This window comes from Ammodytes marinus, assembly GCF_949987685.1.
Source record: "Ammodytes marinus genome assembly, chromosome: 2".
Lineage (NCBI taxonomy): Eukaryota > Metazoa > Chordata > Actinopteri > Uranoscopiformes > Ammodytidae > Ammodytes > Ammodytes marinus.
In genome coordinates, this window is record NC_137231.1 from 13,270,957 (window position 1) to 13,400,071 (window position 129,115).

The 129,115-nt window shown below is 41.2% G+C and overlaps 5 protein-coding genes across 7 annotated transcripts; 2 read left to right on the plus strand and 3 right to left on the minus strand.

Annotated features, from left to right (window-relative positions):
- Window positions 1-1,516: 1,516 nt before the first annotated feature.
- adgra2 (adhesion G protein-coupled receptor A2) lies at window positions 1,517-39,881 on the plus strand. The gene is made up of 19 exons (XM_080042176.1): window positions 1,517-2,507; window positions 19,163-19,234; window positions 31,008-31,079; window positions 32,100-32,171; window positions 32,275-32,346; window positions 32,817-32,980; window positions 33,392-33,605; window positions 33,816-33,980; window positions 34,071-34,269; window positions 34,353-34,502; window positions 34,598-34,759; window positions 35,085-35,285; window positions 35,440-35,629; window positions 35,881-36,089; window positions 36,177-36,304; window positions 36,394-36,517; window positions 36,600-36,748; window positions 37,476-37,565; window positions 37,702-39,881. The coding sequence occupies exons 1-19, from the start codon at window positions 2,197-2,199 to the stop codon at window positions 39,113-39,115; spliced, it is 4,158 nt and encodes a 1,385-aa protein (XP_079898302.1). The 5' UTR covers window positions 1,517-2,196; the 3' UTR covers window positions 39,116-39,881.
- A 1,511-nt stretch (window positions 39,882-41,392) lies between these two features.
- Window positions 41,393-56,200, plus strand: rab11fip1a (RAB11 family interacting protein 1 (class I) a). 3 transcript variants are annotated; one of them, XM_080046150.1, is made up of 6 exons: window positions 41,393-42,120; window positions 48,688-49,127; window positions 49,256-50,096; window positions 51,724-53,442; window positions 53,801-53,906; window positions 54,663-56,200. In XM_080046150.1, the coding sequence occupies exons 1-6, from the start codon at window positions 41,771-41,773 to the stop codon at window positions 54,861-54,863; spliced, it is 3,657 nt and encodes a 1,218-aa protein (XP_079902276.1). In that variant the 5' UTR covers window positions 41,393-41,770; the 3' UTR covers window positions 54,864-56,200. The 3 variants fall into 3 exon arrangements, with proteins under 3 accessions (XP_079902276.1, XP_079902277.1, XP_079902278.1); XM_080046151.1 differs by having other exon boundaries at window positions 51,727-53,442; XM_080046152.1 differs by lacking the exon at window positions 51,724-53,442.
- A 2,082-nt stretch (window positions 56,201-58,282) lies between these two features.
- Window positions 58,283-63,384, minus strand: prlhr2a (prolactin releasing hormone receptor 2a; the record flags this gene model as incomplete). Its single annotated transcript, XM_080041198.1, has 2 exons — window positions 58,283-58,919; window positions 62,933-63,384. The coding sequence occupies 2 exons, from the start codon at window positions 63,382-63,384 to the stop codon at window positions 58,283-58,285; spliced, it is 1,089 nt and encodes a 362-aa protein (XP_079897324.1).
- Window positions 63,385-80,111: 16,727 nt separating this feature from the next.
- Window positions 80,112-97,154, minus strand: got1l1 (glutamic-oxaloacetic transaminase 1 like 1; the record flags this gene model as incomplete). Its single annotated transcript, XM_080034790.1, is given in 9 exon segments — window positions 80,112-80,166; window positions 80,168-80,249; window positions 80,819-80,879; window positions 83,688-83,757; window positions 83,759-83,813; window positions 83,816-83,887; window positions 94,370-94,388; window positions 94,392-94,492; window positions 97,031-97,154. Coding segments are annotated over 9 exon segments (639 nt in total).
- An 8,607-nt stretch (window positions 97,155-105,761) lies between these two features.
- Window positions 105,762-113,153, minus strand: adrb3a (adrenoceptor beta 3a; the record flags this gene model as incomplete). The annotated part of the gene is made up of 2 exons (XM_080034801.1): window positions 105,762-105,786; window positions 111,841-113,153. 2 exons carry the CDS (start codon window positions 113,151-113,153, stop codon window positions 105,762-105,764), a joined length of 1,338 nt encoding a protein of 445 aa, XP_079890927.1.
- Window positions 113,154-129,115: the final 15,962 nt, after the last annotated feature.

Here is a 129,115-nt window from a genome sequence, read left to right on the forward strand (position 1 = left end):
ATGTGAAAAGGAGACCCTGAGGAAGTTTATGATCCTCTGTGCCTTTTGGACAGTGTGCGGTTCTTTCAAGGGGGGAATGTACTTTTCTAAAAAATATTATTCCTTCAACAAAAGATTTGAGTTATTGGAATGTTTTTCCTCTCAGACTATCTGTAAATCTAAGCGTGTGATTTGTCCAAAAATCAACATGCCATAGATCTGTTGGACCATTTATCTACTCTGAAAACAAAAAATAACATATGGTTATGCTCACTCTGTGCTGACTGAGTTGGGCTTCAGTGATGCTATACTGTTCAGCAGGTTGGTTTGGCCTGTTGGAACAACTGCAAGGGCCAATTTGCATTCAGAGGCAAGGTCACTTCCATTGCAGCCACTCCCTTACTCTGGTCATCACCACATAAACACTTCCATTAAGGGACCTATCTGATGCAATGCTTTATGGGTAGCTTGCTGTTGCCAATGGCCTCCAAGAGGACATCAATATTATGCTGTATAATGTTCACTCATATCATGAAGTTGCAATGTACAAGATGACCACTAAGTCTCATTTTAGAGGAAATTGTTCTGTGCTGCCATCACTCCTTGTGCAGCAACAATATATGATTGGCTGAAGTGCGGCTATAAAAGTCTCTGCTTCCTCTCCACCCCACTGATTTAATGAAAATCCTTTGATCCGCACGAGCAGACAATGCACCTTTAGCGTCCGTTCATAACTTTAAGTTGCTCCTATACAATGAGGGTGCACATTACAATCAAGACCTTCCTGTTTTCTACAAACCTAGATGGGAACAACCATTTCAAAAGAAAATGCAGCAAAACAACATGAAACATAAGCATTGAGCACATTTATCAACACAAAATGAATTAAACATGTTCTTAATTTTCTTCATCCTTTCTCTTCTTCTTGCACCATGTTTTCCTCTTTATGACGTTATAGTTGTATATAGTTTATCATTTTAATGTTGTTTCTTTGTTGTTTGACTAAACTATACACCAGCAATAAATACAATAATAGAAAAAGTGCTTCCAGCAATAATACATGTAGCCTCAAACAAGGCAGTGTTACTATTTAGACTAAACATCTGAAAATTATGAAAATGCTGTATTATGATACATAATAATGAGGCTTATGAGTTATTAAACCACGATACCAGATTACCAATTATATTTAAACAAGAGGAGATGTAAAATAAAAAAATAAGATTTTTTTCTTATCTTTCAGATTGTAATACTGACAGCAAAAGAGTGCAGCAAATATCTATTTTGTGATTTTGCACATAAGTTCACTCTATCATTGATGCTAACTACAATTCATAAGCCCACTGGTGGTCTGTGTGAAGAAGTTTAATTAAGGTGTGTGAGGTGGTTTTACCATTCCTCACATGTGAGTCCTCCTCTGTCTCTCTTCTTGACTGGATGCGCTAGGACCGCGGGGACTAGAGCGCAGACGCAGACGGAATGGGCGCACTTGGGCTAGTAACTGCGAGTTTGAGTGTGACAGAGGCAAGCAGGCAAAACCGCTAGATTTGGGGAATTACACAGGAGCCGATCAAGACCAAAAGCTCACTTTTTATCCGAACTTTAAAAAAAAATCTCTTCTGTTTAAATTATTTAAAGTTGCTTTTGAGGACACCTCCTTGGATCGGTTGGAAACACTGAGGAAAACTTTTAAAAGCAGCGAAACAACCAACAAAAAAGTTTTGAGAATATGCTTTTTTCACCTTCTTTACTTCTTCGTATAGCCTGAGATGACAGAGTGGCTCTGTCCGTGACTGCTCAGTCGTGAATATCATTAACCTCTGGATTAACTTTAAGAGTGGGAGAAAGCGGCAATCTGGACACTCCCAAGTATCTCAAAGTGATGTAAAGCTCTCACGGTAATTTATACCACCACCAACTTTTTAAGACAGACTACTGAGCCTGTTTGGATGTGTTGAGGACGTTTGGGTGGACTCGCAAATCCCTTGAACGTATATTGGACCAAAGGGAATTGTGCGCCCGGGCTGCCATGACATAACGGGACACTCTTGGGAAGAAGAAAAAAGGTTTCTGAAATGACCGGATGATGCGTGTTTACTCTTGAGCGGAGGATCTTCGAAGTTCACCATTCATTCAAGACCTTAAAGATCATTTTGTTTCCTCTTGCCCTTACCCTACTACACCCCCCCACGAGAGCTTTCATGGTGGAGATATGGGATGATGACTGGAGGCGGGGGTGCAGCTGAGGTGAGATCCAGCCGAAGGACAATTATGTTTGCGCCAGTCGTTGGCATCCCTCCGCTGCCGGGGCGCCTGGTACTGATGCTGCTGCTCCTGCTGTGCGCCTCCGAGCCGAGGCTTTCTCAGGCGTGTCCCGGCTTGCTCGCCTCCACCAGCGGCTGCAGCTGCACGGACGAGCGCTCCAAGGCGCACAGCGTCCAGGCCGTGGGGCGAAGGGTCAGTTGCAACAAGGAGGAGCTGACTGAACCTCCCGATGCCGGCCTGCTGCCCAACAGGACCGTTGCTCTGTGAGTTGGAACAAGTTTACCTCTATCTGAGCTTAGGATAACTCACTTTATTCTGACCCTGACGTGCTGTGGCCTATAGGCTACTGCAGGCTGTGACATTTCTGAGTGGTGAGAGCACATGCAGTCCCCATAGGTGTCAGATATGTTGTGCCAGCACAGAACCCTCCCTATCATATCATATTAGGATGTTTGTATTGAACCAATAATGCTCCATTACAAGCTGCCATTGATCTTTGCCTATATGTGTGAGATACAACTTGGTTTGTGCTTTGATGGTGGATTTCTTTTACATTGAATATGCAAATCAAATTGAGGGCACAGTGTTTTGACCAGGCCCACACACCCATAAGGCTTTGAGAAACCCATGACCTTAGGTTTAACTGTATTGAAGACTCCCTCGCTGTAATAAGGCCTATTAGGTCAGAAGTTTACATCTTGATCTAGTTTAAGTCTGAGTGGAGGGCTGAACGTCGCACCCTCTCTGTAAAGCATTAAGAAGATCATGGAGAGGGCAGGATGACTGTAGCCCATCATCTGGCCCTGCCTCTTTGACACAACTACAGTATGTCACTTTAAATTCCAATTTCGACATCTTTCTCTGTCTCTTTCCCTCTCCACCATACACTGCCACCACGACCCTGTCTGTGGACATGGTCCAGCTGACTTGGCCATCGCAAAAAACTACAATGAACCAAACACACATTTTGAACATTCTATATCAGGCAACACCAAGAGCATTTGGTTAGAACTAGACTGGAAATGGACTCAGTTTGAAATGTTTGAATTGTAAAGCAGTTATTTGTGACGTCTTTTTGGACAAGACTTGAAAGGGCCAAATCTCAATCTCTCATGATGGATCGACTGCCAATCTGTGACACATCTTTCTTTCCCCCAATGGCGTTCTTGTTCCGTTGTTAAGCAGCTGCCCAAACTTTCTGAAGACATTGCTCGTTCCCACAGCGTGTTACTGTCTCTGTACTTTGACCCAGTGGGAGAAATGCTAGCAGCACATGGGCACAGTAAAAAAAACAAAAAAAAACATGTTCAACTGCCCCACTGCAGCGAGCACATGAGGTAAAGTAAGGGGATTTATGCCCCAGGAGAGCTAAAGCCAGCCAGCAGCAGTCCATTTATAGGGCCTTGTGTTTCTTGCTTATTAAAGGCAGAATTAACATCTGGGGAACACATTGCTGGAAACTGGAGGGGAAAAAAAGAGGCTTGGGTGGCAGTGGTGAAGGTGATTGAAGATAATCTTCCATCCCCGCGTCTACTAATTTTGGTTGAGTAGTTTTTACACAGATGCCTGGCATTGTCTGTGACACTTTTAGGAGGCTGCACTTTCGAGGGGGGGCGGGGGGGAGGCTTCCACCCATGATCTGCCATTTTGCCTTTACCTTTCGCGGGAAAACTCTTTTTGCGGTCTGGAAAGTTCATTCTCCTGAAGATTTCGCCGCGTTCCTTAAGAGCCCATGCTCCCATCGTTGCTCACGACATTGACTCCAGATGTGGAATGTGAGAAGTTGTGTTGATATTCGTGTTATTCCTGACATTCCTCGGCCCTTGCTCGGAGACCGCAGACAGTAGGCTATCCCAGGTGTGGTGGGGGGGAGCTTTCCCCCCTTTTGCCCTACGCCACCTCCGTCCCTCGCGGCATAATGGCGGCCTGACAGCCAGCCGTGCCGCCCTCTCTCCTGGGGCTCTCAAGCTCTGCTCCATCCATGCTGAGCAGGCGAGGGGCTGGAGGACACCACGGGCCCTGGGCTTCCGGGGCCGGCTGCTACGTGTAATGCACAACAGCTGGCCCCTGTGAACATTCCAGCTGAGGCCCCTCAGCCTCATGGGAAATCCCAACGGGGATTTGTTTATTAAAACTATTAGTTGGCTGTTTGTTGTTCCTGCCAGCCACAAAGCACCAACCAGTCGCCGACTGATATTATCACCTCCTCCTTTTGGCTCGTCGCTTGCCTGTGCTGGGATTTGATTACATTATGTCGGATTATACTACCGCACCGTCTCTATTATAAACTCACACTTTTCGCCAGTTTAATGGTGCGTTGTCGAGCTTTTTCTCAGCCTTATAGTCTTCTGCCCCACTTTCCCTCTTTTTTTCTTTATCTCCAGCTCCCCATTCCTTCTCCCCTATCCCGCCCCCTCTATCATGAGTTCATCCACACGCAGTAACTCTCAACCTAAATATTTAGTCGTCTTGGTAGGAAACTGCCATGTCCAAACTCCTTCCAGATGTGAGCCTGCGCAGGCTTGTGTTTGGGCCTAATTATGCACGGCTGCGAGGGAGTCGGATCACTGAGGAGAGGGAGAGAGGAGCTGAAGGGTAGAGAGAAGGGGGAAAACAGATAGGAGAGGAGCGTGAGAGTGAGAGTGAAAGATGGCCGTTGTAGGAAAGTGGAGAGAGAATAGGAATAAATGACGGAAGTTGCACACAGGGTCGACGTGAAGGGGGGAGTTGAACGTGAGCAGTAGTAGAGGAAGGAGAAGTGGGAAGAGGGAACAAAAGAAAGAGAGCAGAGCAAGAGAGCGAAGGGATGGAGGAGGGAGAAGGAGAAAGCTTGGCAGGCGGTTCAGAGGGATGTGCCCCTGGAGACTAAAAACTCCCCAGCCCCTGACTAACAGATCTTCGACACTGGGGTGAGAGGGGAGAAGGAGGGGAGGAGGCATAAGGCAGGGCTCAGTGCAGCAGAGGCAGCGTGTATAGCTTCACTTCCAAAAAAGCATTGCTCCATGTCTCCATTAGTATCAGTCTGAATTCTGTGTGAAAGAGGAACTTTTGTTTGTTGGCGATGGGAGAAAAGATCAGGAATGGATATACGTATCATATCATACACGTCCTACACAGCCTATAGAGAAACACAGGGCAATAACTCATTTCTCAGCGCTGTGTGGTGGCAGCTGTGTTTGTTTTAATGGATAACAGACAAATGAGGAGAATGTGCAGTGGCAGTCTATGTGTGAACGCGCATGGTGTCTCATAGCTTGTGGTTTTCTTACCCGAGTTAAAACTGCACTCCTCCCTCAGCGTATTTTGTTGTCATCGCTGTCAGTGACTGATGGCTTGGGCTCAGTGGGTGCCATGGCCCGAATGAGTGGGCACAGATGCTCAGGGTGGGGGGTCAGTGGGCCCGGCCTTGGCCTGATGCCCCCCCCCCCCCCCCCCAGCCTTTAGACAGCTGTGAGACAGTTGCACTTGAGCCCAGTATGTCAGTGTTGCTGGCTGGTAGTTGGGGCTTTAAGATAAAAATATTACAACTTGCTAGGGCAGTAATATTTTTATCAGTCAGGGTCACAGCTGTAAATGAGCAGTTGTAAAAGTGCCAGTTAATACTGCGGAGGGGTGTGGCTGAAGAATGGCCTGATCCCAGTTTTAGCTTCAGAGTCATACGAGAAGACAGATACCAATGTCACGCCACTCCAATTCGTTATGCTAAGCTAAGCTAACGGGCTGCCAGCAGAGACCTTAAAAAATTGCTTCATTTTGAATGGAGGGGGTTCCATTCATCTAACTCTATGCAAGAGAGGGAATAAATTATTCCTTTGACCACATTCTGATTTTAAGATGCTTTAAAAGAGTTTGTATGTCTGCTCTCAACAACAAATGGTCCAAAGCCAGACCTGTTTCCCCCAGTTTCCAGTCTTTGTGCTATAATCTAAGATAACCGGCTCCTGGCTGTGGCTTCGAGGCAATTTACCAACAGACATGGAAGGGGTATCAATCTCGACCTTTGACGACAAAAATATTCCCAGAGTATATCTAATTCCAATAGCTACACTTCATCTTGTCTCAGCTGAAACAGTTGTGCCAAAGTTTGACCGATCTGCCACTGGAACGGTTTAGAGATTGATCGTGCTTATTTAAAGCATCTTAACAGGAGCTTTTGAGGGAGAGAGGAGGACAGCCTTGATTCTACACTTAACCTCACGTTTATCTGGTCTCCTTCTATTCAATTTTGGTTCCACTTTTGGCCGACCGTCACGCAAGTCTGTTATCGTTTACTTCACTTGATGGGTCCTCCGAGTCCTCGATTGCTCCGAGTCAACTCACCTCAGTGCTATTATCGATTTGGCTACAGTAGGATTCCGCCTTTACTTCAATCGCTGTATCCTCTGAGTCTGTAACTTTGTGGCCCACGTGTGGACTGAAACCAAAGGGCCGGCAGATGTGTTGGTGGTTTATGTTGGGTCTGTGAGTGTGTGTTGAGACGGGCAGTGTGACGATGCAGCGTCCTAAACAGTCATCTTATCAGCGGGGAAAATTCCAACAGCAGGGAGAGCGCTGGATCCCAGGCATTCCTGCAGCGATAGGGTTTATTTATGTGGGGAAAGGTGTTGAGAGGAGGGGGAGAGGGCTCTCCTTTGCACATGTTAGGTGGGGCAGTGGTCAGCAATAAATCAAAAAAGCAAACAAAGGCACTGACACTGGATACACCGAGCTTTATGCTCAGCTGCAGCACCTGTCAATGCCACGCAAGGCCCCCCTGGTTTTATTGTGCTCCTCGCAGGTCAAGGTAACAGGACAGAAGCTGGACACCATACACACTATACTGTGCTGCACTGTAGCTGCCGGGCCTGTTTGAATGATGAATGTGCATTTCACTTATCACCTCATTCTGTTTGTTGATTATAAGGCTGCTGCAATATTTCAAAATCTAGCAAAAACAGAGAGATGTGTTGTCATTGTAATCTCATACCCCCATGTGGCTCTCTTGTTATTTTAGTTTTTCCTTTCGCACCGCTCTCTTCTTATCTTACTCCAAAAATGCCTGACTTTGACTTTTCTTTGCCAGCGCCAACTTCCCTCTCCCTGTGTCTGACCACAGCGGCCCCCAAAGTTCCTGCTCTGGGTCGACAACACATGGATACAGGCGGAGATAATGGGTGTCTATAGTGGGAATGCCTGTGGCTTCGTGTGTGTGTGTGTGTGTGTGTGTGTGTGTGTGTGTGTGTGTGTGTGTGTGTGTGTGTGTGTGTGTGTGTGTGTGTGTGTGTGTGCGTGTGCGTGTGCGTGTGCGCGCGCGCGTGCATGCGTTTCTAATATACTCTCTTGAGAACTAATCCATGACAATGGTGCAGTCAACTACCAGATTTCAAGAATTCTCTAATGTAATCTGAGTACTCTGAGAAGTTAAACTTTGCTCCAAGTATTCACCTACAATAACAAATATCTCTATCTACAATAAAACGAAAGACAGGCCGAACAAGACCCAGACGTTTTCAATAATGTTTAAGAGACTGAAAAAAAACCCATAACGTTCAGATAATAAACAGTCTAAAAATAGTCTTTCAAAAGAGATTTGATTGAAGCTATAGTGCATAACTTATTCATATAAATTAATGTTGGTTACAATCAAGCCAGCGGCAAACAAGTTAACACAAAGTTGATCAGCTCCACAAAACTCTCTCTGTATTTCTCAGTTTATGGCAGCGTTTACAAACTGGTGTTGAGCCCTGATACTGGCGCAGGAGCTCAGAATAATCTCCAAGAAGCACCCAAGAAATGTTTCAGTTGTTTATTCTACTGCTAAGAAAAACCTGGACCTGCTGCAGAACATAACAAATCCATGCTCGACCGAAAGGCTTACTTCATGTAGATGCGCCGACAGTGTTGTTTTGATTACTCAGGATTCCTCATGGGGGCAAAAGTTACTCACTATGGCTTTAAGGTTTGCCAAGCCGTTCAATCTCAGTTCAACAGGAAAACTGTTCATAGCTGATGACAAACACAGTGCCACATACAGTGTTAGCTTGTGTCACCAGCTTTCCTAACTTTTTGCACGTAATATTTTGCTGCTGTCTAAAAATGGACTCTGTTTCAGACATGACTCGCTCATGAAATCGACTCTTTTGTCAAGCTGTAATGTTTAACCCATGACAGTCCAGAGCTTATGGATAATGGTGTTTGTTAAAGGCAGCAAATAACGGACAGATTGAGTTAACAATGATTTTGGCTTGTTTTTATGAAAAAAGTGTCCATGTAGACATTTGGAGTGACATCATTACATTATATAGAGTACAGTTGTGTGCAGAACCTGGAATCTATAGGATATAGTTTGACATTTTGGAAACTATGCTTTATTTGCATTAAGATAAATACTCCTACTATCAGTTTAACATGAAAACTAGAGCAAGGTGGCGGTTATAGCTTAGAACTCTGTCCAGAGGTATTAACAACACACTCGATCCAAAATTGTTGATTTATAAAAAAAAAAGGTTCAAGTCGGTCACACTGATTTTTGGCTACCAATCTGATAACAGCTGCCAGATTTCAAATAAAGTAATATCATACTTTTTTCCCCTAACACAAAAGAAGGTATTCATATCCAAGTTAGGTACTTGGTTTATTTCTTATATATTGTGGCTCCTTTTTATAAAATTATCGGATTACATCCAACAGCAACTCATCCTAACCACCCCAAGCCATTTTAATGTTGAGTATGCAATTACTGTAACATACTGCAGAACCACAGGACTTTAAAAAATCAGTTTCTACAATTCCTCCCTCCATCTCGCCTTCTGTAAATAGGAGTTGGTTTACAGCCCCAAGCATAGGGACGGAGCGAGTTCTTGATAGAGTTAACCACTGTTTGAAGATAGAGTATAAATGTGTATTCCTTCAGGCCAAGATCAGATCATTCATTGGAATCTACCAGAATCTACTAGAATCTACTGTCTACCATATTTCTATAACACATGCTAATCTTATTATTTTTTAAAGGCTACTAAATCATTGCTTTTGATTCCGTGTGGTCCTATGTAAAAAAATACAGCAAAACAACAAACAAAACAAAAACTCAACCTTATCATAGATGCTTCTAAAGACCAGAGTATCTGGGGCAGAAAGAGTTTAGCCAATCCCTTTGTAAAAGCAGCCTGATTTCCCAGCAGTCTTTGCTCATGAGCAGAAAACAGAGGCTGGTTATGAGACAGAACAATGAGACAATGTTAGCCAGGCATACACCACATTCCACTCACTGTCTGAAAAGGCTAAATTCACTAAATTGCCTCATTAAAAGTGTAAAAACACTTTAGACGGTGATTAAACTGACAATTGTGTTCCTGCTGTGCCGCCACAAACTTTCCAATTTGGTTTGTCCTGACTTGTCTTTGACTCCAAATAATGCAATGATTTATTGCCACTTTACAGTAAGGCGGCGGTATTTCAACTTTTGTTCTCTGGCTGTTAATATTAACGGCTGCTGCTTGTTTACAGTTCACTGGTCGTCCAGCTTTAGTAAATTGTGTATATGGCACGGGAAACACACTTCAGCGACGGCTGCTGTTACCAAACCTCGATTCATTGTCTAATAAGACTTATTCCAAGTGGGGGACCTTCCTCCCTAAAGTGGGTAGTGTGTGTGTGTGTGTGTGTGTGTGTGTGTGTGTGTGTGTGTGTGTGTGTGTGTGTGTGTGTGTGTGTGTGTATGTATGTGTGTGTGTGTGTGTGTGTGTGTGTGTGTGTGTGTGTGTACTAGCCTGTTTGCCTGTGCACTGCACACACATATGGGAAGGGCGTGCATGGCCACAGCTCTCAAAATAGTCTCTAGTCCTCCCCTCCCTAATTAGAGACATTTCAAAAACCCAGATTTTAATTTTAGACTAGTAGCTTTTGGACCACTTATGGAAACACATACATACACACACACATTGGGTAAAACATATACACACTGACCGTATAAATAAATCTGATAGGTCACACACTTGTGCATCTAAATCTGCACACACACACACACACACACACACACACACACACACACACACACACACACACACACACACACACACACACACACACACACACACACACACACACACACACACACACACACACACACACACAGCCACAAACCACAAAGCCGTACTCGCTGGCCCAGCCTGGTAACCCAAGCACAATGCAGTATACTCTATAATAAGTGGTTGCACATATCAAATGCACTCCCCATATCCAGCCTCGAGGCAGGAAAGTATGATAATAAAGCAGAGCGCTGCAAGATTCTCTACATACTATAAATCATCTTGCCCATTTGTCACATCAAAATGAATGACAAGAATCTGTTCCAGCTCTTATTGTGGCTTCTCTCGCTGCCCCTCTCCCTGTTTGATGACTGAATTACTGAAGCAGTGTCTGCGAAAAAAAAGATTTCACAAACAATATTTTGTATGCAATTACATGGATGCTCCTTTCCATGACAGGCGGTAAATGGGGTTTGTAACTTGGCAGCGTGCCCTGGTGGCTGCTACAAGCCCTCCGGTGGCTCGGGCACAATGGGCACATTCACATCTTGACATGCATTTGCTGCTAAAGTGCCTGTTGTGCTCGAGGTCATTTAGTCTCTGTGTTACATTCAGTGTGGTGACTCTCTTAGGGACAGGGTCAGGGTGTGAGGGGCTCCTGGATCTCCCGCTGCATTTTGGTGCTTCTCTGTCTCTTTACAACGAAAGGGTTAAGCTATTCGGAAGGGCCCAGGTGGTGAACTATACAGCGCAGTCTGGAGGCCTCTTATAAAGTACTTATTGTAACAAAGATGACACAGCCACCTCCCAGTCTGAGAGATCTCTCTCTGCTTATGCTCTCTTTCATTCCTCCTCCATCCACCCTCCTCTCCTTGTCTCTACAAAAGTGTGCATTAGCAAGAGAGGGACTGCAAGACCAGGGTTTACCCTCTGCTTATGTATGCTTTTTGAAGCCCTTTCACTGTAAATGTCATTGAATTGAACAATTTTCATACCATAAAATGAATTATATTAATTATAAAGGTATCATGCACAACCAACATCCTGTAGTAGAAGATCTATAATATACTATTTGAATATAATACCACGTGCACCATATTTATTATATGGGCTGGGTGACACAGGCTGAGCAATATGACATTTTTACAGTTGTGTTTCTTTCCACAGTCCACTTACACACATTTCCTGAAATGACATTTACTTTCCCCGAAACTATAAAAAAAACTTAAAAAAGCCACACTTAGTCAGGCCAAACCTCAGACATTGGGGACAAAATTCAACGCTTTACTCAAAACATGTTATCTTCCGTCTAAATTAAACTGCAGATTTCTTCTTGCTTTGGCTGACATTGAGGAGCTGCCAAATACTGAAACGCCACTGAAATAATAGAAAATGTACAATCCTGAATCAGGACACAAGCAATTTCAGACCAAAAACAACAACAATGTTTTCACATCCCAAGGGGTATAATTGCTAGTATTTGGTTTTGGCTTATTGATAACAACAACAAAAAACAGTAACATATCAGAATTTGTCAAGGACAGTACGATATTCCTATACTTCAATTTCAATTGTCCTGAGACAAACACCTGCATTCAATAGAAGTGGAATATAAAAGATGCTCAGACAGAGAATACACAAAATCAGTGTTAACACAATTCATGATGGCCTCCACCCTTAATTTTTATCTTGATTTGTATTGTGTGTGTTTGATTGCAAACCTGTTTCATACATTTTCACTTATCACTGTAGCAAAAGCACAGGTGTAAATAACAAGATTTAGATTTGGATCAAATCCTTTGAGCTGTTTCAGTTATAGTGTCCGGGTGTTGTGCATTCTGCCTCAGTGCCACACTGTCATGGTTCACTGGGACACTTGAAAAGAATAGACTTACCAGCGAGTCACAGGCTCTATTTGTGTGAAAAGGTTTTTAAAAAATGCATGAGTTACAAGTCTTTCTTCAGTGATTAGTAGTTGTTGTGATGTATCAACAAGCATACTCTATATACATGTGACACACACACACACACACACACACACACACACACACACACACACACACACACACACACACACACATCCTGTGACATGTCATGACCCAGAATTCTTGGCTGCTAATGAAGGTCCACAACCAATTACTGCTGGACCTTTGTCACGACAGGAGCCCCGACTCAGCAGCTCAGGGGTTGTGTGTGTGTGTGTGTGTGTGAGTGTGTGTGTGTGTGTGTGTGTGTGTGTGTGAGTGTGTGTGCGTGCATGCGTGCGTGCATGTGAGCGTGTGTGTTTAAATGAAGGGTTAGGGACTGTCAGACTAAACAGCATCATGCATCATGTTACACAGATATATGATCAAATGATCTCTACTCATTGACATGACATTGACAAGTGACTCTGAAACGAGACTTTTTGACAGATGCCACCTCCTTATGAGTTTATACCGCAGTGTAATGTCGTTTTTGAGTGGTTTTTGATGTGTTGAAGCTGTCGTTTTGATTGGAGTAGGAGCCCTCTGAAAGCCTGGTACCAGTCATATTAAGTAATACAGCTTTTAATCCATCTTTTTGGGTTCAACCACAATATTTTGTTGATCTCCTATGTCTGTCCTTATTACTCCCACTTCAATGTGTGTGATGTGTATGTAAAGAGAAATACTGCCATGTCCACTTAGTTCTCCTATGTGAGCTGCCAAGATGCTTCAAATGCAAGTCTGGCAAGCAGAGCAGCTGCTCCAATGGAAAGCATGGAGAGAAAATGCAGTAAAAAAAATAAAAATTAATCAGTGACAGAAGAGATTTGTATAGAATGTTGTCAGCTGTAGCGTACACAGTCAAAGCCGTTCACACAGAGCAGTGCTGTTGGTGTAAAAGGGGATAATTACATTGCTTATGGCAGGATTTAATTACCTCTTAAGGGAAATATCCAGCAAGGCTAAATTATTATTATTTCTTATTTATGTAAGCTTAAGCACTGCTGTGACACGGACCAGCGCGTGCATCATGAAGTCAGCATGCAAATTAACCCAGGCTTAATTCAATAAAGAGACGCTCATTGAAAATCACTCTCATTATCTGGCTCCCATTGGTCTCAGAATTAGGACTGGGTTTATGGCACGTTACCAATCTCTTTCAAGGGTTCTTGTCTTTCACCTCGCGTGTGGTCCTCAAGGCTAAGAGACCTATCCAGAGTTAAATGATGTTTACACAGTGGCGGTTGGAGTTGTTTTGACTCTCTTCATTAACTGAACCTTGCATCTCTCTCTCTCTCTCTCTCTCTCTCTCTCTCTCTCTCTCTCTCTCTATCTCTCTCTCTCTGTCTCTGTTGGCCTTAAGGCGCTGGATCAGGAGTGCAGCGTCTAATCTGCGCTCAAGTCGACTAATAGTCTCATCTCATCTCGTTTTTTTCTTTTTTTGCTGTTGATCCATATTCTCATTTTCAGCATTGGCTTCTATTTTTTCCGTACCAGACAATTCAGACTATTCGACTGAGATTTGCTGTTGAATCGGGCTTCTTTGATCAAATCGTCGAATAGTCTACTATTCGGGGTCACCCTTATACTGGTGACGCTGCAGAAATGCTCTGCACTCAGAATGGAAGAAGACATTATTATTATTTAAAGATGGTATAGAGTAATACATAGGTAATGAGATCAGGAAGCTTAGCCTGCAGATAGCTTCTTATTAAATATAAATCCCCCCTCTAGACTCTATTTCTGTTTGTGGTTTGCTGTAAAAGCCTGCAGCTACATAGAACTCACTGTCTGAGTCCAGCATGCCTGAATATTTAGAGGGTAACATGGGCCAATTGGAATCAGAGCTTTTTTTTCTTACTCAAATGCATCTTATTCATGTCCAGGACTAAATGCCAAACCAGGATAGAGCATTTCCTGTGTTTGCTCCCCACGTATAAAGGAAAAAACAACGCACACACACACACACACACACACACACACACACTCAATATTTAAGTGTGTCTAGAGGAGAGACGGGATGAAGGGGGGCCGCAGAGATTTTGACACCGAAGCTTCAGTGGTAACTGACTGCAAACAGGACTTCCTGTTGAGTTTGGAATTGGAGCGTTCTAGCTGTGGTTAGGACAGGAGATAGAAGGATGTGTTTTCCCTTCGCTGTCCCTCGGCACCAGGTTGCGATGTGGAAAGCTGAAAGGACTCTGTTCAGCGGCTCCCTGTGTCGGTGCCGCACACCACACAGCCAGCCTTCCAAGCTCCACCACAGAGACCATTCCTCAGTGAAATGATCGCTTGACAATATGACCCAAAAACCAAAAGCAGCTGTAGGAAGCATGCTGCTTTTGACAAAAAGTTGCAGGTTTCAGTACACAAAGGTACACAAGCACACACTCACACACACTTACAAACACACACAGGCCTTCCCTGCAGACATGAAGCCATATGTTACAGCGAGACCAGTTAAGAGGAGTCAGGGGGAAGAGCGGAAGTAAATCAGCGAGCAAATAGGATTTGCGACACACTGTCATGCCGTCATGCCCCTGTGTGGCCCTCAAAGGCTTTGTGGGTTTAGGAAGCAAATTGAGCAAACCAACAAAGTGAGTGGCACGACGCTGGGAGGAGCTGCTATGGTTTACTAGACAAGCGTCTTTGTATGGTTTTTACTTTTTCACACTCAGTCACGCACCAAAGACACTCTGAGCTAACACTGAGCTATGGCACTTGCTACTGAAACATAAAGCACAGTCGAAGAAGTCAGAGTTTTTGGTTTGTAAAAATGTAATAGAAATGAACATAGAAAACACTGTACTTTTTACAATGTGTTTCTGTTACTTATACTTACCTAAGTTTGCTTTGACAACAGTGCATTTGTTTGTATAGATCTGTGCCAACATCTGGGTTGAGGTGATGCAGGGGATTTTTTTGTCAGTTTATAAATGCGCATTGGATATATGTCATTTCAAAAGATTGTATTATGTCATAGTTTGATTTTTTGTGGTAAAACACTACAGTCATACCCCACATTTTCTAAAGATAGACATGTATTGATCTTGAACCAATGTTGCTGGCCTTTAATTTTTTTTCTTTTTCTGTCCTGATCATAACCTTTCTACAGAGAACAGAGTTTTATACTTTTGTATTTGAATGTGCTGCAGAGCCAAACGCCATTAACTAAAGTCAACTAATTATATAAAGTGAGGGCCATAATTATTACAATCCAGCTTTCTAAATATTTGCTTCTTTGAGCTATTTTGGGGCATGTTTACGCCGGGGAAATAATCGTGAAATTGTTGTATAAGAATATACTGTATTGTGTGCAAGGTTTTCTACTGGCAGCACCCTGACAGAACACAACTTTCTTCTTGCACAAGATAACCTTTTATCCATAAGAAGTTGACAGGTTTATAACAGGTTTAGGTGTGTCACTGTTTTGAAACACACCCAGTAGCCTTTTGTTTTGAATGTTAGGTAACTGTGGGGGCCATTTTCATTCCAGACTTGTAATAGATAATAGAAAGCAGAAAATAAACAATGAGAGAAATTATGGTATAACATGTATGTGTGCTTTCCATTTTCTGCTGTGGTTTCACAGACCCTGTCTAACCCCTCTACATTGAGTATAGGCCACACAAAGAATACAAGGGATGGTGAATGTGCTTCTGTTTGACCTGGCTCTTTTCATATGACCTTCTGCTCTTTTGATCTGCATGTAAATGAATTAGGTGAAATGAGTGAATGGGATCCTGGTGCATTACATGTGCGGCCCTGTGTTTTTTTTTTTTTTTTCATAGATTCAATGGATTCAATTAGCCTGTTTGATTTCTCAGAGGCCTTTGTGGTCTGAAAGGGGTTAAGTGAATAAGAGATACCATCCATAGTCTGGACTGAGTTGTCACACTGCAGTGCCATGTACCATACAGCTTATTGGTCTTGAAAAGCAGAATTACCCAATCTGCCATCTGAGCCGTCACTTATGTCGAGAGGAGAGAAGCCACTCGTGTACTCATCTTCTTTGCTTGTAGCGCTCTGTTTACCTTTGTATGCTCCAGCGATGAAGTGATGCACCCTCATACAGTATGTGCTTCAGCTGCTGTATGTGCTTCAGCTGCTGTCACCTGCCCCCGGACACTGCTGCGTCTGTTTGATGGCTGTCCAGGAAGTGCTCTCTCCCCCCAACCCCTGACCTCTGAAACCGGGTTCTGAATAAACAGCTAATTGGCTGGGTTTCCTGTTTAGCCTGATGGGAACGCCGACTATTTCTGTCTGTTTACAGAGTTCTGCCTCTCCCTCTCCCTCTCTCTCTTTCTCAGAGTTGTACTCTCTGCATTGTTTACCAGAGAGAACAATGTCCTTTGCTACAACTGCGCTCCAAACATCAGCCTTTGGGGATCATACAGTAGTGACCAGCCTCTACAACTCCCCCGCATTCCTGGAAATGTGTGCCTTTTGTTGTCTGTGGGAGGGTTTCAGTTAGCTCGTTTTGCGTCCCTTGTTTATTTGTGAAATTTGGCTTTCAAGTCCTTGCTGTACAGAGTAGCAGGCTCATTGTAATATTGTGTGTTGACATGTCTACTTGAGACAAATGAGGGTTATTGTGACATGATGCCACATGTGAATCTCATTTTTCTCCCCCAAATAGGCCTGCACAAAACAGACAAATAAACATAGGTTACAACAAGGAAACTTTACATATCATGTCACACTTGTGTATTTTGTTCTCATAGAAAAATGCCTTGATATCAGCTCACCAAAGATTTATTTGCGCTCAAGCACACAAAAGCCAAACACGTGCACTGTCCTTACTAAGCATAATATGCTTAGTCGAAAAGGAACTATCTGAATCGAAACTGTCTGCGTTGAATTATATCGCTTGCTTCTTCGCCAGATGTGACTTTCTCCTCTCCTATCTGTATTGAATTATTCAGGCAGTTCCGGATCTTCTGTTGCTTTCATCTCGGGCCTGCATCCAGTTATAGGAGTAATATTGTGCCCAAAGTCAAGTGAGAGACCTTAAAGTCCGACAGTCATAGGTTCAAATACAGGCTAGACCTCGAGGGGACTGATTGCTCTCGTCTAACATCCACTCTGAAAAAGTCTTGTCTTAATTACTGGGATTTATTTTAAAAATTCAGTGTGGATTTGTGAACATGACATGTTTTTTTATTAAAGCTAGAAATAATGCTCTGATCCACCCCTGTCAATTTCTGAGGTTTCAACTTTGGAAATGACTGTGGTTGTAATTGTGATAGAATTTCTATTCATTTGGCAAATTTTTCACAGCAAAGCCTATAAATAAAGATGATTTTGGTTTAAATGCTAAGTGAAACAGTCAGGGAGGCCTTGGTTTCAGTATTATAGTCATTATCAGTGGAGCAGCTCTCGTCTCTTGATTGCAGCTCAGTTTAAAATCACATGTCTCGGGATTCCAAGTTTGGGAGGTAATTGTAGGAAGATATTGACTGAGGTGTCTAGGATAACTGGATCATAAGTGATTTATTTTGCATGTTGGGTTTCCTTTTGTTTTTTCCTTCAAGGAACTTTTCTGTCCTTAAATCGTCCTGTTATTGAAATTGTCAGTAAATAAGGGAAGGCAGGCCACTTTATCCCTGTATACCACGCACTGCATGATTAAATCTGGTCATTAAGTGAGTTGGAAGGTGTAGAGCTGAAGGCAGTATTTTTATTGATGTGGCAGGAAGCAGGGGGGGACTGCTTCTGCTGAATCTGTAAATCTCACAGACTGTTGGCAGTCCGCTCCCACTTTTAAAGGCGCTCACACAGCTCCACTCTCTCGATTAAAAACACACTTAATGTCGCAAACAGCCTATTAAGCACCATGTGGTTGGGGCGAATATGATGTGAAGCTGAAGGGTGTGTTAATGATGGCGGGCTGTCACAGAGCTGTACCATGAGCTCCTGCTAAGGGGACTTGGGCAGGTCTGTGGAGCCACAGGTTCAGACAGAGAAGATTTAATATTGAACCCCGTCTCCTGAAAAGTATGTTCCTTTCCAACAAATCTGCAATAGCAAAGGGGATCCTGAATATTGAAAACGTCAACACTGACTTAAATGCACGAGACAGGATGCATTGGATTTTAAGCTTAACCACAATCTTTCCCTAACTTTTCCCAAGTTGTTTTAGCAGCCTGAACCTTGCAACACATGGCCTCAAACAGAGGAATGGATGCTATTTTCTTAACACTCCAGTGAGGCTTGGCAAGTTTTAAAAGGCACAGCAGAGGTAGATATGTTTTGCTGCCCTCTCTGGTTGAAAGCTTCAAGCCTGTTTCACCTGTAACCACACTCAGCACTGATCTGATCTGAGATCTGGTCCAGAGGTGCACTTTTACATAACTGCAGCAGTACGTTGCACAATTCAGCGTATTTCCCAACAAGTCAAACCATTCCCTTAAAAGTCTATACAAAGTTCTATCCTAACTGGCACTAACAATGGCTTGTCCTTCAAAGCTAAGCAATTACCGTGAAGATCCATTTCCCATGATCCAGCGTCAGACAAAGCAATCTCGACCTCACTTCCAGTGTGTCCCGTGGCCCTCTTGTCTGATAAGAGCCCCACAAGCCAAGCGATTTGTCAGTAGGGAAAGGGCTAATTAACATGGCCTGTGCCGCCATTCGTTTGATGTGGAAAGATATTCTTTTGATGTAAAAATATATGCGAAATGATTATCAAGATTAGAGCTTCTAACATTAATTGGAAACATCTGAGGCTAATGTCTCTGATCAGTGATCACACTAATCTCGTGGGACTGCAGCACCAGGCAGGTGGACATTTCACTTGGCTCTCATCGTCTTCATGTGACCCATTCAAGCTGTGTCTAAAATACAAATTTTGCACATTTGAGTAGAGCATCATGATATGTGCTTCGATGTTTATTCCCAGTGGAATATTTTTTAACAATACTGTGTGGTTATTTTTTTTAACAGGATACTGAGCCATAACAAAATCCGTGTTCTGAGAAATGGATCCTTCTTTGGACTTTATGCTCTGGAGAAACTGTGAGTAGCCATTTGTTTTATTCCATATGATTATTTCACATTTCCAAGTCTTACAATGTCATGTCTATTGTTTATATGAGATTTATCTTGTGGATCCATGTGTGCGCTGTTATTTTAGCCTGCCTCTGGGCCTTTGTAGAGGAATACAGACAAGGTATCAGTGGATAATGGGCTTCTGTCCAGCAGGGAGGATGATACGCTAAGACTGGCTATCACAGTTATGTTGAAAAGTTCACATAATTACACTTAAGTTCTTCATTATCGCGTAAGCCCCGCTCCACAGGACAAGATAAGGAAGATCTCTGGGAGGAGATGTCTGTTGGCAGCCTTGCCTGCTGCTCACAGACAGTCTAGCCCTCCTTAGCAGAATCTTAATCTCTCTGAATGGGGTGTGAGACAGGTGATAGACAGGGAAATGTCTGGGGAGCTATGAATGAATAGCGATCCGGTCCCTGGTGACAATCAGGAAGGGAATCATAGTGAGAGCCGTTGCTTATCAGAATAGCTTTTCGCCTTACTGAAAGTTCTAGCCATGCTAGCTTGACTCTATCTGTATGTCTATCGGTTGGTTGATTCACTGCTTTGATCCAGACTGAAATGTCTCAAGAACTTACTGGATGGATTGCCAGACAATTTTGTTCACACATTCATTGTCCCCAGAAGATCAATCCAAATAACTTGTGTGATCCCCAGACTTTCCCATCACCACTATGAGGTTAAAACCACAGTCAGAATGAACTGTAACAACTTAAGAACCAATATTCAGAAATCCCATTTGATGATGAACATGCTCAACATAGTCATAAGCATGTTAAGTTTGTCTTAGCATCAGCATGTTTGCATTGTCATCGTAAACATGTCAGGAGATAACCTAGACAGCCGGCAACATGCACTGAAGGCATTCAGCAGCACCAGGTTACCTACCACTCATTGGGTACTTTGATGTGAGAATTACATCTAGTATTTGCTTCCCACCAGAAGGTGGGCTGTTTTACAGAGCATCCCTGTAAAGCTTTATAGCGTCCTGGTAGCTAACAACACACATGGAGCAGCTTCGGTCTGGATACTGTAGTCTGGCAGACATACTTATTTTCTTGGAAGGCGGATGGGTATGTTGAAGGTAGCCTATATTAGTTCCACATGCCACTCGAAGCTGCCACCCATGAAGCTTACAAGCTTCTCAAAAATGTCGAAAGAAAGAAAGATATGCTAATTTGTTGCAGTTTTTAGCTTGTTTAGTACCTACCTGCTGGAGTCTCACCAGACGTGCCAGCCGAGAACAAAAGCCAAATTCGCTCAATTACTGTTTTTATGTCTGGCATGTGGACACCATGGGCGAATAGTTCAAAGGCAAACTTCTCAGTTCTCACCTCAAATGTCTTGCACCAAAAGACGCTGATAAAGCTGTTGACAGGAAGGCACCAAACCAAGATCAGGGGACTAATACTACTTGAGAGAATAATTGATAGTAAAGTAAAGCCAAGCTACATCTGTAGCTTAGAGTTTTTGATGTAAAATGAGCTGATGTTGCTTGTTTTTGTAAGTGCGGACAGGGTTCCCTAGAGCGCTGTAAGGTCTGTGGGTCAGGTAACTCGAGCTCACCCACTAACTGGAGCAGTGATGAAACTAGCAGGGGGCAGTATGGTGGAGCTTTCCTGGAGTCTTGTAACTAAAATACCTGGAAGAAAGACACAAAACAGACATACAAACACACACACACACACACACACACGGACACACACACACGGACACACAGCCGTTTGCTCCACAGAGGGAGATGTTGGCGTCTGGTGTGAGGCGAGGACCAAACGTAAATCATGCAGGCCTCATTTCACTCCTCTGCCTCTTCCTCTGCTGGCTCTCTGACACACAGTGGTGGAGGTCTGCTTACTCACTGATGGCTCCAACCTTTAATTGAGCCTTGCACAGCTTATAATTACATCTGAGCTCATGGTAAAATTGCTGTCTGATGTGAAAAATGCCGCATTGAAATTCATCGTTGCAGCGATGGCAGGGTTTGGAGCGAAGAAAACTGAACTGAGTTTACAGTAAAGGTTCAGAGCTTTCTGTTTTTGTTTGCGTCTTGTTCGTACTGTGAGATTTCAGTCGTGTTGTGTTTCTTCAGCCCGCCATTGCTCTTCAGGTCTTCTCATTGTTTCCAGTGCGTCGTCTACATGTGCTTGTCATTTGGAGCAGTAGTGAGCACTTACTCATATTATGTGGTCAGCGCTGTAATCAAAGGCCAGCCCACTAGGGCTGAGTAAACACACATCAGGGAATTAGACTGCATCTCTTCCCTTACGTGACAAGGATAAACACCGTCTGCTCCCTGACTGAACACGCACACATACACACACACACACACACACACACACACACACACACACACACACACACACACACACACACACACACACACACACACACACACACACACATACACACACACACACACACACACACACACACACACACACACACACACACACACACACACACACACACACACACACACACACACTCTCACTCTCAGGTCCATCTCTGTTGCGACTCCAGTGTGTACTGTAACTCTCAAGCGTTTCTCCTAGTATGGGCACCCTCACATATTGTCTATTCATTTCAAATGAGTCTGGTAAGTCTCTCAGCAGATGCACACTCACACCCACACACTCACATTAGACGTCTATTCAGAGCAGAATGTAGTCCGATCTGCTGTTGTTAGTTGGAGAATACAGCTACGGGGTAGGCCACCTTCCTCCAGGCCTGTGCCAAACAGTGCAGCCATCTACACAGTTAGCCCTTTCATTGGGACGAACCTCCTCAAAGCCACTATTGCCTTCATAACCTGCCAAACCACCCAAGTGCAGAGGAGCAATTTAGCCTTGTTTGCTTTTGCCCTCTTACTGGACTACTGTGTTTTTGTAACTTTTTTAAATAGGCCTGCCATCCAACGGCTACATTTGGATCTTGGAATACCTCATTTCCCCCCAGCTTTTGGAATGAAACACCAGTTGAATCATACCCGACTTCTCTGGTGGTGCTTGACCTATGCAAAAATAAGTCACATTCACGCACACCATCAAGCTTGTAGATGTTGCACTTGTGTACCCATTTGAGTACCTCCACCTCTGCACACCCTCTCTGATGCGAGCCGACGCTGGCAGCCCCACTAACGAGCCAGGACCTTTATGAGTTGCGGACAGATCCCAGCGGCTTGTCCTGCACTGATTTGAGGCGAGGTAATGAGAATAATGAGCAGAGAGGGCCGAAGCAGTCTGGCTCTTGTCCAACTGGGCCCCACGGCACCATGGGACACAGGACAGGCCGGCAGGGCACAAGGGGCCCTCATTACCAGGTCTGTTCACCCTACAGGGAGAGAGGGAGCAGGGAGAGCAGAGGGCAGCAATGATGATGGATGAGGGAGCAGTAGGGCGCTTGCAGTGGACAGGTCTGAAAGGCAGGAGTGAGGCTTGCGGCTAGGACCAGTTTGAGGGGCTCAAGGTGTCTGCAGCATTACAGGCGTGCTCAACAGGAGAGTCTGAAATGACCCCTTCAGAACCTGACATGACTGTACTTTGACTTTTGTTGTGCCACAGTGGAGAATGCACAGGAAATGTCATGGAATATTAACAAAAACTTCCTGTTGACTTATAACGACTTCATTCAAGAGCAGTGATTCATGCTTCTAGAGCCACAAGAATCAAGGGACGTTTGCACTGAAACTAGCGACCTATTGAGTCACAGAGTACACGAGAATGTGCAGATGGGATAAAAAAGTTAAAAAAAAAACTTATGGTTGAGAATGCTTTGGCCCATTCATTTCTTCTTGACTTCTGTTGACAAAGACAAGAGACTGGCCAATCACTCTTTTCCTGAGCCTCTCTCAAACCTACCCTGAAATCGCCTCTGGCATTCTGAGCAGCTGGGGTTAGGAAGTGGTCCAACTTAAACAACTTTACCATCTGACACAGGGGAAGCGGAGCCGGGATGGCTAAAGATGGTATGATGGCTGGAGAGAGGGAAAGAGAGGAAGACGGAGGGAGGGAATGAAGGAAAGCACACTCAGTGCAGTTTGCCTTATATAAATCTGGGGTTGTTTTTCTTAGTGGAGAGATTAACATTATTTCCACACAGGCTAAGCAAATTACCTTGATGAGTGGGAACAAAATGGAGGTAGGCAGCACTATAGCGTGTAAAAACAGTGGAGAATGTGCGTACATGGCAAGGAGCCCTTCTGTCTAGACCAGACTGGCTAAAACAAGGTTCAGATTGTACCAGTCCGCCACTCAGAAGCGAGCTAAGGCCAGCTGTGGACCTTGCAAATGGGAGTCTCATTTCCCCTTTCACAGGAAAATGAACATTTGTGTTAGTGTGTTCCCCCTGCACACGCCATTGAATGGCCCCCGGTTAGGCAACGGTCACCTAATGAGAGTGCATGACATTAAGGGGTGGAGCGGGTGAGGAAGGGGTTAAGCGTGCTGTAGAGTGGAAACAGAAAAGGGGGGTGCTGCTGGAGTTGATAGACTCCAGATGTGTCTTTCAGATAAACTGCAGGAACGGGGTGTGTTTGTATTGCAAGCCTAGCTCAGTCGTGGCTCTGGGGGTTTATTGAAACAGCGAGCGAGCCCCCTCATAAGCCCATTACCAAATTGTACGCTTTATACGCCAGTAACTCTCTCTCTCGCACACTCATTCTGCAAACTTGATATGGTTTCAATGGCATGTTCCTCTGGAGGAACTTGAGCTTTTCTCTGGACCCACTTCCCCCCACTTCCGTTTGTGTTCCTTCTCTGCCTTATTTTTGCATCTCCCCTCTCCCAGCTAACTGGTTCTCACACAGTTCCTCCCCCTTCCCACTCTCTACATGCTGTAGTCCACCTACTGGCTGAAAATCCACTCAGGGACATGAGTCTCCCTTCTCTCACTGATAATTTGAATGAAAGGCGTTCCTGTTCCTACTTCCTTCCCAGTAAGTGTGTGTACTTTGTTTCAACCCTGTGTCTATTAACGTATTGGTTGCGAAGTTAAATGAGACTTTTGGATCTTACAGACTGAAAGATTCGGTATATGTTTAGATTAAACTGTAATAATATCATTTCATATGTATCAAAAATTGGAAAAACAGGGGGCGCCCTTAGCTCAGTTGGTAGGGCGTCCCCATGGGCCTCGGCCAGCAGCGGACCCGGGTTCGATTCCAGCCCGCGGTCGTACTCTGCATGTCACTCCCCTCTCTGCCCCATTTCACCTCTGTCTCTACACTGTCAATAAAGCATAAACAATGCCCAAAAAAAAAAAAAAAAAAAAAATGGAAAAACAAAAATAATAGCACTTAGTGCCTTTTCTGTCTTTCGGAATCTCTCACCTCTGACCATGAGAAAGTTTGAATTTTTTATCATTAATCGGATGATACATTAAAACAGATGTGCCAAAACGGACATCGCCCCCTTCTCTCAACTGCTCCAAAAGCCAAAACTGAAGTCAATAACAGTCAGAGTTTTCCTTGGCAAAATAATCTCCTGCTCCTATTGCAGTTAACTATAGGAACATATAATCAACGTAGGAAGTCTTACACTGCAAATAAAAGTGTATATTGCTATTTCTGTACATCCTGTCAACGGCTGTGCAGTTTTATCCACAGTTTATGTTACTGTCAGTCACGAACAGAGCAGTGGGCTCTAACCATCGCAAAGTAATTACAGTGGATGATCAGGTTGTGATTGTCCACATTTGAAAGGAAATATATATATAAAGAAATATCACATAATACTATGTGTCAAGTGATAGATCTAAACGACTGCAGATTTAGGAACATAGACTATCTTTGCTTCTTCAGCTTCATGGCTGCCTCAAAACAATTGGTTTCCAGATGAACACAGACAAAAAGTTGATTAGGTGTATCCAATGTGAGAGGAACCAGAGAAAAAAAAGAAGAAAATAATCATGGGAAGGGGCAGCAAAGCAGGAAATTAGTAGAAAAACAAGAGCTCTGCAGATCCCGGTTTCCTGTTTTGGGGGGAAGGCCGGAGTACGTTTGGGGCCTGTGTTACAGAGCCCCCATTGTGAGCAAGTGTGTTGAGGAGTAGGGAGGTGGGGTCTGCGGGGCCATACACAGGAACGATTTTGCTCAGCACTGGATCCACTTACCCACCTGCCCCTCCCTACAGGGGAAAGCTAGCTAGTAAAAAAAATGAGAAAAGGGAAACTGTAAAAATAAACGAGCGCGGGCCTCCTCTAGAGACGCCAACCAGACAGGAAATGACACGCGGCAGAAAAATGGTCTCCACTGACCTCTGTCAGGAACCAAGGTGCCAGTTATCCCCCATTGCGTTCCTTTTTCCAACATGCCTTTCATCCATCCCTGGGCACATGTATTTGCTTGTCTTCAGGCGGTAGCTTAGATGGCTTCGCATTTAGAGATAACTACAATTAAAGTGTATAAATTGGCCCTGTAAAGCCATATCTTTCCATTAAGAAATTCCAGGAACAGGAAATTCTTGATTCCAGTCTGGCGATAATGAGTTGCCATTCCCTGGCTTCAGTCATTTTCCCATCTCCCTCCGGGGCCAGGGCCTAAACAATGTCACTGGAGCACTCCAGTCCCTGCCACTGTGCTCTTGATAATGGAGCACTCCACGTCTGGAGCGCTTTACAGAACCATGTCTTCATTATTAGCCTCTCGCTGCCCTACAAGTACATCGCTCCTCTCCAGTCTGCATGGGGCCCAGGTGCTCATCCCAATGTACCCACAGAGAAATGACTCTTCAGAATGGCAGAGGAGCAACCCCATTGATCAGGAGGAGAAAAAAGAGATTTTGAATGGCAGCCGCTGGTGTTAGGCCCATGCGGAAGCAGACAATGGCCCCTTCTGGGCCGGGAGTGGGCTTACGTCTGTCACAACCCCATCACACGGGCTGCATGTGGCATAGGGGATACAGCATTGCACTCCCGAGGTTACAAGGCAGGACTCAAATAGGAAGACCATAGTCATAACAATAATGTGACGCTGCCGGTCATGGAGCTTTTTGATACATGCTGCTACTGAAAAAAGCAATAGGTTACAATTTGCTACTTTGAACCTTTGGAACGCTAAGATTTTTACGCCTAGCAAGCATGTTTTTGAAGTATTACTTGTCCCCGCTATGATCCTCTTGCTTGGAGACAGCTGTTGTCATCGGTGCCAAGGCCACTGAGCTGTGAAGCTGTTGTCAGGGAGGGCGCTGTCTACTCCAGAGGGCACAGAGACAAGTCATCGCCTGAGAATGAGACCCGCTTGGGCTGCAGTTTATACTGTTGCGTAGGTTTGAAATAAAGTTGGATATAAGTCTGAGAGTGCGGGCGAGTGGCGAGGAGCTGCAGCAGAGATTTGTTCCGGATTATGGTGATGAAATAGAGCTGACATTTGGGCAACAGCAGGGCTAAGTGCTTGGCTACTGTCCTGTTGACTGTGTGGTGAGATCCTCCACATTCCCCAGCTTGGTGATAAGAGAGTGTAACAGAAGTAGTGGACTGCTGATTCTCCTCAGGCCAAAACACACACAGTACCCTCTCCTGCCTGGTGTAAAAGGGGCAGGCTGTAGGAAATGCAGATGTTTCATGTGTGAGACTTGTGTTTGTATTGCTAGTTGCTGTCTGGTTTTCACACACACTAAAACTTTTCATTTAAAAAGCTTGAGGTGCTCATAAAATATACAATATCAGTTTCAGTGTCTGTTTCATTGGCATAAGATCTCTTTGGCCTAGTTACGGTCTTGCTTGTATGCTTTAGGTTAGCCTAAGTCTCAAAACAAATATTGTAACCCAATGCAACTTCTTCTAAGAATAGCAAAACTAATGTCTTGGTGTATGCTGGCGCATGTACATTTATTTCTGTATGTTCTTTTTGTTTATGTACGACACACATCAACAGTTATTCTTGCATCAAGTAACCATGCACTCATTGATGCAAGATGTGATTGTTACATTTTTATATTGATCATATTTCTTGTCTGTATTGTATATTATGTCTTTTACAAATGTGCTGAAAAATGAAGGTAACTGAATTGAATGAGAGATCTATTTTGAAAAAGAGAACTGGGCCCTGTAAGGTGAACATGTACAGAGAGAAGACATATCTACACAAAATACATCACATAAATCTCTGAATAATTCTATTATTAAAGGTTTTGAAATGGGGCACCATGGTGGTCCTCCACCGATTTAGCATTGCACTCCTATAACATTGCCAGACTTATGATGGACAGTGAAATAAGTGATGCAGCAGGCACTTTTTTTCCACACATTCTTCTTCCTTGTCAAAACATGTCTGCTATCCTCAAGGATACATGACAAGCCGACAATATACAGGTCTCTGGAAACCTAACCTCTTTCTAACGTCTATACATTTTTTTCAATTTATTTTCATTTTCAAATTCTAAATTTCCTTCTGGAGCCACAAAGACTATTCAACTTTTTTAACACAGTGAGTAGCAGGCCACTTGCCAAGACCTGTAAACACACTGAGGTGTAAAATAAGTGGTCTTACTTTTGAATCCAGAAGGAGAACTTGGTTGGCTCCTCTCTACGAATGGAAAACATATAAAAGAGAAGCACTAGAAGATGAAAGTCTAAATTTAGTTTTTGTAGGTTTTATAAAGTTGTTCTCTATTACACACACATTGGAGATGTACAGTGGTGTATGACATTCTAACAATACTATATATTAGGTTTCAGTATTAGATGCGTAAAAACAAATGAAAAGTACTAAATTCTCCTCTTGTTGTTAATAAGGACCAACCTACTTCATATAGTTTAGAATAATATTGTAAGTATGATTTTCATCTCTCTCATTATCATGTTAGTATAGAGTAGAATAAATATAGGACAGTGTTTTAGTGCATAGTACCGATAAATCAGAAATGACAAGAAAATCCAGCCTAATGCAAGAATTTAAATATTTATTTTTCAGAAACTTTTGAAAAACACGAGGTGTAAAAGTAAGATTACTTAGGAGTTCAGTGTTACAGAGAAAATGCATGTTCGTGTATGAGTGTAAAAAAAGACGGACAGGGAGGGAGAGACGTTCATCAGAGAGAGAGGAAATAGTGGGCAGTGCCTCGCCTTTCATCGCCCCACTAATGAGACCCGGGACACACAGACTGGAAACAGCAGTATTGTTCTCCCCCCCACCCTGTGGTCAACAAATCCAATACAGCTACTGACACATTGAAACACATGTACATTCAGAGCAGGACACATAGGCACACAAAGGTTGACCCCCCCGCCCCCCACAAACACACACACACGAACACACACAGACACACATACTGGAGAGTATTCTTGTTTCTTTGATTTGATTGGTGAAATGTATATAGCATCAATCAAAAAAATTGTATACATATTATTAAGCAGAATCACAGAGGTGGACAAAAGCTGCAAAGTTGTTGCAAAGTGTTCTGTCTCACAAGCTGGCACACACTCAAAGAGCTGGGCTGAGCTGTCTAACTGTCTGCTTGGAGACAAACACAACAGACCTCAGCCTTTTGGTCTGAGGCCAGATAGCTTTTGCTCCATCATTAAAACCTGTCTACCATCTATAATCCCGATATGAGCGATGGTTTAGCAAGAAGTTAGACCAACAGTAGAACCCCTGATCACTGTCTCTATCCCAGCCATACCGCAAGGTCCATTTCTTTACTTTTTTTTGTTGACATGAAGCCATTTTTTGGAACAATTTTCCTGCCCTGATTTGATCTAAATATCTCATCTTTTGGAAAGCGGACAAGACAATGGTTACGAGATGCCTGAGGTTGTACATGGTGTGAGGCACCGCGGTCCAGAACAGCAATGACAGATAATCTCTGTGGAAACAGTACTGAATGTCCCCTGGTCTTGTCTACCACAGTGGCATCTTGGGTTGAAGTGAACTAGACAAAAATGCAGCGGTGATGGCGTTGATGCTTTTGAGCTCCTGTAAGGAAATCCTCCTCTGTGGCCAGTCCGATGGGAGCAGGCATTTGTCCTGATGTAGTATACATGGATCACATTCCAACCCAGTTTTGGCCTTGTCCTGCCAATAGCCATCCGTCTCCTTTAACCCCACGATTCCCTCCTGGCCAATAAAAAAAAACTTCTAATGCAGGTTAGCTGATGAAGAGGGGCATCTGGCCGAACAGTTAAAACACAATGGACGCAGGATGGGAAGAGGGTGGAGGAACGTGCAGCATATAGTATGACATTAGATCTTCAAAGGCAGTTAGAGGAATTTATATTTATGGTTTTGCAGAGACATTTTTGAACAAGCAGAAAAATTACACAACCGCTTGCTAGCAGTTTTAGATTGCACTAATATTTTATTTGGTCAAATATCTGCATGTTGCTAGCCTCAAGCCCAGGTGGCTGATGGGATAAGATTTCCTATTTGTGTGCAGAAATACCCCGCTGTGTCCCCTGGAGGAGCCAGGTTTAGGAAATGTGTTTCAACTCCCCTTCATTTGAAACTTTAAGAAGGAATGGTGCAACATTTTGGGAAATACGCTTATTTGCTTTCTTGCTCATAATGTAGGTCCAATAAGTGTGAAGTGCAGCCAGCAGCTGGAAGCTTTGCTTAGCATAAATACTTAAAACAGGGGGGAACAGCCAGCCTGGCTCTTTCTAAAGGTTACAAAATATTTCCAGCACCTCTAAAGTTCAGCATTGGACACTTTATATCTCGTTTGTTTCATAAAACAACAACCAAGTGTAAAAACAATGATTCACTATTTTACAGGGGATTATACAACATACTATTGCTTGGCTGTGAGCAGTTATTTATTGGGGTCTCCACTATAGTTGTCTGACAGCTGCTCCCAGCCAAAAAATAGTCTTACAATAACACCATAAAACCTCAGCTATCTTCACACTTCAGTTTTTTGTAGGGATTAAAAACTACCGAATATGTTAATCTGTTAAATTTAGTGGTGCTGGTAAATTAACTGGGTTTTTGTTAGCTTTGAACATCAGATTCCCCCCTCTTCCCAGACTTTGTGTTAAGGTCAGCTTTTGGCCTCAGCTACAACAGGTTTACAATCCATATTTTAGAGATGTATTGATATGTAGGGATGGGGCCGATCCGATCCAGTATCGGTATCGGGTCCGATATGGCCGAAATCTGCGTATCGGATATCGGACTGACAGCTCCGATATTAAAATCCGATTTTTTTTTTTTTTTTTTTTTTTTTTTTTTTGCTATGTAAGAGCGAACATGCGCCGACGTTCGGTGGAGGGAGAGAGGACATCACTTTATAATTTGACATACAGTACATATCAGTTTGTTAGCCAGTGAGCTAACCAAAGCTAATCCAAGTCAAGGAAGTGGAGAGGCTTGTGACAAATTCTACTATGTAAAATACAGCCAGAGAGAGAAAGACTGTTTAGACAAACAGACCACCACATATTCTAGTGGGGCAGAAGTGATCATTGAGAAGGATTTCTGCCTTTAAGATAAACCTATATGCATTTGTGTATATTTATTGCTCTTTTAAATTAGAATTGCTTAAGCCTTCCTAGCCTAATACATAACATCACCACCAACGAAAAAATGTATAACAATTATGATATCGTATCGGTCAGTATCGGTATCGGCCGATATCCAAACCCCAGGTATCGGAATCGGATCGGAACTAAAAAAAGTGGATCGTCCCATCCCTATTGATATGTTCATCCTACTCTCGGCAAGAAGAAGCAACCAATATTTCCCACATGTAGAACTATTCATTCAGACAAGACATCACCTTATATTTTTTCTCTCTCTTCCCAGGGACCTCAAGCACAATCTAATCAGCACCATCATGCCTGGGGCCTTCCAGGGCCTGTCTGAGCTTCGGAAACTGTGAGTATACATATTAACATCATTCACATTCCACTTGGGTACAGAGCAGTAAATATACTAACAGAAGTCATAAACTCAGGCATGGAAATTTGGACTTCTACGGACTCTATAGTTTGGTAAAATCCAAAATGGGTAGAATCTGGGTAGTTTTTTTTAATGATTTGAGCAGCACGGTTTGACAAATTATCTTCAGTTGTGGAAAGAGACTGGCCCACATCTCCCCTTCCTCACATTTATCTTAAGTGGATTCTGTTTTGGCAACTCACGGCAGATGTCATTTTGTGTTTTACTGGGCTCCTGGTGTTTCTGCAAATTCATCTCTGGTGCCTCGCCCATACAGCCACCGTGGAAACCTCAGGTCCACGCAGAGGCACCTCACGCGTCATTGGATGTGACAGGTCGGCTTTTCGCTGCTCGCTCATTGTGTTTTTCGGACACCGAGGTTTGGTTGCGGCGTGGCTCGGAGCTGGTCGTCTGTGGCTGCTCCACGTGACTCCCCCTCCCTCCCTACCTCCCTCCCCCTACTTGTGTTTTCCCTGCAAGGTCTGGGGCTTCTCAAAACAAACAGGGGGAGATAAACAAATGCTCTGGACAGCTCTCTGCTGGGTAGTGTCAGAGGTGCAACAGAGCAGATCCCTCTCTGGCTGTGGCTATACATCACACTCCAGAGGTGGACGGCAGAACAGGGGCCCTGCTTTTACCCCATTGGTGATAGACTGAGCACTGGGGGTCCAATGGATTAGAGATAAGGGAAAGTGTTTGTGAGCATTCTTATTTCGATGTTTAACTTTCAGCCTTTCTTCTAACTTTTACGCTGGTGTGGAAAAACAAGAACCAAAGAAAAACCTTTTATTACTACACTGAATGCTTTATCATAAATGAGTCCCTCACAGCTGTACCTTATGATGGAACTGATCACAAAAAACAACATGGGTATTTACGGAATCAAGATATCACTATCTGTGACTGAGACGAGTATTCTTGATTAAAACACATTCCAATGTCTTTTCACACTTCCAGCGACCTCTCCGACAACCGCATTGGCTGCCTGACTGCAGACATGTTCCAGGGGTTGACCAATCTCACCAAACTGTAAGAGACAGATAAATTGAATCCATTAGAAGTATTGCAAATTCCACTTGATGGGGAGGCTTTCAGGTTAACCTGTTCCTGTCCAACTTGTGTGTCGCTATAGGAACCTCTCTGGCAACATCATATCGACCATGGATCCAGGAGTTTTCAAGGAGCTGCTGTCCCTCAAGCTAGTGTGGGTATCACACACTGTCCACTCCAATTATTTCACTTACACAGCATAACGGTTCATATCTGAATAAAACAATTAATATTCTATTTAAGGATTACATTTATTTTCCGCTTACTTGTATTTTACCTCAATCACTGTGTTTTACAATGACTTTAGATGAAAAACATATCTGAACTTTGGCCATGAATCAGAAGATAAATCTGTCCAGATTATTATTTTTTTTTCTTGGATTTTTTTCCAGATTTTGCATGAAACAATGTGAAAAAGATTATTCTGTAATATGTAACAGATATATTGTTGTGGTGGCTGTAATACATTTGGTGACACTGACACAAATATCCAAGAAGTATTTAACGTGCAGTGTAGTGTTGTTGCTATAATAAGCAACTAGAACTCACACTACACAGTATATGAGCCAGATAAGGGAAAAATAAAAGTGAATCTACCATAATAAATGTCACTTCTCTCTTCAGGAACTTCAACTCAAACTACCTTTCATGTGACTGCGGGCTGCGTTGGGTGCCGGATTTCTTTCGCAGCAGTTCGGCCCGTTTGGGGGACGAAACCCTGTGTGCCTACCCAAGGACCCTGAGGGGAAAGCCCCTGCGAGGACTGAGGGAAAGCCAGCTGAGCTGTGGTAAGAGCCTGGCTAGAATGAGGCATATGAATGAGGCGGTTCACCGAGAACATTGGCTTGTGTGAATGACAATGGCAGCGCACACAAGCACACATAATGGCGCTCGAGATCATCCCAGTATTACTAAGAATTAGTTTGACCAGAAAGGGGTGAAAGATGGGCTGGCAGCTCAGCGGGGGGATATTTTCTTGAAAGTATCAGCGAGTTGTGTGACAGCTTATCCTGTGGGTTGCATTTTACTGAATGGCTGTTGCCTGCATCCAATCTGCTCCAGAACAGCACACTCATAATAGCTCCCGTGGAAACATTTAGCTGAGGTTAAAGTAATGAGACAGCGGTAGAAATAATTCAGAGTAATGTGTAACGCTAACGGTCCCATCTGTGTCTTTTCCCACCCGCCATGTCTCTCAGACGGTCCTCTGGAGCTTCACACCCTGTCCCTGCTGCCGTCCCAGCGTCAGGTGGTCTTCAAAGGCGACCGGCTGCCCTTCCATTGCACTGCTGCCTTGGTGGACAAGATCACCACTGTACACTGGCGTCACAATGGTCAGCTGGTGACCTCTGACCCAGAGACGGGGGTCCAGCTGGAGAACAGTGTGCTGCACGACTGCACCTTCATCACCAGGTACACAGACTATATGTGACTCAGGCATTCTGACCTGTCCTCTGAAGATGCTAATATTGTAGTGTTTATAACCTTTTATTGTTGTGCAAATACAGATTTCAAAGTGAATGGATGAACTCATATTTAAGTAGCTGAGACACACGTTGAAGTCCATGTGGTGGTTAATGTGTTATAAATTATAATGAATTGTCTCTACCCTTTTTTATCCAGTGAGCTTATTCTATTCAACGTACATGTGGAGGCCAGGGGAGAGTGGGAGTGTGTGGTTTCCACAGGGCGGGGCAATACCTCTCGCAGTGTTGAAATAGTGGTGCTTGAGAACAGTGCCTCCTTCTGTCCAGAGGATAAAGTTGTCAACAACCGTGGGGAGTTCAGGTTAGTTGCAGTGATTTTCATATTTTTTTTTTACAATACAGTACGTAAAGATTCCAGTGTTCTCAGTCTGTTCTGTTTTGAATCCTCCAGGTGGCCCAGGACTCTGGCAGGCATTACCTCACATCAGTACTGCCTACAGCTGCGTTACCCTTCCCTGTCTGTGGAGGGCGGCATCGAGCAGAAGAAAGCCTCTCGATACTGTGACCGGACTGGAAAGTGGCAGGAGGGCGACTATTCAGACTGTCACTACACCAATGGCATCACCCGCGTCCTGCATACCTTCATCCTGGTACGGCACATGGTTCCTGTTCAGTAGGTTTGTAGATTTAGTTTCATGACATCACATCTATTTTTTTCTCTCCTGCTTTACAGAGGCCCATCAATGCAACTAACGCCGTCACTTTGGCACATCAGGTGCGCACATACACCTTGGAGGCTGCAGGCTTCACGGACTCCGTGGATGTGTTGTATGTGGCGCAAATGATGGAGAAGTTTTTGGAATATGTCAGACCACTGCGAGAGGTGAGAGGGATTGAATTGCATATTTTAAAATGCCAATACACAGGTTTGTGTGCATATCATTTCACTGTCAAATGTTCTGCATGCGTTTGTTGCAGTTGTCCGAAGTGCTGGTCGAGATGGGCAGTAATGTGATGCAGGTGGACGATCAGATCCTCGCTCTTGCCCAGAAGGAGAAGAGAGCCTGCAGCTCAATAGTCCACTCTCTAGAGACACTGGCCTGGCCTCAGCTACACAGTCATGCTCAAGACTTCTCCATGGTAAGGAATTTTAAAACTCAGTTTATATCATCATAAGTGAGAAGAGTTTCTATAGAATCCCACTGAATATATTATAGAGCTCATCTTTATTACAGGAAATACAAGTAATAGCTGTTTATGACATTTGGCAGTCCTGTGTTCATTTGCAGCTACGATGTAAAAGTGCATGTAAAGGTGCATATTTTGTGTTAGATTTTCACAATCAGTTTGCCTGTGTAGCACAACAAAACAATGGGATGTCCATAACATACCACCTTGGACACTATGAAGAAATGACAATAAATGGAATCAGTCTTTACCATTTTCTTTTCTGTGATATGTATAGGTGTCTAGGAACATTGTGATGGAGGCCCACTTTATTCGCCCGGCCCACTTCACCGGCATAACGTGCACTGCGTATCAGCGGCGTGACATACCAACAGGCAACCTAGGAATGGAAACTGCAGAGTCCGCTCATGGGCAGCAGATTCGTTTCCGCTGCAGCACCGGCTCCCATAACACCTCCTTAAACCATTTCCCCCTAAAGGTGAGGCATTAGCACCATTTTCTTGCAGCTATTACTACATGCTGTGTCATCAGTAGCCTATTGTATTTGAATCCCCATTTAGCCATTTTTACTGATAAATTTGAACTTTAAATGCTACATTTGCATTATTTGTGTGTTTTTTTTTCTCCTCCAGAATTCAGTAGCTCTGGCCTCTGTGACTCTCCCAGCTACCCTGTTTCCTCCTGATGCTCCTGCCGACTGTAAGCTGCAGTTTGTAGCCTTCAGAACGGGCAGCTTTTTCCCTCTGTATGGAAACACAAGCAACAGCGGGGAACAGTCTCGCCGGCGTAGCGTCAACACTCCTGTCATCTTTGTTGGCCTAGGTGAGGGACCTACTTTTTTGACAATCTTCTCTACCATTTGAAGGCATTCCACTTACAAATAAAGATCACAGAGAGTTATAATGTATTTGGCAAGGGTTGAAAAAAACATGAGACAGGCTTGGGGAACCTAGTATGGCAATCACAAACTGATGTATCTAACAAAATAAAGTATATTTAAGTTCAATGTACCATTACATCTTTTAGTCATCAGTTCTTTCATTTATTGGTCATTTCTCTACTATCTGTGACAGACGGCTGCAGCATGTGGAACCACTCCGAGCACATTTGGGTTTCCCTGCGCCACTTGTCCCCTGGTGCGGATGCTGTGGCAGCCCAATGGAGCCCGAAGGGGCCGGAGAAACAGGGAGGCTGGAGCCAGGAGGGCTGTCAACTGGTCCACAGTGACAGCAGCACGTCCACCATGCGCTGCACTGTGCTTAGCAACTATGCTGTGCTGCAGGTAGGTTGGCCCTGAGTATTGATTTTATCATTCATCCAAAATAATCAAGGTTAAATGAGACTTTCATTGGGTGGGGTTTCTTTCTAGGAGGTACCTGACTTCCCCAATTCCACACCCTCTTCTGTAAAGGTGCTCCACCCTGTGGTCTATGCCTGCACTGCACTGCTCCTCCTTTGCCTCTTCACCATCATCATCACACACATACTACACCACAGGTACTGTCTTGTATGTGCATAGACAGACTTCTCGCTGCAGTTTGTTATTTGTTTTCATATCCTCATTATGTTTATCTGTGCCCCAACAGTTCTATACACATATCAAGAAAAAGCTGGCATACATTACTGAATACCTGCTTCCACATCGCCATGACAACGGCCATCTACGCAGGAGGCATAAGCTTGACCAGCTACCCGGTGGTTTGCCAAGCAGTAAGTTCTGAACTCAAACAGTCTCTATTGATTATAGTGGCGTGTAAGCTTGATGTCTTACCATGACTGTAACATGTGACAGGTGGGCATTGCCCTGCACTACTCCTCGCTGTCGACTCTGCTGTGGATTGGAGTCAGCGCCAGGGTCATCTACAAAGAGGCTGTGTGGAGAATGCCACAGCAGCCAGAGGGAGAGTCTCCTGCTCCACCTACACAGCGACCTATGCTCAGGTCAGTGAGCAAGGCACAATACAGTCACCTTCACCCACGTCCATGTGCCATTGAGATTGTTCTTTGCTGTCAATACGGTTTATGTTTGATACAAACGTGGGAGTTCTTGTGCATGGCCACCCAGACTGTGCACTATCAAAGTGGGTCATTATTCCCAACATTCAAAGTCCCTCTGTTTTTAAGGAAACCTTGTAGGGACATAACAAGAGTATTGCTGTAAGGCCAATATAAACTCAGAGTGGGGGAGGCGAGGAATGTATCAAACCAACATAACTGAAGCAGAGGGGACCGCCGTACATTTGAGTTGGGTGATTGAAGGGGTGCACTGTCTTTCCAAATATTCCCTTCTATTTCTCCTCCCCCTGCCACTGTGATCATGAAGCTGCGGTCATACACTGTGCCGCTGACCTCCCTGGCCCTCCCACCAACCCTTTGTCGCCTACATGGGATCAGTCCACAATAAATCACAGGCTTCTGGAGCCTCTACTGACCTTCGTAACACTCTGCCCACTAAGAGAGTGAAGTATCACACCCCTCTATTCAGATTTTTGACAGCCGGAGAGACATAAAAACACAAAAATGAAAATGAAACTGTCATGAACACTTTAAAAACATTGCCGAAAGCCAGAGGTCATACAGCATCCTGTGGTGCAAACAAGAACCACTCTTTATTACTAAAACTGCAGCTGGGAACTTGTGTTTGATGTGCACTTCTCTGTTATTCAAGGTTCTATTTGATAGCTGGTGGAGTTCCTCTTATCATTTGCGGGATCACTGCAGCTGTCAATGTCAACAACTACGGTGACAACAGCCCTTAGTGAGTATTTCTCTTTTTATCCTTCAGCCATTTGGCGCTTTACTTTGTGTTGTTTTGTGTGGTGCTGAAGTGAATAATGCTCAATACACAGACGTGTCCTTGTTTTGCACTGACCCCTCTGGATTTCTTCTTGCAGCTGCTGGCTGGTGTGGCGCCCCAGTCTTGGCTCTTTCTTTGTCCCTGCAGGCCTAGTGCTTTTGGTGACCTGGATCTATTTCCTGTGCACTGTCTTTCGCCTGAGGCACCGTGTGACCAAAGAATGCACAGGAACCACCCTCTCCTCTCCTGTGACTGAGAGTCAGCCTGCACTGGCAGGAAGCACCAGCGTCCTCTCCACAGACTCAGTGGTGGGACCTATAAGCCCTGTAGTGGCGCCAGAGGATCAGTACTCGCTGAAGACACAGTTCTTGGTGCTGTTGACAACCCACTTCCTGTTTGTGGTCCTGTGGTGTTGTGGAGCCATGGCAATGTGGCTGACAGGGCACACTAGCTTGTTGTTTAGCTGTCTCTATGGGATGGCTGCCACCGTCTTAGGGGTGTTTCTGGTGGTGCACCACTGCTTCCGACGACTGGATGTGCAGACTTCATGGCTGGCATGTTGCCCGGGCTATCGCCGCTCCCATCCCATGTCTACCTACACACACACCTGCACTACTGGGAGTGGAGTGCAGACCTCTGAGCAGGGATCACAACTTTTCATCAACTGCCATCCACCGGTCGACTCTCATCACTCCTCATCGGCTCGGTCCTCATCCACACCCAGTGGAATTAGCAGTGTGGGCCCTGGGCCAGCTAAGCTCACCAACCTGTTGCAGGTAGCACAAGACAATCCAAACAACACTTCTCGTCCCCCTGTGGGCAACAACACCAGCACCAGTACTGACAACATCACCAAGCCAACAAACAATATTCTGCCCACCATTAACTCTGCAGCACCAGTGCATCCCCAAAGACGGAAAGTGAGTAGCAGAACTAAACAGGGGAGCAGCCAGTATCACCATCGGGGTGAGGGCAGGGGACACTATCGCCTCAAAGCTCTAAGGACCGCAGGTGGGGGCAGCCTGGGAGCTTTAGGACCCCCTGGTTTAGATCACCTCAGTTCTTCACATGGAGTTTACAAACAGGCCAGTGAGAATGGTAGCATTGTCCACAGCCTTTCAGAGACCCAGGCCAGCCCGCTGACCAACGGGAAGCGTGTTGGAGAGTCAATGGCAACCAGCCCCTCAGAGGGTAGTGACGGGGGTAGCAGCGGCAGCCGCAAACCCTTCCCCCTGCCGCCCTCTATGGCCAGCAGAGCAGCAATGCACGGGGCTCAGAGACGATGTGCCAGCAGAGACAATTTGAAACTGGCTGCTGCCGTGGAGCGAGACACTAAACGCTGCTCCTACCCACTGAACAGCGTCACCACCACTGTGCCTGGGGCCGCTGCCCCAAATGGCACCCTCAAGAACTCAGTGCTGGAGCTGGAGCAGGACATGAGCGGCACAGACCATTCCCAGAGCTCCATCGGAATGAAGAGTGGCTTGTGGAAAAGTGAAACCACAGTGTAACCTATACTTATATGTGAACTTCTATGCATGACCTTAATTGACTCTCAAATGATTGGGTTATGTTTTAATGGTCTCTTGATTATAATAATTATATAATTTAAGATCTGAAATCATGAAGGCATCCAGGACCCTAAACTGGTACTTTTGCCTCTGTAGCATTGTAAGAGTTTGCTGTGAAATGGTAAAAGGAATAATAAGGCAGTTTTTTTAATTGTCAAACATAAGATTCTCATTTATTTTATTCATTTCACAAAAAAAGGAACAAAATATCTCTGAAATTAGCATGTGATGTTGATTTTGGATGTCTAATGAAAGCTTTACTGTTTAAGTTGTACTTTTTCTATGCATATCAACTATAGCAATGCAATGGAATGCAAGATGGTCCATTTCCAAAATACAGCTATATGCATTTAATCTGTGGACAACCTTTCCCCCTTATGTTTGCTTCAAGTATTTGTGTGTGTGTGTGTGTGTGTGTGTGTGTGTGTGTGTGTGTGTGTGTGTGTGTGTGTGTGTGTGCGCGTGCGTGTGTGTGTGTGCGTGCGTGCATGTGTGCGTGTATGCATGTGTGTGTGTGTGTGTGTGTGTGTGTGTGTGTGTGTGTGTGTGTGCACATACAGAAGGAGAGTAATTGCATGAGTGTGGCTGTACAGAATCTCAGAGTGAATTAAAAAGAAAAAGCTATGCGAGACTTTTGAATATAAGATGGAAACGTTTCATTTGTATTTCTATATATTCCACATCAGCACTGACAGAGTTACACTTATCGAATAAATTCAGGAGAAAGAAATGATTGGCTTTCTTTCACACAGTCACTTCTGGCTGAAGACTATTTCTGTTCTAATGTTTATGACTGCCCCCTTCTGGATGGCGGACAAACTAATCCAAGCCATGCTGACAGTAAACCTTCTCACCATAATCGAGTTGTTTATAATAAAAAAGTAACATTCCATAAAATACTTTTCATATCAAAAACATCATGGCTTTCAGACCATAAGCTTTTTTGAAAGTCACACTGCCAGTCTGCCAACTGCAAAGTCAAGTTGCCCTTATAGGAATGGACCTTTAAAGGCCTATGATGTAGGCTACTTCTGTTTTTCCCCATTGTGCTTTCGAGAGGAAGTCTTCATAAAATCCAGATAATTACATACTGTATGTTGTTACATTGGTCTGCTGTGCATGGTATTGTAGATTCTGTGTGCAGTATGAGCTGAGGGGTCAGCCCCGAGCAGGAGGTATTCATGATGTTAAACATGCAAATTATCATCTATTCCATGTGGCCGTGACATATATAGATCCTCTCATAGAGACAAAGTTATCTTGTTTATGATTTAGTATACATTTTATTGTCATCATGTTCAGGTTAATTCATGCTGAGTTACCAAGAAATAAGTAAGTATGAGTGACAACATTTCTACAATGTTGCTGAAGAATGAATCATCTTTCAATCAATTTTTTAATAATTCACATTTATTGATTATTTATGACTGAATGTTAAATCATGTTACATTTCCCAGCCACAGACTGAAACATTCAGACTGTGGCTTGTAGCCTACTCTACTTTGCATGGCCATTACACAAGCCTTCAAACGCAAATGTGGTTGTATAAGATGTTTTGTTCTTCTTAGCTTTACGCCCCAGTAATGATTAACTATTAAAGAAATATCAATTTGCACTTAAACATCTGAATGCCGAATGATGAAGAACAGGTGCACAAATCAAGTTCTAGATACTGAGATGACAGTTCAATTTTGCTTAGCCTACTGGATGAAAAAGCACACTGAGCTTCCACAGACTGACAGTGTTGATGTGCCAAAACATCCCTCCTAATAAGAATATTAGATTTGCATATTTCTAATTATATCATTATCATAATATAATTTCCTGCAATATCAGTCCATGACATTTGTTAAATCTATCTTTACCTAATAGTCTACTAGGCTATATTTTTTCTAGAAACCTTACATTTTTAGACCCAAAATAAAGCGAGAAAAATAATTTGTCTATATAGTGTATATTATCCTTTAAGTGCAAAATTAGCATCACTGGACTCTGTTCAGTGTTAATAGTTGGCCTGGTCATATCTTCTGATCGGTGGCTGACAGTGCTAGTGGTCCTCGGCCTCTCAACGCCCTACTCCTCCACTGTCCAATCACTGACGGACTTCAAAACTGACAGAACTCTTTAGCCAATCAAGCGGCACTTTTTGGAGTATGGGTGGGAACTCCTCATATCGGGGAAGTGAATTGTTTTACTTAAAGGCCAGGACCAACGGAGGTAAAGCTCTTAGAATAGGTCCACGAGGTAAAGCCAGCTGACTGTTATAATGAACTGCTCTTCAAGGATCGTCCCGCAGTGATGTCCCGGTTGGGTACACAGGCTAGTAGGCTACTTGCCTTAAGTTGGTTAACCGAGTGTTAACTGAACTAGTTTGATACTGAAGGCTTGGGTTACGAAGAGGAGGGAGGAGTGTTGTGAGTGCGACATAGAAACTGAGCTTCCTGAACTGATATGAAGACAAGCTAACAAGCCTTGCACCAGCCACCGAGGACGCTGTGGGTAAACAAAGGGAAGAAAGAAATTCAGAAAAGGGTTAAGACAGTTTCGCGTAGTAAGTTTATTTGTCAGTTTGGTCAAGCTTGACGGACTTCCGCTATGTCTCTGGCTGACCAGAGCCAGACGTGGTTCCCTACGAGTGTCCAGGTAACGGTGCATCAGGCTCGGAGTCTGCGTGTCAAGGGCAAGAATGGCACCAACGATGCCTACGCCATCATCCAGTTGGCCAAAGACAAGTTTTCTACCACTGTGGCTGAGAAGTGTGTCGCTCCGGTGTGGAAAGAAGAGGCTTCGTTCGAGCTGCCTCTCTTCCACCCGGGCAACGCTGAGCGCTGCACACTGTACATCATAGTAATGCACCGCGCTCAGGTGGGGCTCGACAAGTTCTTGGGTCAAGCTGTGGTCAACCTACTGGATCTTCATGACCACAACACTCGCAAAAAGACAGAGTAAGTGACCCCTGCCTTGTGGGCCTGAAGTGTTTTCAACTCTCTCTGAACACATAGGCTGAGAAAGCTGAGAATTATTTATTTCTTTAATAGGTCTATCATGTGTTATTTAGGCCTACCATAGCCTATTTTTTTCATAATTTAGTTTTATTGTAGTAGCCCAGTGCATCATTCCCCCTGGCAAAAGTCTGCAAACTTTTTCAGCATGACAATAGTCAATTCACCGTCAGTCCAACTGACACCACAGGTCTCATACATCATAATGGGTGACATTTTAGCCACATCTTAACAACTTTAGTCAACTTAAAAGCGTGGTTAAATTGCAATTTGCAAATAACTAAGTGGGTAAACACAATAAACATTATCAAACATTAGGCTGGTCCACCCCACATCAAATGCCTGAGTTTTATTCTAGAGCTGCAACGATTAATCGACGAATCGATTATTAAAATAATCGACAACTATTTTGATAATCGATTAATCGTTTTGAGTAATTTAATAAAACATTTCCAAATTCTCTGATTTCAGCTTCTCAAATGTGAATATTTTCTGGTTTCTTTAATCCTATTATCACAGTAAACTGAAATATCTGTGTGATTTGGACATAACAATACATTTGAGGACGTCAACATGGGCTTTGGAAAATGTATCAACATTTTTCACCATTTTCTGACATTTTACGGACCAAAACACTAATCGATTAATAATCGATAAAATAATCGACAGATTAATCGATTATCAAAATAATCGTTAGTTGCAGCCCTTTATTCATAATGAGTTTGAGGTTTTATCTCCTGAATCATTAATGCCAAAGCTGATATTGTGCCTAAACTGTCAAAACTCATTTGACCATAGCAATTCATGCTAAGCAAACTTTAAAGGAGCAGGACCCCTAAAAACAATTCCTGCTGAATTTACCCTAGTGTTATTGTGAAATAAAAATGTCGGAATGTCCCAATCCTTTGGAGCCATGAACTTTAATACTTCAAGATTAATCTCTCTGAAAACTTAGTCCACATGAATGTTTTTTTTTTTCAAATCACTAATAACTTTTGTTCTTGCTTGTCCTTTCATTTAAAAAAAAAAGCATTATACAAAGCGGTTGTTGCTTCCTATTAGGAACACCACCTGCATGATTTTTAATGTATTATATCAAATGGTGATTTGGTATTTTGGAACATCTCAGCTCCTTTTTAAAATTCCTTCAGATATAAGTATTAAGACATCATCTCTGATTAAAACAAATATTGAAGAGCATTCCATTATTTGCACAGGTGATACAGTTCAATATCGATCCTTACTCTAAATTAAATTAGCTAATCGTGAGTTTCAAGGACAAGTCTATTTTCATAGACAAACACAAATACACAATGGATTGGTTTAATTACACCTTGTATACTTCAAATACAGGTGTAATTAAATGGGAAAAACAATGCTATTAGTTAACTTTGTAATGAAAACACTCTCCCCTCCCTCCTCCTATCAGTGTCTGAGAGGAAAAACAAACTATGGAGGAGATGGTGAACGGAAAACAGACCAAGATAATTCTAATCTCAGTAGCTCCCTCTGTTTTCTCCCTCTCCGCTGGACCAACCCTAACATTTGACTGACAACTTTTATTTAATAGATTGGTGTGAAGCCAACTCGGTCGCTGCCACCGTTGTGATAAAGGCTTAACTGAAATTCTTTTTCTTAAAATTGCTGTTGTTAATCCCGCTCATTGTTTAGGTCTATTTACTAGCACACAATACGCTCACACCCAGTTATGTTACATGACATGAGTCAGGACAACATTCGTGGTTTGACGTGGCAGGGGTGTAACCTGGGAAATAAAAATGAAACATTGCGTTAGTGTTGTATTGGGATGTTCACTCCCTTATGTAAAAGGCATTTTAACAATGAAGATGGTTTATCATATACTTTCTAATGAATTACTAAATGCTGCTTAAACTTTCCAAAGGTGGCCTTTCATTTTGAAACAACCTTAAAGATTGGGTGGTGTGTTGGTTTTGAATTCTCATTTTTATCCATGTAACCAAGGGCAGTGTTGTACAGTATGACCTCACCAGCCTGATTGTTGTACAGTCATATCTTAAACGTTATCTCATGTTTGCTTAGTACATTTGTACACTTTCCTGGCAAAGTTCATACATTGCACCTTCACTCTCTTGGCTTTGCTTGGCTTCCTCCCTCCATCTCCTTTTGCACTCGATATGCAGTCGGGATATTGGCTGTTGCTGCGCTCCTCGCCTTGAAGCCCATGGTGTTAGATTACTATCCTGCCTGCCCGCGGTGCTGCTGATAAAGGGTGTGACATTGAATACTTTGTTATTCTGATGAAAAGAAAGGCTTGAATACAATAGTTAGTGCGCCATGGAATGAGTTTGGTTGTCGTTTTCTAAATGAATCAAGGTTACTATTTAAATTGAAGCATTATGCTGTGTTCCATTGGCATCGGAAGTCAGAGGTCGGACCTGGGAGTGACGTCACATCTGAGTTGACTGTGTTCCAGTAGCACAAGTGGGAAATGCAAGAAAGCCCCTAATGAACGTTCGCCTTTTTCAACCACCTCGGGTTAGCAATACCAGTTGATAAGACGATATGTTGTATATAGTGCATACAAATATCTTGTTTCTGATAGAGTGTTATCAGTAAGGGATTATTTTATGGCATTACTACTGATCAATCTACTGGCTAGTTCCTTATTTTCTACTCAACTATTTAGTTGGGCTATAAAGTTGTGCAAAAATGAACACACTTCAGTCACATTTTTCTTAACCCCAAAATGACATCATCAAATCACTTGTTTTGTCCAACACATGATCCGAAACCCGAAGCTATCCAGTTCAGTCACACGTGATTTCAGGTCTGGATATTGAGTTACAATATGCTTCTAGTTGTTGCACAGCCGGTTCTCCAGAGTCGGGTTCATTTGTTCAGTGAGGAACAATATTTATTTTGTAAACAGAGAGAAGAGGAACTAAAAAGATCTCCCATGCTAACACATTTTTTTTTTCACCACACGACAGAATCACAATAACCCATTTAAAATGCAATTTACACCAGTGTGTGGTATCCATGTGTCTATATTTCAGAGTATTATTGAGACTAATTTTTTGCATTCGGGTGTACATTCAAAGGATAAATACAGACTCCACTGTTAATCATTAGACATGAGACAAGAGCATTACCTTGACAGTTAACTGAGGGAACCTGTCAAGCAAGACCGGTGGTGATGGCGTGCATTGGGCTTGGCTTTATATTTCTATGCAAACAGGATAGAACATGTTTGTACACCCAGTTTGTCTATTAATAACTATAATAATGCATACAGTCAGTTTAGGTTGCAAGACAAGAACACAGCAGTCGGATTGGCTGGAGAAAGTAAAATCTGTTCATCCTTGTGGTTGGACTACTTGGTTAGCGATTGTTTGACTTGGCATGCTGGGTTTAGGGTGGGAGATGAGGAATGTTTGAATTAGGCCCAGTTTAACCTTCATTACACTGTGAACTGTGCAGCACCTCCTCTTCATGTTGGTGTCAGAGTGTTTGAGGAATGTTGGTTCACTCCCATGCTTGTTTCCTGACTGTTATCCTCCGAAGAGCCTGTCTGCATGTCTGCTACTACAGTACATGACAGCAAAATGAATGCTGCATTAGCATTCAACTCCATATGAACTGTCTGGTTAATGACAAACCATGGTGGATCGTGAGAATATATTCACGGAATTCGACAAAAAGGGGTTTTGACAACAAGTGTTCTCCAGAAACACTGACTCCACCTTCAATAGGGCCAACATTATATTCTGTAGAATATGACGTAAGAGGAAGTTACACAGAAACCTACATTACAGTTGTTTATAGTTGGTAATTTCTCAATATTGATTTCACTTTACAAAAAAAACAGAGGTCAAAGTTTACTGAACTGTGAATGACTCTCTCAAACTCACCTCCCACCAAATCTGTGTTGCATTCCATTTTGCTGAATTGATGTTGACACTGTTAAACTAAACACAACTTACTGCAAATTAGGCTGCAATTTCTGACGTTCTGCTTAAACTACATCTAAGGAAACATTATGTATAATCTTTGAAAAAGTCTGAGAAAGACTTATGCCAGATGAGTTAAAGGGGTAAGTCAGGCTTAATCCTGTATTTGTATGGGACGATATGGTGTTTCACCATTCCCTTCCAGTCACCGAGTGGTTTACAGCAAATCCCAGGATGGTGTCACTTTTCTTTCGACCTTTCTCTCCATCCCTCAGCCCCAGAGGAAATAATTTTTTCATGGAGAACATGAAAGTTTCTGACCACATGATCAGATGCCTTCAATGTGCATCCAAGGAATGCCGGAAATCTGGTAGGGCTGGGCAATTAATCGAAAATTAATTGAAATCGAAATTCAAACCCTCTAATAGACTTAAACTTGCACATGTTGATTATTTTGATTTGGGCCCAGTCTAAGTCCCTCTTGTTTAACTCTTAATTAGTAGTGATTTATTGATAAAAAAAATTATATAACATATATTTGATAAAAATATACCAGCATTAAAAGCATATTTAGTTACTGTACAAACCTTGTCAGGGAACTATAAGGGCAAAAAAACAAAATAATTGTCCTTAAATGTAATCGAGGTAAAATAGGCCTATGAAGTCAAATCGCCCAGCCCTAATATCTGGACATATCTGCAGTAGATTTCCAGGGATGGTTCAGTCATATGAAGAGATTCTCCTCTAGGTATAGTGCATGAGAGGACATAAGGTTTGGTGGAAGAGGACTTGTGGCCGAAGGCAGGATTGACCATCATTGTTGTTTTCATATCTGTAGCCATCTAATAAAAGTATGTAAAGTAGTGAATATTTATAATTCTGCGTTGCATTGCTGGATTTACTTTAGTTTCATTTAGTGCATTGTGCAAAATTTATGTCATCTCTGACATTTACTGTAGAGTAGCACAATCCAATAATTGAGTCTTTGTCCAAATTAAATGAATAAAAGATAATAGTGTTACATAATGTGATGCTGCCTGATGTTAACGTCATTGTGTCGTTTGTAACAAAGTATTACTGTTGGCAAACGGTGTTCTTGTACAAGAGTTAATGAGGTGTGTCTGAAGTGATGGTTGGTTGCATTGTTGCAATGTGGCCCTGAGATTAATGTTGCGCTGAGCTGTGTGTCGGGAAAGAGAACTATCTGAACAGTGTCAAGAAACTAGACACGGTGTGGAGAAATTTGTGTCAAAATAAACAAAAAAACACCAACAACCAGTGAGTGAAGCAGTTGGGGGGCTAAGCTGTGGAATGAAAGACTTCAAAAGGGTAAAGAAAAAAAATTATGGGCACTCCTGCCACAGTTGTAGAACATCTAAAAATAGCCGGGCTTTAATAATACAAGCAGAAATCATCTGCAACCATTAGAGGCTTTTATTGCTTGTTTTGGCATGGTTTTAGAAAAGGCTCTCCAGAACACTCCTACCTTTCCCTTGCATACAATAAGTGTTGATAATGACCTGTACAACAGAGAGGACGTGAGGGGGGAGCCTGAACAAAGCTGTGATTGTCAGGCTTATCTGTGTTTGGCATAGTGCCCTCAGCAGGAACTGGAACAAGCTGTATGCCAGTTAATGACACTTATCAGTCTCTGGTCTAATAAGACACAGCAGCACACTATCGCCAACATATGTCAAGCATTTAATTGGAGCTATTAGGAACCAGGGGGGGTAAACAGGACATTTATTTATAGTGTATGTTTGGTTTTGCTTTTTATTCAACTGCCATCTAAACTAATTTAACCCCCCACCTTAAGTGTGCCTGGTCCCTGTTACATTTTTACAGCGCAATATTAAAGCTATAGTGTGTAACTTTTTATATGAATGAATGTCCGTTAAATTCAAGCCACCGCCAAAAAGTTGACACAAAGTTGATTAAGCCTGCAAAACTCTCTCAGTATTTCTCAGTATGGCAGCGTTTTAAAAAAAAACTGGATGTACAGCACATGGTATACAATCAATGATGATCAGCAAAGGCTAACCTCATGTAGATACGCCCACAGTGTTGTTGTTACTCAGAATTCCTCATGGAGGGGGCGCTTGTGGCGCAGTGGGTAGAGCGTGACTAACCATGACCATGACTAACAATTGCAGTGTTTGGCTGCCATAAATGATTATTTTTGTTAATTTATCTGACAATCTTTTTTTTTTTCATTTATTGATACATTGTTTAGTTTTACATATCAGACAATTGTGAAAAGGGCTCATATCAAATTCCCAAAGTCTACAGTGTTGTTTTAGAATTGCGCTGTCCAACCGATAATTAGATGAATGATGTTCCACAAATGTTTAAATTACAGTGAGGAAAAGCCAAAGGTCAATGTATTCTGAAAAGAGGACCAATCAGAAAATGTATGAATTTATTATTTTCAATTAATTAAACAATCAGAACTGTTCAATTAATGAACAGTATATTCAAATGTAGTGATATTTAAGCTTATCATGTATTCTCTGTAAATTCTTAAGATCTTGCAAACATTCAATTTTAAACATCTGTTTATTTTTTCTGTTGTGTGCAGTTGGTTCAAGCTGGTGGACAAGTCTAAGAAAGAGGACAAGGTGCGAGGGGAGGTGCTGCTGGATATCGTATTCATGAGAAACAACATGTCAGCCAGCATGTTTGACCTCTCCATGGAGGACAAACCGCGCTCCCGCATCTCCAAGCTGAAGGACAAAGTCCGTGGGAAGAAAAAGGACAGCTTCTCTGACTCTGCCTCAGCCATTGTTCCCTCTGTCAGCCACGGACTCACGGACAGCGAGGGAGAGCCTGATGCACAGTCACTCAATCAGGTTCCAGGAGAAAAGAAAAAGAAATCAAAGCTCAAAACGCTCTTTGCTCCAAAATCCAACTTGCAGCGTAACATCTCACAGTCCATGTCCACACTGGGGACTCTTCCCGAGAAGAACTCATCTCTCAGTAGCAGCCGCTCTTCTGGCCTCAATATAGACTCCCCTGAAGGTAACTCAATCTTTCCAATACTCTGTGTGCTCTCTATGTTGACTCTCTTCTGCTGAACAGTGCATGTTGGGTAATGGTGTTTTGCATTTCCACAATGACATCATGTTTTCCTGTCTCTCCTCCTGCAGTGAAAAAGAAATTCAAATTCCTGGGACACAAGCGAAGTGGGAGCTCTGACAGCAAGTTATCCCAGGGTCCTTTCTCCCTATTTGGTCACAAGCAAAGCAACAGCGACGCGAACAGCACGTGCGTCAATGGCAAGCATGTGTACACGGAGGAGACAGAACCAAAGAGTGGATCTACTCTCAGTCTAAACAGCTCAGGATCTTTGGAGGACATTCGCAAGCAAGCCTTTGATATACCTCTCCCCTCCATACAGATAGAGGATGCAAATGAGGCAACGCTGGAGCAACGGCGCCATCAAGAGGACAAGGAGAGAAGACAGGCTGAGGACAGGCGCCTAGCAGAGGCCAAGAGGCTGCAGGAGGAAGAGGAGAGAAGTTACAGAGAGGAAGAGGAGAGGAAGAGACGGCTGCTCGAGGAGGAAACAAGGAGGAAGAGACAGAGGGAAGAGGAAGCGGAGAGCAGAAAGGAAGAGGAGGAACGCAGGAACCTGGAAGCAGCGGAGAACCACAGGCTGGAGGAGGAGCGTCGACAGGCCGAGGAGAAGAAACGACAGGAAGAGGCCTCCATGAGCGACAGGTTGACGTCCCTGTTTGGAATGATCAAAAAGAAGGAGGAAAAGAAGGAGGAGGTACAGCCACATACTAAAGAGGAGCTACCCGTGCCAGCCCCTCGAAGTGAATCAAGAGATCCTGATCCCATCTCCCACCGATCCAGCAACCCGTTCACCAGTCCCCTCAGCTCAGAGCTTCCTGTGGGCAGTAATGAAGTGAGCCAAAACCAACAAAACTCCTCTGCCTTGCTCTTCCTCAACCGCACTGCCAAAGTGTCTGCAGTCAAACCCAGGTAGGTCTCCCACTCATTTGCACTCTCAACACGTTACTCAGCAGCACTACTGTTATGAAATGATTTCACTGTTATGTTATTGTTATGTTGCACGGGGTTATATTGTTCTCTTGCACCCACACTGTTCTCAGACTTGCTTGACTGAAATTTTAATTCTGCCTTAAAGTGAAAACCGCACACACTGTCTGCATTTGAATAAGCAAAACAAACACTCTAACAACAATCACAAAGCAATGCTTTTTTTCCTCTTCCTCGTTGTCCATGTACAAGTCAGTCATGTATCACTTAGAATTGTTTTTGAAGACAAATAAAAACCCCGTCATACACCTTGTCTGTCAACACTGAAACTTGGGAACATCAAAACTTCCCCTCCTGTCTCTGCTCATGTTGACGGTCGTTAGGCCTGTTTGACCAGTTTGCTCTCGCCACAGATGAGAATGTGGGTGTGGTTATTGTCAGAAAATTGTGAGAAAAGCTCATAAGGAGTGACTGAGCCTCAGTGTTACTATCTTTGTGGAAGTTAGAGGCGAATTCAGTTTAGTTTTTAGGCTGTTTTTAAAAAAAATTGTGTTTGGACTGGAATCTTTTTTTAATTGAAACATAATGGTAAGGCGCTTTTGTTTGCAATTGTCATTGATGTTTAAGTTGAACTTGTTTTGAGAGAATGTTTGCTAGATGGCAGAAAGTAGCGTAGGCATTAATTGTTGTTTTGTATTTTTTTAGTTGTGAAACTTTTTTACTCTCTGGTGCCATGTTGGAATATGTATTATAGTGGGATATTCTTCAAACCATAATGTGAAATTGTAGTATTTTGGTTTTTGACAGTCAAAATGTCTCAATGTCAGAAAGTCACAGCTAAAAATAGAAACAGTAACAGCGAGGCAATAGACATAGTGGAAGTTCAGTGTATGTAGGTTGGCCAATGAAATTTGACCATTAAATGAACAAATGGTTTTCATGGCTGCCTATTGTAGTGCAGATTTGGAAAAGTTGTCAAAGGAATAGTTCAATTTATTTTATTTAAAAAAATGTTTTGCCTCACTCTCCGGCTGAAGAAAATGTGACAGGAACCGTTCCTGTAACTGTGCATGCATTTGTGATTTAAACATGGGCCATGATGGCTCAACCAGGTTAGCTTATCTCAAACACTGGAAGTCAAGGGGGGCAGGTCAAAAGATACACTTTCCAACATCACTAAATGCTCCTCTGTGCTTGTTGGTACTTGTTTATTTACCACTTTATGTTGCCCAACAAGCACACAGGAGCAATTAGTGTTGGTGTAAAGTTTATCTATTGACCTGCTCCCCTTGACTACCAGTGTTTGAGCTAAGCTAACCTTGATTAGCAACCTTTGCCCATTTATAAATAAAAAATGCACACACAGTTACAGGAATGGTTTCTGTCAACTTTTTTTTAGAGCCGAAGAGTGAGACAAAAAGCGAAACATTTTGAACTATTCCTTTAATTGTGTTAAGTTAATATCGAACTGTCTGAGGGTTACATTTTGTTGGGTTGTAGATTTGTTTTGGTTGACATGTGACGTGCTAGCTAATTTGGTGACGGGATGTACATTGGTGGAAAATACTGCAGGGAAAGTGACGTGCGGACCTTTGTTTTCACTCTTTAGCAGATTGCCTCAAATTCCGGAATCTGAACCTGCTGACTGCCACACCCCCAGTCTGCTAAGTCTTTCCCCAGCCACGTCTGAGCCCACCCTGTCTATTGTCCCATCTGAGTCCCCCGATACTCTCTCCAACCTCCACTCATCCTCGACTTCACCCAACACAAGCCCGTCTGTTTCCCCTCGTGGAAGCACAGAGAACTTGTCCGTCGGAGGATCTTCACCCACCATGGCGGAGAAGAAGAAAAGAGCCCCCCTCCCACCCTCGCAACAAGTACATGGTTCCCAAAACGGGAGAAATCCTGTTCCTGTGAGAGAGATCAGAAACCCTGCGTATGAAGAGGCAGATGCATCACAGCAAAGCAAAAACATTTCCATACCACTTCCCGATTATGAAACCCTTTTTCCACAAAAGAGACACGGAGTGAAAGGGCACACGCGATGGGACCACCTCATCGCCGAGGTCCATCAGAGGCAAAGGGATCACCCACCGGAATTTCTGGGTCCAGAGATGAGCGTCGACGGCCCTGAGGATAATGAACCCATCGCCATGTCTTCACCCCAACGGGAGAGTCCAAACGTGCATTATCAAGCACATCCTCAGGAGACCAAAGCAGCGTCATCAAAGAAAGTAGCGGCCCCAGCTCCCCCTAAACACTCTCGATCAGTAGCAGATTCCAGTCAGAGACAGAGCCAGAACATTGCCCACCAGTCGCGCACAAGGTCTAGTCCGTCAGCAGTCCCAGGACCTGTGAACGGTGACAGTCTCTCAGTGACCAGGGATGGAGCAAAAAAGGTGTTGCCTCCAACACCTGCATCAAGACCAACTAGTCAAATGGACTGGGATACAACACTGCCAGATGATCACAGGAGAGCGCAAGTTGCTGTGAACAAAGAGGCCCCCACTGCCAAACCCAGACAGAGGGTTAGTGACAAAGAGCCAGAGCGCCAAGAAGAGACACCAGTACTGTCAGACAAAAATATGAGTGGTGGTAACATCCAAACATTATCTATTTCAAGTATGAGAAGCGTGGACCAAAAAGCCACACAGCCGAAGGAGAACTTAGCAGAGCTTGACCCGTTCCCCAGTACAGAGCTCCTCTCCAAAGACCCATGGGCCCAGCCGAAGCAAAACCCAGAAGCAGACAACCTTTTCACTGGCCGCGTACCAATAGAGCAGAAACTTGAAGATGTGGGGATGACGGCAAATGATCTCGACCAAATTTTCACTCAAGAAAAACTAACGGATCCATTTGCTAATTTCGATAGCAGCGATTCTAGCAGACCCAGTGAATACAGGGGAAAAGATGAAGTTTCAGTGCCAGTCAGTCCCACTTTCCAAAGGAAGAATTCCCAAAGACAAAAGCCGGCTCTTCCGTCCGCAACTCGCTCAGATAATAAAACTTCCAAGTCGCGACAGGAACCGGCATACCGAGAAGAAACGACCACGTCCTCTAACCTAGCTAATCAAGGCCTCTCTGCTCAGACTCAAGCTGATGTGAAAATACCAAGCAAATTATACAGAGGGGAGGATCAGTTCGGAGCGGACCCTTTTACTGTAAGCTCTGCCTCGTCCCCCTCAGAGCCTCTGCATGTAGTTATGGAGGAACCAGCATCTCAGGCAGGAGTAAAGACACCTTTGAGAGCATGGGTCTCACCCACTGATGTTCAGCCTGTCAGTGCTCAGAATAGCAATGGAAATGGGCTAGCTTTATCCGCACGCAGGTGAGCTTGAACAGGCTACTTACAAAGTATGCAATGGTGGATGGTTTACTTAGACTTTGCATCTGGCTTCTGCCTGCTGCTGTTGTATGTGGAGGCAGATACGGTGTTGGTATTTCACTCGCGTAAGGCCATTTTTAAAGCTTGTGATTTCTTGGCGACTTCCCTCCTTTTGAGTTTAATTCTGAATATTGCACTTGGATCACAGTAAAATGAATTGGAAAATTTGCAATACACAAGATTAAACTGTTTAATCTTTTTCCTGTATGTTTCTTTGTGATGTTTTTGTGTATATTGATGGGCTTACTAGAAGTGATCTTCCTTTAGGGCTTTATAATAATGTGTTCAATTTCTTTTACAGGCCTCATCCTGTGAAGCCCATGAGCACAGCTGAGAGCCAGCAACCAAACGGCACCCCTGGTGTGAAAGATATAAAGGGCCGTGACAGCACACCAGGAAGGATTCAGGTATTGACATATTGATATAAAAGACATACTGGAACAAAAACAGCAAGTACTATGTATTTTCCTGCAGGAGGGATTATGGGATGCCACGCCCCTACATTAACAACTTAATTTAGCACTGCCTCTACCTTTGATAATCACACCTGCAGATATCCCTGAATCTAACTGGCAGTGAGATTTAAACCTGCAGTTAGATCCAGGGCCAATCAGAGCAGACTCTGCATTTTGGAAGGCAGGGCTTGAAGAGTGAGGCTCTAAAACCGAGTGTTTCAGACAAAGGCTGAGAAGAGGCGCTCTAGCAATAGCACTGTGAGAAATCTAAAAAAAAAATTGGACACTACACCACCAATTTGGGTTTCTTGTAGAAACCCAAATTACAATTTTGATCCTGAAAATGAGCATAATATGTGACCTTTAAAACATGGAAAAAGGAGTCTTTTCAATCACATTCTTTTCAAAAGGTGCAGTTTAACGACTAAGCAGATTGTGTTGTGCTGAGCTTTCAAAAACCAAGCAAAGCTTAATCTGCTGAGCAAGGCCACACGATGTGGGTGGAATCTTTGGATTTAACTAAGTGAACCAGGGTAACTTTTGGAGAATTTGTTTTGACAAATTGTCAAATATGTTTTAATATTGAAATCTAACTAACAAATGGAGGAGTAGAGCATCCTTAACAGTTCACCATGTTTGTATTAAAATCAATCAATATGTTTAGATTAAAATGCATATCATTCATTCCCTTCTTGTCACTCTTCTCAGGTGGCAGACCCGATGGGAAGTGGACCCTACACTCAGCTGACACAGGAAGAGTTGATCACACTTGTGGTGAAGCAGCAGGCCGATCTTTCAAGGAAGGACAGCAAGATCGTCGAGCTGGAAGAGTACATAGACAACCTGCTGGTCCGCGTCATAGATGAGAAGCCCGCTATCCTGCAGTTTCTTAATGCCAAGCCAGTGTAAGGTAATTGCTGCTGGAAGAAGAGAGATTTAGTTTTGTTTGTTGTTTTCTTGGTCTGTACTGGTGTCGCTGTGTACTGAGCGTCTCGATCTATGTGATGGTCATGGAGCATATGCACTGTTTTTAAAGAGTCAAAATAGTTTAAGATTTGTTGGAAATTGTCTTTGAAGAAATGGCGTTTGGTGATAACTTAATAACAAGCAAGTCAAAAATATTAATATAAGCAAATTAATGTCTTTGTTTTGACACTAAGGTACTGGAAGTGGCTTTAAAAAACTTTAAATATATTCAACATATTGATTTATACCATACTTGATAAAACCTGGGTTGAGCGTTATTGAAAATACTGATAATGCCGATATAACTGTTTTTAAAACTATTATTTTGACTTTTTTTACTCTTTACACTAGGCTGTGTGTGTCTTATTGCTGTGCCTCCTTGATGAGGTGAGAATGTAATATTTCTGCAGGTCAAAACTATGAACTACGACCTCACAAGATGAGTCAACCATTAATATTGTTTATATAACAAGTGCACATATTTTTCCTGCACCACAAAGTCTTATTTTTTTATTTCCTTTGTCAGTCCTTTTGGCTCGCATGTGTCTTTTATTTAAACCAGACGATTAATAACATTCCCTGTTTCACTCACCACAGTTGAATGTCAGCTGGTCAACCAGTCCTTAAGAATATTGTGCCTATTTTTGTCAGAGAAAAGAACAAAAGCAAGCAGCTACATTGTACATCTGTACATAGATTCTATGACAAAGTAGTAAGAGCAGTTATTTCTTTCATGTGGACGAAATGTAGCCTGTGCACATACTGTAGTCTGAAATATTATGCAAGTACAAAATCAAGCTAATAATAATTGCGAGATTTTGATCACTGTGATGTTTTTGTTGTATTTATATAATGTAAGCCAAGAGATAATCAGAAAAAAATAATTTGAGGCACAGTAGTAGACTTATTAGTGTCAATAGTAACCAACCAGCCTTGTCTTTGTATTTGAACTACACTAATGAATGAACCCTGCAACTATGCCTTTATATGACAACATTATTTTATGTCTTACAGAAATGAAAACATTATTAATCTTTACATTGTACAGACCTGTGCCTTCAAAACTTTTTTTCCCTGACCTTTCTATTTCTGATTTGCTGGATGGACAGTTGTTGGCTTCCTCGCTCCTTTTTCTGGAGTACAAGCTTAAAGAACGTCCAGCCTGATGTATCATGGGTTTTCTTGACATGAAAATAATAATACAGTGGGTGTAAAACCTTTGCGAGAACTGAGGCTGAGCAAATATGGTTTAATTTGAAATAAAGACAATAATAAATCTATTTGATTGTTTGTTTGTATCTGCAGTTACTTAAAATATTGTGTGTACATTTTGAAATAAATAACTTCAACATATGTATTTTATGTTTAAGAGGCTGTCACTACTAAAAATGGAAACGTACTGTAAGTTGTGTAGTACACGGGAGCCCTATAATGACAAGGGACAGTAACTTTGAAAATAAGTATTTTTAAATTTCTTTGTCTATTTCCAAACCCTTTTTAAAGGTGCTGTGAGCGAAATGGTTCTTTTAGCTAACTTCCTGTCAGTGACTGCAGTTAGCAGTCCCCTCCCTCTTCCCTACGTCACCATATTAATGCACTGCGGTCTTCAAGCAGCAAGTTTTCTAGCATCATCTCAGATCCGTAAGTGCGATAAAACATTATTCAAAACCATCAAAACGGATATTGGGAAGGATTTTTACCTGCTCCACCATTGTACGAGCATAAACGCTCTGAGCGTGCACCGGCAGTGAGAAGTGCCGGTTTGTAGCGTTCTCTCTTCTGATTGGAAACCAGTTTTGGGATCCCAGAAAAGTTCACTTGCCAATTACATGCAGAGCAGTTGACTGAGAGATCGGAGTTATGAAACGCGCACACTATATAAGTGATCACTGTATGAATAAAGAGCGATTTTTTTTTTTTTTTTTTTTTTTTTTTTTTTAAGATATTTTTTGGCATTTTTATGCTTTATTGACAGTGCAGAGAGACAGAGGTGAAATGGGGCAGAGAGGGGAGTGACATGCAGAGAACGACCGCGGGTGGGAATCGAACCCGGGTCCGCTGCTGGGCCCGGCCCGGGAGGGGGACGCCTTACTAACTGAGCTAAAGGCGCCCCCCTATAAAGAGCGATTTAACGCATATATTAACATAAAAATATCGCTCACTTCACCTTTTAATTGTGATCAAAACAGCATGCTGTAAAAATTTCTATTTAAGAATCTAGCAAATGTATAAATATGTTTAAAATAAAATGTTTGTGGGACTAATCTCCTTTAAAATGGAAATAACAATACAAAACAGTACATTTGTGAATACCATAAGTCTGTTGATATTCTATATTTTTCTTGTCAACAATGAATTGATCCCACTAACCAGTTATGTGGGTGTGTCTAAGGCCTGACATACTGTACAAGTAGCTTACTTCTCTTTGCCACTATTGTCCAAAAAATCGTAAAATACATTAATGAGCCTAACGGTACTGAATGACATGATCCCACATTATGATGAACTGAGGCACTGTATCTTATTCTCAATTAGTCCCACAGACACTTCCTGCTGCCATAAATGCTCGTTAGTGAACCAAATCCAATCTCCAAATCTCAGCTTCAAAATATTCCACAACGAATGTACAATTTACAACTGTTTGAGTAACTGAAAAACACAGTGCCCTAATGTGATCTAGTCTTTTTGTTTCCTTTTTCATGTTTTAGGCCTTCATTAGGGATAATTGGCTTGGTGCCGAGTGCCACAGGCAGGCGACAGTTTAGACATTTAACTAAGATCTTTTGAAAATAACTAACTTATACTGTATAACTTTGCTAGACTTATCCCTTGAAGTCCATTAAGTCAATGTTTAAATTTGGCATACAAGATTGCTTTCCATGGTCCAATTATCATCATATAATACAACAAAATTATTCCAATAAACTGGCCTCATGAAAACCAATTAGTTAAATCTTATCATTTACAATAGACATCGAGTGATGTCATTTGTTGAATTGTGGGTATGGTAGTTTAAGTTTAGGTTAGAAAGGTTAAAAAATAAGACACTCTGATTCTGCTGCATCGTTTTGGACTTTTTTCCTCCCAAAGTGACCATCCCAAAGTCCAACAACTCTATAGGAGTGCTTTGCCAAATTGGGGGAGCATGTCGGTACACAAAGAGTTAATTTTTTTTGGCACAGATCTACTGAATTTAGGTTCACATAGTGTGGCCACCTTGAGTTAAGCTGGACCATTATACACACATAGGGATATTACATATTTACAACAACATCAAGTTCTGTTTCCAGAAATGAAGGAATGAGAAGAATTTACTGTCCAAAGAAAAAAAGTGAAAGGTGCCAGTGGTCTTAAACACAATCTCACAAAACAACACTGGCTGTGGCGCAGTTGTTGGCCGAGATGCCGATGCGACGGCGGCATGTGAACATTTTGCGGAGCTCGGCGCGGAAGCGGTCGTGGAGCCAGGCGTAGAGGAAAGGGTTGCAGCAGGACGAGCTCATTGCACACAGGTGGCAGAGCAGCTGAATGAGCAGGAAGTAGCGCTTATCAATCAGGTCAATGTCAATGTCTCGCAGCACGTTGAACACGCTGATTGGCATCCAGCAGACGCCAAAGGCCGCCACCACCAGGCTCACCAGCCGGAAGGTCTTGCGTTTGCGCATACGCTGAGCCTGGGCCTGGCTCTGGGTGTGGTGGCCCGGCACCACGCAGTTCCGCAGTTTGACAGAGATGCACAGGTACGAGATAGAGAGCGCAGACAGAGGCAGGACGTAGGTGATGAAGAGGGTGCTGGACGCATAAGCCAGCCGCTCCCTCTCCTGGCCCATCCAGAACTCCTCGCAGATGGTGAAGCCCTCGTTCTTAAACTCCACGTGATAGGTGTGGGCCACAGCCGGAGCCACCAGACCACAGGAGAGCAGCCAGCACCCAGATAGGAGGTAGGTGCACGCCAGGACTGAGATGCGCTTTTTCAGAGGATGCACAGTGGCGTAGTATCTATGAAGAAGCAGAAAAGAGGTAAGCAGTTAGTTCAGATTAGATCACATCTACCAATCTAAACTAGTGTGGAAAATTTAGAAATATGCCAAGAAAGTTGTTGCTAGTAGTCAGGTAAATGACAGTACAGCAGTTGGCAATTCATTGAGTTTCAAAAGAAAAATTATGTTTTTAACTTCACAAAAACCAAATCCATTTCAGCTCTGTCACTGTTTCCGAGGTCAACACACAAAGCAGGATTTGGGCTTCTGGCACAAAACCTCAGTCACTGGTAATTGGGTGAAAGTAGTCTGATAAATCATTATCCAACATTTTGTACTTTGTAATATTTAGAGAGACTCAAAGTATATCAGTTCAGGGATGTTGGCTTAAAAAGGTTGCCCAAATTCTTCGAATATACGCCAACTATTATGGTTGCATTTGCTTACTTAAGTCCTGGAAACTAAAGGAAAATATGCACTGTCTATGTTATTACATTTTGTGCAAAGAGTTCCTCTAATGTGTGGAATTATTCATTGTGTTATTTCTTCTTTTATGTGTAGTTTTTGACAGAGCAACTAAGGTTTGAATACATGTAATTGCCTTAAGATGAAAACCTTGCAGAGCGTTGTCAATTATACAAGCTTGCCCTCTGTTAAATTGTCCTCCGAGATCGTAAACACTATACGCAGTTCTGGCATCTTACATCACCTCTCATTTTTGTACTTTTTGTAATGACAGTTAAATTAGGCCCTGTTCTCACGGTGAAAACGTGACAGTTTTCCCGTTTTTTTTTTTTTTTTTTAAACCCCGTTCAGACACAATTTATCTGACATCTTCACCCGTACACATGTTTTCAGAGGAAACGGGACGAAATCGATGTAGTAAGCATGCCAGGCCAGCAGTTGGCGGTACAAGGTAGTAGTAAATAGCATTTCTGGTGCATCCGGTGTCGGCTGTAAAAATTGAATAAAAAGGCGCGCCTGCGCAAGAACGATTCTTTTTCTCAGCTCTGTGAAAAACAACAACAAACATGGCAATCGTGCCAGTCTAAGTATGTGGACATTTTGGCGTCCTTTTTGGCGCAGTATCCAGCAACAGCACAGCAACAGCACAGCGAATACAGCTCGGTGATCCGCCATTGTTGTTGTTGTTTTCCAACTGGCGCACATGGACCTACAAAGACGGCGCATGCCCATTTATCTCCAAACGCAATGCGCATGTGTGAGGGTGGAGCCGTGGCGTCAGCGTTACCAGGGGACAAGAAACCAAAACCGTTGTGTTTTCCAAAAAATCCTCTCTGGGAGGTGATCTCAAAAACTTGCGGTTTCATGCCTGCGTTTGCTGTTTTCATGTACATGATATAGTGCAACCGCGGGAATTTTTCCGCGTTTGCACCGTTTCGTGTTGCCGTGAGAACAGGGCCTTAGGCCCCTTGTCTGGAGAACGTGCCCTTTTCTAACTCTCTGCAGACAGAACAAATTGGCTCTTCTATGAGTTTTACGGCCTCTGCACACATCCTGCGTCTACCTCTGGAGCTCGTCGCCTTACCTTACTGCTGCGTCTCTCGGACTTTTCTCGGACACACATGGAACGTCTCAGCAGCTGCTGCTGCTGCAGCGCTGCTTCTAAAAGCCCTATCTTTCAACACAAAGTTTTCATAGATAATTCCCATTAAAAATTAAATTATTTCGTGTCATTTATGATGCATATGATTTATATTGAGTCTAATATTGAGTCTGGACAGTAATCCGTGCGCCCCATTGCCTTTTTTTTTTTTCTTGCCACATTTTCGCTTGTTGGAAGTTTTATTTTGAAAGGGACACACCAGGAAATGGTGAAACTACAGCGAAAGCTGCCGGTATGAAGTCAATATGACTCTCAGCAGAGTATTTCTCTATCAGTTAAAGCAGAGAGACCCGAGAGAGACGCGCGGCTCTCAGAAAAAAATAGGCGAGCCTCCTGAGGTAAAGGGGAGCGTCGCTGCAGACGTGCCTCCGACGCGCATCAGCAGTGCGTCTGAGGTTGGATGTGTGCCTGCTCTAGATTGATTACACGGTCAGTGACAAAAAGTCAGACGCAGACGCGAGGTAGACGCGCGGTAGAGGTAGGATGTGTGCAGAGGCCGTTATTCTCTGCCTCTCTTTTGATCCACAATCAGTTGTCTTTTCACAGACATAATAGCTCCTTTTTCTTCCAATCCTTTCACCCAGGTTCATCCTGCCTTGTGATCCTCTTAATGCTGTTGTATTTCCCACTTTTCTCTCTTCTTTTCTCCCTCCACTCTGGAACTCAACATTTTTCTTTTTCAGGACAGACTTGTTATGAGCTCATCCTCCTCTCTAAGCCTATTCTAACTATCCCTCTCAATCTCACTAATGGTTTTCACCCCTTAACACTGCATCTCTTCTTCCAACCCTCACTAATGGGGATCCCGTGGCTGTCCAATCAATATCAGACATAGTTTTTGCTGTGAAAAATTAGTTGACCACATGCTCACCTCTGCCTACAGAGTTTTGCCAAATGAGAGCATGTATTCCTGCCAAAAAATACACTGATAGTAGTTGCCCCATATCCCCCGCTTCCTGGACCTGACATTTGTCTGAGATGTGTAAAATGACAACAACAAAATCCAGGTAAACCTGTAAAGACAATCCAAGCAGCCAATTATCCACACTGAGGACCCTTTTATCGTAAATAGGCAAGAAGATTTAATGCAAAATGAAGGGATTTTTTATTCACTCTTATGGCTGTTAATGTTGTTAAAAATAGACTAAAACCTTTGCCCATTGTCTTATGGGAAGCACAGCTAACAGAAGAACAGGAACGTTACCTAGTAAAAGTTTAATGGACAGACCGATGCAATTCCCCTTCTTCCACTTTCATGTCATACATACTGCCCTGATGGATGAAAGTTGGTTTGACTTTTGCAAAGCATTATGTTAGGCTGTCAACCTTCAAGACCTGCACTTACTCACAGGTGATTGCAGGCCAGCCTGGTGACTTTGTCTATGACGTGAAGCATTACAGAAGAAAGAACACTCTCCAGACCAGGTGTACTGGTCCATTCCAAGTCCTGCTGACCTCCAACACCGCTGTTAAGTGTAAGGACGCCTCATGTGTTTCCATGCTTCCGACTGGGAAAAAAAGCTACAGCCCTATATGATGAAAACATGTACAAGTGTCCACCTGGCCGGCCACCAATGGAGTACTCTTAACACTGATGCATGCTAATAACTGCCATCATGACTGGAACATCAATACTAGTAGTGAAGGCAAACCCCTTATGGCTTTTGCCCATCTCTACTATAATATGCCATCTACTCCACCTAATTACAATTACATTTTTATACTCATGCTTGCCCAGAAACATCTACTCCACCAGAATACAATGCTACTCATATGCCTACTCAGCTGTACCAGTGTTGAGACCATTGCCCTGTAAAACATGTACCAGCAACCTTCGGACAGGCAACTGCTGATTCATCTTGGCATAATGTAGTCCCTTAATAATTAAAGTGTGCTGCATCAGGAAGAGGACATAACCTTATGTTTTTGTTGAAATAACCTGCTTGATTTTCCAAGCTATGATTATAACTTTTATCGGATCATTGTTCAAGACTACCACTGCTAAGGTGACTAAGATAATGGTCAATCGAGTCCCAACCAATCACTTATCTGAAGTACCTTTTTCTGGAGGGCTGATGGGAAATACCCAGCCGGATTGGAATGGCACCTTAAATCGACAGCAGCTTTAAGAAGCTAATTTCAAGACCCTGGCACTGCTCTCACCAGGCATGCCGCTAGTTTCCCTCCTAGATAATTTTCTCCTAAAGCTAAGTAAAGGTTGTTTCTTCAATTGGGACGTGAGTGACGCTTTCTTCAACACAATAATTTTTCCACAGTTGCCTTCGCTCATGGGATATGTCAATGAAATGGAGAACGCGTGTAAATAAGGCTATACAGAACAGAAGCCCCATGAGGTCTCTTTATGGAGTCTGTCCACAGTCCTCTGGCTCATCATCACGACTTACCTGTCCACGCCGATGGCAGTTAGGGTGAAGACTGACACGTACACCGTCACGGGCTGGATGAGGTATACCAGGTAGCACATGAAGCCACCAAAAACCCATCCGTGCGGGTTGAAGGCGTAGGCCAGCGTGAAGGGGACGCACGTAGCGCACATCAGCATGTCGGAGAAGGCCAGGTTTCCGATGAAGAAGTTGGTGACGTTATGCATCTTGCGGGTGCAGCATATGACATAGAGGAGCAGGTAGTTGCCAAAGACGCCCACCAGAGCCACCAGAGTGTAGCAGGGGATGATGAGCAGCTTGAAGGACTGCAGTAGCTCCACACCCACAAACTGAGGGCTGCGCTTGGAGGAGCCGTTCTGCAGCGCCACCTCGAAGACCACCTGCCCGCTGTCGTTCCCGTTCAACTCATGCATCACATGCTCGGCCGCCCAGCCACTGCCTGTGCCCTCCATATCAAAAGGCTGGTGACCTGTATAGGGAGCGAAAATCATGATTGCTTTCAACTTTGTGGCTTCTCCATGCAAGGACAACGATTGCATTATGTTGGAAAAAATGTACCACCATCATCAGACATGTGGAAAAGGGACTTGATGAGATGTCCTGTGCTGAAGAGATTTACATTATATTGTCAAAGGTAAACCGAAAGAGTTTGTTTGCATCTCGGACTCATTTATGTCCTTGTTGGCCAACAAAAAAGAAACCTAACATGAAATTATTGACCCTGCCTTTTATTTATTTTTTCACTGTCCATTCTATTTGATTAATTTTGTACTTATTCTTTATAATTATTATTTATTTATTTTTTCGTTTTATATCTAATTTAATTTGATATTTTTTCATTTATCTGAATCTGTGACTTTATGAGGGGATTTATATTTGCTCATTCATATCTAGGTTCTGATATACAATTGAAATTTAAAAAATATATATTTTTGAAAGAAAAAGATTGCTTTAAACTAGAGTATGCCTGTATGTATTCTATAGCATGTGCATAAATACATATCAAACTCTGCCACTCAGAGTGAATGAAAAATTATAGAATGCTAAGTGACTCAGAAAGTAACATTCAAACAGTCTATGTCCGTGAAATACCATCAATGGACATTTTCCCCTTTATTACAATCCTTTGTCAATGCAGAAAAAGCTATATACATCATCACTTTTCTATGTCCCATTATAAATGCTGACCTTGTTAGAACATATTGTTTAGTCCTGCAGCTCCAGAGGAAAATCATACTGGCAGTGATTTCCTTTTGTCAGAACTTGCTTGACTGACTTAATTTGGAAACCTTGACAGCAATTTCAAGTTCCCAAGTAAAGGGGGACAAAATACTGACTGTCATGTTCACTTGTAATGAGGATCACACTGCGCTCAAACACATCGTCAGTGTTGCTTTATTGTCATGTGGGCCTAATTAAACAAATAAAATGACAGTATTTTGTCCTCCTTAACTTGGGAAACTGAGTATAGCTACCTTTTCTTTACTTTTTGGAACATGTCTATTGGGTTTTGGATTTAGCACTCCACTGAGAATCTCCATTATTGTAGCACAACCTCCTTTTTGAACTCGACAGCAATTTGTTTCTATTATTCTGTTTGAAGTCTGTTTTGTTTATTGCTGTGGTATAATTCAGACATGAAGTATTCCTTCTATCACTGTGAGTCAGATGACTCAGTAATTTCAGATTCAGACTGACTGACTACGACCTGCTCTGGACTATTATCTAGCCACAGCCCGTGCATGTGCTGTCTTTGTATGCACTGCACAGGGATATTGGTATCAATTCAATTTAACTCAACCCTGATATAGCCACACTGAGAACATTTAAAGGGCTTGTTGTGACAATATGACTGCAGAACAGAATACTGCATTGACATAAAAGGTGAGCACTGGAATTATAAATTCACTCAGCAGTGACCTATTTGGGAAATACTTTTTGCATTTTTAAATTAAATGGGTTTTGCCCAGTATATGCCCGTTACACAGAGGACAGAGGGTGTGGATTGCAAAAAAAAGTTTTTATTTTTTTACACATTGTTACTGACATTTTCGACAGAAAAAGGTGAATAGAAATGTGTTACATGTACACAAATCAAAAAAAATTATGTCATAAATCAGATTTTTGTTTCCAATAAATCCTCTCCACATAATACAGCATTTATTTGATTGGTTGGGGTATCCATTATGCCGAGCAGGACAAATACAAGCTGATATAGTGGCAGCTATGTTGTGGTATCAGGGACATATTAATAGATCATCAGTAACATCCATCAGTGTGAGATAAATTAAAAATATTATTTCTTCATAGTCTGTCAAAAAGAGATGCAGCCGTGGAACACTGCGATGTAATCAGATAAAAAGTGCATGTAATGAACATATTAAGAGCATAATAGCCTTAGTCATTCCAAAGATGTATATGTAGAGAAGAGCCTTTTAACATGATTGCAATTTAATTTGTGCATTCGTTTGCACGGTTTAGATATTTCTCTTTCAACTCAAATATCTGCTGAAGGCTAATGAATTATATTTAATAGACTTATCTTAAATTACGATGACAATCCAACTTTGCACCTCTTATTGAAGAAAAAAATATGCACACCTACCGTGTGTTGATTTCTCAGTTCCAGACACAAAGTATGAGTGCAGGAGAGATCCAGCTCGGAGAATCTGCGCGCCTCTGGACAAATGCGCGCTTCTCACACGAGTGAACGCATGTGGGTTACTGAGCAACCTTCTGCATCTTTATAGGTCCATGATCTGCACTAGAAACCTATGGGATTTCATGTGGCAGTAGCCTATTGATTTGCATTGTTATATGTGACACAGGCTTTTAAAGCGATGGTAATGTTTTGCCTGGCGACACATTCACAGGAGGCAATCTATTGGCGGGGGGGGGGGGGGGGGGGCGATCTGGCTTTAAAGTTGATCGGCAGCTCCAATGCATGAAAGAACACTGGTGCACGTAATATTGAGAGTTTAACCTGCATATCCTTAATACCCAGGGGGCAAAGTGATTTTATGGACATGGAGCGCTGTAAAAGGTTGTTCACGAAAAATGACATCTAGGATCTTCCACGATCACAACCTAGGTGGACAACCTGGTCAACTAGCTGCTGGAAAGATACAGGGAGCCGACATAGCAAATCAGAACCACTGTTTAAGTGAATGGGGGTGAATGGGGATGGGCTAATAGGGATTTTTGGAAACTTTCCAAGTTGATTACTGACATTAAAACAAAAACTTTTTGTATTACAGTATTTTCCAAAATGTTTAAATAAATATGAAAAATCATCAATATCTTACTAATGATGCGTACATTTGCATATCTGCAAAGCCCCAAAATCTAGATGTTGGAAGAAAACAAAGTAAATTTTTTTTTAATTTTGAAAACAAAACAAGTGTCCAACTGCCTGAAGCCTTTCCTAATCACAGTTCAAATTTGATCAATAACCCATAGAATTTTTTTTTACACAGTTACATTTCATGTGCCATGGACCAAAAGTGTCCTTTTGGAGTCTCCAGCTGGTATTTTAGGAAACGGCTAGACATTCCCTTGTAAAAAAAACTGTGTAAAAATTTTTATTTTTATTTTATTTTTTTTGATTTTATTGATCAAATTTGAACTATGATTAGGAAAAGCTTCAGGCAGTTGGACACTTGTTTTGTTTTCAAAATTTAAAAACAAATTGACCAACATCTAGATCAGTGGTTCCCAACCTGGGGTCCGCGCCCTCTGCGCTGAGGTTGTGACTTGTGAAAAAAAAATAAAATAAATTGCACATTAAATTCATAAAACCCCAATAACATCCAATTGGATAATCAAAAGGATGTTTAATGCTAATTAAAACATATTATTGGTCCACATTTAAATTCATTATTATATGAACTCTGAACTTGCGTAAGCAACCTTCCGGTCGGCTCGTGGGTGGCGGGCAATGCTGATTGTTTCGCTGCGGTCAGCCTCACTTTACACAGAAAAAAAAATGTCTGTGAAACGTAAATGTACAGATGGTTCCTCTGTACCAAAGATGAAAACAAAGCAATATCTCGAGAGATACATCGATTTTGGTTTTATGGAAGGACGGGACAGTTTTCGGCCAGAATGCGTCATTTGTGGCGAGAAGCTAGCTAATCAAAGCATGAAACCATGCAAACTGAAACGACACCAGGAGACCAAACACCCCGAGACTATTGGTGAAAGTCGAGAATATTTTGAGAGAAAGAAGCAATTGGCACTATCACGAAGATCTACGGACATCAGAATAGCTTTTGAAAAGTACTGATTTACATAGAGCCACGGAGCTCTGTGTAAATCAATACCTGTTTATTTATTCTTATTTTTTTTTGCAAATAAAAGTTTGTTATTAATCACTCTATTCTTTTATTGTGTGTATGTGGGTCGGAGTTAGGGTTGGGGGGGCCTTGCTTGTCTTGGACCCTGGCACGGGGGTCCTCAAGGAAAAAAGGTTGGGAACCACTGATCTAGATTTTGGGGCTTTGCAGATATGCAAATTTACGCATCATTAGTAAGATATTGATGATTTTTCATATTTATTCAAACTTTTTGGAAAATACTGTAATACAAAAAGTTGTTGTTTTAATGTCAGTAATCAACTTGCAAAGTTTCATAATGATATCTATTAGTTTAAAAAATTCCCAATTAGTCCTCCCAAATTACATTAGCTAGTGGTCATCTGTCCCTCAGTCCAGTTATTAAGCATCTGGCTGCTAGCAAGTTATGACTTGTCGCAGCAATCAGTTTTCATAATAGTAGGCCTATGGTTTTCCTTTATTCTCTTCACCTGAATGAACCAGAATGCTACGATTACATGTTAAAAACACAAAACAAATATTCTGGGGGGAATGACCCCGGACACCCCTACAGGGGTATAGTTTTCCGACAGGTCACCTTTTTCAGGGCTTATAAATTTGCCGGTCTATATTTTAAGTAAAAAAAACTAAAATAAGCGTAGTGAAGTTTAGAAAGGTAACACTTTACAATAAGGGTACATTAATTAATTGATAGTTAATGCCTTCTCGAGTCTAGCATGATGCCACTGCCTAACAAAATAGCCAGTTATACCGATAAATATAAGTTCCAGTTATACCTTTTCATTTCTGCATTTTTTTATCCTTTATTAGCCTGGTCCAACCAGACCATCATACTTCATTTCATTTGTACAGAAGGTCTGGAAGTGCTGTAATAGGCAAAAGTTCACTCACTTGGAGGCGGGTGTCTGTTGAAGTTTAAAACTATTGGATCAGGGGGCGCCTTTAGCTCAGTTGATAAGGCGTCCCCCTCCCGGGCCGGGCCCAGCAGCAGACCCGGGTTCGATTCCCACCCGCGGTCGTTCTCTGCATGTCACTCCCCTCTCTGCCCCATTTCACCTCTGTCTCTCTGCACTATCAATAAAGCATAGAAATGCCCAAGAAACATAAAAAATAAAAATAAAAAAATATTGTATCTGCCCAGTGCCACTCTGGATTAGCCAACCAATCGCATAACGTTTGGTCGTCACGTGTGTCATGAGCCGGCTTCTGGCGGTGCGTTCCAGTTGGACAGGGAACTCGGAAATTTCCGACTTCACTACATATTGTGGTCTATGGATCTACCGGTACCTGGCAACGGTAACTTGTTAGAGCCTAACGTTTAGTTATTTGGACGAGAAAGGTTGTCGGCGTCCATACTTTCGCGAGCAGATGTACTGGAACACAGACCAAGTCGGAAATCTCCTTCTTCCGAGTATAAAGGAACACAGCATTCAACTGAAACTGGAGCGCGACTTCGACGTCATCGTTCTCAGCCACTCGCTCTGTTCGCTGATTGGACACACAGAAATCTGTTCGAGCAGGATCCCAATAATACGCCCCATCACCAGACTGAGGCTGTGTTCGGAAAGCCATACTAGCGTCCTACATCCTACATACTCACCATCTATATACTGCATACTGTCTACTCAAACATCGATTGTGTATGCGAGGTGCGTCGAAACGTTTTCAGTTGAAGTATACTCAAGCAATGAAGAATTTCTTCTTCTTCTTATAAGATTCAGGCAGTTAAGACGCTGTTTAGCATATAACCGCCCTCTACAGGTTAGATATTGAACTAGATTTTTACAGTCCTGTGTTCATCATCTGTGTTTTAGACCTCTTGTTTTATAATTATGTTTTGAGGCGGAGGATCCCTCCGACGCTCTATTGTCCGGCTCATCAGACAGCACTCAGCTGTCTGTGAGTTGAGCTGGACGAGCCGCGGTGTGTGGAACAGCGATCTGTTCTGATCTCTCTCCACTATCAGACTCACATCACTCATTTCACTTAGTAACTCTAATGTTGTTAGGTATTTATCTTCATCTCTTATCTATTGTAAGAGTTTATGAATGACTGCACGTACAGTTGTCAGATCGCGGACCCCAAACAATGTCGTTGCCTAGCAACTTGCTCGAAAATATTTCATTTTCCTGGGGGGGTAGAATTGACCCAGTGCATTGTGGGGCGGTTGAGTAGGAAAAGTATACAATCGATTCATACCCAAAATCTTCCCGGAAGTTAGTAGCCTACTCATCCGGGAATTTCTCGCATACCCAAACTCGCATACCCAACCGTCACATACTCAAATTGAAGTCAAAATGAGTATGAGTAGGACGTTAGTATGGCTTTCCAAACACAGCCTGACTACTGAAGGGAAAATGAAATTTGGCCGGATGTTGGTAGGCGGGCGGAGCCAGGCTAATCCTTTATATCAGCTCACACTAAAATTCCCCACTTTAAGGACTGCTATACAATAATGCACAATACAGATGAACCATAACATTTCCATTATCTGGAGTTGGTGATATCAGTTATGATGAGTGACTATCTTTTAATACATGCCCACATGGTCTTTCTGCTGTATGGATGAATGCAGTGGAAGTCAGTCAGTGGCTCTAACACTGTTTGATTTGTCATCCAGGTCACAAATATTTGTTAAAGGGACTGAAGGGCAGCGTGATAAGGAGGTGGTGTGACGCCTGAATGTTAAGTGGCCTTTGTGAGGAGGGCACTGACGTGGTGGATCATGTGTGCAAAGCGACTGCCAGTTTCCCCTCAACAAGCCAGAGAAGAGACAAAACAATCGTGGTGATAAGCTGGCATTAGTAGATTGATTCTGAATGAGTGGCCTGGTGGGAAGCCCAGGCCTGGCTATTAGATCCACAGCACACGTTTTATTCAGTGTGTCTGAGGCTTGGGCGCGTTCATTTAAAGCTAAAAGATGTTGTTTGTTATCAATAGCGGTTAACTCTCCCCTCTCTTCTTCCTGCATGCAGCCTACCGTACCGTGATCCCCATTCAGCAGGATCCAATTACGCAGAGGTAAGCCAGAACATAAGCTTGAGGTGATTGGAAAAAGTCAAAACACGGAACAACAGAAACCACAACCTCCACAAAAAAAATCTGTCATGTTCAAGTTAAAGGCCTACTTCACCAGTTTGAATATGAAGGTGTATTGAATTCTGAGATCCTATGTAGTATAAATGTGCAAAAAAAAATTAAAATCGGTTCATCCTAGCCTGAGAAAAGGCAGAAACAGTGTTTTTTTTAACCCTATATTTCTCTTTCTCGTGACATCACAGAGAGAGAAATATAGGGTTAAAAAAAACGTACTTTGTAAATATTACTGTGATGTCACAGTAAAAGACATCACAGTAATATTTACAAAGTAAGTTTTTTTTTTAACCCTATATTCGCACATTTATACTACATAGGATCTCAGAATTCAATACACCTTCATATTCAAACCGGTGAAGTAGGCCTTTAAAAGTACATTTTCTGACCAAAAAGCCATTTTAGTTTCAAGTCAGACTAAAAACTGTTTACATAATAAAAATTGTAAAGAACCAGCGCTGTACCCTTTTAAACCAAGGATCAATAACTTATTCTACAAACTTTTTGGGAGGGATTAGTGGCTGAAAAAAGTGATTAGAGAAGAAAAAAAACGTGAGCTACAGGGGAATTTGTCAGCAGACTGTTCTCTATTATATCTGAATAGACTATTCAAGTTCTACTTGCATATTTAAGCTGAGCTTCAAATGCAGCAGAATCTTTTCCTGTCAATTCATTGTCAATGGAAGTGAAAAAATCGTCTCACAACAGCACTCTGTACAGTAGATAAGTGGTGGACGGTTGATTCTCTGTTTGTGTGGCTCTACTGTATAAGGAACCACATCACTCCTGCTTTAAAATAAAGCACACATTTTCAAGGTCAAACAGGCAGTTTGAGAAAAACACTTCTAATCTCGAGAACTAAAAAAGAGGAAGCACCGCCCTGATGCATTTCGCTTACCTGCCGAAAGCTTTGCATCAATGTTGAATAAGTCAACCTTCAAATACTGTGAATAATGAGGAACTTTTCCATGGGGGATGAAAACAAAATTAAGGCAATTTAGCTTGTGAATGTGGTTTCTTAGTCTGACAGGGCTTCCATAGTCTAGCTTTAGTGAATACAGACACTTTTGGTTGAATTAACAACAGCTCTAAATTGCATTCTCCTTCAACCAAGCAGGCAGCTGTTTGCTTTTATCTTATCTGCAGACACTTATTTTCATTTAGTTTTACCCACATATAAAGGTTGATGATAAATACAAATATCTGTTGGGCTTTACTGTATGATAGTTCACAGTTGAACCAAGAAGAAGCCATGCATAATCAAATGGTTTTACCGATATTTAGCCAGTAATAGCAGCATGGCAGATAGATAGATGTTAATGATATAATGATCCACCTTCAGCGCCATGAGAAGGAAAATATTAATTAAATAAACCTCAACAGATGGACGGTTATTTGGTACAGATACCCATGGTACCTATGTAATGTATCCAACAGCAGAATGACATGTGTTATTTTAAGGGAAATGTCTCTACAACCACTGGATGCTTTGCCATGGAATTTGGTTAGACTATCATGTTCGCCATGGGATTAATTATAAGAACAGACATTTTGATTGGTCCAATGCTTTTTTGACCAAATACCTCAAAGCTAACGACATATCATCCGCCTCAGCAGACCTTTGTGTTTGTGTTCTGACTTAATGCCGCACACACATTGTTACAATGCTACCACACTGACCCGGGACCTTGACACTAGCATGGTTTCCAAAGATCTTTCTCCAGAAATATTTTTATTTCAGTTTAAACAACATAACATACAGTCCGTCACATTCGTATAGTATGAAGTACAATCTTACATTACTGCAATGACATAACAAAAAAATAAAAAAAAATAAATAAAAATAAAAAACAGTGCTTCTTCTGTTTAAAAAGTGGTAATCTTTACAAGGTTTAGTAAATATAACTCAATACAATTATTTTTATAACAAATACATTCTGCTAGCCTAGAAACTACATTAACCACATTTTCACAATTATTAATTTTCTTGATCCTCTGTTAAGTCTAAATCTTTAACATAGTTCATGAAGGGTCTCCAGATATTTTCAAATTGTTGCTGTTTAGCTTTCAATATGTAAGTTATCCTTTCTAAAGGGAGGCATGACAACATCCGTCTGATCCATTGAGTTGTGTTAGGTTTATTAACCTTTTTCCATAACATTGCAATACATGTTTTGGCATACAGCAAGCCGAGGTCTATGAATGCTCGTTCATTTTTACTATAGTTGTGTTTTTCTGGGAATACACCTAACAGAAAAAGCTTAGGGTCAAGTAAAATTTGTTTTGAAATGATCTTCTCAAGTATATCTCGTACCTCTTCCCAGAACGTTTAGATTTTTCTGCATTGCCATATACAATGAAACAATGTTCCTTCAAATTCCAGACATTTTGTGCAAATGTCAGGGATGTTTTTGTTGTATCGATTTAAATCAACAGGTGTCACATATGTCCTCATTAACCATTTATACTGTATCAGTTTAAGGCGTACATTTATAGACTTAGTATGAGCACCAGCACAAGCTAACTTCCAATCTTGATCGGAAAGATGCAAATTTTCCATCCAGGCATTCAACTTATACTGTGAACTTTCAGGAGAGTAAGATGTCATCAATTTGTAATACTCTGATATAATACCCTTTTTCAAACTGTCTTTTGTCATAATTTTTTCCAAATCTGTGTGTAGAGGTCTAGTAAGAGCATCGTCTTGGTTTACTTTAACAAAGCTTCTTAGTTGTAGGTACTTGAAAAAGTGTTTCCTATCAAGATTAAATTTAGACCTCAACTCCTCAAAAGACATCATGACACCTGAATCAGTTGAATAAAGATCTTTAATCATTTTGAGTCCCTTAGAGTTCCATAATTTAAATGTTGCATCAGCTCTACCTGGTATAAATAACTGGTTACCCCATATTGGACTATATAATGACAATGATTGTGGTTCTTTTAAGTATTTTTTTACATTATACCATATCTTTATCATATGTTTTACAATTGGATTTTTTGTTTTTTTCCGTAGTTTTTTCTCTGTATCTGAGTATATGTATAAGGGAAGAGGTACTTTAAGACCTTCTGATTCCATTTCGCTCCAATGAGGGGTATCATTTGTGGAGAAATAGAACATAATAGACCTCAGCTGCACAGCCCAGTAGTACCATAGTAAATTTGGACATTTTAATCCCCCTCGATCAAATGGTAAATACAACAAAGACAAACGAAGTCTCGCCCTTCTATTGCTCCATATAAATCCTACAAATATTTTTTTAATTTTTGAGAACAAGTCTGAAGGTGGTGGCAGAGGAATATTTTGGAATAAATAAAGGAATTTCGGCAATATAGTCATTTTTAAAATATTAATTCTCCCAATTATAGAAACTGGTAGCGACGTCCATCTCTCAATCAACTCACTAATTTCAATCATTAACGGTTCATAATTTGCATTAACAACATGTTCTAGTCTAGGCAATATCTGTACTCCTAAATATTTAAACTTTTCTACACTATTAAATTGGGTTACCTCAGAAGTTGGGTTTCTTCTGTCCTGTTCATTAAGTAGTAATATAGAAGATTTTGTATTATTGACTTTATATCCCGAAATATCACCAAATGTTTTTATTAGCAGTGACAAGGCCGGAATGGTTTGATTTAGTTTGGACATGAATAAAATTACATCATCACAATACAATGAAATTCTGTGTTCTATCGGCCCTACTCTTATTCCACAAAATTGAGGGTGTGAACGTACTGCTATTGCTAGAGGTTCGATTGCTAATGTAAACAGAAGGGGAGAAAGAGGACATCCTTGTCTGCAACCTTTACTGATGTTTATTGATTTTGAAATATTTCTATTGGTTAAAATTTCCGCGGTTGCATTTTTATATATTATCTGCACCCATTTTATGAAGTCAGTTCCACACCCAAATCTTTCTAGAATATTGAAGAGATAAGGCCATGTGACCCTATCAAAGGCCTTTTCAGCATCTAACGTTAGAAGTGCTGTATCTGATATTTCTTTGTTCGCATAAATTATATTCAGTACTCTTCTTACGTTGTGGAAACCTTGCCTTCCTGTAATAAAACCGTTTTGATCTTTATTAATGATATTTGGTAATAATGGCTGTAATCGTTTTGCTAAAAGCTTACATATTATCTTAAGATCAGAATTTAATAAACTGATGGGTCTCATGTTCTCACATTTGTTTGAGGGTTTACCTGGTTTTGGCAGTAAAGTAATTACAGCACTATTCATAGCTGGCGGAAGACTGCCATTATGAAATGACTCTAGAAACATTTCAAGAAGTGGTGTTAGTAATTTGTTCTTAAATTTTTTATATAGATCAATAGGGAGACCATCCGGTCCTGCACTTTTTCCGGCTTTCATACTATCGATAGCGTGCCCAATTTCTTCTTTATTAATTTCTAAATCCATATCTACTTTTTGTTCATTTGGGATACTTGGTATAGTTAAGTCATCTAAAAACCTATTTAAATGTTGTACATTGGTTTCATTTATTGTGTCATACAATTCTTTATAATAATCTCTAAAGGCATCATTAATTTCTACAGGATCGACCACAGTGTGCCCATTCGATATAATGGTGGTGATTGATGTTCTAGTTTGGAGTTGTTTTATCTGCCATGCTAATAATTTACCTGATTTATCGCCTTGTTCATAAAAAGATTGCTTCAGTCTTAAAAGACTAGATGCAGCTCTGAAAGCAGACAACTTGTCATATTCAGCTCTCAAAATAAGCAAATCCTTTTCCATTTGTGGGTCACGTTTCTCATATATTTTTTCCTGAAGAATTTTAATTTTATGTTCCAATTGTAACCTCTCCTCACGCACCTTTTTTGATTTAGAACCTGTATAACTTATAATATGCCCTCTGAGAAAGGCTTTAAATGCTTCCCATTTTATACAAGCAGACGTTTGTGTAGTGTTAATTTCAAAGAATTCTTTTATCTGTTTTCCTATATATTTTACAAATTCTTCATCTTGTAACCATTTGTGCTGAAAGTGCCATCTAGGTGGATCTTTTGCCATTTGTTTATCGACATACACTAAGCAACATGGTGCATGATCTGAAACCACTATATTACCATAGGAACAGTTATTAATTTTGGACCGTAGTTCCGAGGAGATTAAAAAATAATCAATTCGAGAGTATGTCTGAAATGTGTTAGAGTGACAGGAGTAGGCTTTAGCTTGTGGTTTCAATTCTCTCCATATGTCTAGCAAATTCAATTCTTTAATATAACGGTTTATAACTATTCTACACCTGTTGTGTGATTGATCTACTCCTGTGGATCTATCCACATTGGGGTTTAATGTGCAGTTAAAGTCTCCTGCTATTATGTGATGTCCCGCAAATGATGCGATAGAAAGGAACAGATCTACAAAAAATTTGGGATCATCAATGTTAGGACCATACAGATTTACTAAATTTAGATTTACTGATAACAAAGAGCCTTGGACTATCAAATATCTTCCCCCTCTATCTTTGATAACATTTTTCACTTGAAATGGGACAGTATTATGAATTAGAATCATAACTCCTCTGGCCTGGGATGAATAAGAAGCTGTGAATATGCTGCCTGGCCACCTTCTCCTGATTTTTTTATTGTCCTCCTCTAGAAGATGGGTTTCTTGTAGAAATACAACTTTGGAGTCTATATCCTTTAATCTATTCATGACTTGTTTCACTTTTTTAAGCTTCTGCAGACCTCTGCAGTTCCAAGAAACAAAATTAAGTTTTACTCCTTGAGACATTTACAAAAAAAAGAAAAACAGATTACCTTGCAATATAAAAAGAATGTACAGAGAAGCATAACAAACCTGGACGTTAGAACCCACATCCAATACACTGAACATGAACAATTCCCCTTTACCCACTCTCGTGGAAGCCCCCCCCAAAACATTCTGACTTCTGCTATCGCTGACGACCACTCCACACCAAGTGAGGATCAGTCAGACCACTGTTTTATTTTCACTTACCAAACCATCTCTGCTTCTGTATATTTTGACCTCAATAAACACTCATCTGCAACGTGTGAAATAGGCTTGCTCTAATTATTAACTTTAGCAGTTTAAATGGCCTAATTTATATATATATTTTTTTTTTGTGCCTTTCATATTTTTCCAATGAATGAACTCAATGTGTATAATGCGTAGGTTTTGCATGTGTATGCATGTCGGCCAAACTACACGGTGTGTATGCGTGCAAGTGTGATTTAGCCCCCACCATTGTCCATCTGAATCTTCTTTATGAACTCTTGTACCTCTGCCGGGGTGTTGAAAGTGTAGGTTCGTTCTTTATGTGTGACCAGCATCTTCGCAGGATGAATCACTCCATGTCGGATCCCTAGATTGCGCAGCTCCTGTCGGACCGGGTCGAATTTTTTCCTCAGTTGGTGTATTCCCGTAGCCAAGTCCGGGTAGAACCGTATTTGCTGGTCCTTGTACCGAATGTCTTTTTTAGCCCGTGCAGCAGCAACAACTGCCTGTTTGCCCTTGTAGCTGAGGAACTTCATGATCAGTGTTCTCGGCGGCATCTTGGCGTCCCTCGCCGGTCCGACTCGGTGCGCCCTCTCAATGACCACTGATGACTGAAGAGCCGTATCACCAAGCACCTCCGGTATCCATTTTTCCAAAAAGGGGCACGCATCCCGTCCTTCAGCCCCCTCCGGTAGGTTAACTAGTCGCAGGTTGTTTAGTCGAGACCTGGTCTCCAAATCCAAGAGCTTGTCCTCCAGCGTTTTATTTTGTGACTCCAGCGTGTGTACTTTAGCTTGCAAGTCAACGACGTCATCCTCAGCACTTGATATACGCAGCTCAGCCTGCGAGACCCGTTCGGTGCAGTCACTTATCTCCTTCCTCATATTTTCAATCGCCCTCAAAACTGCATCAAATCTTGACGAAAACTCCTTTTTCATAGAGCTTAAAGCAGTCAGTACTGCGCCTTCACTTTCTCCCACAAGTTCACCTTCTCCGCTGGCCTCCTCCGCTGCCACCGCCGCCATGTTGTCTTCGTTAGCTTGCTTTGCTTCGCTACGAACACGATAGTCCGTTAACTTCGGCTGTGTAGGAGACGCTTGGCCCTTGTTTTTGCCACCCCTCGGCATCTTAGAATCCACTCAAACACCGTTCGATAATATTTTTTTTTTTGCAAATGAGTTTTCAGTAGAAATTATAGTAGCATAAGCAGAGCACTGTGAAACACGTCTTCCTACGTGGCTGCCATAACCGGAAGTCAATCCCAAAGATCTTTCTATCATTTACACTTGTTTTAGCAAGCCTGATTCACATACAGTGGAGGAACTCATAATGAAATGCCTTTGCTTTACATTCAATGACTCGCTGTAAGACACGAGACAAGACAATTAAGCAAAGCAAAAAAAGACAGGGATCAGTCAATATGATATAGAACCAAATAGTGCAGAGGCTCACACTATATATTATGTGAAACATGTTCTCATCAGCCAATATTTGCTCATGTTTTTCTGTCTATTGCATTATTTGCAATGACCCGATCTATAATTTAAGTCACCTGCTGTGGGGTGAACAGCAGCCCTCTTCCACCAGAGGTTCTTGCAGTTGTGGAACTTCTGTGAAAACATTTGAATGGTTTTATTAATATGTCATTCTCATTATGGATGTTACAGTACCAGTAAGGCTGCAGCACTTAAAGTTACTTGCCAGTTCTCATTTCAAAATAGCCTCATGCCCATCCCTTGAACGACAACACAGTGCTTCGCTGTTGTTGGGATTTCATCTGTGATTGTTTTCCTGACTCCCCTTCATCTTCCTTGTCCCTTCTCCACTGCCCTACTTCAACTCCTGTCTCGCCTCCATTGTTGTCCATACTATTTCCACCTGAGGCTTATTTATATTCCTCAAGATCAGATTTGTAAGTGAGCTAATCATCCAAAATTGTTTAAACACTTGTCAATATGGAAAAGCAGTTGACAGTGCAGAGAGAAAATGCAAATACTTTTGTTAGAATTGTGTACAGCATAGATTGTAGGCCTACAAGGTGAAAAAGTAGGTAGTTGTGTTTTACAAAAAGCATGTAAGGCTATAGAAAATAAAAAATAAGAATTTATAGGGCCAGTGTCACGGACATGGATTAAGCCTAGTCCTGGACTAAATGGAATTTTGAATGGAGATTGTCCATTGAAGGTACAATTAAGTCCAGCAATATGCTTAATCCATGTGAAACCGGCCCATAGTGTTTGTTCAAGTAAATCACAGCTAACTGAGGATCTATGCCAATTTTCGAGACTGAATGCACTTGAGGACAAGGTCAGCAGAACAACACTTTGAATAATTTACTTATGTAGTACTGGAGAGGCTGTTCTCCACGTACTCGTGGTATGATGGACCCTAAACTCCCTGTCTCGATTGGTTAAAAGGTTAAATGACCAATCATTTTCACCGGTGGAAATATGAAGGTGTATTGAACTCTGAGATCCTTTGTAGTATAAATGTGGAACATTTAGAAATCTGTTCATCCTAGCCTGAGAAAAGGCAGAAAGAGTGTTTTATGGTCTCATTGTCTAACCCTACATTTCATGTGTGACATCTCACATGATACATTATAGGAGGATTAGGATTAACAGGCCAGCTGGGCCAACGGAATACTCAGGGAAGTAAGACCTCATTCATTATATTATAATAGTTAATGATTTTATAATGATAGAACGCCGGTTCCGTATGGGTGAAGTATTCCTTTAAGGCTGCTATCGGGCAAGTGAAGATGACTCCTTCACAGTCTGGGTTAACGTCGGAGTCACTGCTTGAATGAGACATGTTTCTTACCATGAGAAGGACAATATTATTTTCTGAAAAAAGACACTTAACGCAATGTGATGATTTAGTAATGTACACAGCTGACGTCATTGTGCTAACATGGTCACAATGACTATGCTAATGCTGGTGTTAGGCAATTACAATTAACCATGTTTAAATTATTAAATTAACATTTGCTTATTAGCACTAAACAAAAACTTCAGCTGAGGCTCATGGAAATGTCATCACTTTTGCAAGACAGTATTTGTCCTACACAAGGTATCGGACCAATCAAAAACAAAGCAAGCAACACCTTTCTCCCATTCACAATTTTTTTGCAGGCTATGTCAGTTCAGTTTCCATGGTAATATCTGTTTTCAGGCAAACCTGTTTATTCATGTAGGGAAAGGATTACTGCACATGGACATGGACACAGACTGTACATATTCATGTAAACAGCTTATCCTAGATTTTAAACCTGTAAAATATGAACGAGTGTTTGCAACACAACCAACATGTAAGCCTGCTAAGATGCCAAACAAAGCATATAATGGCTCAAACTCTGTATGGTGGTGGCTGTAGATAATCCTTGTAGTTCCTTGAGGTCCCTGAAATGAAAAGAGCGAGGACACTGCCTCCATAATGCCTTCTTTTATTAATAGTCTATGGTGCTGACAACCTGTTTCTCAGAGCTTATCAGCCTATACAGTGACAATAGTGGTGTATCACAAAAATGAAAAGAGGGCTCCAGAGGATAGAAAGTTGGATGAGTTGGTGTGCTTCTTTGACAAAAAAATTGCTATTTTTGTATTGCTCCATTAGAGCCACACAGATGTGCAATGCATGATAGAGGAGACAGAGGGAATGTCTCATAGCTGAGTGAAAAGGAAATTCCACTAAAAACATTAATTGGCCCATGTGACAGTGAAGCCCCCAAATCCAATACTACAAACAAAATTCAAATGGTCTACATGGTGCATTGCCACATGGTCAGAGCTAGATTGATGGACTCTGCTATATACCAGGTTACGACCATCAGTTGCACTGACGTTCAGATGGCCAAGGTACATGTGTCTCCTCTTTGACAGAAATTGTACCTGCTTATCTAAAGTAGACAAAAGAACACAATAAATATTGTGAAAGGAAAGCATCCATCATTTTGATAAGTTCATAGGCTTTGTTGTTGCTTTATAAACTCGTAGTTTTAACAAAATGTTCATCTAAAAAAAATATTCTACCTGTCCACTTGAATTGTATCGTTAGCAATCATCTCCATTGTTAAATGATCAAACAGGCTGTAAAGGCTGATGAAATTGTTCGCTGCAATTCTATTAGATGGCACCAAAAACATTATTAAGGTTAAGGTCCATGATTTGACAAGCATAGTAAGCTGAATATTTTTACTCAGTATAAAGCGCAGTAATTATATTATTTGAATAGAGCCATGATGTTATGCACTGACTCATCTCTAACTTCTTTGACAAAGTACTTTAAATGCCCCCAACCTATTCCAAATGATTGTACGAAGTGCCATAGAAAAGTAAAAACTGATCAAAACCACACTATAAGACAGTGAATTACCATTGTCCTTGGTGTGTGCATGTGGGATAATTCCTGTAGAAAATAGCTGTAACAAAGTTCGATATGGCAGGAACCATGCTGTCTGCGATAAACCATTCAAGCCTGTACAACAGTAGAGTCCACTTTGTAGAGTCCAGCTTTTCTCTCCAAAGGTCTCTTATCAGCATATACAGTCATATGAAAAAGTTTGGGAACCCCTCTCAGCCGGCATTATAATTGACTCTGCTTTCACAAAAAAAATATGAAAGTGGTATGTCTTTAATTTACCAGGAACAGCTAAGTACTGGGATGTTTTCCAAACAAAGATTTTTTGAAAAACAGTATTTGGTTGTATGAAATAAAATAAAATGTGAAAAACTGGCTGTGCAAAAATATAGGAACCCTTGTGGTTTTGTTGATTTTAATGCCTGTAACAGCATGTAAAACTGATGACTTTAAACACAAAGTTGGTTGGATTATGTTGTTAAGCCTTGAACCTCATAGAAATGTCTGTTTAATCATGAGAACATTTATTTTAAGTGCCTAAATGCAAGTTGCACTTCTCTTTGACTCTCTGCTGAGGTGAGACAGAATGGGATTATCAAAACAGCTCCCAAAAGATCTGAAAAACAAAGATTATTCATTGTCATGGTTTAGGGGAAGGCTACAAGAAGCTTTCCCAAAGGTTTCAATTGTCAATTTCGACTGTAAGGAACGTTGTCAGGAAATGGAAGGACACAGGCATAGTGGCAGTTAAACCCAGGCATGGCAGACCAAGAAAAAAACAGGAGCGGCATAGGTGGAGGATTGTGAGAATGGTTGCACACAACCCACAGATCACCTCCAAAGACCTGCAAGAACATCTGGCTGCAGATTGTGTATCTGTACATCGTTATCGTTCAGCGCAATTTGCACCAAAACATCTGCTTTTTATAAAGACCAAATAACTTAATTTTTGTCTCATCAGTCCAAAGCATTTTCTTCCAATATGAAGCTGGCTTGTCTAAATGAGCTTTTGCATACTCCATGCAACTGTATCTGTGGCGTGGGCGCAGAAAGGGCTTCCTTCTCATCACCCGGCCATACAGATGTTTTGGTGCAAATTGCACTGAATTGTAGAACCATGTACAGATACACAATCTGCAGCCAGATGTTCTTGCAGGTCTTTGGAGATGATCTTTGGGTTTTGCGCAACCATTCTCACAATCCGCCGCATATGCCGCTCTTGTACTTTTCTTGGTCTGCTAGACCTGGGTTTAACTGCAACTGTGCCTGTGTCCTTCCATTCCCTGACAACGTTCCTTACAGTAGAAATTGACAATTGAAACCTTTGGGAAAGCTTCTTGTAACCTTCCCCTAAACCATGACAATGACTAATCTTTGTTTTTAAGATATTTTGGGAGCTGTTTTGATGATCGCATTCTGTCTCACTTCTGCAGAGAGTCAAAGAGAAGTGGAACTTGCATTTAGGCACCTAAAATACCTTTTATCATGATTAAACAGACCTTTATATGAGGTTCAAGGCTTAACAACATGATCCAACCAATTTTGTGTTTAAAGTCCTCAGTTTTACATGCTGTTACATGCATTAAAATCCGCAAGACCACAAGGGTTCCCATATTTTTGCACAGCCAGTTTTTCACGTTTTATTTAATTTCATAAAACTAAATACTGCTTTTCAAAAAATCTTTGTTTGGAAAACATCCCAGTACTTAGCCGTTCCTGATAAATGAAAGACATAGTACTTTTATCTTTTTTTTGTGAAAACAGAGTCAATTATAATGCCGGCTGAGAGGGGTTCCCAAACTTTTTCATATGACTGTATCTCTCCATAATGCACCTAACCTCTCCATGCCTGGGACAACATAGAGGAAATACCACTTAAGCATATAATTCAAAATCTGAAAAAACATGGTAGGTTCAATGAGCAAAAGGGCCACTGTAAGAGAAGTCACTAGCACCATTTCCAGTTGAACTTTTTGAAGAATTGCATGTCCTCCTGTCTATCATCAATCTACTGATACTGTAGCAATGTAGCCGGCCAAGTCACATTCTTCAAATAGCAGATTATTCTTTCAATCAGAGCGTGACTCACCATTCGACAAGGTGGACGGGGTTACTGAGCACTGTAACAACAACTTGTGCTCCCCTTATAGATGGCTGGCCCCCCAGGGACTGGACTTTTTATCAGCTCAAGATTGCACAGATAACACAAGAGAGCTCTGCTTTATGACGCACAGGAGTGTCCGACCGCGTCACCTGGTGAAGGGAAGGAGATAAGTCCTATGTAAAAAACGAACCAGGTCCCAGCAATAGAAATTAATGGTCACACTTACTCTCACTCGTGTTTTTTTTGGTATGGAAAATGAAGTTGAAGATACTTAGAAAATAAAATATGCCTATTGGTTCTGAGAGTGAATATTCAGTATGTCATACAGAAAGGATCCAAAGGCTGATCTCCTTAACAATGATTCACCCGTTGCTGATACAAAGCTTGAGGCGAGAGAATAAAATTGCAAATTGAGAAGCAACAGAAAGCGTGACTGACACCACAGGTACAATGAGCGTGCATTTCTAGTGGACAATGTGTAAAAAGTAATAAGCGTTGTTATTTGACTGCACAAAGGACAAGAAAAACTTTACTTAAACCAACTTAACTTATCTTTGTGTTAACTTATCTTTGTGTCACACATTTTAGTTCTAGTTTGTAATATGGGTTTATTCTGACATCACCATAGTCCTAAACAGTGGGAGAACGTCTGAGCACAGAGAAGTTCCATCCTCTGGGAAACAGAGTACTGTACAGGCCAGGCACCCTTCTATAAGTCTCTAAAGCAGAGCGCCTGAGCAGGCAGCAAGAGGAAAGGGAAAAGCTTTTATTGAAAAAGTGATTAGACAGCAATTGGTGATGTAAGTAGCGGCGACTTGTCTGATTAAAGCAATTAGAGTCTCTTTTAAAGAGCACATGTACACAGTCAGCTACCTTGATGAGTTGGGTAATCAGAGCCCATTGATTCTGAGACAGGTCTGCTCCGGTTGGGTAGTGGGTGGAAAATTCGCTCCGGAGCCCTCTCCAAATCCTCCAGACGCTTCTTCAAACAAACGCCTGCTTCTTGTCATCCCTGTAATAATACCGACGGATATCTTGAATCCCCGTTGCCTGGAAGATTCCAGCCAAGGAGTCTGCCGGTAGGATCAACACACAATATTATCGGGTAGATACCTTCAGCTTTATACACTTTTCATGATTAATGCCACCAGTGGCGTGCACAGGTAGACCAGGCCCCCGGGAGAAGTCATTTCATTTCATTTTCCTTTATTTATTCTCGAAAGATCAATTGAGGGTTATAGGCCAGGCAAAGTAAGGCATTTTGGGGCCAAAAATAGAATAAATTGTAAAAGAATTTTTTTCAGCTCAGATAATTTCTATGAGGTGTCCAGAACAACATACTAAAAGTCCTAAGAAATCCTAGTTGGGGAAATATGTTTAATTCTCATCAATCCGAGATGTGTGCCAATAAGGCGAGACACCAATAAATCCCAATGGGGCAATTTTTTTCCTTTACTCCTATCAAAATGAAACTTTACACAATGAAAGTATCCATGAAAATTTAAATGTTTTGTATTACAAGTTTCTTTGGAAATTTATTTTAATATGCAAATGAGCTATACACTAATCGTACACGCCCAAAATAAACCCAAATAGGCTTAATTTTTTCCTTTACTCCTACCACAATAAAACTTTACATAGTAAAAGTATACTTGAAAAGTAAAACATTTTGTATTACAAGTTTCTTTTTAAATGAATTTGAATATGCACATGAGCTCCACACTTATTGAATATCCAATCATCGTACTGCCAATGGGTGATGGCAATGCTGCTTTTAGACTGGCCTCTAACCTGAAAAACTGCCTGGCTTACCTGCCAGGGGTATAACAGGTGCCTCTCATGAATTAGATTTGTCTCTTCAAATACCACTGCACGCAATTTGATGGCACTACATCCAATCAGGGCAATGAACAATGTGACGTATTAAGCCCTGTTCATTTAGTGAACAGCGGGGTTAACTGTTAAATCAAACTTTTGCCGCGGTCGGTCAGCAAAACAGAACATTCCTCTTACTTGCTAATGAAAGATTTGCGTGCCGTCTTCCAAATTGTAAAGGGTCGAGGCCCCAGAGCACCATACATAGGGCTCTGGCCCGCCCATATCAGATAGAACCAATTAAAACGCAGCTCAGGATTTCTTGACATATTTAATGAGCTTCAATGGAGAGTGCCCAGACCAACAGGCGCAGCACATTTAATTTGCCAGCGCCTAGTGGCAGGTCTGGAGTTCCAGGCTAGTGCCATTCCCTTTCCTATGCCAAATAGACGAGATGTAGAATCACAGCCTGAAATGGCGAAAAGAAGGAGAAAGAGGAGATTGTCACACACCTTGGGACCAAGTAACTCCTTTGTCTACTTTATGCACCATATCCGTCTTGTTTTTGTTGCTTTCTTTGGTTCTGGTGCCAGAAACAGCTCGTGTGCATTCAGATCAGCATGATGCAACAAGAGTACTAACAAGTCTGTGTCATCACCTACTGAGACTGTGTCTTTTGTTCTGGCAGAGGCAATGGCAGTTTGGACAATGAGCACATCTGCATCGTGCTTTGCATGGTTTGTTATACACCATTTTTATCTTACAAGTTTCTTTGAAAATGAATTTTAATATGCAAATGAGCTATACTCTAATCAAATATAGGCTACCCAAAATATATCCATATAGGCTTCATTTTTTCCTTTAAAGATCCAAGTGACTGCTGCAGATATTGCTACGGTTGGTTGCATACACATTCAGTACTTTATGATTCCTCCTATACGTGAACCTATTGTGTATCAGCCACTGGCTCTGTTGCCAGCAGATAACAAAACATCACAGCTGGATGTTTTGTGGAAGACATCCCTACTCCTTCACTCTCAAAGGCCATCATGGTCTGGTATGATGCAGATCCTGCATCTTCTAGATGAACACCCTGGGAGAGCTTCAGTAACATTACTTCCAATGATTGATCTTGATCCCAGTGATGAATCCTGCATATACTCAACATTGAGGTTTGTGGCAACTCAAGCTCTGCAGTATGATGTGACCCCTGTTCTGACGTTCGACCAACCCCTTCTGGAAAGCCTTGACCAATATAAGTTAACTTCTAATACAAATGTTTTACTTTTCATGTAGACTTTCATTGTGTTAAGTTTTAATGTGGTAGGAGTAAAGGTAAAAATGAAGCCTATGCAGATATATTTTGGGTAGCCTATATTTGATTAGTGCATAGCTCATTTGCATATTAAAATTCATTTTCAAAGAAACTTGTAAGACAAAAAATGGTGTATCACAAACCATGCAAAGCACGATGCAGATGTGCTCATTGTCCAAACTGCCATTGCCTGTGCCAGAACAAAAGACACAGTCTCAGTAGGTGATGACACAGACTTGTTAGTACTCTTGTTGCATCATACTGATCTGAATGCACACAAGCTGTTTATGGCACAAGAACCAAATAAATTAATGTATAGCTGTCCCCAGACAAATGTGCAACATCACATCTCTCTTCCTGAGATCCTCTGAGATTGTCTTTCCCTTTTGGCATGTCTAATCTGTATGGGTTCACTTTCGTGGGCCTACACTGACCTGGTTTAATCTCTGTTTTATCTGGTGCCGCCCAATTACTTCCCTAAAGATCTCTCATTACATTGGTCCATTTCATCACTCAATTTGGCCCACCTGATTGTGTTTACCTGCTCCATTTAAGCAATGCAGCTCAGGGTTCACAAACTTTTGCACATACAAAAGTTGTCAAATAATTAATTTTTTATCAGTTTTAACAATTGATTTCCGGTAAAGAAAAATGTGGAATTGATAAACAAAAATCTGTTATTTCATATAAAAAATACTGGTATTGATAAAAATTAAGTAATGATAGTCAAAATAAATACAATTCCAAAAGGCGAGTTAATTGGTCCCAAGGTGTGTGACAATCTCCTCTTTCTCCATGCCATTTCAGGCTGTGATTCTACGTCTCGTCTATTTGGCATTGGAAAGGGAATGGCACTGAAAAAAGTAAAAAATGACACTAGCTGGGGGGGTGGGGGGGGGGGGGAATCTAATTCATGAGAGGCACCTGTTATAAGTAACCCAGGCAGTTTTTCAGGTTAGAGGCCAGTCTAAAAGCAGCATCGCCATCACCCATTGGCAGTACGATGATTGGATATTCAATAAGTGTGGAGCTCATGTGCATATTCCAATTCATTTAAAAAGAAACTTGTAATACAAAATGTTTTACTTTTCATGTATACTTTTACTATGTAAAGTTTTATTGTGGTAGGAGTAAAGGAAAAAATTAAGCCTATTTGGGTTTATTTTGGGCGTGTACGATTAGTGTATAGCTCATTTGCATATTAAAATACATTTTCAAAGAAACTTGTAATACAAAACATTTAAATTTTCATTGATACTTTCATTGTGTAAAGTTTCATTTTGATAGGACTAAAGGAAAAAAATAGCCCCATTGGGATTTATTGGTGTTTCGCCTTATTGGCACACATCTCGGATTGATGAGAATTAAACATATTTCCCCAACTAGGATTTCTTAGGACTTTTAGTATGTTGTTCTGGACACCTCATAGAAATGATCTGAGCTGAAAAAAATTCTTTTACAATTTATTCTATGAAAAACGCTATTTTGCCTGGACTATTACCCTCTTTTACAATGACGTCGAGACAGATACACAATATACAATGAGAATACACAACAAGCATACAAAGAGACAACAACAATTAAAACATTCAGATCAATTGAATAAAACAGAACAATAGCCTAATTAAAACAGTTACAAGTGGAGTGGGGCTGATTCAAAACAACAACTTTAAATTGGTTAACAGTTATAAGTGTATTCATTCCAATTTGATGTTGTAGGCTGTTCCAGGAGTCAGGGGCACTGTGGCTAAAAGCAGTTTTACCAAGGTCAGACCGGGCATATGGAACATATAACATGAGCATTTCAGTTGAGCGGGTTTGATAAAGCCCATCTGAAATATGCAGCATTGTTGTCAAATAGAGTGGCAGCTTTCCGGTCAGGGCTTTATATATAAAAATATGCCAATGTGCATCACGTCTCTCTTTAAGAGAGGACCACCCAACCTTTTCATATAAAAGACAATGGTGAGTGTCATAAGCATCTCCTGTAATGAACCTTAAGGCAGAGTGAAAAACTGAGTCTAGGAGTTTAAGACATGATTGAGATGCATGCCTATAAACCACATCACCGTAATCAAGGACAGACATAAAAACTGCCTCAATAATCCTTTTCCTACTGAACAACGGGAAGGTGGCTTTGTTCCTATAAAAATATCCAATCTTTTGTCGCAGACGAGAGACAAGATTTTTTATGTGAAATTTAAAAGATACTTTTTCATCTATCCAGATGCCAAGATATTTATATTCAGTGACTCTTTCAATTTGAGATCCATTATTTGTATGAATATTAAGATCATTAAAATGTATAGTTCTTGCTCTGGAGAAACACATATATTTTGTTTTGTCTGTATTAAGAACAAGCCTGAGGTCCACTAGACAGTCCTGCAGGGTGTTAAAAGAGCTCTGAAGGTTCTGAACAGATTGATGGACCGAATCAGAAATGCAATACAGTACAGTGTCGTCAGCATACAAATGGGCTTGACAGTTTTGTAGCGATGAAACAATGTTATTGATGTAAATTGTGAATAGGACTGGACCTAAAATTGAGCCCTGCGGAACACCATTTGTAACTGTTAAAAACTCAGTTTGGTGGCTTCCCAGTTTTACTGACTGCTGTCTATTAGAGATATAGTCCCTAAACCAGCTACATGTAGAATAATCAAAACCAATATCATGCAGCCTCTGTAAAAGCAAATGGTGATCTAAAGTATCAAAGGCTTTTGACAGATCAACAAAAAGTGCTGCACAGTGCTTTTTTTTGTCGATAGCTGTAACAATGTTGTCTAAGACCAAAGTGACAGCAGATACAGTACTGTGACCTGCCCTAAAACCAGATTTGAAATGGGCTCAGAATGGAAGCACTGGATAAAAAGGTTTTCAACTGATTATTAATAACTGATTCTAGGATTTTTGCCAGGCATGGGAGTTTTGAAATTGGCCTGTAATTATTGAGATCACTTTTGTCACCCCCTTTATGCAATGGGATGACATGAGCTTTTTTCCAAACTTTAGGAACAATACCGGAGGAGATGGAAAGATTAAAAATATGGGTTATTTGTTTTGATATTATATGTGTAGAGAGATTGATTGAAAATGGGTCCAAATTGTCCTCTCCCATATACTTCCTGGGGTTGATGGCTAGAAGCGCATCTACAACAACACTTGTTGGAACTGGAACAAGGCTAAAAAGAGGAGTTTGAGAGACAGGCGGTACGTTACTACTGGTTGTAGAAGGTGTACATCCTCCATTCTGAAAGAGTTGACCAGCAGCTAAAAAATGTTTATTAAAAGCTAAACCAATCTCTTTCTGGTCATTTAAAGTCTGACCATTTATTTTTATCTGACTGGGAACAGTGCTAGAATTTTTTTTATTATAATTGACAGCCTTCCAAAATAATGCAGGGTTGGAGTAGCAGTTGGAAATTAAATCAAGGTAGTAATCCGATTTAGTTTTCCTAACCATGGTCGTACACCTATTTCTGATTTGTCTAAAAACTGTCCAATTCAAATCTTCTCCAGAGCGTCTGGCTAGAGACCATGCTTTATTTCTCTCTGTAAATAAGTCAGACAGCTCATTGGTAAACCAGGGGTTCGATCTATTTTTTACCCTGTGCTTTTTGTGGGGTGCATGATGATTCAATATTGAGGTGAAGGTATTGGTGAAAAAATCCAAGGCTAATTCAACATCAGATATTTCAGTTGTGAGATGAATGTCACTGTGATGGAGTTCATTCAAAAAGGCTTGCTGGTTAAAACCTTTAAAATTACGCTTAATAATGATTTTAGGTTGAGATTTTTTTAGATGAATGCTTCTGATACAGGCCACTGGGCAGCGATCACTGATCCCAAGGTCAAAGACACCAGCAGAAACTATTTTATTGATTTGGTTTGATAATATTAAATCAATCAAAGTTGATTTAACTGGGTTTTTTAGATTGGGTCTTGTGGGCTCAGTTATTATTTGTGTAAGATTTAGGTTGCTACAGATTTCTTTGAATGGTTCAGAGGCACCAGAAAGCCAGTCAATGTTAAAATCACCCATCACAATGACTTCTCTATTTACATATGGAGCGATTAAATGTGCTAGCTCAGTCAAGGAGCTAGTCTGCGCTGAAGGGGGCCTGTACACACCAATTACAACAAAACAATCATTGGATGATAAAGACAATTCCAGTGCAATAAATTCAAAGCAGCTACGAACAGAGACAGCATGTAATAATGTTACAGAATAATGTGATTTAACGTAGACAGCCACTCCCCCACCCCGTGTGGTCCTGTCTATTCTGAATAAATTATAGTCATTTATTGCCACCATAGAGTCATGTGTACTGCTCTTCAGCCATGATTCAGTCAGAACCAAGACATCTGGGTCAGCCTGAGACACTAAAATCTTAACATGGTCTAATTTATTGTGCTGCAGCAAACTTCTAATGTTTAAATGAAGAAAACCCAAACCCTTTCTTGATTTGAGGATGTTTGGTGAGTTTAGCTTTGATATGCTCATGTCCGGGTTATCAACAGCTAGGTGGTCCAACACAATTGACCTATTACACATAATAGGAACAGTTTTCAAGTTACTTGTAATCCCAAGTGGTCTGTGGCGTGACCTGTATGATGATCTGACAGACTGACATACAGGGATTGGGTGAGTTTTTATAGTAATGGATGTTCCAGGCCTGGAGGGGGCGCTAGATGCATGGGGACTAGTGGTCATGGAGGCTGTGTCACGTGAGCTAACTACCTCTTGACTGACCAGGTGTGGAGATAGTCAAACATGCTGGACAGAGTTTGCAAGAGGAGTGACGCTAGGAACCGATTTTATTGTTAAGAGCATGTTGCTGGCCAGAAGATGTTTCCCTTCTTTGTTTAAATGCAAACCATTGCTAGCAAAGTAAGTCGGTCTGTTCCAAAAAACGTTAAAATTGTCGACAAAGGGAATGCCCAAGGAGAGACAATATTGTTTGAGCCAAACATGAAGTTGGCGTGCGCGGCTGAATTTGATGTCACCAAATCGAGGGGAAGGCATGGGACCAGAGACGATACATTGTTTCCCAGCGGTCAGGACGGAGTCGATTAGGATTTTAAAATCAGTTTTAAGACTTTCTGACTTTTCTGACTTAAGGTCATTTGAGCCGACATGTGTCACGACCATAGATGCAGCGGGATTACTATGGATAATGTGTGGAAGCACTGAGTTGATGTGGGATACCTGGGCACCGGGATAGCAGAAGGTCTCCGCCCTCGGCAGGAGAACTTGTCGGACCATGGATGAGCCAACGAGGAGGCACTGGAGCTCCGCTGCTCGGCCTTGCTGCGCCGCAGAGCAACCATGTGAGTGCCGGGCTGGATCATTAGCCTGCAGTGTTGAAGCCCACGGTTCAGAGCGAAGCTGCGCAGGTTGAGCCGGGCGTCTGGTGGATCCCTCCGAACGTCTGACGACGGCATCCTGCAGCATCCTACGTCGGTTCTCTCCCGTGTTGGAACGACAAGACGTCTGGGAAACACCGGCCACAGGTGGAGAGGAGACAGCGGCGGCGTATGAAGCGGCGGCGGGCAGCGAAGCGACAGCGGAGGAAGAGGAGGCGGCGGGCATCGGAACAGCGGAGGTGGAGGACGAGGTGCCGCGTGCCAGGGCAGTGGTGGTATCCCTGTCCACAGGTGAACCGTGGCCAACTGGACGTGACTGGAACCGGGGAGGAGAGCTAGAGCCATTTTCCATTGATGGAAACTCCTGTAGGCTCATAACTTCAAATCTGTTGCCAAGCTCCAGGCGCTGCGGTGCTGGGGGAGTCCGCGGACGACCACAATGTTTACCCTTGCGGGCTGTTGACCAATTTATCGGTTTAACAGGGGTCGAGCTCAGCGGGAATTGTCCATTCCCTTTGTTGACAGTAGCTGCCAGCTTAGGTTTTGCACCAAGTAGACTCCACTGATCGTTGGGTTTGGCTAACACAGGCCCGGGCACAGTGACAGGAGAAGAAGATCCCATAATGGCGGAGCCAGACCACGGAAGAGTAGGATCAACGCCTGACATGCAGAGGGTGCCGCAGCCAGAGGATCTTAGGGCGACAAGGTGCTTCATTTGAGTGGAAGCAACAGAGGATAGCTCCATGATGATGTCGTTTTTACCCCCGAGTTCAGCTTTCAGACCAGAGATCCTCTCCTTCAGTAGGCCTAAGGTAAGGTTGCATTCACACGTTTGTAGCATGGTGGTAGCTGGTGCTAGTTTGCTGTATGGAGCTGCTGTTGCGTTGGCTTCGTGTCTCACTAGCAGAGCGGAGAGCGCCATGCGACCGTGTGACGCAGTGTCGTTGCTCGAATGAGAAATGCTAATCAGCCAATCAACAACAACAGCAATCCAGCAGTGCTCAGTGGCCAAGCCTGGTATTGACATTTATTTTGCGGGCTGTGGATGGGTGCCCAAAACACAAGTGTGTCAGAAGCAGATATCCCCATTCACTCAATACAAGCTGGGAACAGGAATGTCTCTCCACACATTTTTTCTGGATTTCAATCACAGGCTCACCTCAAGCGTTTTATTAGCCGTTTTATTAGCAGTTTTTTGCAGTTTCAGGGGTGGGCAGCTGAAAGGAGTCGTAGTGAAAGTAGCTCAGTGCACGGCTTCGCCTCTCTGTATTTTATAACATTGCTAGTAGGCTTAACATTTCTGTTAACTTCTTGTGCCAGAGGTTATTCCTTTTACTTAACATGAATGACTTTGATGGTTGATTTAAGAACTTTGCTCACTACCTAGCTAGCAGCACACGCTATCAAACAGCGCTAGCCCACTAGTTGATTTAGCTTACATTAGCTAATCATTGTTGCCCAGATGGCAGGAGGAATCTTTGTTAAGAAATTGTTAACCACTATTAGGCTACTTTACAACAACGGGAGTATAATTTAAAGATATATATATATATATATATATATATATATATATATATATATATACACTATATACATATATGCATATAGAGAATCATCGGGGGGCACTCCTCCGGACCCCCCTAGAAGGTCCAGGGTCCCCACCACAGTCTCCCAAATTACTGTGAGAAACACTGTATGTGTGTATGGTTATTAAAAATCATAAGACCAGGGGGGTATTATGTACAAGTAACCTTAAAATTATTTGGTCTTTCATCAATAGAAATATTGTGCCCCTGTTGCACTGAGCACCTACCCCCAAAATGTCTGTGCACGCCACTGAATGCCACCTTAAACTGCATGAATACTATTTTTTTTACGTTATGATTCATTGAGTTATCCAACCTTTTAAGTGCTAGTCGGAGCTGCATGTAATTTTTATATAGTTTACAGTTTTACAGTTGTCAACTGCTTTCTGCTTGGAGTCATGTCATGGAGTGTACACTGCACAACAACCTCTTAACTGTACTTTTTTTATTATAGCAATGCATATTACACATATGGCTGCACTACATTTTAGTGTGTCATGCACATTTTATTTCGGCTTAGACCTTTTATATACTATTTATGGTTTAGACGTGTCTTCTATCTCCATCTATCTAAATCCTCTAAATCCACAGAAATTTAGGCTACTGAATATTCTTTATCTGTCTAACAGAGTTATGGAGTGAATCCACTTACCATGGCTCAAATAACCATTACTAAAAGGTTGTACTGAATGTACTGGGAATGTTTAGGTCTAGATAGCTAACAATGGTGGGTTGCTAACTTGCCTTTATCCTTCTTTAATTAGAAGAGACTTTGTGTATGCTGTGTCGTGTGTGACAGACCAATATAATATTCTTGTTAACCAGGTTTCATTGAATTTTGAGTTTCCAATGTAACTTGTATTGCTAACCAATCACGGCAAATCTAACTGTGCTAGTGGTTCACAAGTAGCGTGTACATGAAGATAATGGGTGTTTGCTGTGTCCTGCATGGCTGACCAGAATAATATTCTTGTTCAGTAGAAATAAATCAGACCAGACTGAAAAGCCGGTGTGGATTTCTTGATTTCAACACAACACAACGCAGAGTTAATATTGGTTATATATCTGGATGGCATAAATGCTCTCAATAAATATCTGTCATGTTTGCCAAGGCTCTGTATTTATGGCCAGTTATCATCTATCCACATAATATATATTCACATTATGTCTTCTCCGCACTCAGCTCATTGCCTGAATGTCAAAGTAACCTTGCTAAGGATACTATTGCTGTCCATGTGTATGCATTTTATTCATGTAGGCCTACTATTTGTGGTAGCCTATATACTGTATGTTAACCATCCTCTAGTCTTGTTTATATTATGTTATACAGGTAAAAGAGTAGTGGATACAGTTGCAATGTACATTTCAAAAACATTATATCATTTGGATCATCTTTTAAATGTCTTGTACTAGATATAGGCTACATATTTTATCTTTAAACACCATGATGATGAAAGTGAGGTTCTATTTACCATCACAGGGGGAGGAGAGCTAGACCGGCCCGCACCAATCAGCACACTCATCGTGCCAGTTTCTCAAGAGTTCAGCCCCAAGACGCACAGCAGCGGTAAAACCAGGAGTTTGGACACCTAACACTTTCAGCAAAAGTCAGAAAATATTGTTAGACATTGTATTCTAAAAATCAGGCCCAAAACCTTCTCATTGTATTTCTTTATTTATAAAATAAAAAAAGACAGTATCCAAACCTTGTTCTTTAAAACCTTTGGCCACTTATATGTTGTAAAATGACATAAAGATTTAAACTATAACCAACTTCTTAACCAGATTTTTCATTTTTAAAGAGACGAAAATCTACACAATTAGGCCTAGATATTGCTAAATTTGAGAATTATGCAAACTTTTCAGAAAGAATTGTAGCCTAATACGAAAAACAATTGTTTTAATGTAGCCTAAATTATCAACTGGCAAAGTTGCATATCTTGAGGCCTAAGTAGGCTACAAAAAAAGTAAACTATTCACTGCAGTGTCTTTCCTTAAAATGATGCTTAAAAATTGGGTGCTCATCTTCAGTGGATTTATTCTGAGGATGAAACTGGACGTTAATCCATGACTGTATAATTACAAATTACTCTGCAAATACAAACGTAATCCTACATTAATTATTTGCGCGGGAAACCCCTCGCTCTCTTATTTTGTTTTCGGGTTGAAAAACAAGCGGTTAAAAAAAAAGAAAAAGAGCTAGTATAACGACACCGTCATTGATTGATTTATACTAGCCTATCTATGTTGATGACAGATGCCCAGCGCAGATGAACTCACCTCTCCCAGCCAGGTAAACCCTCTTGGAGTGAGTGTCTTTCCTGAAGGAGGACAATAGCCCATGTTTCTATTAGTAAATTTTGGTTGACCCGCTTTTCACCAGGACTACTGCTGGGTCGGCCCTCCTCGAACCCAGCAACCCAGCCAGGCAAATCAGCCCAGCTCAGCGAGCTGTGAGCCCTTTGTTTAGACACTGTTGCCAGACTACAGCACGTGTATAGATACTGTCACCCCTGGCAACGGCGATGGATGAGCTGGTCATCACCTAATTCGTGGGCCAGGTGAGTTTACTTTTCAGTGAGTGTTTATCAAATAGGGGTTTTACTCTGGAAGTGGAATTATCAGAAATGAGTACGAGTCCTAAATGTATTTGCTTCAGCCTCTAAAGCTGACAACAAATCAGTTGATGAAGGGACCTCTGCTGCTCATTAAATTTGTTTTGGTGGTTGTAAGCCTACAATTATAGCCTATAGGCCAGGGGTGGCCAACCAGTCAGAGACTAAAGAGCCACATTTTTTACTGTGTAACTGCAAAGAGCCATATCGTACACACGGGTACACATGAACATCCCCCCATCCCTTCCTCACACACACACACACACACACACACACACACACACACACACACACACACACACACACACACACACACACACACACACACACACACACGTTTCAGTTGAATTTTGTATTATTATTATTTTTTTAAATAAATAATGCTGCATGCTACCAGGCCCAGGGGCACAAGGGCTCAATAAGGGGGCCCTAAGCTAAGGTACTGATAACTTTACATGTCTTATAGTCAAAGAGCTCAGTCACTCATGTCAATAAAAGGTTCCAAAAAAGGGATAGCCTAAATATAAGGAAATAAATCATCATGGGCCCCTCAACTAGTAGGGGAGAAATACAAAAGCAATTGTAAAGCAACAGCATTATTAGCTCTGTCTTAGGGGCTTCATGAGGGGCCTCTAAGGCCCCCACACATACAGGAATAAACTTTCTATGTGTAAATTCTATACTGTTCATAAAAAGTAGCTATCCACCCTTTATCTGTTGAAATGGGTCTCTCCATCATATAACATGGGTCTGCAGGCCAATCTACTGTTTTTGCAGTTGCAGAGTAAAGGATGCTGCCTGCTTAAGAAAAATCAGAAAAATAATGTTCCTTCTGCAGCTCAAGATTTGATTTAGCCTCTAAATTTTCCTCTCTAAGTGCATCAGATTGATGCATTTTACTTTAAAACGGTACACATTTTCTTCCAGGGTGCAATGCCCCCTGACCCCCCAACAAGGACCAGGGTCCCTCCCACAGTGTCCCAAAATCATCTGGGAAACACTGACTTCCTTAACAAGTTTTTTGCCAATCATTTTATGTATCTGTGCGGAAAAGTCAGTGTACCTGACTGGATAGGTAGGAGTGGGGGGGCCCTTTGAGAGTCTTGGTCCAGAGGCCTATTATCTCATAATCCGTCTAAGAACCAACTGGATTCCACAATCTTTTTTATTTTCGCGGGGAGCATGCACAAGCATACTGCTTTTCTTATAGCGCCGCCACAAGTGGGCAGTATACATTGGGGTGCAAAAAGCTTTAAAAAGAGTGGTCTTCACAGACAATGAACACATACTAAACTTGCGCTTCAACATATTAGCTTGTGCATACATCATACATTACTGTCTGCGGATGTCCCTGTCGTCAGACAGGTCAGCAGTTATACATGTTTGCACTGTAATTATCTGGTCAAAATGAATGAATGAAAAGCAAAACACTATAGTGTAAACTATAGAGACACTTAGATGTGAGTTCAATAGTCTAATTTGTGTCACACTTACTTACTGTTAGCTAGCCAATGCTACATGTCACCAAACAGTGTGTCTTGTGAACCACAGCCGCTCTGCTACTGCTGATGTGCAGAGGAACCCCACTGGCTTTAGGCGTTTCCCTCAGCACATTGGAATCAAGTCTGAGCTTCTGAACCATGGTTTGATCATGCTTTTCTTCCACAGCTGTGGACTATCCCATGCAGCTGCTGCAGAACCCTCACCCTGCCCCGGTCAAGAGGAGCAGTGGTTCCTTCAGACAGGTACAATATTACTTACTACAGTCTAATAATGATGTGTCAGCTATTTCAATGTTCATCTAAATGAAAGAGTCAATAACATATAAAATTCCTAATACATACACATACATTATTGATATTATGTCTCCAAAACACACACAGTGAATATTGGTTGTGTGTTTGTGTAGTGCACAGTGTGTGTGTGTGTGTGTGTGTGTGTGTGTGTGTGTGTGTGTGTGTGTGTGTGTGTGTGTGTGTGTGTGTGTGTGTGTGTTTAACAGTGTTGGGAGTAACGCGTTACAGGAAGTAATGCATTACTGTAATGCATTACGTTTTGCTGTAACGCGGTAATGTAAGGCATTACAGCAAGAAAAATGGTAATATGTAACGCGGTACATTGCTCAGAAACGCGCGTTACAATGCATTTTAAACCCGAAATTGACTGGTTTGTTGTTTTTATACAAATTGGCCAACACTGCGAGTTTCGCAGAGGAGAAAAAAACCCACGCTAATGTTACTGCTAGAGGAGAAGAAAACTCGATTTGCTGCTACAATTGATTCCAAAGATGCGCTAGCCTACTGGCTTCCGTCTCACTGCCCAAGTTATTGAAAACTTTTGTGGTGTTTGGAGACTCTGACGCGAAAGTACGTATCAATCTGTGCTCAACGAGCAGCGGATGCTGCCGCGAGCCCCTCCCCGTCTAAGAGCGCTCGGAGGCGGTCAGTCTCGGAGCAGCCCCTCGGAGCGAGTCCCTGCCTGCTGTCAGAGCAGAGAGGTGACACACCTCCGCGTCCAGGCTGCAAATGAATCGCGCTGTTGTTAGGTGCGAAATCGGAGATAGTGTGCCACGAAGCTATTTATGCTGAAGCGGTATTGCTGGATTTAGGAGTTATTTAGAGATATGGCAAGCAAAAAGTTGACGAGTAGGGAGTTGGTGTTCACTCTTTCTACGGCCCCGGTCACGGTGCGTCCATGCGCAGCAGTGGTGCAGCCATGCGACGCAGCATATTAATATTATCATATTATAATGATAATAATGATGATGATGATAATAATAATAATAATGAAGAATAGAAGAAAAAAGGAAATAAAAATGGTGGTGGGTAAAAAAAATCATAAACGCCTACTGTTTATATGAGTTTTGTGGTGTAGTTCTAGTTCTAGTTTACAACTGTTGGCTTACAACAAAGTGGACATCATTACAAATGGATGGAGGGGTGAATCTGATTAAATAAGTTCAACTCTCTTTCAAAATATCAGGTATTTCATGGAAATTACATAATAGCCTGGCCGCCACCATATGACGTCATAATATGCTAATTAGATGGGAAAATTTACTCCCCAGATAAACTTTAGGTCATTCTCAATATTTGTCTCATTTACACTTTGTCTCTATCTCAAACCACTTTCAATCCAGAGCCTTCTGAAATTTAAGTGTCAAAATCTAGTATTTTTAAAAATAAAACCCGGCGCCTAAAGGGTTTGCTTTGATGCAAATTATGAAATCTTAACATAACGCCGGCAATGATGGTGCGTAAAGGACAGCGCAGTTGGCAAGCTCTCCTCAGCACTAAAAGTGCTGCAGCAAAAAAGTCACAATAAGAGTTGATCGCTTTGTCGATTCATGCCTCTGACACACACGTCGACTCCAAACATAATGAGTGGATGCTTTGAATTAGCAAAGGAGATATAGGCCTATATTTAGGCTACTATTGTTATTATAAAATGTCACGCAAGAGAGACGATAAACAAACATAATGGGCTGTTATCATTTAGATTAGATGGCAAGATGATAAGGCAGATTCTTTGGAACAACTAAAAAAGGCAAAAGTTGATGATGATGTGAACAACTTGTTTGTGCTTTTAAGTCGCCAGAACGCAAGAAACAAATCTTTGAGGCTCAATTTACTTTTTCAATCTACAGTAGTAGGCTCTAGCTCTATTGATATTAATATAGGCTAAATAAATACCTAAAGATACAGTATTTCTATTATAAAATGTATTGCACCATGAGCCATAAATGTGACCATTATATTATATAGCATAGGCCTACTTGTGTTAGCCTTAAGCCTAGCTCAGTCATTATGCCATACCATGTCACCTCCTGCTGTGAAATGAGCTGCATTGAACACAAGAAGATCTATTGAGAACACCAAATCCATATTTCATGTTATTTTGGTGAAAGTAATGCAAAAGTAATGTAAAAGTAGTGTAATGCCTTACAATTCAAAGACAGTAATATTGTAATGTAACTAACTACTTTGAAATGCCAGTAATAAGTAATAAATACCACATTACGCTTTTGAAGTAACTTGCCCAACACTGGTGTTTAATATACTGTATACATGCATGTGTCTGTGGTTTAAGGCTTACCTTTAACCTGAAATTAATAATGAAACAATTACGTCGCAGTATTAAACTGTCCAATATTGGCTAATATAGGCTATACTGTATATAGCCAATTTTGGAAATTACTCCTTTCTTCCAAAGTTTTCTAAAGGACCATAGAATGTTTATGAATAATAATAGGCTAGGCCTTAGGCTACTATTTTTTTTATACCTAGGATTTTGAAATTGTTCACGAATTAAACAAAATATTGAATCTAGAAACTCCTTTTCTTATATATGAAATGAATTGGAATAAAAAGGCGATGTCAAGAATCCCCACGTTGAAATTACATTGTATTACAAAAACACCACAGTGCTCCTGCATCAAGAAGGAAAGCTCTTTATCATTTGGGATATAGAGTTTTTGCTCAACAGTCATTTCAAAGGGATGAGGCCGTTGCTAGCACGTTATTTCAAAACCCAAAATCAAGGTAAAACAGCTTCCAGCTATTACGTGGAAGAGGAAAAATCCGTGAACTAGGTTGTTTAATTCACTTTATGAAGCTAGCAATCACAAATAGTTGCACTAGATGGCAGTAGATGGCCAAAGCTGGCAATCTTGTCAATTAGCTGAGCAGGAGTAATTTGAGTAATTAAAGAGACACTTTGGTTCATCCACATACTCTGTGTTATTTCTCAGAATTCTGTGTGGCAGTTTACAGCTGAAGCAATGTGGTACAGTGAACACTGGGTTTCTTCAGGGCAGGCAAATAAAATGGAAAGTGACATCTTTCTTTAAATGTAAACCCTTAGAGGGTTGCATTGTATTCTCGGCTTTTGAGACAGTTGCCAGCAGTGAAATTGCATATTTGGATTTCAGTGATGGAGTTTCCATGTTTCATTTAAATGCGAGAGAGTGACAACAAAACGTTTACCTTTGTTTTTGTTGTTGATCGCTGTGATTGTATTCCTCCAATCAGCAGCAGTGTGGCTGCAGTTAAAAATCTGTGGGACGTCATGGCTAACTGTGTGTACCCAGGTGTCCAAATGGAGTAGGAGAAAATTGAGTCAGAGAAACAAAACGTAACGGAATATATGTACAAAGGTAAAAATGCTCTAATGTAGCAATTGTCGACTCTATAACTCTGAATAAAATATTTTCTGTATTCTTATACCTACAACTACACTGTCATATCATGGTGCTATTATTAGTTATGAGTAATGAGAAAGAGAATGCCAGTAATCGCTGAGCGTTTGAGCTGGAACAACCTGGTTGTAATGTACCCAGTCATGCTACCATAAGGTGTTGTTCACTCAATTCCATTTCAAGGCTCCTAACATGTGAACTCCAAAGTCTAAGTCTGGTTTCAATGAAATTATTTATTTATTTGGACTGAAATGACCCTTGTTCCTAAATGATCTGTCCTGAAGTGAAACCGTGCTGTAGCACTGGCTCGGGACAAGTTGTTGGGACAGAAAAGAATACTGCATGTCCAACGAATTGCATGTGCAATCAAGAGAAAAGAGAGAGAATACTATTGTTTACTTCAAACTATTTGCCCCCATGATAGTTTGTGAATAAGTATAAAATATATTCCTTTTTTATGGTCCTCCTATAAGGGTGAATATCATTTGTCTATGATTCTTCACATTGACCTTAATTTCACATTAGTGAATAATTGATTGCATATAAATCTGCATTTATCAATCCCTGTGGTGGAATTTTGTTTAATTCATATCTTATCAAACAATCCCAGTTGTAGTGTAATACTGTATGTTGCTTCTCTTTTCCTTTTAAAGATATGTTAGGAATAGATTTCGATCTTATCCTGCTTGTGGAAAACATTGTAGCAGGTATCAGCTGATAAAAGAGTGGCCTAACTTCAGAGAGGATAATTGTTTCCACTGGCGTGTTGTTGTGGCTTTTTGCCAGATTATATTCAGCTGTTGCACGAGGCCACCTGGCATAGTTTACAGTATATCGGTCGCTCGCAGTTGGTTTACAAAGGTCTTACTTTAGCCTCTTGTCTTATTTTTTAAGACCCAAATCATATATATTTCTCTCATAATGCAAGATGATGTCTACTCAAACAGAAGCAGAGCCAGGGATGATGTTGGTTTTCGGTGGCTGGAGGATTACTTAAAATATAAAATGAGAGGAATAATCAGTCTTTAGTCAAACTGATCAAAACTCACGTCCACTTATTCATAACCTGTTACAGAGCCCATAGGTTCACAATGCTTCAATTTAGGAGGTCACAATCCAAAACCTTTCGGAACCAACTAGACTAGAGTTTAACAATTTGGGGAAAATATCTAATCTTGACGTTTTTCTGACAGATATTGGAATTTGCAATTGGTCAAGTTTATGTTAAATATTCATTGTCTCAGTGTTATTATTAGACTCCATGTCCTTAGTGAGGTAGTTCTTTACGGCGTTCGTTATCTCACAGAGCATTTTTCATCCGGAGTAACCGTTGCAAACCTCTCTGAAATAGCGTTCACCAGAATGGGTTAGAGCAGGGGTTTTCAAAGTGTGAGAGAGTGAGCCCCCCCTCAGAGAACAAATTTCAACTGAGCCCCCCCCCCCCTCCACCCTCCCCCCCAAAAAAATTCTAAATCCCTGTGTGTTTTGAAAGATCTTTTAAGTATTTTACAAAATTAAACATATTTTTGAAACATTCTAAAAAAAATTGTGCGTTTTTAAACATATTTTTTAATACATTTTAACATCTTAATCCAGTGTCTTAATCCTGCTTCCTTTAAGTATAGTAGTGACTGAGTGTGCAGCGGAGTGAGAAAGATAGGCAGACAGACTTGCCCAAATTATTGACTAGTTAAATGTCCTTCACACACCCAGTGTTTTTTCGCTAGTGCCTCCAATGTCCTGCTGGAGGAAAATAGAAGCCAGTGGTGAACCAGACCCTCGTAGGGGGGTCCGGGGGTATGCCCCCCCGGGAGATTTTTTTTCACCTTTTTAAAGTGAAATGCATGAATCTGGTGCACTTTGAGAGGAAAATTAAGAGGCTAAATATGAGGAATTTTTTGTGAACAAATAATTTGGAGACACTGGGTCTGATGAATTAGAAGCTATTGAAGAAAGACTCATGGATTTTCCATAAAAATATTAATTTAAAATAAAAAAATGTATGCAGGGTCCTCTGGGTTGGGCTTGGTGCTCTTTTTCTTTAACGAGACCTATTTCTCTGTAATATAATGAATGCATTTAAATGCAGTGAGAGGAACGAAGCAGAAGAACTCTTGTCCAGCTATGCTGTGATCTTAATATAAAAAACACAAACTCAAACTTTTTTTCACATATTCATCCGCGCCCCCCCCCTGCCATAACCGGGGCGTGCCCCACAGTTTGAAAACCACTGGGTTAGAGTATTATATCTGCCTGTGGTGCTGTTTCAAGTTCTGCTGATATAGGTTTGTGAAGTTGCCTCATAAAGTTGTCCAACTTTGCTTCTGGCTTGGCAGAGGCCATTTTTCTGCACGAGTGTAACCTTTCAGTTGGGTTTCAGGTGTTTGTTGCTGCTGAGTGTACTCAGTCGCTATGGCTCTCCTCTGATGATTGGTTGGCTGACACCCAACTGCCAGGTTCTGTCCGAGTTTTTCCTTGCCACTGTCGCCAAGTGCTTGCTCATGGGGGAATGTTGGGTCTCTGTATAGGCCTGCTTTATGAACAGTGTCATGAGATAACCTCTGTTACGATTTGGCACACTATAAATACAATTGACTTGACTGACTTGAGTGGACACATGGAGGACAGCATGCATTTGTAAAACCATTGACAAGAAGACAATCAAACCTGCATCAGATGCACTGCATACTGTGGATCCTAATCCCAAAATGATGAGTTGAATTTTAGTACTTATACAGTTTGATATTTATTTTCTGAAATTGTGAAACCTTAAACTGCAGTTCACATGGGTCCTTCAAATCTTTTAAATTTTAAATTGCTTTAATCAATACATTTTGTGCAAGAAGAGCAAGTAAAGGTTCTTCTAGAATGTATTTGTTTACTTAAGGTAAACTACGTTCTGCTGTCTGAAGGTGTATCTTCCGCGTCTCTTTGTCCTTGGTTCACGCGTCGTCTGCGTCCAGACAGAGTGCCACGGTCACATTACTGCATGAGTGATTGAAGTCTGTGTGGTTCTGTAAAGCCTACTACTTCTCATTATAAAAATTGTCAGTGTTGTGTTTTCTCAGTTTTACCCCTGGAACACACATCCAGCATCTACTGCGCCCTCTGCGTGTCACTTTTTTTTCGGCGACCGTGTTAACACACTACAATGGCCACACATTCAACTTCCAATGCCCTGCCGACGCCCGTTGGAGGCGCCTCTGCAGTGATGCTCCACTCAGGTCTCTCTGCTTTAACTGATAGAGACATTCTCTGTTTAAAGTCATATTGACTACCTACATACCAGCAGCTTACGCTGTAGTCTCACCACTTCCTGGTGTGTCCCTTTAAAAATAAATCTTCCCACAAGAGAAAATGTGGCAAAAAAAAGAAAAGAAAAAAAAGGCAATGAGGCACACGGATTACTGTCGAAACTCAATATTAATCATAAGCATCATAAAATGACATGAGAAAACTTCATATTAATGGGAATTATCTATGAAAACTCTATCAAGACAGGGCTTTTAGAAGCAGCGCTGCAGCAGCAGCAGTTGAGACGTTGCATGTGTGGCCAAAAAAAGCGAGAGGAGGCAGTAACAGACGCAGACGCACTCCAGAGGTAGACGCAGGATGTGTGTTCCAGGCCTTAGTATTTAATTTTTATCAGTTTCTCAAATCATGACCTGTTGGATTAGTTTAGCATTGGAATAGTTCGTGTCAGTCCTGCCAGCATGGACTTTGTCTTCGTGTTCCTGCTCATTTTACAGGTTGTGTTCATGCATACCTTCTTGTACCTGCCAGTAAGCTTGATGTATTATTAATCACTGAACATGCAGCCTGCCTGCATTGTATGTCTGTAATTGGGTCCAATCCCTAACTACCCTGCTCACTCCAGCATAATAAAAAATAAAAAGTAAAAAAGCATTATTTTAAATGATATCACATGATACACAGTGTTTCAATTCCAACATCATGTATTTAGTTATGAATTACATTGTTACGGCCTTTCTTTACACTTGCGTAGAGATGAGTTCATACACAGACCACACGTGACCAATGTTACACGCTGTTAAGATATTTTATTTCTCAATGCAACAGATGATGTTATGTAAAAACACATGACAAGATGTCTTGATATAACAAAATATAGGATGATGTGAAGGCCGTGTTTCCTCCATCAAGTCCATTACATTTCTATAGGCTATCAAAACATTTCAGTTATTGATCTCCTACTATGGTTGCTTACCAAAAAAACAAAGGTAGAGTTCATTGTAACATACTAGGAGCAGATGCGTTTTGCTATGGTTACCTGCAGCACGCAGATGTATTTCTTACTGATGGTTAAGTGTTGACAGGAATGAAGTTTGAGCTGTCGTTGTATGTATATGTTTTGTAATGCCAGCTAATCAGAAATGAACATATCCCTTAGCCATGGTATAACTTAGACAAGGGGTATTGTGCGTATACAGAGAACAGGCACACAATAAAAAGATTGATGACTGAAAACAGACACCAGAAATGAGTATTTGAATGCGGAGCCCTTTGGTTTTAGCTGATATTACACTGAAGAGTTTGTGCAATTGAATATTAATGTTTCGGAACTGGACAGCTAAAACGGCATGTGCACAAATCTGAACATGTATTAAGAACATGGACAATTTTTCATATTGTTTTTGCTACAGATTCAGTGTATCATAAATATATAAATTACCAGATAATAATAGTCATTTTTGGAGCCACAGGCCACATACATCTCGTCCAAAGGTTTTACTGGAATGCATTTAAAACCTGCATTTAGGTATTGTCTCTATTTAGGAACAGAGAGTCTTTGGCAAACAGTATTTAGACGACACTTGGACATTCAACTGAAGTGCTTAGTTGCAGCGATCCATCTCTATTCCACAAAGACGGCCACAGTGTTTCTCTTCAAGTCCAAATCCAGTCATCTCTTTGGGGCTAGCTGCATTCAGCTGTACGCGGTTGTACTCTTCTTGAGCTTGTCAGTGTTGTTCAGTTCCCCAGCCTCTGGAGAACCGAGTTTGCTTCAGTGACTTGACGTTTTACAGTTCCTCAGTCCTTTTCCTGCAATGTGAAGCTGAAAAGAGAGTGACATATTAGCACATCAGCTTCTTCTATTGAAAGACTCCTACTACAAAAGACGTGAGTAACTCTCACATGCGATTATTTTCTATCCAGTGTCATTTAAAAGTAGTAGGAATAGATGTTTTGTGCTAATCAGTCCACAAAAGGTGAGATAAAAGCCAAAATGTCCCAGAATGACAATCTAACATTCATCAGTGAACATGTCACTTGCATTCACTCTTTTCATCCGAGTTCTCCATTCAACACATGGTCTATTTTTTAGTTGAATTGAATTTTTAAAGTACCTGATTCTGGCTCCAACTAGCTCGTTATGAGCTTTTTCTGTTGCGTACTTGTTGACCTGTATCTGTCCCCCCTTCTGTGGCATTTCAGTTTCTATACGAAAGCTTTGAGACAATGATTGTTTCTCACCTTTCACATTATTTGAAACTTGTAATGTTGTTTTTTTCCCTATTAATAACAGAAAGTTATGGCATAGCTGCCCTCATGCTTTTATACTTTGTGAAATTTGTCCCCCCCCCAAAAGATAAATTCTGATGCTATCACATGCATTTGACATGTCTCCACAGGAAGACTGCCTGTAGTTCTCTACAGTACCTGGAACTAAACGCTTAACTGAAATGTTGGGCCAGAAATATGCAGGAAATTATCAACAGTGTGGCTTCATCAAAATTTCCATAGTTGTGGTATCGAATCTTGTGTTGAGGAATCACTGCAGTCTTGGGTCTGTTGCACTCATGTCCTACAGGTAAGAGTGATTTTAAGCTGATGCAGTTGGCTGATTTAATGGAGAAAAACGATTCCAGGAATAATATTGTTACACCTTCTGTTTAATCTCACACGATTTGTTGGATTATTTGAAATCGTATGCTCCAGGCACAGCATGCTCATGTTTTGTAGTGTCAATTCCAGTTAATGGAGCTGAGCTCATCACAGTTTAGGAAAATTCATTCATCATCTGTGACGTGTATTTTACATCCTTTAATCTGCGTGTCAAAGGGGGATGCACCTAGAAATAATTTAGTTAACATGATTTTGGAAATTTGAGTATTTATTAGGAACACCTTTCCTACATAATACAATTCAACAGCAACACACACTGCAGCCTTTAAAATGATAAAAATATATTTTGTTGTTAAAGTGCATTAGTTTTAGCTTCGTTTACAGACTGGCGTAGAACCAAATTAAGATAAAGGTGTTTTTACAGAAGCAAGACTTTAAACAGAAGAATATTTAACCAACCTAAAATAAACACTGTTTTTACCAAATAAATAGCTAGAATCCTATTTAACTATACAAACCTGCAAAAACCAGAGGTTACAGGAAGATTAACCAACTTTGGGTCGATGTTCAGAATTGTGTTTAACCAAACGTATGAAAAGCAAGCCAGCATGAAAGTGCACTGATATTTAAAAAAATATTTAAATTTCCTTGCGTTAGTTATCATGTTGATTTTAGATGAAAACGGTTCGATGATCGATCAGACCTCTGAAATCAAACATGATATTTTTATTTTATTATTTACATTCATTAAGTTCTGATGTGTTGACTGCTGCTGCTGTAATACACATACTAAAAGTTTCTGTCACACAGTATTGATATGAGCTGCTGTTTGCAGGATAAAGCAAAATAAAAATAATATCCAGTTACAGTTGTTAAAATAAGATTATTTTATTTTCCGTCACAAAGAAATGTATTGTTTATTTCTTTAATCTGTCCAAACCTCAACAAGTCAGAGTCAAACTGTTTTCAAGAGTGTGCTCAATCTCAAATGCCTCTATTTAAAGCCTGTGATGCAGTATGATTGGCTCGGATATCAGCCAGGCTTGAAAGGGAGTGCTGAAGGTTTCCCACAGGTCACTACCACCATATTTTGCTTTATCCTTCTTTTTTTTTCATGCTCTCTTGGGCCTCATCCCGCTCTAAGCTCACTAAATGCATGGAAGTGTGTGAGTGTGTGTGTGTGTGTGTGTGTGTGTGTGTGTGTGTGTGTGTGTGTGTGTGTGTGTGTGTGTGTGTGTGTGTGTGTGTGTGTGTGTGTGTGTGTGTGTGTGTGTGTGTGTGTGTGTGTGTGTGTGTGTGTGTGTGTGAGAGAGACAGAGAGGCAGAAAACGCTTGAGGTTGTTCTAATGTGCTCTACTGATATTATTACACCGGCATTGAGGCTTCTTTGAAATCCGGTAAACCTATAACTTGTCCCACATTAGCAGCATGGTTAGTGTAGTAAAATTCCTGTCAATCACAGGTTCTGCAGCATAAACTTTGTTTTTCCAACTACTGTTGAACACCTCACTTAACCTGCACAGTACATGATACTTCAGAATCAGAAATAACTTCTCACATATTGCTTAAGTTGTCTCCCATATTTAGCGCACGCTATATTTGTACGCTAGCACTACAATAACAAAGTGTCCATAAATACAGCCCTGGGTACCCTGGGAGGACACAGCACCCATGTGTGGGAAATAAATAACTATTATATCTGCATATTTAGCCGGCCGAATGACAGTTTGTTCCAGGCACACGCAGTTACCCATAAACCTGAGATGCCAGCATTATACACACACAACGTCCTTTTAGATTTGTCCTCTTGAGTTTTCAACTAGTATTTATATTTACAAGATCATTTAGAGTAATGAGCCAACCAGTTATATTATTTATATTGTAAATGACATTCTCCAACATCAGTCTGTGCTTTGTCTGGTTATTTCTTGCTCTTCCAGATCACCACAGCTGAAATTTTGCAAGCTGAAAATAAGAATATAAGTCTAAATAGATACCGTATTTGTTTGTTTTCATGTCGTGAGCAGATTTGGTTTTATATGAGAAAAGTGTTTGTAAAATCTCTTCTCACTGCTTGTTGTGACCCATCAGGTGTTGTGTTGCTCTACAGCTATATCTGGATGAATCCTTGTGCTATTACTGTCGGCTGTTCACATTGTATCATGTTTATCCTCTTTTAGTTCTTCTAACAGTGAAGATATCTTAGAGTTCATTTGATGGCCATGCAATATGTAACTGTATTAAATACACAATGTAGCACTAATGCAGCAGCCTGTATCACTATTGAGCGACATGAAAAAAACAAAAAACACCTGCAACCACTTCGCCTTTGACGACCAAAAACATCTAACTTACTGATCATGAAAAATTATTCACAAATGCTGAAAAAATGCACCTGTCATGTAACATGGTGCATACGTGACAGAAGCTGAAGGCTGCTGTGGTTGTTGATAAGGGCAGCAGTGATATGCCTGCATGTGTTTGATGGCTGTTCTGCACACCGCAGTGCCGTCTCTCTTGCCTAGTAACCATTCATGTCAGTGGGTGTGTCTATCATTTTATCAGCCCTTGGTTGCATCTGCCCCGGACCTTACTTAACCTGCTATTGAATGTTGCCCCATGGTTTCAAGGAAATATGCCGCTCAATTGCTCTTTTGTGTTGCTATTTAAATAGATACAGGAAGTTGACAGGGATGACTGAAGAGCGCACAATCTCTAGCAGATGCCTTGCACGGCATTATGGCACTCCGAAGCAATAACTAACCACTTCAGGAGTCTAGACACTACCTGGAAGGATTTGTCATATTCCTTCATTAAACCTGTCTTTAAGGCTGTGGCCCATGCTGGAATCATTCTGGAAACGGCTGGTCTCACTTAGGTTTGTAATCCTGCAGAAAGCGCAGGTTGAGTCTGCTGAACCTTTGCCTTGGGGTGATTTACTACACAACACACCAGGCTCCTTTTAAGGAAGACTTTTATATGCTGCCAAATGTTTCCCCTTTCAAAGCCCCATTGATTATGTCCATAAAATTCGCCTGAAAGGATGTCACATAAAAAGAAGAGAAAAATTATATACAGTATAGTGTGCAGAGTTAATATTTAAAATGAAAAATATGTCTGTCATTGAACTGGATTACTCATTGTAATCCACATGGTGAAGGCAAGGGCTGCAGTGGCCACTCGTCAAATGAAATTTAATTTATAGTTGTTTGATTGTGAATTTAAATTGTTACGCCCTGCAACTGAGCTACTCATTTTACATTTGTGTGCACATTACTGAAATTAAATTTGTCAATAGTGAAGTTAAAACTTATTAAACACAAGCTATAATTTCAATTTGTGACTGAAGTACAGTATATAACGGCACTTGAAACCTTCTATCTATCTATCCCTCAGCTAAACTTGTTAATTAATATTAGCTGTTAAAATAGGTTATAGTTAAATCATTCTTATCAAGTGTATTCTTGATCTGATTTGTCTTTTAAAACCAAACTGCTGTGTTCATATGTGGAATTGATGCAACAAAAAGAAAGCTTTCTGGGAATTTAATTTCTTTCTTAATATTTGAATTTCTAAAGTAAAATAAATTGTTTTTATTGAACTCTATTGATTAAATACTTTATCTATTTACATTTTAAAACACCAAATCCAAATTTACAATATATTAATAATGCAAGTGGCACAATTCTTACACTAAAGATAGGCAGCATTTTACTTTTATATAGAAAAACCTCCCAGAATCTACCTCCAATTATGCCACAACTCTTTATAAGTTTGTATCTCTGAGTTGGGAGGGAAGTCTTGTGCGTATGTGATAAACATTTATCTGCTGCAGTGGGTTGTGGGCAGGGCCCAGTGAGGCCCACTGACAGGCACAGAGACACACTAATTCTTAGAAAAGTACTCCTACGATACGTGTCCCATGTGCACCAATTGTTTTGCAGAAACACTTTCACCTTCAACCATAACCATAAGACCACTTCTTTCAGTTCCTGAATTAAGAAATTGACGAAAGTACACAGTAATCGATACGGCCCTCAAACCTTTATTGAAATATGCATGAAATCCAACTATTAAGTTTTATTTTTGTAATATTGTAGCACCCCCAAAAGGTGCCAATGCTATAAGAAATTGTTTATTTTTTCTTCACTGTTCGCTCAATCTATTTCACTCCTGGACAGATGTAGTGAAACATATCCAAATATGGATTTAAACTTTAAATACTGTAAAAGGCAGAGTGGGCAGAAAAACTATAGTTTCTATGAAACTCCAAATTTAAAAATAATTAATCTGCAGTCGTTGGACTGTTTTAAAAACAATGTTTCAAGTGTCTGGGATGCGTTGTTAACTGTATATCAAGGAAGGTTATCTACAATTTGCACAATAACAAAATAAGGTTTATTGAGCCAAACTTGTAAAGATAGTTATTTCTGAAAAGTCTAATGTATTCTATAGAACTTTAATAAATGAAATAGTACAATATGTTTGAAACTGGCTGAAATGGCTTGTTGGCGATACAGATGTTTTTAGTTTGCGTAAGTCAGACATGACAAATAACTATACTTTTCTATTATAATTTTCTTAATGATTATTTGGTTCGTAACTATTATTTGTCAAACTGAAACAAGCACACAAGTACTGGAATATTTACCATCGTCATTTTGCAATACTTTTCTTATCTGTTACAGGATGTCCAAAATCAGTAAGTAATGTACATTGCTCAAACCTCGTGGCATTGATTCCACACTGTCTTTACATCTGCTTCACTGCGTGAATGATCTAATCACATGTCACATGATGAATCACTGATGTAACACTTGGCTGTGTTGAATTGATGAAGAAAATATAAATAGATAAAGGACAAAGATGAATAGGAATGGAAGTGGCCACAGTCACTGATACAGTATATCTCACTGTCCTCTCAGTTAGATTTGATCAAAAGTTTAGTTATTCTCAAAAAAGGTGAACTGAGATTTCTTAATGTAGTATTATATATACAATAGTAAAAACAAATTACTTCATTTAAACATTTAAGAAAAGTTACGACACTGAATGTGACTTTCCTTTAATGCACTTTCATTTGCATTTAAAAATGTTTTTGCTTTTGTTGCTGGTAGATATTCTCACTTAATATTGCTGTTATGCACATTAGCTATCAAAAGTACACACTGCACTGTATTCAAGAGGTAGAATTATGTATGGGTTCATTATGTGAAAAATAACTGACTATGTGGTTTAAAAAAGGAAAGAGAAAGGGACTTACAATTTGGGTTCTGGTTCTGCTAAGTCACTGAACTGTGTGCTGCCGTTGGACTGTAAAGTACCAGGAGCTGCCTCCTCACTTTTGCAGCTTCCCTGACTACTGGCCAGACTCTCGTTGCCCTCGGTCCTGCTGGTTGGAGTCTTTCGTAAAGAGCCGGCGGTGCCTGACTCAGCATGCCAGAGGAAACAGGAGCAGCGAGTCCGCAACTCCTTATAGAAAGTATTGAGCTGCAGGGTGGACAGCCACGGACAGCACAGCAGGATCTTGAACGCAGAACGAAACTCTGGACTCCTGCAGTAGATGATAGGATTGAGGCCGGAGTTCACGTAACCGAGCCAGTTTAACAGTCGGAAGATCCTCTCTGAGGGTACACTTTTGTTAAAAGCATTGATGATGTTGGCAACAAAGAATGGCAGCCAGCACACAGTGAAGGTCCCCATGATGATGCCAAGAGTCTTGAGGGCCTTGTGCTCTTTGACGACCATCACCCGTGACGGCCTCCGCTTGGCGCTCTTTTTCCGCACTACACTGTTGCCACTGCTGGAGCCTGCACACGCCGATGGCAGGATATTGTTGATGTGGGGGCCAATTTGTAATTGCACTGTTGTACACTCATTCTGGAAACGCATTCGATTCTTATCTATGAGCTGGACCTGCCGTGTGGCTATTAGAAAGACTTTTGCATAAACAAATATCATTATGAGCAGTGGAATGTAAAAAGACACTGTCGAAGAAATAATAGCAAAGGCCTCGTTGGTCATAAAGTCACAGCATGCAGCGTCTTTATAGCACTGCTTCGCTGCATCATCTTCTTCATCACGCCAAAACCCTTTCATAATTGGAACAAAGGAAATTAAGGCGGACACCACCCAAACTAAACAAACTATCACCCTAGAACGACGCTTATTGAGTAGGACCTTGTGTCGGAGTGGCCTTGTAATGGCTATATACCGATCCACTGCTATGACGCAGAGCGTCTCGATGCTTGCCGTCACACACAGGACATCCACAGAAGTCCAGAACTCACAGAATGTTTTACTGAGCTGCCAGTTACCCGTCACCACAATAGTGGCCCCCAGAGGCACCACGAGTACCCCCATGATGAGGTCCGCACATGCCAGGGACATAATGAAGATGTTAGTCGTCGTCTGTAGCTGTGAAGTACGAGCGACAGCAATGATGACCAGCAGGTTTCCCATCACTATAGTCAGTATGATGATGACTAGTATGATGAGGATCCAGGGTCCCAGTGCAGGGTGGTAGGGTTCTGGGTTGGTTGCATTGGGTGCTAAAGTGCTCAGGTTGCCAATCATTATTCACTCAGTCAACTCGCTCACAATAAGTTGAAGGTGTGTTTTTTCACGTCAAAGTAAACAAAACTGAAGAAGCTGTGCTTTTTACAGACATCATAAATCTGCCCAAAATCAAAAGATGACAAACTTTTACTAAACAGTAACTGCTTACATTTCACACTCTGGCAGACTTGTGTTCAAAAGGCGAAGTGGCTTTCCATGTTTCCAATGACCCAACTGTCTGTGGAAGTTCTCCTGGTTTGGGCAACAACAGCATGTTCTCCAAAAGGATGTATCCAAACAGTCCGAGGAGTCGAAACAATATTAGTTCACAGAGTTGCAGCCCTCTCATGAATCCAGTAAATGTCAAGTGAAAAAAAGTTTTTGAGAAGCATATCCGGCCTTGTCCATTTTAATACGTCCACTGAGATTAGAGTAGTTTGCGCTGTTTTCTGCTAAATCTTGCATGAGGCACAACTCAACAGTTGGACTGTAGGAGATCAAGCAACAGTGACGCTGATGCAAGAACCACCAGAGTGCACCAGAGTGGCTGCCCACTCTTTCTTTTGCTCTCTCTCTCTCTCTCTCTCTCTCTCTCTCTCTCTCTCTCTCTCTCTCTCTCTCTCTCTCTCTCACACACACATTGCAGGTTTGCCCAAGATTGTGTTGGCTCTAATCACACCCTGGCTGAAGGGGAGGAGTTGAAAAGTGTGTCTGTGTGCAGAAGCCATACAGGGATAAGTACCCTATTAGAGCCACACACAGAAATGCAAACAATCATATATATAAATACAGCCCGGGAAAAATTAAGAGACCAGTCTGGATTTTTCTTAAATCTTTATCTCTACATTACTTGTTGAAAATGCTCTAAATGACATATTTTTATTGTGAATTTTGTATAAATGTTGTCAGTGGTTGAGTTTTACTCAAACATATGCCTCTTAAGAGTAAAACAAGAGACACTGAACATTTGGAGTGGTCTCTTAATTTTTTCAGGAGCTATATATATATATATAACTATGGAGAAAGAACTAGTCCTGTATTAGAGCGTGTGACATACATGTGTAATGCCATAATGTTCAAATGACCTTTTGTAACAAACTTTGTTACTTGTAAGTTTAAAATTATGTGATCAGCTCTTTAGTTATTTAGTGTCACTATTGCTGTGTTGAATGTAGTAGGGTACACTGAACTTGTTAACCCGTTAACTGTATCTGTCACCTGACTTCGCCAACAATGTGACAGGCTTTTCCACTGCTGGCTTCTGTTCTCATTATCAAACCATGCTGGATTGTATCAAACACACACTTCCAAGGCTCAGCACCATTTTTTTCATTCTTATGAACTTTGGAGTCATTAGAAGATTGGACCCTTTTGGCAAGTTTAGTTGTTTAATTGTGATTATAGTTCATGATCTCCACTTACAACAACTCTAAAGGCATCAAATATTTATTTGTGAAACGGTTTGTGGTCTTCTCTGTAGACCACAAGGCACGAGCGAGCCCTATCTGTAGAGAGGAGGCAATAAGTGCCCTCCGTTCGACTCAAAGCAGTAAAAGAAAATAATAGATTGCTATCTCGCTGTTACTCAGGCCGTTGCGATGAACAATCAAGTAAATTCCTTACATGCGATTCACTTCAGATATCATGCGCTCTGCTGCTGCTGAGTTCTCTTGTCACCGAGCAGTTCCTTCTTTGGTCCGATCAGCTCTACAACTGCAGCTGCGACTGCTCCCACCTTGGTTTTTAATTCCACTTGATGAGAAGATATAAAAGGGAGTACTCCCGTAAGAATTTACATATTTGTAACGCACCTTTCATGATGATTTACTCTACACATGTTTCCCTCGACAAAACAATTTCACAAATAATAACTTACAGAAATTATCAACTGAATCTTCATCTCCTTGATTAGCTGTTCATCCCACAACTTTGCTGTTTTGGTTCACTTAAACTGCTTAAAAGCAAAGTTGTTTAACTGTAGCAGGCAGCTGTTTGCAGGGGAAAGCTTTAAAAGCTGCTATATGCAACCTGGTCAGCAGCAAATGACAGACAGACACAGTTAGCAACTAGCTGGTGAACAGTTAGGTGCCTGGTAGCTATTGAGATATTTCTCTCAGGAGACTAATAAGAGAACAAAGAGAAAGCGAAATTTAGACTTGTGTTCACCGTGTACAGAGAAACACAACATCAAAATAATGCTAAAGTTGCTACCTGACTGCTGCATGTGTAAATAGCAAATGTTGTGGAAAAAAATAAATTACCAGTTGCTTTGAAGAGGACTTGAATCATGAGATCAGTTTTTTAAGCATCATTAAGTCATAAAGCTAAATAAAGCTGAATACATGTTTGTAAGTAGGCTACTTATGTAGCATCTATCACATAACGTTCTTCATCGCTTTTCAAAGCAGTTACATTTTAGCACATACACAATTATCTTCCCTGCCAATAGTCAGACTAGGCAATCAATACCACTCTCCAAGCAATCTGTTCAATCAAAGCTCTCCCCCCCCCCCCCCCCCCGTTCCTAGCCTCCATGCTAACTCAGAGGTTGTTTTATTGAACATGAGTTTTTATAAGTACAATAGGTAGAACGCTGTCTGTATCTGTACTTATTTGTTGCCAATAAAAGTCAAGGCTTAAACAAATGGTCTTGAGAGAGAATCTAATAGATATTTAATCACATTGTGTTGTATTGTAGCATGCTTCTCTTCAGATTTTAATTTTTTTTCATCCTGGGTCACTTTATTACTATATGTTGTGGAGTACATTCATAAAAGGGAAAAGCAGGCAAAATCAAAACACCAGCGTCTTTTAAAAACTTGATGACCAAGTGGCCCCATCTGATGGCATTACTGTAGAGTAAGGTCACTGGTGTGGAGCTGACAGCTTGACAGGTGCTTGTTTGTCTTCGCGTGACAAGATGCCATTGGGGATCTGGATCTGGTCCTAGTCTAGTCAAGTATGGCAGCTGGCGCAAGCGGAGTTGTTGATAGTGAAATCACCCATGAAAGTTTTCTCACTGTCACGAAGAGTGCCCATGCAGTGATTTATATTTAATAATAAGTCATTTGCAAGAATAACTTTTTACATTCAGTGTGCGCGACTGATGATACCGCGTGTATGTTTTAAGCAGTAATAGTTTGGGATTTTTATAAGATATTATGTAATTTACCCATTTAGGCCAGTGCATGCAGAGACTTAACTGTCTTGTTACTTAAATGTTTGCAAGACCCTTACCTGTTCCGAGCTCTGTGAAATTAGTTCTCTCATGACATTTATTTGACAGCAACAACATACTGTATCCCCCCATAAGGACTCCAGAACAGTGTGGGTTTTGCTGTAAATCACCAAAGCAGTGATAAGACTTTAAAAAAAAAGAAATATTAGACTGTCACTCCCCAAATTTACTGTACCCTGGGAATATCTCTCTACTTTCCATGGAATCCTCAGAGGATTACTGTTCCAATCATCTTGAAAAAAAAAAACTTCTGGTATTTCTCTGCAACAGCGTATAGCGATGGCCTGATCCATGTCAGCCATCTGGATTTTACAAGCTTACATTTCAATTCACAACGCAATCCATCTGGTCAATGCCGACACTCCCATGCTTAGAAAAGTCCACACGGTCATTCTCTCACTCTTCGCCACTGGAGAAAGCCCAAGGGGTTACATCTTGCTGAGATCAGAGTTTGCTCATATTTAGCATGGTTGATCGTAGGCCATTTGTCAAAGACAAGATTCATTTTAATTGAGTTGTTTAGAATATGCCGAAGTGCTATGACCATTGTTATTCCAGGAGGTGACAACAGAGAAGTTTAAGATCTTCATCCTGTCAAACATGAGTAAAACAGGGGCCAGCGGCATGAGTATAAGCACATAATACCAAAGGGTTCAAGCTATTCCGTTTAAACTGTCTGTTTAATGTTTCATCCTACATGTTTAAGGGCTCTGATCGAAATCCAGATTAAATAACTTCAATCATTTTAGTTGGGATTCTTTTCACACCTGCTTCACAGCAATAAGGATTGTTGTAACTTTTCTGTACATCAGATTTTTAACAAAAGCCTCTCATGAGTTTGTTTGGTAGTTGTTGTCTTTTACACAGGAAATGCTACATTAACTGGAGAAGCTAATCATGACTGGAAGGATGAGGAAGGAGTGGCTGCAAGTGCAACACATAACTTAAACCCCCAAGAACACTTAATAGTGGCTCTTCTTTATCTTATAACATATGTATCATTTGATAATATGCATAAAGTGTATTGCAACATTTCTGAATCGCGGAAATGACACATGACCTATTAACATTATGTCCTAATGTTTGCATCCTGTGGGAGTTCAATCCCATGAGCAGTCCCTCACTCAGCAGATGTGTATTATAAGACCATGTGTCGAGGTGAGATGAGGGTGGTTAAGAGACTGAGCTGTTCTGCTTTCCGCAACTATCATGTCGTGGGTAAATCGGACTTATTATGTTCTGAGTGGAACCACATGCTGAAATGTTGTGGAGTCCCCTTTGAGGGCTGTATACAGTGAATACTGACTGTTTAAGCCACTGACACACTCTCACAAGAGACTTTGGACACCATTGTCAGACTATTTTGGGGTTCATTCTGGAGTATTTAGTTCTGAAAATGGCCCTGAATAGAAGCAGATGCTTCCAATCTCAAGCTCATGTTTGTGACATTAATAAGAAATGTAGATAGTGATATCCCTTTTACATACTCCACATCTCAAGGCACAAAGTATTCTGCTTCTATTTATGCTTGCGTAGGCGTATATGATCAATTTGAAGCAACATTTGCGTACACCTTATCAGCATGCTTCTCCAGGCTCCATGAAGTGTATCAATCCTTTCAATTTAAAAAAACACATCTTGTTCAGGGTTGCAAAGCACAAGGAGAGAAGAGGTCAATCTGATGAAGGGTTTCTTTTCTACACTTAGCTGCATTTATTGTTTGTTTGTTTCGAAGACTGGTGAAAGTTGTTGCATTTAATACGTATCTAAACTTATTATGATAGTCAAATGTTTGTGTCATAGGTCTGTGTGTAGGTTGGTGTAGGCGTATGTACATTGTACACAAGTTTTGTCTACTAATGAAAATCCTACACCATAGGGTCTCTATAGGCAACCTGTTAATTAAATGCCCATTCTTCAACATGTAGGAAGCTAAAGTGTTTTCTTTGGGAGTACCCGCACAGGACACAGCTTCTAATGACCAACCGTTGCCTTCAGGACGAAACCGGACACATGCTACAGGCAGCGGGCCAGTTGATAAGAGTATCTTGTTTGGCTAGTTTTGAAAGCAAAGCGCTGTCACAACACATGATAAACAATAACGATGCTGGCATTACTATTGGGTAAACACTGAAAGACATGCATGTAAATGTGACCTGCCTTGTTATATTCACAGCAAAATCCCAAACCCCTGGTCAGTAGAAGCAGGTCACTGCAAGGTTTTAAATCTGCAAGACTGTTGGCGATTGCCATTACAACACGCTATTAAAAATCCATACAGCCACAGGGTCTGCCATTATTGTTGTTAGGCAGGCAATAAGTCTGAGTCAGGGGTTGACACTGGCTTTATATCTTAATAAAATAAGTGGTTTGCTTCTGATCATCCTCTGCATCAGTGTCACAGTGAGGAAGGCAGGAGTGCAGGGTGCTGGCGCCAGAGATAGAGACACACAGACAGAGGGAGAAGGGCTCTGGCACAGCTCTTTATCTGGTCCTGTGGGGATCAATGACTAGTGTCAGCCGCACGTTGGCCCTCTGCAGCCAGCACAAATTTAGTTGACATTAATCACTATACTTACTCATTCCCATCTGTGATCTCACTGAATTATTGATTGCAGTCCAGGTTAGCCCCTCTGTCGGCTGCACATGCCATAGAAAGATTAGCTGCATTGGATGTTTTGGTGACCAGTGTAATGACAGTTTGGTCAGTACAACAGAAGAATGTGAGACAAAAACAACAGACAGTTAATTGAGCGCAGAAAATCAAAACAGGGGCACAATAAAAGCACAGAGCAAATATGGGATAGCAAAGGTTGTGACACAACTTACACAACTCCAAATTGGGTCCTAGTGTGTAGCCTAACTGCAACTGGTGAATGTGCCACTGACTGACTTATTAAGACAGTGTGTGTTCTTTTCATGAAGCATTTATTCTTTTATGCCTCTTTTTTGCTGTAAACATGCAGTCAGGGCTGAGTTTTCATCATGTTGGATTTTAATGATATAAATGTATCTCAAACAGTAGTAGATATTTAGCAAAATGTGTGTTAGACAGTAATTTATTTAAACAATGGTCAACAACGATCAGGTCAGTTTGTGTTTGTGTCAAACAGCACAGGAACATAAAGCTAACATAATGCTGATGAAAATTAAAAAGGGGTTACTCATTTTAACATGAATTTCAACCTCGCAAACTGAACTGAGGGAAAAGCATTTCAACTTCCGTTAAAAGTTTATCGGTCGACCATTGGATGGATAGAATTAGTTCATTCATTCCAGTCAAACTCACTTGTTTGCGTCATGATGGACAGCCACTGTTTAACGTGGCTCGACTACAGAGTCGCCGTTTGTTACATAATGTCTCTTGCTATATATTATAGAACTATAACTAATAGCATTTAGATTCCTGTCCTGTTTCCTTAAGTTGTTTGCATAACCAAAGAACCATTGGGGTGAGTAAAGTTAAGCAGCAAGATCATCCACTTGACTCCATTTAAAAGCAATAACAGTGTTCAGATAAGAGGGTCAGTGATCTTGGTGTTATACAACATCTTTGCAGCACCAAAGGCAATTATTTCCTAACTTCTATCATATACAGTAAAAATACCGAGGTCTGGAACTTGGTGAACTCAGTGGTGCGTACAATACATGCAATACATTTTTCATATGTACACTAGTTTGCTGAAATAGAGATCACTAGTACATTTCCGTCATCTAACACATACTTCCCCATGTATTTTTATGACATTACTGCATGATACACATGAAGCAAATCTGCAGCTAATTAATACTCCCAGACGGCTCACCATAGACAAGGAAGCAGTAACTAAAACACCTTTGTTAATTGTTCTGTGGAAAAGGCTGTTCACAATAAGTTTTATAAAGAATCTTTTCTTCTCTGTATAATTGCCACATCTTTCACCACACTATGCAGTCAGCAATGCATTATCTTGTGTGCTGATGGAAAAATAAAGTACATTGAATGACCTTAACCTTCTTTTTTGCATTTCCAGCAAATAGCACATCCATTGTTCCATTATATACACCTTGAGTCAGGGAGTAAGGAGGTTAAAGCCCAACGATTAAGCAAGGTTCTTCCAGTCTCAAGTATCACAAGGCTAACATATACTGGGCATGTAAAGACATGAAACCGTGCCCACTCATGGCCGATTTGAGTTCTCAATGTTTTTTTTTCTTGCAGTTAAAATTATTACTTTTACTAAAATGGTATAGATATTATATACACATATTTGTATTTATTAAAGCATCTGATTCATCCAATATTGATCATTTTAAATGATCTGTCAGGCAAAAGGGATTAATAAAGAGAAACAAGAACAATGTGGGTGACACAAAATTAAGCAACACAGCAGAATTTACTATTAAGTTTAGAATGAGGAAACAAAGTAACGTTGCTCCTGAAATGTGGTCCGTGAGACTTTAGATCATCACTCCTCGTTTTATAGCTGGGTACATTGTTAGTTGTTGCATGATAAGTTAGTTGTGCCGAGCAATTGTTTGCAAATCCGAGACAGGTTTGAACAGAGCCGACATTATGAACATCATGTTCAAGATGGTAAGATATGGGTTGTCCTTGGCATCACCCTGTTGGCCGGTCATCCTTATCCTGCACAGATCTCATACTTAAGAAACAAGGGATTACATTCAGTTAAGTTGCTCTTTTTTTGTCTATTTGTAGCACATTTCTGTATTCAGGTATGTTTAAATTGCTCGTATGCCTTTGTATCCGTCCCCTGTAGCCATTTTGCACATTCAACTCTCACTGAGTGTACATTAGTAAAAAATGGGGAAAATGCGCACAAACATGCTCCATTACACAGTGTCTACAGTCACACTAAAAGAGAGATAAAGGCTTATTTTCCAGACTAATGTCGCAGCCCAGCAAAGTGTGAGTGAGTAGTGTGGGCCTTGCTTAATAAACAGGGTGTACCACCCATTTTCTCTGGATACATGAAGTCTATTACTGAGTTTCAAGGCGGCTCATTGTATCTTGCTTTGCACCACGCCGCCCACATTGAGTGGCCTCATTATAGAGCAAGTCATTTATTGTATTTTAAGGGTCAAAAGGAGAGCTTTTCATGCATCTGCGGTGTATTCGGTGAGGCCACGTAGCCATGAGACTTTATCCTTCACAAGTCATATGCAGAGTTTCCCCCGATAAAACAAATGAAACGAGCAGAAACCCACATATCAAGCTGCACTCACTCCCAATTGTACACACGGATGCTTGTTCAGATACTGTATAAACCATGGGGGAAATTACACTGATTTTCTTTCCTTCCCTGAATCTCAAACCTTAAGACTGAAACCTCAGCACTTAACCTTAATACTTGTGCTAACCCAAACCCCTACAGACTACATTACTGCAAACAAACACGTATGAGGCTAAGCATACGTTTACACTAAAGCTATACATATTGAAAATGTAAACATTGCTTCGATAGGGGTAAACCCATACATGCCGAGTGACTGTTAATATAAGAAGAAATGTCAATGGAAAGATTTTAGTATTTTGAAGATGTATGCACTATGCAGATGTGTGCACATGTACATCAAGTATTTGTTTTGGTGGAATGGCTTATTATAAAGTTTGTCAGTAATATACAACTGTTTAAAAACGTTCCATAGAGCTGAGTCGACCTGTCTTTAAATTGAATGTTCCAAACATCACAAAGGTGTATGCACACATAGCATTTATGTTGGTTGCTTTGTTTTTCTTTTATAAACAATCAATCGAACTCTTCTTTATTTAAATTTTCTCAACACACACAACTTTTCATAGTCTTAAAGATCAGTTTAATTTAATTCAGTTCAGTGAAGTTCCACATGAAATTTAATTAGAATTAAAATTACAATTAATATGGGAAATGAAATTAATAAAATAAATTAATTCAAATAATTTTAAAGAAATAAATTAAATTAATTAAATTCAATTTAAAATCTTGTAAAAAAGAACATTAACCACAAATATATATAAATATTAAACATCAAAGTTGGCTTTAGAGATAGATAGATTGATAACTAATTAAATCAGATAAAATTTAAATTCTAATTAACTTCTCCGCTATTAGTATTCAGTATATGCTTTTGAAAGTTCATTATTGTTGTATTTCTAAAAAAAATTAAAAAAAAATCAAAGTGACACATTATTTGCAGAATGGGACTAACTGTGAGCAGGATTTAGTAACGTAGTAGTCCTCTGGACTTGCATTTTGATATACTCTTAGACCAAAATCTCAGGAGACCTAAGGAGTTCAAACTGACGCAGTTGCAATAAACAAAAACCTATTGCTCTAAGTATGTAAAAGTACACAAGACCATGTTGCATGTTGATTGATAAAAGTCTGGGTTGGTTCAATAGCGATTTTGGGACATGTATAGTAAGATCTTATAAGATTTTGGTTACACACCATGTGTATTTACTGTAACTTCTTGGCAAACTGCCTAATAGACCACATTAGGCAGCTTGCCAAGAGGTTACAGTGACTCTTGTCAAAACATAACTTTCTGCCCATTACAAGCCACTTCAGAAGGGAGGGGAGGGCTGAAAGAGGCTTACAGTAGACAACAATAGCCTAACACTTATAGCAAGAAATCTTATAGTTAAAGACTGGCTAGTTTAATTTATAGTCTACAGTAAGGGACTGTTTACATTTTATTGGGGGAAAGTTTTTTCTTTTCTTCTTTTTCTCATCCTGCATTTACGTATATCTTATTCCAGCCTTTAATTATAAGATCATCTTTATTGAGAATTTCAAATAGTTACATTCAAATTAGCATTTTAAATGTAAGATAATAGAAACAAGATAAAAAATGCTTGGGAGATAATTGCATTCATGAATTGACTGGATAAAAGACCTACCGAACTCTGTGTGTCTATGCCTCACTTCTCAACGATGGATGCTACCCTTTTTTATGGGAGTATGATAAAGAAAATAAAGAAAAGGCTGTTTGGAGACCATGCATTGTAACATCTGCAGAATCCATAGCATATTCAGGATTTTTTTTAATTCCATCATAATGATCAATGCCATTTTGGTTTGTTTCGCTCTTTACCTAGAGTCGGAGTTTTGCTTCTGTTGACTTGTGTAATAATTATAGGCCCCTGGCATACCCGTTTTAGGCCTTCTTACCCCGGAATTCCACTGGCTGCGAGTGCGTTGTCCTTCCGTTTTTACTCCGTGCGCCCACGGAGTGAAGTGAAAAACCTCTCAGCTCCGATGCCGTGGCGGAGCGGAGAAGGACCGGACATGCAGCCGGTGGAATTCAGCCTTTACCCTTTGCCTATCACCGCCTCATCGAAGAACACGAGCCTACTGCAAAAAGCCCATTATTCTCACTAATGCTGAGAACAAATCAACAGGATTTCACGCTCGGGTCCAAGTGTGTTTTGTTTTCATTTTGCAGTTGATATTTTCTCATTAACTGATAGAGACCAAAAACAGAGCTAAAAGAGAGAGGTAATTTTGGAGTTATTTTCACCAGACTGCCGGGAGCACAACTCCAAATGAATGTTGCTCCTGATCCGCTGGATCGATAAATCAGCAACTGTTTGGGAACAAGTTCACTTAATCAGCTTGAATCTTTCATAATTTGTCTTTACTGTCATTTCCAATGAAAGTGAGTGAGGGGTGAAGCTAATTCCCATTGGTGCCAAATGTGACTGCACCTTTAAGACTTTGTCAGAGGGCTCTGCCTCTGGCGCCATGTAAAGCATATTGTAATAAGGCTAAACATGCTGATTGAAGATAAAGCTGGGAAAAGGAAATGTAGGGGAAGGGGAAGTGGGTTGTGTAATCTACTACTGAATGACCCCTCATTGAGAAGAACAACATGCTGCAGTAGTACACATTTATTTTTATATTTTGGATTATGCATCTTGTAGAAAAAAAAATCATGGTCTGTGTTATTACTTTGGGGAAGCTTCATGACAGTGTCTGTAATTGCTCAGTTGGTGATCTCAAGGGGCTTCAGAGATAAACGGACCAGAGAGGCCAGTGGGGGGAAGGCAGCATCTGCCTTCTTTTGTTCCTAAATTCCTGTGCTGCACGCAAGTCCCTTGACATGCTGCTCACCTCCTCAATGCCAGTCAAACTAAGATTAGAACGACACACCTCTAAGGCAACATGGCCCTGTTTACCTGTTGTTTGTAGGAATCTTGAACTGCCAGTTTACGCTTGAATTGCACCGGGCAGACAGGGCGAGCAAAAGGATTGGTGTGAATGTCAGAAAGCGTGGGTGGAGTAGGGATAAGCTTGAAGGAGAAGATAGGTAGTAGAAGTTTTGGGGCCTGAGACAGCAGAGGGACACGAATGGCATGAAAACATGAGAGCGCGCCTTGCGATAACATCTCTTCAGCCAGCTTCCTCTTGCTTTGGAACATTGCTGGCATTGCTAATGGTATATGTAGGCTGTCGACGAGCTAAGACCTGTTCCTCTGACTTTTAAAATAGAACTGCCGGTCCCTGTGTTTGGTTGTTCCTTTGCGGCAGGGCCAGTCGAGTACCAGCCCAAAAATGCAAACAGGAGATCTCGCTGCTCAAGGGAAACCAATCTTCATTACGGAGGGGGGAGGAGGGAGGGGGGGAGAGAACAACAAGGCTGGAGAAACATGCCTTGTTATTCTGACATTATTAGACATGCTTCCTTATCACTGAGCCGCAATGCAATGAATGCTGCTTTTCTTAGATAAACTGGCAAAAAAATGCACAACCTTTGCTTTCTGCATTACATGAGGGATGTTATATTGTATTCATGTGGATGTCCACCTAAATTTGCTTTCCGAATTTTCTGCATAGATTTAGGCAATGCATTTGCACGGCTCTTGCCATCCCCTTTTTTCCAGTCAGTCAAGCTGGTTTGATGCAAACAGTGTCAACAAGGTCAGCTAAAGGGTGGAGAAATCGGAAATGGAGCCAAGAGAACACAGGGCTCTAATGGAATTACATGTCATTGAGACTTTGATTACTCATGTAATTACCAGCTCATGAGAAACAGACTAATGACAATTTGATCAGGTGGGCAAGGCTATACTTCAGAGACCCACAGTGTGTCTCTCTAAGGCTGCCGAGATACAGATTAGATATTAACGTATTACACTGGGTGAATCAGAGATGGAAATATGATCTGCACCAAGCAGCAGTCTTTGTTCTTCGGAAAGATGATAAATGTGCCAAGAGTTCTGGATTTGTGACTTGGACTTGAATGAGACTTCAGTAAAACACATGAGTACGGCACCAAGCAGGTCTTGCATCATATCGCATTTCAATCAGGAGAGACTTCATGAACAAAATGTTTAGAAAGAACAATTCAGTTATTGATATCTGCTGAAGATATAAGAAGAGTCTTATGCGGATAAATCCCATTGCAAAGTCATCTGAAGGGTGCTGTGAAATCCTGGGCTGAGCAGAATACCCCCCTGATGGAGCCTTGACACTGATGGCGGCTGATGAGCATTAAAGGTAGAGTCAGCGATTCTGGAGAATGCTAGTTGTCAATTTTTTTTACACAGAGTCGGACAAGTATCGGATCGTGAGGAGATATTCACTGATTTTGACAAAAAGATGATTTTGTCAACAAGCGTTCTCAAGAATCGCTGACTCCACCTGTAATGCCTTAAATTAGCTCTTACTACTTTAGCTGTAATTGAAACATTGAGATATTATCACTTGTTTAGTTCTTCAATTACCCATCCAGCAGATACAAAGCATTAATAGCATTCACTCAGAGTTGTGTTTCTGTAAGTTTAATATCGATCTTCTTTTCATTCTGTTTTGGTCTCGTCCCCAAACTCCTGATGCTTCCTGCACATCAACTCCTAATGAAACTGTAAACACTGAAATCATTTGCCTCCATCCTGCTATACAAATCAAATCAAATCAAATCAAATCAGTTTTATTTGTATAGCCCAAAATCACAAATACATTTGTCTCAATGGGCTTTACATTTCATACAATATGATATATGATACAATATGACACCCTGCCCTTACACCCTTAGCTCGGCTGAGAAAAAACTCCCAGTAAAAACCCTTTACCGGGAATAAAAAAAAATGAAGAAATCTCAGGGAGAGTCGACAGAGTAAGGGATCCCTCTCCCAGGACGGACATACTGCAATAGATGTCATAAGTAGAGAAAATCACGAAGGAATTTGATCATTGACCAGGTGATTACATGGTAATACTAAGTAAAGTGCGAATAGCGTGGATGCAGGAAGACTTCAGATGCTGCCAGAGGATCCACACCGTCTCGTCTCCACCAGGGAAAACTAAGGTTTCCATCGCCGGGATTACATCCCACGTCTCCATGTGGCGTCCTTAACCACTGCAACATCTTTCGCGTTGATGGTCCATTCTCAGATGTTACCGGAGGGGGGACCAGATCCACACCGTTTCGTCACGACCAGGGAAAACTGGAAGAGGACGGACAGGCAACCAGTGAGCAAAGCAAAAATGAATTTAAAGATTGAACAAGCAAGTGAGTAGAAAGAGTACTATCCTGATGGACGGTGAATCAGTGCTGATGTGAGGCAATAGCAGGCGGGGAGCATCCGTTCCTAGGACAGCTGATTCCACACAGAACTCGGAGTCAGTCGAGTAGCATGGAGAGTGCTTGGTAGACAGAGGGAGAGAACCCCCTCTCAGTTCAGGGCCGTGACCAGTTCACACCAGTTCAAGCTTGCAGTGGGGACATAGCCTTAACGATGCTACAATGTGATGTTGAGCTATGGTTTGTCCACCACGTGACCCCTTCCACCTTAGCCGCAACTAAAACATGTTGATGCAGTGCTGTTGGTAATTGTTTTAAGTTGTATTGTCATGCAGTATAATGTGTTAAAAGCACTAGAGCAGCTTTCTGAGAGTTGACTTTCAGCAGACCAACAACTCTTACCTCCTACTTTAATCCTTTATGAATGTGTCAGCTGCTTAAAGATCTCCTATTATACTACTTTTCTGGTCTTAATTTCTTGTTAAAAACTGCTATAGAGCAACCTGACACGAATCACATCACAAAAAAACATGTAGATTTTCGGGAAACTCTTCCTCTCATCTGAGCGAGCACAACAGTCTCTCTCTATACTTGGCTCTGTGCTTCTCCGACAAAATTCTGGGGGAATATTAGAAAAATAAGAATGTGTTAATATATACTGTATAGTAAATAATTTTATTTTAGTTTTGTCATATTTCAGAATCAATTCCCCTGAGTCTTGAATTTGCAGGTTTATCTGCCACACCACAGTTCCCTTTGGTCAAAGATTAAGCTAAGCGGCAGACCATGATCCCGTGCGCTTCCATGCACATACGTTTTCTCCATCACTTTATGCACTCTGCACGTGTGTGTGTTTGTGTGTGTGTGTGTGTGTGTGTGTGTGTTGTATGCTTACGTGTCTGATGTGCACAAAACCAACAGCACAAACCCTTCTGTGATGATGGTTTCTCCACAGTGTGCCAAGGGAGACGTGTTGGTAGGGGCTGCTAAATGAAGGATGTAAGCAGCTAAGGTGAAATATTTGTTCAAAGACCATTTTTCCATTCGGTGTTGAAATGATCGCCAGGAACCAGAAATGTGGACACACAGGGGAGGGTTAAGTTGAGTAACTAATCTTGAAAAGTTGTGATTTTCGCGGAAGACATTCCCACCAAAAGACAGAGGTATACATGTCCCGCCAAGAGTCTGTAGTTTGATTATCCTGCCTTTTGTCCCACTTGCCCTTAATAGAATGGATGATAAAGCCTGTGTGCTAATGTTTCTGTAAAAGTGCACTGGGGGAGATGAGTTCAGCTGAAGTTAACACCCCAAATAAAAAGTCCATTTGATATGCTTCATTGATTTCTGATGCATTTTGTTTGGGAAAGCCCTGCTATTCTTTCTTGCACAGATGGAGTTCATGCATGCATCTACAGCAAGCCATGAGAGTCCGAGTTTTTCTTCCACAAAACAGTCTCTAAATTGGATTGGATTGGTTTAGAGATACCTCAGTTTATTTATGTATATCCCAGTGTTGAGTCTGCAAGTTAACTTGTAATCTCTAGCCATGAAGTCAAACTTAACTTGTAAGTTTTATGCTTCTGTATTTTTAAGTTAATCACTCACTTACTCATCGTCTACCACTTGGATCATAGGAAAAGCTTTGGCAAGTAAGCAGTCAATGGTTTCGCCACAATTTTAAAGGAGAAGTAAGTAATATTTTTTTGTTAAGTGTTAAATCTCTATATTCATACAGCAATCACTTGAACAGTATGCAAAGTTCATAACACAGGTCTCCCAGTCATTCAGCGTTGCAGTAATTGCCAGATACAACTTTAAGTATCCTGCTCGTTTTTATCCGAACAGGAGACAGAGCGCTATAAAGAGGCGGGTCTCTGTGCCCGTGAACGATGACTCGCTGCTCTCCATCGCGGCACTATCTGAGGAAGACGGCTGTGTGTTCATGTGGTGGTGACGTAGGGGTGAGGGAGGAGACTGCTAACTGCAGTCACTGACAGGAAGTTAGCTGAAAGGACCAAATCACTTACCGAACCTTTAAGGAAGTACAGGGGTGAATGAAACAGTGCGTTACTTTACAACTTGAAAATATACAGTATATAATATTGGTTATGTCATTTGGTGAAGTTTAAGGCAAAATAAATACATATTTCACCTTCTAACGAATGCTCAACAACTTAATTTCTTGCTTTTCCTGTCTCACTCTGCCGCATGCATTGTCACTCTTTTCTGGTGG

Bases quoted from the DNA above. Each gene is read 5' to 3' on its own strand.
- adgra2 (XM_080042176.1), top strand. From the start codon at position 2,197: ATGATGACTGGAGGCGGGGGTGCAGCTGAGGTGAGATCCAGCCGAAGG. The intron at 2,508-19,162 runs GTGAGTTGGAAC...TTTTTTTAACAG, and splicing joins CCCAACAGGACCGTTGCTCT to GATACTGAGCCATAACAAAA. The intron at 34,503-34,597 runs GTGAGAGGGATT...CGTTTGTTGCAG, and splicing joins ATGTCAGACCACTGCGAGAG to TTGTCCGAAGTGCTGGTCGA.
- rab11fip1a (XM_080046150.1), top strand. From the start codon at position 41,771: ATGTCTCTGGCTGACCAGAGCCAGACGTGGTTCCCTACGAGTGTCCAG. The intron at 49,128-49,255 runs GTAACTCAATCT...CTCCTCCTGCAG, and splicing joins CAATATAGACTCCCCTGAAG to TGAAAAAGAAATTCAAATTC. The intron at 50,097-51,723 runs GTAGGTCTCCCA...TTCACTCTTTAG, and splicing joins GTGTCTGCAGTCAAACCCAG to CAGATTGCCTCAAATTCCGG.